The 143,550-nt window shown below is 45.9% G+C and overlaps 2 protein-coding genes and 1 pseudogene across 4 annotated transcripts; 1 reads left to right on the plus strand and 2 right to left on the minus strand.

Moving 5' to 3' along the window:
* Window positions 1–5,958: 5,958 nt before the first annotated feature.
* Window positions 5,959–78,122, plus strand: PLEKHA7 (pleckstrin homology domain containing A7). 2 transcript variants are annotated; one of them, XM_081099612.1, is made up of 24 exons: window positions 5,959–6,070; window positions 6,837–6,941; window positions 9,532–9,604; window positions 10,965–11,065; window positions 15,974–16,149; window positions 29,741–30,196; window positions 37,790–38,303; window positions 38,986–39,072; window positions 41,732–41,785; window positions 51,668–51,736; window positions 51,918–51,998; window positions 53,089–53,238; window positions 53,805–53,906; window positions 60,075–60,183; window positions 60,321–60,547; window positions 63,511–63,699; window positions 63,795–63,912; window positions 65,752–65,855; window positions 66,436–66,636; window positions 69,496–69,654; window positions 71,926–72,059; window positions 73,021–73,166; window positions 74,703–74,813; window positions 76,686–78,122. In XM_081099612.1, the coding sequence occupies exons 1-23, from the start codon at window positions 5,972–5,974 to the stop codon at window positions 74,801–74,803; spliced, it is 3,555 nt and encodes a 1,184-aa protein (XP_080955738.1). In that variant the 5' UTR covers window positions 5,959–5,971; the 3' UTR covers window positions 74,804–74,813; window positions 76,686–78,122. The 2 variants fall into 2 exon arrangements, with proteins under 2 accessions (XP_080955738.1, XP_080955737.1); XM_081099611.1 differs by lacking the exon at window positions 74,703–74,813 and having other exon boundaries at window positions 5,965–6,070.
* Window positions 78,123–94,167: 16,045 nt separating this feature from the next.
* LOC308525014 (small acidic protein) lies at window positions 94,168–108,296 on the minus strand. The gene is made up of 5 exons (XM_081099703.1): window positions 108,094–108,296; window positions 102,608–102,691; window positions 99,525–99,585; window positions 97,895–98,004; window positions 94,168–96,048 (listed from the first exon to the last, which is right to left on the minus strand). Exons 1-5 carry the CDS (start codon window positions 108,154–108,156, stop codon window positions 95,818–95,820), a joined length of 549 nt encoding a protein of 182 aa, XP_080955829.1. The 5' UTR covers window positions 108,157–108,296; the 3' UTR covers window positions 94,168–95,817.
* A 17,580-nt stretch (window positions 108,297–125,876) lies between these two features.
* Window positions 125,877–126,433, minus strand: LOC308524902 (ferritin light chain-like; annotated as a pseudogene). Its single transcript has one exon. The product of its transcript is annotated as a ferritin light chain-like (transcript).
* Between the last annotated feature and the right edge of the window lie 17,117 nt (window positions 126,434–143,550).

A 143,550-nucleotide genomic window follows, 5' to 3' on the forward strand; every position in this document is an offset into this window, starting at 1 on the left:
TGGCTTGGCTTTTGATGTTGATGTTGCGAGGAACGTTGGCAGGGGCTGCAGTCACTGCCACACGACCACCGTGTCTCCCGCTCTGTCTGTGCTGGGTGAAAATGCTGCAATGATGGCTTCCCTGTGTGTGGAAAGGAAGCTGCTGCTTGCAAACAGGCATTTTGCTTCCTCCTGTGACTTCCCTGTCCTTTCCTTTACCTTCGCCTGGTCTGGGATGTTCCCAGATCTCCATTAGAAAGGCTGCCTGGAGAGCCAGGAGGAGCAGATAGGCTAGAGAGGGCTTGCCAAAGGCTCTTGCAGAATTGCAGCATGTCTGAAACAGCAGAGCAGAGGCGGGAGGAATAGCAGAGGTCAAGGTCTGGTTCTCCCATAGACAGATGGGCACCCTGGACAGCGGAAGGGACTGGCCCAGGGTCATTTGCCAGAGCGGGACTCGGGCAAATTCAGGGAAGCGCTGGGATGGGGGGGGAGGCGGTGGGGAGCCTAGAGGCTCACTGAATTATTTTCATGCCAGATGAGGGGTGCTGTTTGGGCTGGTTTCCAGTTCCCCGGGTGGAGTGGGGTGGGGAAATGGAGCTTGTGTTCCAGAGAGGATTGTGGGGGAAGGGGAAAGAACACAGAAAGCCATAGTTGAGTAATGAGGCCATAGTTGCTGAATGAAAACCCGTGTCAGACACCTCCCCAGGGTGTTGGGAGTGCACAGTAAGGGTAGGCGGTCTGTCTCTGTGTGTGTCTTTCTCTGGGAAGAGGGGGTGTGGAGGAGTCTGCCTGTTTGGGACAAGAACTTTCTTTTATTCTTGCTTTTCCTTGTGCATTGCTTTTCCATACCCCGTAGGTGGTGGGTGTCAGTGTCTTAAAAAATTTGCTGGTTGTTTTCCAATGTGCCTCCTTTCATAGCAAGTAGTTTTAGCTGAGTTCTCTGTGTAGGATCCTTGAGGACAGAGCATGAATCTGGGGGCCTATTTTTCCAGGAATTAATGGGATCTAGATATCATCTCATGATGTCTTCTCAGTAAGACATTCCCGATTCCACACAGATTTCTAACCTCCTATCCTCACCTTGAAGACTCTTGGGCATTATTATTCCCTCGGGGAAAGGATGGGAGTCCCAGTCCCCCAGCCACAAGGTTACTACATTTTAAAGAAGCCCCAGATAAAGTGTTTATTGGGGTATTTGTAGGAAATGATTGTTGCTCAGAAGTTAATTGTTTGGCATCTTGAGCTTTCTAGAGAGAAGTGCCTTGGAAATAAAAAATAAGATTTAAATTCTGGGGGACCCATTGGTGACAGCCACAAGTTGCTTTTCACGTAGAGCCATTCTTCGTGGTTTTCTAAGCAGTGTTTCGGTTCATACAGCGGCCGCTGTATGTGAGAGCAGAGCGGTTTTCGCCCCCTTCTACACTCACAGACACTGAGGCCGAGGCGGGATGTGGCTTGTGGAGGGGTCCGTCAGCGGCAGAGCTTCGTTGAGACCCAGTTTTTCTGGGCTCCTGGTCTTTCCAGCACCCCAGGACCCTCTGGGTTTGGGGGGTAGTCTTGGGGCTGAGAAGAGCAAAGCCTGCCTCTGTCAGACTTGGGGACTTGGCTGTGGGCTGGTGTCTCTGGCCCAAGGTTTGTGGAGTCCAACTTCCGTTTTGGGCAAGTCATGAAATCTCCCTGAGCCTCCATTTCCTCCTCTATGAAATGGGGATGGGAAACTGGCTTTGCAGGTTAAGGGAGCTGATGTGGGCAACGTGCCTGCTTGCTTGACCTTGTGTACCTGTCCCTAAGGTTGGTGACCTACCTGTTGTGATGGCAGTAGGTAGGGAAGGGTCTTGCTGTGATTCCACTTCAGTTGCTCCTCTTCTCAATGTCGACAGAGAGGCAGCTGAGGGTCCCATCAACCAAACTCACCTAAGTTCAGACCCAACAGAAAGAAATAGCTTCTGAAGTAGAACCTCCCTTTCTCGCCGCCCTCTCTGTCAGGGTTGTGTGCGTTTATAGGTAGGAAGCAGCAGCAGCTCCTTTTACCAACAGAAACGGAAGGACGAGAGAGTAACTCCCGGCCCAGGCTCACCTGACACATCCTTGAGGCGGTGCAGAGTAGAATGAAGTCATTTTCCTACTGAGCTTCTCCAGACTGAGTTTTGTCTGCTCTTAACTTCGTTTGTTCCTTTCAGAGGGGAGGCAATTGAGTTACAACTCCAGCTCACTGTTTTGAGCTTCAGCCCAGAGCCTTCCAGCAAAATAACCAGCATTCGTGCAGCCCAAACCCAGGAAAACGTCTTTGTTTGAATCATCCCGCTGTACTCTGGGAATCCAGATAGCACAGAAACCTGGCCAGCAGGCTTTTAAGTTAATAGGTTTGATTTAATGACACGAGAGTCTGCCTCCCCATAGCATGTGCAGGGTTTCGTCTCCTCTCCCGAGGTCTGTGTGACTCCTGTGCCTAAGGGCAGGCTGTTGGAAACCGAGCCATCTTCCCAGCTGCGCAGCTCAGAGCACATGCACTTTTCTGGGGGAGGAGGAGGGTTCTTGGGTGAACCCCGGGAGTATACTTTGGTCTGAGGAGTTGAGGTCAAATCGTGTCTTCCCGCCAGGCTTTAAAGTGAGGTATCCTGCCCTGACTGAGCATTGGCCTGCAGACTGAAAGGTTGCAGGTTCGATTCCAGTCAAGGGCACATACCTTGGTTGCAGGCTTGATCCCTGGCCCCTGTCGGAGCTCATGTCGGAAGCAACCAATTGATGTGTCTTTCTCATATTAATGTTTCTCTCTGTGTATGTCTCCCCCTCCTTTTTAATCTCTCTCAAAAAAAAAAAAATCAATGGAAAAAATATCCCCAGGTAAGGATTAACAAAAAATTAAAAATAAAGTGGGGACACCCCCTAAGAGGTAACTGACTGAAGCAAATGTACCAGAAGGCGTACATCCACTTGAGTGATGATCCCTTCAGTGTTGTCTCTTCCAGAGGCTTCACACAGGCGCCACTGATGTTCCCGTTGCTTAAAATGATATGGTAAGCAGCCTCTAGAAGTTTCCAACAGAACCAGCTTTCAGCCAAGTGAGAAAATTGTTTTTGAGATTCTTTTTCATGTTCTCATTTTTGGATACCATGTGGTGTCCCAAGCATGGCCATCCATCAGTGTTTTGTTTATTTGTGTGTGTGTTGTAATTCTGGATAACTTCCAGTTCTTTCCAGAAGTCATAGCCACCCATGTAGGACCCATGAGATCATAACCCACGTTGAGGAGATTCAGAAGAACATCCTCTGAAGGCAGATCTTGGTACTTGGCTGGGGGGTAGCTGTGCGCACTTCATTGTATCAGCGAGCCAGGTCAGGGGCCAGTCTGTTCTTCAGCTGGGAGCTGTCTCGCCCATGGGGAGCCCTGGTGAAGACACACTCTTTATTTGTGGAGACAACCATGGTCCCCTCCCTGCAGGAGGATTTAGTGTGGACCTCAGTCATACTTCCTAACAAGCCAGCTTTCTCTGGGTGTGGCTTAGCAGAGGTCTCTGTAGGCATGAAGAATGGAGTTGCCTTCATGTGACACCCCCTTCCCGCCCCGTCCCTCACTGATGTTCAGTGTTGGGCCCGCAACCACTTCTCCTCCAGCTGAAATATGGCTCCCTAGGTGGTGGTTGTACCCTCTGTCCTCACTCCCCAACACCGCAGGGCAGTCATCCTTTTTCCTATACGATTGGCCTGGGAGCGCCTCGACCAGCCAGCATTTCAGAAGCCAGTGTGGGGAGGAGAAGGTGTTGGCATGCAAGAAGATGATTAAAGTTAGAGCTGCAGAGGTAAGGTGCAAAAATGGCAAAGTGGCCACCTGTCCTGGATTTTCTGGGCAGTCACAAATCCAGATCATCCTTTCTCTGTCCCACCGTGGAGGAGTGGTGTAGCTAATGGATGGAATCTGGTACAGTCACTTGAAATGATGTGGATGAGTTAAAGGAATGGGGAAAATGTTTATAATAAGTTTTCTTAATCAAGATGCAAAATCACAAACAGTGTGATCACATATAAAAACAAAAAGCCACCCCATCCCCAAAACAAAAACAAAAACAGGTATATAGAAACAAATGAAAGTAAATATAACAAGTATTAGAAAAATGATTTTCCTTTGGGTAGTGGGACTGTGGTGATTTTTTCTTTCAGCTTTTCTTAATATTTCTCAAATATTCTCTATAAGTCTTGAATAAGTCTTAAGTGGGAGCAAATTAAACTTGATAAATTCTCAACCAAACCTTTTTCATTGTTACACAGTAAGTGCTGAATTTCAGTTTAGAGATATAGGTGCCATAACAGAGGTGACCTGAGATTTCTTCTTGACTCACATCTTAGAAATCTGAAAAGTCAGGCAAGACCAGGTTCCAGGAAGGCGTTAGGGACATAGTTCTTTCTGGAGGCAGGGCCTAGACAAGGCAGCCTCTCAGGGCCCCTGCCTACCACCACTCGGCGAGGATCCCTGCTGCATGCAGCCTCTGCCAACAGCGAGGGGGGCTGAGTGTGGGGACATTCTCTGAGTGGGAGCAGTGACAAAAGTCTGGCTGGGATGGAGGCGGGGGTGGGATGGGTGGGGAATCTAGAGTGAGTGTCTGAGCCTATAAGGAGCCAGTGATGAGCCTTCTGCCTGAGGGACTTGCATCTCCAGCTGCCAAGCACCCGGCAGGACCCAGCCCCTTGGAAAGCTGGTGCCCGCGGCTGTGGTCCTTCTGGGAGGAACCTCCCTGATGGTACAGGGTCCCGGGGTCTGGCTTGGGGCGTGGGAAGGACCGCTTATTCTTCAAGCAGCAATGTTTTTTTCAAGGAAGCAGCCTATTTTATCTCTAAGGTGGAAACTAGGATTTTCCCTCGTAGCACCTCTGTGAAGGTGAGGCTGGAGAAAGGCCATCAGAGCGCTCCATCTTCAGCTGTGTCCTGCCTGGGATCTTCCATCTCCATCTCTGAGGGGTCCTGGCCCAGCCTCCAGATCCGATTTTCTCCACTCCTCAGGCAAGAGCCTCAGTTTCCTGCAGCCACCTCGACCCTGTTGCCTGGCAGAGCAGTGGACAAAACCCAGCCTCCTCTGGGACTTGCGCTTTGCGGAAAGCTCACTGGTCCCATAGTTAGCAGCATCTGGGAATCAGCCCCGAGCCATTCAAGGATAGCATTGAATTTGTGTGGAGGCATTTGCCTCCTCGCTGCTTTGAAAAACTGGCAAATGCTGGGGCTCTGTGGAGGCAGGTGAGAAGGGTTCTGCAAGGCGTCTCTTGAGTGTTGTCCCCAAAGTGCTGGTCCTCCAGGGCAAGTGGGAAGAATGATGTCGCTGGATGCTGATTGGGATGTACCTGGGGTCCTTATGAGGACCAGGCATGCTTCATTCTTCCTGCTCTCCAGGCATGGCTCAAGGGGTTAATATCTCCAATGGCTCTATTTCGGGGCAACCGGAGTGTTCCCAGAATAGGACTCTTTGTTGAGTAGTCTATTTTGGGAGGCAGGCCCTACTGGCGTTTATGTAAGTGAGTCTCTGTGTGTATCTGGGGGTGTGGATGTGTTCACAAGTGATTTCTTGTTACTAATTATAAGCAGCTTCTTTTGTGAGCCAGGGAGATGGAGAGTGTGTGTGTAAGGGGTATGGACTGCTCTTGTTGTGAACAGTGGTGTGTGACCGTGTGATGGGGCAGCTGCCATAGACACGCGAGTAAGAGAGTAAATGTGGGGACCTTAGGATAACAGGCAGGGATGACTGCCTTGGCCCCTTTGTGGGGTGTCATGCTGTGGAGATGTGCCCCGCTGTCATCCTCTTGATTCCATGAAGCACATGGGTAGGCTGGGCATCCTGGCCCTCAGGCTGCAGTCTGGAGTCAAGTGGTCCCCAAAAGGTCGGTCCTGGGTTGCTTAAGGCCCATCAACCAGTTCTAAGCAGGAATGAATCTCAGATTCCACTTCCTACCACAGTCTGGCACTTAATCACTGGACTCTCCTATCTTCCCCACAGGCCAAATCCCCATATGTCGAAGCAAGAGAGAAACCAAAGACCGTCCAGCATGGTCAGCGAAACGTCCACGACTGGGACCACGTCCACCGTGGAGGCCAAACCCGGCCCCAAGGTGAGCTCCTGGCTGCTCATGCCTTCTGTCCCTTCTTTTATAGTTGCCAAGCCCCTTTGTAATCGATCAGAAGCCCATTTGACCTTGACCCTAGTTTTGTGAAGGACACACATGAGAAGTATTCTCCCGCACTAATAGATGGGGAAATCGAGGCCAGTTGGGGGCGTGTCCCTTGTCCAGGAAAACAGGTGACTGCTGACAGAACCAGGACTGGCATCCTGTCCCTTGGATGCATCTTCACTTTCCAGGCGTATATTGTGTTAGAGACGGCCTGGAAAACTTTGTGACAGATGGCCCCGAGGAAGGGTGCCCTTGAATAAGGCCCAGAGGTTTCTTGTACTCGAGCTGTGGGAGCAGGGAAAGGAGCCAGCCTTGCAGGGGAGAAGTGCTGAGACCGCCCCCAGCTAGCAGGGATACATATCTGGTGATTGGCAAAGTCTGTGACCAAAAAGTAGCTTTGTTCCAGAAAGCTGTAGGACTTATTGGGGCCGACAGCTGCTGGTGGAAGTTGATTGAAATATCCCTTTAAATTTTTTCCTCTGTGACCCAGATGGGAAGCTTGCCAGGTCTGGGGCTCGCCTATTAATTAGAAGGTGGTGGCCATGTGCACACCTGGTCCATGTCTCTCTCCTCACTGTTCTGATCAAAGGGCGCTGGCACGGAGAGTGAGGCCGAGGGAGCCTGCAGCTCTCCCATCGCACATGTGCTTTTTTGGTGCCTCCCTAAATCCTCGCAGCTGCTAGAGTTCAAGTCTGCTTTTCCCTAGATCATCAAGTCCAGCAATAAAGTCCACAGTTTTGGGAAGAGGGACCAAGCCATTCGGAGGAACCCCAATGTTCCGGTGGTGGTGAGGGGCTGGCTGCACAAGCAGGTGAGGAGGCGGAGGAGGGAGGGTGGGGAGGATAGGATTGCTCTTGCTGACTTCTTTCCTTTCCCTGGCCCCGGGAGCTGGGGACAGGCTCATAATAAGTGTTCTATTCCTGAGTTGATCGGAAGCAGGTAGTTTTCGCCCACTGATGCAATGAGCAATTTGCTGTTTGTTTTTATGAGTAGGCTCGCCACTCAGTGGCCACAGCTTTCCTCCCCAAACCCACTTGCCCACTTTGGCCCGTGGTGCTCTTGGCTGTGCTGGGACCCCGGTGCTGGTGTGGGTGGGCCAACAGAATCCCACCTTCCCGCCAGCACTTGCCTTCCTGATGTTAGAGTCTTTGTTATCACTGGGCCGAAAAATCCCTGTTTTTCCTCTTTCCCAGTCTAGCCCCTTAGCACCTCAAGTTCCAAATCAGCCAACCTCAGCTCATTGTTTCCTCACCCCCCCTCCACCCCCCGCCCCCCCCCCCCCCCAATTTGCTTTTCTGGATCTCAGGTTAGAAACCTCAGCACCGCCACCAGCTCCGCCTTCTCCCACATCCATCCCGTCATGAAGCCCTCCCAGTCTGCTCCATCTCCCCAAGGCCATCCTTCATCTCTGTCCTCCCCATCACTTGCTCTGCCTCTGGTCCTCTGGCCATGCAGAGTCTGTGAGCGCCCAGGGCCAGAGACCATGCCCCTCTTGTCTCCTTCCTTCTCTCCTTGCTATCCATCCATTCATTCATCCTGCCATATTCTAAATGCTCTCACAGCAGATAAAAGGAGGTGGATAACATGTGCTTCCTGCCCTTGAGGAACTGAAGGTCTGCAGGAGGGAGAGGGGCGGGAGAGACACAAATAGACACATGTCTCACATGTCATACCCTCACTCAGCACATTCTGTCATATATCATCTTACCTGAAAAAACAGAAATCCAACTCCAAAAGCAATGATGTAAATTTTTACTAAAGGATTTATGGGAAGACAGGAGGGCATTACATTGCGCACCACACAGAAGAAATCCATAAAAGTCCCCATGAAGTCTGTCTCCCCAGTTCTGATCCCCATGGCAACTCCCACAGCTCTCCAGCCTTTTATGTCACCACTCCTCTGGCACCACCTCTCTCTTAAGGATACCCCTCCCCTCACAGCTCTGTTCTCCCTCTTCTTTCTTACTTCTGCTCATCTCTTTTCTCCCCTGAGTAATTTAACCCTCTGACTTTTTCCATTTGCATCTCTGTGCCCATTAGATAAAAGAATACTCCTTTGAAATGTGGAGGGAGAAGGAAGGAATTATAAATGATTCTCCCCAAGCCCTACCCCCTAGCCAGCCCCTTGGCTGTGTTGTGACTGTAACAGAGGTGTGTGTAGCGTGCTGTGGACACAGCAGAGAGAATGTAGCTGTGCTTGGGGGAATCCTGAAAGGCTTCCCAGAGGAAGTGATGTTTGAACCAGGTATGGAAGGGTGGAGAGGAGTTTTCCAAACAAAGCAGCCATCATATGCTTAGAAATTATCTGGTCAGTGCAAAAAATAAAACCAAGAAATGTATGAACTCAGCAAATTAAATTTGTTTTTAGCACTTTAGTAAGTAGAGAATGAACAGACTTCATGTTGTTAGGTTTAGAAACTGTCCAGTTTAAAAAATATGTATATTTTTATTGATTTCAGAGAGGAAGGGATGGGAGAGAGAGAGAGAAACATCACTGATGAGAGAGAAAATCATCCATCGGCTGCCTCCTGCATGCCCCACACTGGGGATTGAGCCTGCAACCCAGGCATGTGCCCTGACTGGGAATCGAACCATGAACTCTTGGTTCATAGGTTGAAACTCAACTAGTGGGCCACGCCAACTGGGCTTTTTTAAAAAAAATTTAAACTGTCAAAAACTTTTGCAGAAGGAACACAATTTTAACAGCTAAAAAGGCTCTGGAATTTTCCTAGGTTTGGGAATAAACTGATCCTAAAACACTACTATTTTCCTACTGTGATTATGTCTTCTTAAAAATTTTCACATTCACCTAAAAATACTTCATAAATATAACGATTTACATTTTAGAAGAGTAAAGACAAATTCTTATTAATGAAACAATTTGATAGCAAGAAAATCCAAGTCGCTTTACATTGAATGGAAGGAAAGTACAGTCTCTTACGGTAGAAACAAAATCAGTCTCTCTGGTGGAGAACTGAACTTAATCAAATGAGAACTTGCTTCATTGATTAATTAGCTAACTTAACCTCTTGGTTTCATAATGTGTAAATCAGTTTTCTAATCAGCTTAAGTGAAAGCATTTTACAGCATAGCATTTAATTAAACAAAACTTTTTCTTAAAAGCTGATTTCATTCTTAAATGAAGAACTGTATTTTTGAATCCATATGTTTCTTTCTAAAAGGATGCTTATAATATAGGAATCTGTTTCCAGGAAAGAAAAAAAAAACAACTTCCTAGGGCTCAACCATCATTGAATCTAAAATTTAGTTTCCTAGTGAAAGGATGTCTGTAAAATAAAAATTTATTAATTTCTTGAAAGAGTGAATATGGGCAAGTCAAGATTGAGGAGGGGGAAGAGTGTGCTCAGACACTGTCCTGATTCTTTTTCTTTGCTTTGCAGGACAGTTCTGGGATGAGGCTGTGGAAAAGGAGGTGGTTTGTGCTTGCTGATTATTGCTTGTTTTACTATAAAGGTGAGCTGAGGCTCGAGCCACCATGGGCTCTGTGCTGGAGGGGGTGGTGAGGTGATGTAAATGTGGTCGTCTCAGATTCAGTGACTGAGCTAATTAGTAACCTATTGATCTGCTGAGGTGTTCACTTTTACATATATGGATGGTTGATGACATCATTTTTTGCAAGTCCCAGCTCTGGAAGTTCCATTTATTGCGTTAAAATAAATAGGAGCTAGTGTGCTACTACTTAGGGTCTCAGGATCTGCAGGTGTGTCAGCTTCTGCCCCACTCAGGACACAAGCACACCTTTGACGTAATCTGGAGAGGTGGGAAGTATAGGTAGACATTGTATTTTGTAACCTGTTATCTGGATTTATCCACTGGGATATTGGATGGACAACTGGTGGATTGAGTTGGCCGTATGAACATTATGGAGCCCCAGTACATAGAGGTAGGCTGTGCAGCAGTGAGAAGGAAGGTATGCCTCAAAGTGTGGAGGAAGAGATAGCCTACTTTTAAGACATGATTGGGAGTGACAGGTGCTTTAAAAGGTATCCAAAGTGCTTGGGCAGTTTAGGGGGAGTACGGAGTTAATTGCACGTGGGAGCATTTGGGGAGGCTTCTGAGAAGAGAGAGGACTTGAGTTGGGCTTTGAAGGATAGGTACTGCTTTGCTTGTGTGGGGGGGTAGGGAGAAGGCGGGGAATGGACATTACTGGCAGAGGAAATAACTTCAGTAAAAGTTCTAGAAGCAGAAGGAAGTGGAGTGACAGACCTGTGAGGCCAGAGTGAGTCTTGAATGGAGGCTGTACCAGGAGATGAGGCTCAGGAGGTGGGTAAGGGCTGTGACACCAGGTAAAGGAAGTTGGCTTCATTCTGTGTCCAATGGGCAGTATGTGTCCAAAGTGCCTTTCAGTAGGAGAGAGACAGGAACACTGTCGTCAGGAAGTGAAGATGATTAGGAGGAGAAGGAGGATGGAGGTAGAAGGTAGGATGCCTCACACCTACCTGTGAGGTTTGCTCCATCCAGAACGCCCTTCCCCATCCTTGAAGACACTTTACATATTACCTTCTGAAGTCTCGACATCCTCAAACTGTGTGTCACCCCTGCCTCCGTTCCCGCAGCCCTTGGCATATGTTGTATTTCAGGAGTTAGCAGTTGAGTGTGTTACATGTGTGTTTCAGCCCTGGGGGAGAGGGCCCAGCCTGATTCACCTGTAGTTCTAGCATAAGAACAGAGGCCCCAGGGGAACAGCTGCATGGACTGTCGGTGAATGCCGTCATCCTGGGGAGAGAGAGGAGCCCTGAGCTAGGGCAGTGGGGTGGACCAGCCCAAGGGAGGTGCCACAGAAGGCTATTCTGATGTGTTTTTCCGTCCAAAGACAGCCGAGAAGAAGTGGTCCTCGGGAGCATTCCTCTGCCCAGCTACTTCACATCGCCGGTGGGCCCTGAGGACCGCATAAGCCGCAAGTATTCCTTTAAGGTACTGCCCCTGCTCCTCTGGGGCTCAAACGCCATCCTGGGAAGCTGTGTTCCCACATAAGGCTGTATTAAAAGCAGTTCTTTTTCTGGGGAATGGGAAGAAGTTAAGCTCGAGCGTTTCACTCATGTTAGCAGTTATAAATTCTTTCCACATGAGCAATATCAAATGACAAGTGCTTTCATTTGTATCGGAGCTGCTGAGTCCCCCAGCCTCGCTCAAATATTTTGACCCCTCTCTTCCTCTCTCTGTTAGTCCTGTGATGGCAGATTGGACACAGCCCTTCCCTTGCTTTCTTATCACTGTGAACAGCCAGTCTAACTAGCATCCAGCCATTTTAGTGCAAAGGATGGTCCCTCGTGATGGATTTATATCAGTTATATTATGAACATTTACAGTGAGGGTTAGGGGGCCTGCCTGTTGAAGAGATTTTCAGGTTTGGCCATTTTGTTTATATTGTCGAAAAGCAAGTAGAATCAAATTTGGTTTACTTTCTGGATCATAGGAGTTTCCTAGGGAAATCCGTTTAGCCGTAAAACCCCTTTTCTATTTCCTTCATCGCCATAACTGATGGCCATCCTTTGACAGCCTCTGGCATCTTCACAGCCAGATGTGGAGACTCCAGGAAGGTGTGGTCAGGCCCAAACTTGGGGAACCTTGAGGCCCTCTCTTCCAGTGGCCTCCACAATTCCTCCACTGCTGATATTTCTTGGATTCCTGGGGATGGTGAGGGTGGATGGGTTGAAGGTCAACATTATTGGCAGTTGGAGTGGAAGTCTCACTGAAGCAAGTGGCTGCTGGTGCCAGTCGCCACGGGGAACACTTCTCACGCTGCTCAGGATACGAGGCAGTGACATGCGTTCAAGCTGGGGTTTGGGCTCTGCTCACACTGCTTATATAGCTTGGCTATTTCCATGTTGGGGGTACAAGAAGAGTACTAGGCAGTAGTTACTAAAGAGGAGGTTGAACGAAAGTCAAGCCTTAACCGGTTTGGCTCAGTGGATAGAGCGTCGGCCTGCAGACTGACGGGTCCCAGGTTTGATTCTGGTCAAGGGCATGTACCTTGGTTGCGGCACATTCCCAATTGGGGGTGTGCGGGAGGCAGCTGATTGATGTTTCTCTCTCATCGATGTTTCTAACTCTCTATCCCTCCCCCTTCCTCTCTGTAAAAAAAAAAAAAAAAAGTTAAGTTTTCCAGCCACAGATAGTTAAAGGACCATGGAAAGCACACAAAAAGACACCTTCTGTTCTCTGGGAGGGTTAAAGGGAAGTGTTGGGATGCAGTGTCCAAAGGCGTCATTGGCAAGTGATCGTCTGCATCAGCATTTTGATCTGGGGTCCACTGTGGTGGTTGAAAAGTCAGGTCTCATTTTCCTCCACCTCCTTCCCGAGCTTATGCTTCAGCTTTGTTCATCGACAGGTGTGAGCTATCTGTCTCTCCCCTGACTGTCACTCTCCTCATGACTCCAGAATTGTGATGGTTTGATTCTTGGATGCTCTCCCACTTCATGTTGCATTATGTGGTATTGCCTTATGTCTGCAAGACCTTTGATGATTTGGAAGTGCTTTTATCCATGTTAGCTCATGGAGTGCTTGTGGGGAGCTGGTGAGGTCAGTATTATTAGCTTCATTTTATAGGTCAGGGACCTGAGGATTGGAGCGTGGAAGACACTTGCCCAAAATCACAGGCCTGGAAGATGATGGAGACAGACCTCGAACCTGAACTATATCCTCTTTCCATTGAATTCCAGGGAGGGAAGACAGTTTCTTTCTCTTCCTCTTATTTTGGTTACCTCCTGCACGCACATGGTCAGGGGTGCGAGGTGATTAGACTTAATGTTCATTGTTATCATTTTAGCATACTCTTCTCTTTAATCATTCAAAAGTCTCTCCTGCTTATTGTGGGCTCTGAAACCAGTTCAGAGGGTTTCAGGCTGGTCTTTTGCTTAGAAAACCTTCCTTTCTAGGGTCAAGTGTTGCTTTTGGGCAAGCAATCTGGGTAATGATGTTGTATGTGATTTTTGGGGGGATAGCATCTGGAATAGTCTCAAAGTAACTGATCATATCTATTTATATTCCATCTTAACACTTTCTGGGGAGTTGTGAAAATAGATTCTAGGAAAACATCTTTTATGTGTCATAGATTCTTTTCTTTAAAATTATTTTCTTAGACTCTACTAAGAAAAATCCTTTTGTTTGGGAGACAGAAGACATGCATGTGCTGGGGGAGGGGCTTCTAGGGGAGACCCCTAGGGTCTGAGAGCAGAGAAAAGCCACTGCCGGCAGATCTGGTGGTATTCAGCTGATTCTCCAGAAAGGACTGTGCTTTCCTGAGTATGAAAGGGTACCCTTTCCCTTTGGGTTACAGCATCTCTTTCCCCTTTTAGGGGTCAGAGGGGTGTCCCCTGGGCAAGGCAGGATCCATATTCTTGGGCATACTGAGGAATGGACAGTATTTGGTGTCAAGGGCCTTATGCCTGTTTCTAATGTCAGTTCTTCTCTATTTCCAGAGCTGGAATTCTCTGAGTGTTGCTAGGGCACCTTGCTTGAGATCATTCAACCTTAGCTGTAGTGGTGGACAGGAACAGCCTGAAAGGTTTTATGGTCTTCTCCTGGTCTTTTCCCCCGCTACTGTGCCTGAAACCTGTCAGTCCCTACTCATGACCAGGGATGCTGGATGCTAGATGGACCCTGAATACAGCCAGATCTGCAGGGTGAGCCAAGCCGGGCTCTCTGAGACATCGCCTGCTCTGCTGGCTCAGCTGGGGCGCCTCCCCAAAGATCTGTTGGATGCACGGCCACCCTCGGCCTGTTGGTCACCTCTGAGCAAGCTTGGCCCTTCGGGTCCAGGATCTGGAGCAGAAAACAACCCCACTCAGCCAAGGGTGCAAGGATCTTCAGTGGGAAAATGCTTTAACCCTCTCCTGTGAGCCATTCTCCCTCTCTCAAGACCAAGGGGAACTGACCTGAGTCTGCAGACCCCATAGTGTCAGTGGAGAAATCATATCTTCCCTTTTTTAACCTATAGCGTTTCCTTTGGTTAAGAAAGTAGGCCTATCAACAGCACCTGTGCCTTGGTCACCAGTAGAAATCAGAAAGATGCTCACGTCACATTATAATTGCTGTAAATATCTTGAGATATCATTTATGAGCATCCCTACCTTGAAATGACAGTAATTATTCCTACATTTGCTTTATGGTGTATTATTAAAGAAGCACCTGAATCACTACCCTCACAATAGTTAAAAATATTTGATAACGATATTTCAACATAATATATTTCCTTTATTTTAATTGTATACTTAAAAACATGCTGAGAAGAGGTCACAGGATTCATCAAACTGTCAAAGGTTTCATGTGCCTCCCCCCGCACCCCCCCCCCCCAATTAAGACCCCTCTGCTGAATTCTAGCTGAACGTCAGCCAAGAGATGAGGTGTTTCACCTATTTATATTCAACAGTCTTGTGTTCTGTCCGTGGTTTCACTTGGCAGGATGTAGATCCTGGGGATACAACAGTGAGAAGGACAAAGTCCTCGCCTTCCTGGGGCTGATACTCTAGACCAGCCGTGGGCAAACTATGGCCGGCGGGCTGGATCGGGCCCTTTTGAAATGAATAAAACTAAAAAAAAAAAGACCGTACCCTTTTATGTAATGATGTTTACTTTGAATTTATATTAGTTCACACAAACACTCCATCCATGCTTTTGTTCCGGCCCTCAGGTCCAGTTTAAGAACCCATTGTGGCCCTCGAGTCAAAAAGTTTGCCCACCGCTGGTCTAGACTCTGCATCAGCCTGGGGGTTATTAGGGAATAAGAAGAGAAAATGAAAGCTGCCCTTTTCCTCTCCCACTTCGATTTTATTTTGCGTCTTTTTCAAATCCATCTCTTCCTCTTCACTGTCGCGGTCACTGGTCTGTCTCAGCGGCCATCGCCCCTCCCCGAGGTAACCTACTCACTGCCTGCTGCATAGCAAGTGCTCCGTAGTGTTGGCTTCCGCCCCCAGTCCCCTCTGCAGTCTCCAGTCCATCCTCCGCATGCTCCTAAGTTGCACATCTGTTCAGGTGGTGCTCCCACCATCAGCCCTTCAGTGGCTGCCCACTGCCTACAGCATAAAGCCCAGTGTTGGTTTACAAAGCCCCAGCTTATCTCTTCAGCCCCTTTTTTAGCCGCTCCCATCTTACACGTTCCCTCCAGCCAGAGGCAATGGCCTGAAGGTCCAGGACATTTCTTGCCCCTCGTTTGGAAACTGTCCCAGGTGCTTCTCAGAGGCTATTCCTGGTGCCTCTTCACAGGCTCTTTGCAAGGATATCTGGGAAACCACCCGGAGGCTTCCTAGCACATAGTAGGTACACAGGGATTTTCAGTCCGATGTTAGCTCTGTCCAACTTTGTAGTGCCTCTTGGGAGAGACGGAAAAGCGGCTCTTTGATTGGCATACAGCACATTTCATGCCCAAGCTGCGAAGCGCAGTGAATAACTGCACCCAGCTGCCTGCTGTTGCGGCTGAGTTTTGACTCAGTTCCAGTAATTGTGCGCTTCAGATGAACCAAAACAGGGATTCCCGAGAGTCGGCTTCCAGGGAATGAGGGTTTATTTAAAGCCTTTCTCACGTAAGCCTTGGGTGTGTGCCCCTCCCTACTCGCATGAGTAAGATAAGTCAGACACAGGTGACACCTGCACGGCTTTCCAGTGGGGGGGGGGTAGGGGGGTAGGCACATTGGTCCCTGGGCCTGGCTGCACTGAGAGGGGGAATCCAGCTGTGGCGTTTTCCAGGTGTGGAGACAAGTGGGTGGGGCCTGGGCTTTCAGTCTGGAAGAGAGGAGAACGTGGTCCAGTGTCTCCTTGTTTTTGCTCCTGGAAGTGAAATGTGTGCTAACCACTCTGTCCCGGGTTTCCCTCTCCTTCCTACAGGCTGTGCACTTGGGGATGCGAGCGCTCATCTATAACACCTCCGCCGGGGGCTCACAGGCCGAGCAGTCGGGCATGAGGACCTACTACTTCAGTGCCGACACCTTGGAGGACATGAACGCCTGGGTCAGGGCCATGAACCAGGCTGCGCAGGTGCTGTCTCGGTCGTCACTGAAGAGGTCAGTCCCAGCGGAAGGTCCCTGTCAGAGTGCTTCCTCCTTAGGATGGGGACCCAAGTAAGAACTCCCGAGTGCCCCAAGAGTCACCATGAACCCACTGGTATTAAGTATTGCCCTCTCTTTGAATTCTGGGAGAAGAATGCAACACGTGTTGCCTGTCACAGCCGGGAGGTCCCCTGGGAGTGGGCTAGCCCACTCACATTAAACAGAGGCCTGGGAGAGTGACATGACGGCCCGGAGTACACAGCTTGGACCTTGGCATGTTTCCTTTTTTCTTCTCCTCTGTGTGGTAGAAGGGACAACCATAGGACACCAGTTGGGGAGGAGAGAGAGGGCAAAAAAGATCTTGCAAACTGTGCTACAGACTGCCCACCATGTTATCTTCCAGCTGCCCCTTCCCTCCAGTGGGCAAAGCGAGGGGACAGTCAGGGATCTTGGAAATTCCTGAACCTGTTGGCTGTGGTTGGCTCCCGGAGAGAGTTGGGTGGCCCCGGAAAACTCAGGGTGTGCCCTTAGCCAGTCCTCATGGGATACGGGCGCCCTTCTTCACCATCTGGACCCCTTGCTCTGCTTAGAGGCCTCTTGGACAATGGTCTTTGTTTGGTGAGGCCTCAAAACAAAAGGGACCTCCAGCAGCCTAAAGGTGGGATTGTTCAGTGACTGCAAATGGATTTCTCATGGTGTGTTTTAGCTTGTCCACCTTTTCCAATTCACATGTATTTGATTAGGGATGTTAGTGGTGTTTCCTAGCTTCATGCTCTCTTCAGCGATTCTCAACCTGTGGGTTGCGACCCCTTGGCGGTCGAACGACCCTCACAGGGGCCGCCTAAGACCATCCTGCATAGCAGATATTTACATTACGGTTCATAATAGTAGCAACATTACAGTTATGAAGTAGCAACGAAAATAATTTTATGGTTGGGTCACAACATGAGAAACTGTATTTACAGGGCCAGAAGGTTGAGAACCGCTGCTTTAGGTGAACAGACCTTTGGTATAGATGGTGACCTCTTTCAAGAGGCCAGGTTGGGGTCAGGCCCTGCCCTTGGAGCTTCCACAACACCTCAGTCAAGCGTTTGTCATGCTGTTTTTTTATTTTTCCCTTCGACTTCTCAGTATCCTAGGCCACAGGCAGAGATCATCTTGTTGTCTTCTGCATGATGATACAAATGTCTGTTGAATGAGTGAGAGGCTGAGAGAATGAATGAATATGTTGAATAGGACAGGACCAAAGACTGTCCTGAAAGTTTCCACGTGGGTCCTGAATCAGTAACTCTCAACTACGGTCAAGTTTGACTGTAGCTCTAGCATTGTCATCTAGCCTGAGCTATTCTCCTGTGTCCAGGATTAGCCTGTGGGCACTCTATTCATAGTGCCATTGGCAATTCCTTTGTCATCCCAGGAGAAGGGATGACACATTTTGGGCTTGACACATCTTCCAGTGCACTTGCTGGTCCCCAATACTCACTGTGTCTTACTTTTTTGTATATATATATATTTCTGTTTGTTAAATATATATATTTAACTATACAGTAAATGAAGATCTCTTATTTTAAAAAATGCAAAAAGGTAAAGACAAAGACATTCTTAATCACCTTCCCGAGGTCATCTCTGTTACCAGGTTAACGGGTATCCTATTAAACTATTTTTTATTCTTTTAGAGACATATGCACACTACAGATATATATAGGTTCCTTTTGTGCTTTTTTAAAATATATTTTTATTGGTTTCAGAGAGGATGGGAGAGAGAAAGAGAGAGAGAGAGAGAGAGAGAGAGAGAGAGAGAGAGAGAGAGAGAGGAAGAGAGTTGATGAGAGAAAGGAGAGAGGAATACCAATGATGAGTGAGAATCACTGTCTCCCGCACACTCCACACTGGGGATTGAGCCCGCAACCTGGGCGTATGCCATGACCAGAAATCGAACCCTGATCTCCTGGCTCACAGGTCAACGCTCAACCACTGAGCCATGCCAGCCAGGCTCTTTTGTGCTCTTTTAAAGTATGAATGATCACATCTTAATCATTTTATATCAGTGTATATTGATCGACTTTATGTTTTGACTGTTGTATGATATTTCATAGTACTATACTGTATTTAAGCACGTGTTAAACTTGGGATAGTTTTTCTCTCATCTTTTACTGTAATAAATAGTCTTTTAATGGAAAACTTTCTACAAGCCTCTGCTTGTGTAGGTCTTTCAGATTCTTGGGTCAAAATACAGTGTATTTTAATTTTTAATCAGTATCACCAAAATGCCATTTAAAGAAAGCTGTATGTTTCACTAATGAGTGCTCATTTCCCTGAATCTTTGCCAATATTTGATATTACCAATTTTTAAAATTTTTGCTGAGCTGCTGCATAGGTAAATAGTATTTGATTATGTAATGTGTGTTTCCATGATTTGAGGTATCTTTTCTATTTATTGGACACTTGCATTTCCTCTTCAGTGACTTGCCGGTGCCTGTGCTCTGCCCATTTTCCTACTGCATTTGCTTTTGTCGGAGTGCTTCCTTTCCTACCTGCTCGGAAACCTGCCTCGCTGAGAAGGCGGCTTACCTCCCTGCAGGGGTTGGGGGTAGGCTCTCCAGACTTGTGGTTAATGGAATCTGTTTTCCCCTCTTTTGGAAATCGGGATGCTGTCTGCTAGTCTCCAGTATTCCAGCATTTTGCCTGTTCTCTTTGATTCCCCAGAGGTCACCTGAGAGGTTTATTGAGCCCATCTTCGCCTTCCCTTAGGGCCCTGGGATGCTGATGGCTGGGCCTGGAGCTCAGCCCCTGGAGAATGGGCCTCTCCCATCTTCCTCCCCATCTTGGGCTCTCCGTCTTTCTTAACCAAGGTGGTTCTCCTTTTCATGGTGTAGATCCTTTTTCTTAATGAAAACAAGGAACTAATTCTAGAAGTTGAAGAATCCAGCTTAATTTAAGTTGTGTCATCTTCCCCAAGCAGAGATACCTATGTCTCATATTTTTTAAGCCCATCCCTCCTTTATTTTAATTCTTCAAAAAATAGAAAGTTTGTTTTGTTTTGCTTTAAATGAGCAAGGATTAGCTCTTTCTAGATTTTACCCTTTTTTGCCGTCATTCACATGGCCCATTCCACTGTGGATCTGTGCTTGATTTTGTCCCCACCTTCATTTCTCCTGCATGTCCTTTTATTTTTTTAAAAAAATATATATTTTATTGATTTTTTACAGAGAGGAAGGGATAGGGACAGAGAGTTAGAAACATCGATGAGAGAGAAACATCGATTAGTCGCCTCCTGCACACCCCCCACAGGGGATGTGCCCACAACCAAGGCACATGCCCTTGATCAGAATCGAACCTGGGACCCTTCAGTCCCCAGGCCAACGCTCTATCCACTGAGCCAAACCGGCCATGGCTTGCATGTCCTTCTAGAACTTGGACTCTGAGAGCCCTCTGTGTTGTTACGCTGGTTTCTTTAGACCAGCAGTGGAAACTGGGTGCATTCTTGTGTCCCAGCTTTGGTCAATTCATCGTGACTGACTAGGGCACTGGGTCAGAGATAACTAGAGAATGAAATTGGGCTTAACAAGAAAAGGCGCTGTGATTGGTAAATCATGTCTGCTTTGAGCCATTCAGGATTAATTTGCTAGCTGAGATTTGGATATATACAAGGTAGGACAAAAGTAGTCCTACAGTTGTGAGTATGTGAAACACAGAGTTTACTCTTGTATTATTATTTATTAATTGTATTATTGGTAATTCTAAACCTACTTTTTCCCCAACCTGTATTTTACTTTTCCTTACCTGAAAATTTATAATTAACGACTAGATTTTGGTTTGGGAGGGCTCCATTTGTTTTCTCTCAGGCTGCCTTTCCTTTTAGGGCAGGGGTGGGCAAACTTTTTGACTCGAGGGCCACAATGGGTTCTTAAACTGGACAGGAGGGCCGGAACAAAAGCATGGATGGAGTGTTTGTGTGAACTAATATAAATTCAAAGTAAACATCTTTACATAAAAGGGTAGGGTCTTTTTTTTTTTTTTTTTTAGTTTTATTCATTTCAAATGGGCCGAATCCGGCCCTCGGGCCGTAGTTTGCCCACGGCTGTTTTAGGGTCTCAGGCCCTGAATTTTGTATTGTCACTAGGTTTCCTCTGAACTTTTAGGATTTGTTCTTATTATGCTCTTAATAAACTCTTAAAATCCCATAATCATGTTTTCCTTTTAAAAAACGAACAGTTTGCCTGGCTGGCGTGGCTCAGTGGTTGAGCATCGACCTATGGGCTAGGAGGTCACGGTTCGATTCCCGGTCAGGGCACGTTCCTGGCTTGTGGGCTCAATCCCCAGTTGGGACATGCAGGAGGCAGCTGATCAGTGATTCTCTCTCATCACTGATGTTCTAGCTCTCTCCCTCTCCCTTCCTCTCTGAAATCCGTAAAAATAATATATTTTTTAAAGTAATCACACAGTTTGTTCTACCTTCTGAGTCAGAATAAAGGCAGCAAATCATTTCCTCTTAATTTTATGAGAGATGAAATTGTCAGCGAAGCAAATCCAGACTTTAGTAAATGTTCTGTTTTGTTTGTTTTTTCCCCAGAATAAGATGTTCAGACATTTGGTTAGTTAGAATTATTTGTCAGGCCGAACTAAACCTTCCCTTTCCTCCAGTTTGGTGATCTGCATGGGAAAACTTGCGTCACTGTTAAGGGGGCGGCCCAATAGTAGTGCTTTGTTCTCTCCTCTCCTTGACTCTCACCCAAATGCTTCCATGCTTAGTCATATGGGCAGATGCTTTCTGTATGAATGTGGTGTAGTAGGACTCCTGACTGCAAGGTTACAGAAGATGCAGACAGATTTACCTTGAGGGGGGAATGAATTGGTTCATGTCACTGGAAAGTTCAGAATAGATGTAGCTTTAGAAACAGCTGGGTTTAAGGCTCAGACAATATCATTATAAGTCAATCTCTGGGCTGTGCCCACTTCTGAATTCATTCTTGAACTCCATATGGTGGTCCCGGGCAGATCTAGGTGGCAGAATAGCTGCAGTAGCCCCAGACTTAATGTCATCCAGATTCAGTCTAGCAGGAAAGAGCAGAGTTCGTGTCCAGAAACTCTGAGATCCATTATGATTAAACAGGCTTAGATCACATTTACACACTAAACCATGCACCATGGCCAGGGAACACACATGCTGATTGGCACAGGCCTTGGATACATGCTCCACTGCTGAGAACCAGACCATGGGCCTAAGAGTGAGGCAGGGGTGGATGCCCAAGTAGCATTCGGGCTGTGGGCAAAGGAAGGTAAAATGATGTGCGCCATGAGATAAAGGAGGCGCAAACAGCCAATGTCCAGGGCAGCTGGTTCACCCCTTACTTCCTACTATATTGACTTCTTTTACCTTAAGTATCTCCTCGCAGAGTGTAGTCTCTGAGGTCAGATAAGCCTAGTTCAAATCCCAGCTCCACTACTTTCTAGCTGTGTCACTCGTACAATTTAGGTATGCTGTTTAAACCTCGGCTTTTCTTAGTTCTAGAATTGTTGCAAGTATTAAATGAATGGATAAAGTGCCTACTGAGCATGATGCCTAAGACGTAGTAGATACCCCTTTCACATATGCTGGCTTCCATAGGGTTTGGTTTAACAACATCATTGGCTCTCTCTTCTTTACACCCTTCCAGTTTCATCGTTAATCCTCTGGATCACATGGATGATGAACTTCCTGTGAGCAAATTACACTCCCTCCCTCACCAGGATGTGCCCCTCCCCTAGTAGTGTGAACTGTAGTTCAACAACCCAGGGTCCTGCAGCACTGTCCCTCAGCCTGCTCTTTATACCCTGCCCCCCAGCCTTTTCCTGCAACATTCCCAGGAGCCAAGCTGAGCACCGTCACTGCACCTCTTCCCTTTGTCCTCTTCTTTCCTACACAGGCTTCAGGGTCTCTTGATAGATATTTATTCAAGTATTCTTGAGACCTCCCCCCCCCCCCCCCCGCCTCAAGCTGTAAGGAGCATGCACCAAGCATTGCTGCCATTTACCTCCTGTTCATAGTTTCCCCCCTGTTCCCATGTTCTTCCACTTGTCAGACTTCGGACTCTAGTTTTAGATTCCCTGCACCTCCTTGAAATCTGTCTTCCCAACTTTCCCTGATGGACTGCTTTTTCTCTTTTATCATAGGATGCCTGCCCTCTCTAACAAGCTAAAGCACTAAGCAGGGAGGTCAGCTTCCCCTCACAACTCACATCTGACAAGTGACTCAGATAGGAGGGCCTATCAGAAGGCCCCCTCCTATCTCTTTTCTCAGTTTCCAAACTTTTGTGGCCTCCAGTGTAACTATAGTCCTGTCTTGGGACTGAAGGAACTTACAGTCTAGCTATCATTGTAGTAAAATCCAACTTCCTTAACGGGGCTTTTGAGCAATGCATGGGTCTGGTCCCTACAGACACTTTTGGCTCATATCTTGCCACTCCCCATTCTCTATGCCCCAACCACACCGAAGTTCTTGAGTTGGGTGCATTTGTTCATGCATTCATCCATTAAGTCTTTTATTTTATGAATATTTATTGACAGCATATTTTGGGTCACAGTGTTAAAGATGCTGGGAAATACAACAGTGTTCAAGAGAGAGGCAAAGTCCCATGCATTCTTGGAGGTCAGGGAGACAGACCATAAACAGGCAAACAAATCAACAAGATGGTTTTTTATCATGATCTGTGCACGAAGATGCAGTAAAATAGGATGATGGGGTTGGAGAGACTAGCAGGCAGGGAGTAGGGTGGTCAGGGGAGGCTTCTCTATATGGCGAAGATGTGGGTGTGAAGCCCGATTGATACAAGAAAGTCCCATATACAAAACTTAGAGGAAGAATGTTCTGGGCAGAAGGAATGGCACTTATAAGCAACCTTAGGCAAAAATGAGCTTGTTTTGTTCAAGAAACAGAAGCTTAGGAGTGTGGTTGAATCAGAGAGAAAGGGGTGGAGGAGACTGTAGTGGCATCTGGGAGGCAGATAGTGGTCCATCTCTGGAGGCAGTAGGATCCCTCTGGGTCTTGCTCAGCTGCTCCTGCAGCCCTCACCCTGATTAGGACAACTTCAGCACACCCTCCAGGCCTTAGTCTAGGTGTTATTTCCTCCTTCCCTCACCCTTCAGTGTGTTAGATGCCCCTGCTTGTAGCACTCTGTCATTCCTTATGCACAGAACTTTCATGCTAACGTTACATTGGCCTGGTTTCTGATTGTCACCCCTATAAAATTGTAAGCTCCTTGAAAATGAGAAGAATGCCTGGCACATAGTAAACATTCAGTTATTGAACGGGTGCATGGATGTTTGGCTGGCTGGGCAGGTGGGTGGGTGGATAGATGAACCAAATATCTATAGAAACTCTACCTGTGAGATGTTCAGCTAAGGACTGGGGATGTCCTAGAGCAATCTGAGCACTGCTGTGGGACTGGCGTGTGGGGAATCAGCCTGCTCAGAAATGGCTCTCTGCACTCTCTTCAGAGAACTGAATATTTGACCTTCCAAATTCTGATCATTTGGGGTAAAGTGTAGCAGGAACACCTCAGGTTGGACAAGCCCCTGGGTCCCTTGGCAGAAGTAATAAACACTTAGCCAGGCGCAGGGCTTTGGGGTTGGACCAGATAGGGTTTGAGTCTTGCTTGTGTCACTGGCTGCATGATGGTGAACCTCTCTGAGCTTCACTTTCATGACCTGTAATGAAAGAGTAAGACTATCTCTAGCCTTGTGGGATTGTACAATGATAAGAAGAGGTCATGTATGTAACGAGCTAGGCTGAGGGTTTTGCATTTCCTGGGTGCGCAGTCAGTGATGGCCGTTGCTGCCATCATCCCCATCCCAGTAGAGATAATTTATTGTAAGGAATCCAGTACTCACGTGACTGCCCTCAGCCTCTCTGGACTTGACAGTACTGACCTTGCAGGTATTAGAGATGGGCTGTATCAAGTTTGTGGCACACAGTAGGACCCAGCATTTGATAACAATAACAAAGCATTGGCCACAGATACTGAATGAGCCAGAACTGTGCCTGCCATGTAGGGCGATGGGAGGTGAGTGGGTGTGGCCTGTGCCAGGACTGCAGACTAGCTCAGGTTGAGCACCATTTGCTCAGGTAGAAGGAAGAGGGAAGGATTCTCCAGGCAGGCATGAGCAGAGTGAGGAGACCTGGCTGGCATAGAATACCTTTCCTTTCTTCTTCGTCTGGTTTGTCAGTCCTTGAATCTTCACAGGGGACTTTGCCAAGAACCATTCTGCCGAGGCAAGAGGCCTCTCAGCTGGGCAGGCTGGTGGTTCATTTATTCTTGGGCCTTGCTCTTCTCTAGGGGAGGGCAGCCTGGGGATTGCGGAGTGTGTGCTCTGAGCTGCCGGGCCCTCTATTGTTCATCTAGAGCAGAGCATGAAAGGTGGCCAGATACCTTTCCCCCTCCCAGGGGGACTGACCTATTTAACTCTGGGGAAAAGCAGAAACCGACTCCTGTCTTCCTTCTCTCCAGCCATTTTCTCCCTCAAATGCTAGGAGCGAATTCAAGCGAGCGAACCTGTCTTAGGGCTCCCTAGAGACTCCGAGTCGCTTTCTCTTCACCCTTTTGTGCAAGTCTGTGGACTGTGTCCAGGGTGGGTCCTGGCTTTGGAGCTCACTGTCCTCCTGAGGCTGAGCTCACTGTCCTCCTGAGGCTGAGGCTGACGGACTCGGCGTCTGTCAGCACGGGCTGAGCCGGGCTTCCAGGACAGGGCTTCTGCCACTGACCTGGCTCGGACCAGACTCTCCAAGAATATCAGTGGCCTGGCCCTGGTTCTCGCTGCTCGTCTGGTTGTTTAGGTGAATGAAGTGAATGGGCCGGGATCCTTCAGTGGGATTGCAACAGAGGGGCTGTATCCAACATTAGGACCAAGGTCCAACCAAGTCGCTATATGTTGTCATTCCTCTGCCCACCCGCGTCTTCGATTGAGTTTTAATGTGTGTGTTTAGCATTAAAATAGAGGGGAATGCTATTCCTTATTTCCTGGTGAGATAAGAGTTTGGGATCAGAATAAAATGATAACCAGTGCACAATTGCTTAGTATGAGGTTACCTTCCAAGTTCTTGAGAAGAAAAGGGATGAGAGAAAAGTATCCTGGTCTGAGATGTGTTCCCTTCCCACTTGCAGTGGAAATAAGAATCTGCTCAAAGCAGACAGAGAGCATTGCTGTGATCTGCTGAAAATGAGGGCACGTAACCCCTGCAAATAGAAGGCTTAGCCCCTAATGCAGTTAGGGATTGCATTTGGTTGCTAGTCATAGAACCACCCGATTTAGGATGGTACACTCAAATTGGGCGTTAGTTTTCTCACAGAACAGGAATCCAGGCCGGTACACCAGCTCCATGATGCCATCAGGGGCCCGGCTCTTGCTTTCTACCCAGGTTTCAGCAGGTGGCTGTCATTCACATTGTTGTCACCTGGCTCTCCAGCACAGAGGCCACATTCCAGGCAGGAGGAAGGGAAGGGTAGCTAAGCCAGCTATGGTGCTTCTTTTAAAGACGTGAAGATGTCTGCGTATGCCTTATTGGCTGGATCTGTGTTAGTTACATGATCACTCTCAGTTCCAAGGAAGGTTGGGAAATGTATTTTTTTTTTACTGGGTACATTGCTGCTTTGAAAAATAAATGGGGTAAGGCAGGAGGGGAGAATAGATGTTGGGAGGCAACCATTTGCATGTGAAGGCACACTGTGTGCCAGACATGCGCTGTGCTTATTCTGTGCATTGTCCCCTTTAATTCTCCAACAACCAAGGAAGGCAGGGGCTGATGTCCTCATTTTGCATAGAAGGAACCTGAAACCAGAGAGGTCAGGGACTTGCCCAGGGGCACCCAGCGTAAACTGGGGTGAAGCCAGCACTTGAGTCCAGGCCTGACTAGCTCGAAATCCTACGCCCTCTGGGTTTGTTGTGCTCGGGGAAGTGATATATATGGTCCAAATGGTCATCAAATGTTAGAAGTTTCCCATGTTTTGAACAGTATCTGACTCCAGGTGCTTACAGGGACCGCAGTGGCCTGCACAGGAAAGGCTGTGTCATCTTAGCTACACGTCTGTGCCCTACATGGCCAGCGTCTGAGTGACACAGTCATTGACAGCCAAGGGTGCTTCATTTTTCCCATCGCTGTGCTCCATTGAGCATGGCAAATCTATTTTGTGACAGGTCTCCTGATTTGAGAAGTCATGTGTTAAATTGTTGGGAATATAAGGAGACAGGGAGAAAGCCAAAAAAACATTTTTGCCTTCACGCCTATAACTTAGTAAATTCAATGTTGAAGTCGGGTAAGGTGGGGAGAGGGAGCTTTACCTCCCCTTTCTTACCTGTAGCTGTAGGTTACACATTTTGGGCACAAAGGCGTTTTCTCTATGGCCCAGCAGCCATGGGACTAGGAGTTGTTCATAACCGCAAGTCTTAGGGCCTAGAATGCTGCCAGACTACCATTCTTTTAGCTGCTCTCTAAAGCTTTGTTTTGTAGTAAATGTTGGTGTAAATCTGAAGAAAAGGATTTGTCATTCCCTATCAAATTTATCTTCAGAAAGGACTGACATATACAAGGGTGTGTACCTCATGTGTACCTGTACAGTAGGACTAAGATTGACAGTTATAAGTTAGAAAAGCCTGGCACACTCCACGATTTGAAGTCATTTTATGGGAACAGTTTATTAGATGGGGTGTTAGGATCGTCTGGCTTTGATGGCAGAAGCAGTTTTCTGTACTGATTTCTCATGCACCCAGGTGCCCATCCAGTGGGTATATGAGTGCTCAGTAAATGCAAGGTCCTTGACCAGGAAAGTCCATGTTACAGTTGGTTGCCCTCAGACACTGTACCACAGTCCTTGGGTCCCGTAGTTGAGGAAACCCTTTTCCCTTCAGTTCTTATGTCATACATGTAGGTGGTGTATTTGCTTCACAGTGTAGCTTGTATGATGAAGTACGGTTTATCTTTGGGTGTGATTAGCAAGGAGGTGCAGTTACTTACTGGCAGGCCTCACAATTGGAGTAACCAGGTGAGAAAGCTCTTTGGCCGGGGCATGACCCAGAGTGCGGCCAGAGTTTAATCTTAAGGCAGCAGCCTTAGCACATCCTCCTTGGACGGTTTCTCAAATTTGAGGAATAGCAAAGAAGATAAAGGCCAGCTTAAGCAACGTGAAGGCTACTGGTTGGGGTTGCACTGATGTGGTTATGGAGGATTAAAGGAAGAGGAAAGATGAAGTCAAAACCTAGAATGTGTACATGAGGAACAGAGATGTCACTTCATAAATTTACTGTGAGAATTGCTTTTTCTGAAAGTGCAGAACCTGAATAGTTCCTGTGTGTTCCTACTGCTGGAGGTTTTAGGAATGGAAAGGCCCTCAGAGATCATCTAAAGATCCATCTAATACAGAGGGAGTATGCTAATTGACCCTCATGCTGTTGCAAAGATGGTGGCACCCACAGCCAATATGCTAACTGACTGCCCTGTCCTCAAAGATGGCGGCGCCCACAGCCAATAAGGAGGAATATGCTAATTGAATGCCACGCCCTCAAAGATGGCGGTGCCCAGTCCCCTCAGCCCCACAGGGGCAGCAGGCGCTGCAAGGCCAGGCCCGCCCCCAGGCAGGCCCTGCTGCTCTGCACACCTGCCTCTGGGGTCCCCCAATCCCCTTAGCTCCCCAGCTGCCCAGGGCCGGCCTGGTGGCTGCGCCTTCCCCTGATCACCGAGTCGCCTCCTGCCCCTGAGGGCTCCCAGACTGTGAAAGGGGGCAGGCCGGGCTGAGGGCCCCCCTCCAGTGCATAAATTTTCATGCACTGGGCCTCTAGTATCATTATAAAATGATATAATAGGGGATTCCTTCCACTATAAGTAACAGAGACCAAACTCAAACTAGCTTAATGAGAAAGAGAAGTTATTAGTTCACAAACAAAAAGTCCAAATATTTATCTGGTTTAGGTATGGCTAAATCTAGGAGCTCAGGTCAAGCATTTAGGATCCTGTTTCTCTCCATCTGCTTTCCTTGGTGTTGGTTTTATTTTCAAATAGTTGCTTTCCATATAGTTGTAGCAGCTCAAGACCAGCTCCAACCAGTGTCCCAGGGCTAACTCTGATTGGCTCCAAGATTAGGTCATGTGTCAACCCCTGAACCAGTCACTGAGACTTTGGAGCCTCGGCTGGGCAGAGACTAGTAGAGTGGGCAGCTTCCAAACCACATGGACTGAGAGTGGAGGAGGGTGATCCCCAAATGAAAATTGAAATGCTATTACCTGAAGGTATAGGACAGTGATGGCGAACCTATGACACGTGTGTCAGAGGTGACACGCGAACTCTTTTTTTTGGTTGATTTTTCTTTGTTAAATGGCATTTAAATATATAAAATAAATATCAAAAATATAAGTCTTTGTTTTACTATGGTTGCAAATATCAAAAAATGTCTATATGTGACACGGCACCAGAGTTAAGTTAGGGTTTTCAAAATGCTGACACGCCGAGCTCAAAAGGTTCGCCATCACTGGTCTAGGAGGTGGGGGCAAAGAGTTCCCCTAGTGATGGATAAAAGGCGGTCCAGAGTTTGTTATTGTTGTTTCCCACGAAGCTTTGGGTTTGTATGGAAAAGTCATGAGCACATGAACAGTGGAATGAGGGGTTGCGTTCCTAGTTCTCCAGGCCCAAGTTAAGGCCAACAGTTACTACACACTAAGAAGCAGACCCTGTGTTAGGGGGTGTATTTTTACTTTTTATTACATTTCAATTCTGTTTTAGCTCCCAGACTGGATTGGTTTTGCCCTGAATCTGTGCTGAGTATTGGTAGCTGAGGTTATGTGGTCGTTGCAAGGCCACCGGGTCTGGCCGCCCAAATGTAAACGCAGCAGCATTCCCATTGTATGCTTTCATGTTGAAATGAGAGATCTCTGGCTTGGCTGTTGGAAGAGTGATGGATCTCAAGGCCAGGACTTTTCACCATGGGGCACAAGTAGACTGGCTGCCCCATCCAAGGGTCTTTGGTAATTTTCCTGGTCCTTCTGGGATGGAGTGTGTTCCCTTCCCTGCCTCCCCAGTCTAAATGCTGCAAAGCTTGTGGAGCCTCTGCTGTGTCCCTGGTACCAGATAGTGGGAATGCTCCTTATGCTGCCATTGCTCTTGGGACTGTGCTGGCAGCCAGTGGGCTCAGGAGCCTTTCTGTCCAAGCTGGACGGCCTCAGGCAGATGGCAATATGGAAAGGTGTGAGACTATCACTGTATCATTTACTCATTCAGAGCGCCTGTTCTGTCACAGTCTCTGCACACAAGTTCTGGGCATACGATGCTTGGCAAGATGGGCCTCTCACCATGTCTACTTGGGCCATTTGGTCCAGTGTGACCATGGAGTTGGTTAAGGTTCTGATCTAGACTGGGTACATGTGGCTGAGGTGGCTTCCAGGAGGTGGTAACATGTTAGTCAGATCTCAAAGGAGTAGAAGTTCAAGTGGGTGGAGTGAGGGACTGGGCATACAGGTGGTCCAGGCAGAGGGAACAGCCCGTGCAAAGGTCTGGAGGTAGTTTGAGTGCCAAGGGTGTGCTTTGGGGAGATTGGCTGCTGGCGGTGCTGTCTGGATCGGGCTGAATGTACTGCTGTTGTTGCAGGGACCTGGAGAAGCTGGAGCGGCAGGCAGTCCCCCAGGTCAACCACGCGGAGTCCTGCCGTGAGTGTGGCCGCGTGGGGCCCGGACATGCGAGGGATTGTCCTCATCGCCGCCATGAGGACTCCTATGGCTACGAGAGGCGGGAGCAAGAGGAAGAACGGTACCGTTCCCACCCATCCGAGGGCAGGAGGGACAGGAGCAAGACCAGGTCCCCGTACTCGCCAGCTGAGGAAGATGCCTTGTTCGTGGACTTACCCAGTGGCCTGAGAGGCCAGCAGGCACAGCCCCAGAGGGCAGAGAAGAATGGCATCGCATACGGCCCAGGAGAGCAGAATGGGACGGGCGGATACCCGCGGGCCTTTCCTCCCAGGACCAACCATGAAAAGCACAGCCAGAGGAAGAGCAGCCTGGCCCAGGTGGAGCACTGGGCAAAGTCCCAGAAGGGGGATGGCAGGAGGTCAGTAATAGATCTGAATCGCTGCTACCTATGAGCAAAATAACGCAATAACAGTGGCTGTCATTTACCCAGCATGCCCTGGGTAATGCTGGCCTTAAACTCTCTACCTCCATTATCCCAAAAAATCCCATAACAGCTCTGCAAGAAGGGGGAATAGTCCCAATTTATCGATGAGGAGAATGAGGCTGGGAGGAGGGAAGGAACCTGCCCAGGGCACACAGATAAGTGGCAAAGCCAAAGTTCAAATCCGGGCCTGCAGGCCTCCCGAGCCACACGAGATAGCATGAGGAGGCTTCTTTGTTCCCTGGGGAGCGCGCTTTGAAACAGTCAGCCCGTAGACAGTAACTCCTCTTCTCCTTTTACCTGCTCCTTCTCTGCATCCGGGAAGTAGTTGTAGAAACTAGAGTAAGTGCAGGCCCGTTTTTTAACTTGCAGCACATAGAGCGGCACTTAGTCACTGCTGACTCAGGCTTCACCATGCCCATTCCTTCAAGAAGCAGGTTTCAGTGGGTTAGAGCATGTGAATCCTTGCTATTTGCAAAGCACTGTCTGTATTTTATTATAATTTTAGATTAATTAGGGCACATTTATGAACGTGAAGAATTCAGGGTCACCCAGCTTCCATTGTCCCCAGAAGCCTCTGTGTTTTGCCTTCAAGACAGGAAATCCCCCTCACTGTCCTCAGGCTTGTGAAACAAACCACCGACTAGAGAGGTGAGAGCAAGGCCTGGGCGCATTCAGAAAGTGCCCCTGTGCCAGAAGGGCCCGGGGAAGTACCAGAGCTCAGGCCGAGTCTGCCACCGGCCTGGTAAACACGAGCTAACTGCCACACTTCATTCTCCCTGTTGGCGAGCCGGCTTTCCAACTGCAGGCTCTGCAGGCAGCAGCGCTCCTGGGGGAATAGCCCAGGCCTGCTTTCCAGCCTGTGGGTGTAGAGTGCATGTGCGGGTTGTGTAACCTCTTTAGTCTGGTCCAGCTGGACAGTCGTGAGGGTAGATGGTGGAGAAGTCACAGTGGAACCCCCTAAGCAATTGGTGGACGTTGTTGTGGGCCAGACCAGGAGGAGGAGGGCCTTTTGTGTCAGAGCTGAGATGCTTGCCCGTCCCCACTGGGACTGACCAGGTGTCAGTTCTGTTTGTTCGCATTTGGTGTCTTATGGAGAACGGAAGCCCTGCTCAAGGACACGGGAGGGGCTGCCATGCTCGGTGCTGGACAAGGTGGTTGTAAGTGACTTTCCTGCTGAATGAGCTTGGAAAGCTGGGTCCTCAGATTAATGTGCAGGTCCTCATATCCATGTAAGGAATTTGGGTTTTATTTGAAAAAGCAACAGGGGGAACCACTGGAAGAGTTTGGGTTTTTTTCATAAGCCTATTGTAATTTTTTAAATTTTCACAATTTAAATAAAATTCAGCTAGTTAACATAAACACAGAGGAAATGCACATAATTTACAGCCATGTACAGAATACAATAGCAACCCTCATATAAATGGTCAAAAGGTATCAATCAACCCCTGAGGTTGATTGTTAGTTATGACTTTGAAAGGTCAAGATTTAATTGTTCACATATACAGGGGTACACATTCAAAATGTTCGTTAACACAAAAACTGAGTGAAACTAGAATTTTCAGTTTCTAAAAGGAGTAGCATAAAAAGTAGTATATAGCTTAACGAGAAGTATAAGAGCACGACAGAGAAGAGATCTGAGTAGGCAGAAAGTACATTACATCTTTTAATATAATTAAAATTCCTTCCAATTTAACTCATTCAGAACTATGTTCTTAGGAATGTTGAAGTCATGATCAATATTAGAGGAAAAGCTTAACTATTGTATTTATCAGCCCCAAAAGGGCCCCTATATATAGTACTAACAGTCTGGGCAGAAGAGCATGTAAACAACACAAGACAGGCATGACCAATACTGGGAGAGTAAAGGATAGATTGATTTCTAGCATTTAAATCCTTCAAGTTCAAATTAATATTTTTAGTGATTTAACACAAATCTAAAAATACTGACATGTTTATGCTCCAGTAAGAGTAAACACTCATTATTTTTAACCCAAACTCTGTTGGTCCTAATATATTAATGCTTTTCTACAATGGGCATTAGGTTTTAGGAGACAAAAGGCTGGATTAAATGATCTAATAATATTCTATTCTTGGCTTCGAAGTTACAAGTCAGTTACTTGTGGGCCTCATCCTTAAAGGCTGGTTCCACAGTTACGTACATAGTAAAAATTACGACAAGGCTTTGGTGATAGTTTTTTTCCCTGGATTTAAAAGCACTATGGGACCCCACAATCACAGGGTTTGGTAAATCTCAGATTTGGACTTGGGAATTTAGGGGACTATTTTCTATGAGCCACAAGTACCAGAGCTCTTCCCGCTGCTCTATGAGAGTATGCTGTTTCAGTATCTACTGCTTTAACCTGAGTAAGCTCAGTTTAATTTTGAGAAGATTCTACAATAAAAGTACATACTCATCTGAAGAGTGCCGACTACCTCCAATTTAGAAATAAAATGTTATCTGATAGAAAATAGATGAAAACAAAACACCATTTAAAAAAAAGTTCAATGCTTTAAGTCTGCATCTTTCTTTTTAAACATTTGCCTCAATTAAAAACAAGATTTACAAAGAAATATTTCAGAGACAAATATTTTACAAATAATCTGTAGTGTGCCCCCCCCCCCCGCCCCCCGCCAATTATCTCTGTCAGACATAAAGTACACTATAGCAGACTGTGCTTTGGGGGGAAAAAGAATGAAAACAAACGACATTGCTCTTTTCCAGTTGTTGCACAAGGAAACGGCCTAAGACTAAGATCTTTTCCTTCCAGGACATAGATAAAACTCACTTTTAAAAGCTAAATATAATGCACTAAAGGTCAGCGTAAGTTTTACTTGCTAAATACAAACAGGAATATCACTGGAAGGTTTTAAGAGGTAAATGATATAATATTACTAATCCACAAAGCGCCTGTGGAGGAAGGAGGCTGTTGTAGCGGCCAGGATTGGTGACAATGGAAGCAGAAAGAAAGAGATTGGAGGTGCATTTTAGAGGCTTAAAAGCAAACTTTGTCAATGAATGGGAAGTGCAGGATGAGAGAAAGGGAAGAACAAGGAGGATCCCTAGAATTTTTACTTAAATAACTGGGTGGTTCTGATGTGGGGAGGGTTTAGAAACTAGTTTGGGGGGAAATCAGGGTTTCCATGTTGGACATAGAAGTTTGAGAAACCTATTAGCTATCCAAGGGCAGATGTCATGTAGGCAGTTAGATATGGATGGTGATGTTGAGGTTTGAGGGCTGGTTGGACGTGCTAATTGGGGGCAATCAGCATGTAAATGGTACCCCAACACTTACAAGTTAGCAGCAGGAGAGGGATCCTGGAGAGTAGACTGTGGTCAAAGAGAAACTCTCATGATAAGTTAGTCATTTCCTCTTCTGCGCGATTCTTAGGAACTGAAGTCTGTGTGGAGCTGGCTTGGGGAGACAAAAGCAGGAGAAACCAGACGTCGGGGCAGATAGGAAGGGCAAGGGTTGACCCTGATGAGCCTGTATTTCCTGATGGGGAGTTTGGATTTAAGCTTGAGGCCGTGAAGCCATTGGTGGACTTCGAGCAGCAGCCTGGCATGGCACTGTTACTGAGAATGCTTCACAAGGCATTGGCAGAGAAGCGGTATGGCAGAAGGAATTCTACAAGCTGAGTGACTGCTATGCAGTGATAGGTTATTAAATGTGAAATGTCTCCACATAACTGTTTCTGGCAGCCCACAAATCCGCATTATTCTGCTACGCACAGTGGTCTGTGTTTGGGGGTGGGATGCACATCGGGGAGCTGAAGGATGAGAAGTCAACACCAGCAGATAAGTGATAGCTGGGGAAGGCGTTGGACTGTCCCTAGGATGTGAGATGGGAGTTTGAGCCATTCTTATTTAAGGGGCAGGGTAACATCAGGCCTGCGGATGAAAACAGTCCGTTGACCTTGAAGGTCATTGAGCACGCGGTGAGAAGAACTTCAGACTAGTGGTAGAAGCACTTCTCAGTGGGCTGAAAAGCAAAAGTGAGGAATAGAAGGCAGAGTATGAACTACCTACCTTTTTGGGAGGAAAGCTGTCAGTGTCTGAGTAAGCAAAGTGCTTGGTCTCGGATCATTCACTTCTGTCTTGAAAGGACTGAGTGATCCTTGCATTCCCAGAGTTGTGCGCTTTTTCTTTTTTTTCTTAAAGATATATTTGAAATCTCTTACTGTCAAGAAATAAGTTGATCTGGCTGCTTAATGCAGGAACCTCCTCCATTTGAAAATATAGACAATGGATATCTCTGCTGTGTGATTAAGACTTTGCTAACCTCATTAGGTTGAGCACGTTGGACATTGAAAGGAGGGTTGGTTGGGCTGTATTAGGATCTTGTGTCCGTGGCTCTAGACCACAAGAAGTTGTTTATAACTGTTCTTTCAGGACTTGGAGATATATATTTCACATCAATACACTCCTTTATGATGATGGTTTGTGGGGAACAGGCTGACATACCCTTAGAATCTTAACACATCCTAAGTGGTTGGTCTGAAATGCTAGCCTTCTGTTATCCCCTGGTGTTTAAATTAATGCACACTTGTAAAGTAAAAAGGCGGGGGTGGGGGTGGAAGTGGAATCAGGGACTCAAACATCAGTGAGGAACAGAATAGAAAGTGAAAGTCCTATACAGTTAGTATGGAAGTGAGGGTGAGGACGGTCTGCTGAATAAGGAATTGGTGATAAAATTTGATTTTACATTCTGATGTGACCATTTTATAGTGGCTGTGTCAGAACATCCTGTTTGCTTTGGTGCCTTTTGGAACAGGGAGGCCCCATAGCCACAGAGCAGGGTGCGAGGGCAAGAGACCCTGAGCACTCTTTTGGGGTAAGTCTGGAGTTGGGGGCCAGCAGATGGGTCTGCTGTCGGAACGAAGCTGCTCCCAGGGTGATCTTTATGTTGTCTTACAGCCCTGCCCACCTCCTGGTCCATCCTCGGGAGCCAGGGCTCACCATGGGACTGGGATCTTTGGGGTTGCCTCCAGCGGGCCAGCGCTAGGAGTGGGAATGTGGGGAGTGGCAGGCAGTGCATAGGCTGAAGGAACAGGCTAGAGGGCCAGCTGAGGGCTTTGGGGCACTGCCCAGTGGGTCTCTGACCATGGGACACATAGGCAGCACCGGTGGGCTGAGAGCCACACCGAGGGGTGTGGGAGCACAGGTAGGACATGCTCTGTATAGTTTGCATTTGCTTCAGGCAAAGTGAACAGTGGTTAGTAAAGTCATACGCTCCCCAGGGGGAGCCCACCTGTTTGTGCCATTGCCATCACCGCAGTTACAGGATTCAGGCACTGCCCCTTCCTCAGGGTCAGGGTCCCCTCTGACGCTGGGAAATCAGCAGCAAACCCTGCCACCTAGTGGCAAGGAGACAAGCTACACAGGCACTAGACAAGTCTGGGTGGAAGAGATCTCAACATGACCTCTTATAATTGCAAAGGTAACGATGAAAAGGGAGAAGAAAGCTACCATTTTTGAATGACAGCTATTTGTATTTAAAATCTGTTTTTATTGATTTTTGAGAGAGAAAGGGAAAGAGAGGGAGAGAGAGACAGAAACATTGATGAGAGAGAAACATCAACATTGATCGGCTGTCTCCTTCACGCCCCCTACCAGGCATCAAGCCCTGACCAGCGACCTCTTAGTGCATGGGTCATTGCTCAACCACTGAGCCACACTGGCCTGGCATATGACAACTGTTTCTAATCCTCACAACAATCCATTGAATGGTTCTTAGTGTTCCCACTTTATAGTAAGGAAAATGAGGCTATAAATGACACCCGAGGACATATAGTAAGGAAGAGATGAAATGAGGCGAGTTTTAAAACAATTTAGAATGATTTTAGAACAATTATTATGTTAGCCACCCGAGGTCTTGTTAAAACACAGGTGGCTAGGCCCCACCCCCAGAGTTTCTGACTTGGCAGGTTTGGGTGGGACCTGGTAACCTGCCCGTCTAACTGCCCGGTGGTGCTGATGCTGCCGCACGTCTTGCTTGGGGTAAACACTTGCTTGTAAAATATAGAAATTTATTGGATAAAGTTGATCGATAAAGTCAGGGTCAGGACTCCAACCCAGGCCTGTCTGATTCCAACACCTGTTCTCTTTTGACAACATGCCGCCTCTCAGGTTTGACTTTTAAGGCTGAATAAATCGCTATACTTTGCCCTTTGCTGAATTTTTGTTTTGCAACATAAGATGGCTGGTTGGTTGTGTGCTGGTGTATTCGTTAAAGGGCTGGTTATGCATGAAGACTTTCTCAGGACAACCCCACAGAATGTAAGACACGGGTTCTGCCCTGTAAGGATGTGCAGCTCGGCTGGGAAAGAGATATCTTACAAGTATGACAAGGACCTCAGAAAAGTTACCAACTGTATAGTCACTAAGTCAGAGCAGAGCAAGAACCCCAACGACCGTGGCATTGCAGAGGCCTCTGGACGGACAGTGTCCTGGAGAAGGAGTGAGTTAGGGTGCACAGGGCACTGGGAGCCCGTGCAGGTGGGGGAGGGAAGAACAATATGAAAATGAGGAGAGCTGGGAAGGGAGCACCCGCTGGTGAAGTGCCATCTATGCATCAGGCATGGAGCCTGCATTCTCTCATGGACCTTTCGGAGCAGTGGGCAAGCTGCCTAGGGTCACATCGCCAGTGGATGCCAGAGCTAGGACTCTAGAGCTAGGACTCAACCCCTCGTCAGACTGCCCTGCCTTTTCCACATGAGAAGTTGCCCAGGGGTGTAGGAGGCTGGGCGGGATTAGGGGGAAGCTCTCACTCTCAGGCCCCAGTAATGACAGGGCCGCATCCGAGGGGGGCCTCCTGGCCTGTTGGGCCCAAGACGCCTGGCCCTGGCTCGCCCCAGCTCAGTCCTGGTCCCAGTAGGAGGAGCAGTGAGAAGACAGCAGGACTGCAAAGTGGGTTGAGGTCAGATGCTGCAGAGCTATGAGGACCAGGCGAAGGGATTTAGATTTCATAAGCAGTGGGGAGCCATGGAAGTTTATGGAGCACGGCAGTGATTGGATCTGAACACTTGACTGCATACTGTGTGGAAACTAGTGAGGAAGGTCTCAAAGTTGTCTTGGGTGAGGGGAGGTCATTAATCAGTATCCGGACTAGGGTAGTAGAAAAAGAAGGGAACTGATGTCAGCACGTCCATTAAGAACCTGCAGGATTTGGTGTGGCGATACCGGACACAGGTAGCGTCTTGGGGAGCTGGAGAATTACGAGGTGCTTCCTGGAATGTGCACACCCATCGAAAGAGCTGACGGGTTAAGTGGGAGAGAGGAGAAGGCAGGGTTCCTCCCTTGACGTGATGGGCGTGGGGTGGCCAAGTCGACCTGGTAGAGGGTTGACACTCCGAGGCTGACAGGGGAAAATGGCTTTGGAGTCCTTTGCCAAGAGACGGAAGTCCTGGGTGTCTGCTTTGATTGTCCTCTGGGGTCCTTACAGGCCTGGCCTTGCACGTTTACTTAGCTGTGTTTCCAGATGCCTCGCAGACCCTGGCGTCATCTTACCTGTCCTCCTCTCTCCTCAGCCTCCCCCCGGACCAGACCCTTCCTCGCCACGGTCCCAGCCAGTCCCTGTCCTTCCCAGAAAACTACCAGACTCTTCCCAGGAGCACCCGTCACCCATCGGGGGGCTCCTCGCCTCCACCCCGCAACCTGCCGAGTGACTACAAGTACGCGCAGGACCGAGCCAGCCACCTGAAGATGTCGAGCGAGGAGCGCCGGGCACACCGCGATGGCACCGTGTGGCAGCTCTACGAGTGGCAGCAGCGCCAGCAGTTCCGGCACGGCAGCCCCACGGCGCCCATCTCCCCGGAGTTCCCCGAGCAGGGCCGGAGCAGGAGCATGCTGGAGGTGCCCCGCTCTATCTCCGTGCCTCCATCTCCCTCGGACATCCCTCCCCCGGGACCCCCGCGGGCCTTCCCACCCCGGCGGCCACACACACCAGCAGAGAGGGTCACGGTGAGGCCACCGGACCAGAGGAGGAGTGTGGACATCTCGTTGGGCAGTTCTCCCAGGAAGACATGGGGCTACACCACCAAGGTGAGGCTCTGGAGTCCTGTCGGGCTGCTGGGGCCCAGCATTAGGGCACCAGGAGCCTCACGTGGTTTGAACACAAATTTGAGCAATTTGCAGTAATGATAGGTCACACTTACACAGTAATTTTAGGTGTCAGTGCAGGGCTAAAGGAGTTACTTTAATTTTTACAACAGCCCAAAGAGGTAGGTGCTGTTATGCCCATTTCACTGATAAGAACTCTTGAGGCATTAAGAAATGAGTAACTTGCATGAGGCCAGACAGCTAGAAGTCTGCTTCCTTGCAGCTTGGAAGGCAGAAAAAGCTGTCAGTGTTCAGTTTAATTATCTATAATAATAAAAGCGTAATATGCTAATTAGACCAGAAGCCGGGGCTGCGAGGGAAGCCCGGGTCCCGGGTGACAGAGGGAAGCCGGTGCTGGTAGCCGGGGGAAGGAAGGCCTACTCTTGCATGAATTTTGTGCATCGGGCCTCTAGTGTATAATAATCCAACTTACGTTTTCACTCGTCAGGGGGCTTTCACAGTTTGTCACTGTTGTAACCGGGTGAGAAAGGGGCTATCTTCATTTTACAGATGAAGAGTGAGGCTCAGAGAGATGTGCCTGAGGTAGGCTGCCCTGCCAGTGAGTGGCAGAGGTTCTGCCCCCTTGCCCGGCCCTCAGTGTGACTTCTTCTCTCCCCACCTGCAGAACTCGTCGCACGTGGACCGACGCTCCATGCCCTCCATGGGTTACATGACCCACACTGTCAGCGCTCCCAGTTTACACGGAAAATCGGTAAGTGGGGCTTCATCTCCCCCTCCAGGCGAATGATATAGTGCAGCCGGCAGAGGGCTAATCTCGTCTGATCCCCCCTCCCCTCCACCCCCCAAGTTAATCCAATGCAGCCTGCAGGGCAGTTTTCAACCCCCAATTTAGAGATGAGAAAAATGAGGCTCAGAGAAGTCGAATGACTTGCTCAGGGTCACGCCGCCAGCGTTGGGTCCTTCCCAGACCCGACGAAGAGCTTGGGGAAGTGGAAGAGAACGTGGGCTCTCCTCTTTCGGACAGCGTTTTCCAGCCACCTGCTCTTCTCTCGTTAGCTCCTCTCCTGGTCTTTGCTTTGATTAGTTAACCATCTTCAAAGTGTGAGTCTGGGTGAGGGCCACTGCTGGCTGCTGTTTTCTGGAAAAAGCACTTCCTGCAGCCCCTTTCCCGCCAGTGCCTTTATTTGTCCTAATGACAGAATTAATGCAGCAATTACCTAATGGTGTCACATCCGTGCTGGCCCAGCACGGGGCGAAGAGTAATTATAGCGACGTGCTCCTGCGGTGGCTAATTTCCTCGTGATGTGTCTACACACCTGCAGCTGGAGGAGCTCTCGCTGCTTCTCACCCGGTTACGGCGGCACCAGGCCAAGCTGGCCAGTGTGCGAGATTTCGCCGTGGGCCAGTTACTGCAGCACCAGCTGGCCTTTCCCACCTGCCAGGTCAGCACCCCAAGTCTCTGGGGCTGGGGGCCACCCCAGAGGCAAGGGAGTGACGTGCTGGCCCATGTTCCCCCGTGCCACGCCCTGGTCTGTCCTTGCTGTCTGGCTCTCTCCCTCGTTCCCTGCCTGTTTGCTTCTGGATGTGACTGCTGGACACTGTGCCACGGTGGTGGGGCCTGTGCCCGGGCACCGGGGAGGAGGCTGCATGTGGTGTGAGGGCCCTGAACTGTGGCTTCTCTGGCTGTGAGTAGGGACTGGCAGGCTGGTGTGTGGCCATGTCCGAGGGGCTGTGCTGGCTGTCGTCCTTGTTACCACCGTGGGTCCTCCTGGGGTGCCTAAAGGTGTGTGCCAGCCTGGAGGGAGAAGGCAGAGTGCCCAGCCAATAGACCAAGCAGCCTCACATCCCTTACCCTGGTGAGCCTCACAGTGACCTGGGAGAGGGTAGGTAGGGCAGGAATTATTAGCGCACAGCAGGCAGCGGGTCAAGAAGGGACGTGACTTGCCCGGGATCCCTCGGTTACATCCAAACCCCAGGTCCTGCCTGCATAGTGTCCAGGCAGTTGCCCTCCCAGCATCTGGAGCAGCTTAAAGAAGATGCTGGTACAGACAGGACTGGTCCCTCTGAGTTGCACAGATATCGGCAGAAGACAGATGCACAGGGCGATGGGATGGTCGCCTTCCTTGTCCTGTTTTAGTGGGACCTGAGGGACTCGGGAAATGTACTTGGGAGAATGAAAGTAAGGGAACACTTACAAAAACCCTAAGTTGTGAATTTGGGTGTTTTTTAAATAACATTTATATAATATTAATTTATTAATAATTTATTAATGATTTAATAACATTGTTCTGTCCCTCTTACTGCCATGGAAAGTGTATCGGGACCAATAATAAAAAAGAAGAAAGTGTGTAGGGACTGGGCTGATTAAGGAACTAGGGAAGGGTAAGGGGACAGGTTAGGGACAGAAATAAGATCTTGCTAATTAGTGTCCCTGGCAATGGTCCTTCAGGCCTTCTCATGCTTAAAAGCATGGCCCGCATGTGTCGCATTGTTTATTTGTGTGTTTGTTTTACATCAGAGCTGTAAACGGACCATCTTCCCAGCCATGCTCGCCTCAGCTTGCTGGAGGCCTCTTAGTCTGCTGAGAGTGTGCCTGGGCTGCTTTTGAAACCTCTCTGCCTCACAGTCAGCGCCCGTGACCTATTGCACGGGAAGCACAAGTTCTAGGAGAGCAGTCTCTTCCTTATTCCTTATTCTCACTTTTCCTAGTAATTATTCTGAAGAACTCAGCGCTGTCGGAGACGATACGAGCTGATAGGTCTGACATTGGCCCTTCCTCAGGTAGCTCCCGATGTGGTCACTCTGGCTCCACGCTGAGCAAGGAAGCCAGAACTTCCAGCTTCCAGGAAACGTCCAGTGGCTACTGGTGTTTATTATTCTGAAACCCAAGGTCATAAGGGGACATCCCTGGGCCATCTCCCGGCCTCTTCCAGGCATTTACCCATACCGATCATGGGTCATTTTGCTTCATGCATGTGAATAACTCAGTGCAAAGGTTTGATGACAAAATTTGGAGTACCGGCCGTCAATGGGCCCTGAGCTCAGGTGTAGATGTCGTCTTCCAGGGAGACCTCTGTAGTTGTCTCAGGAGATCACCTCCGCCTCAATGGCATTGTTGTCCTTGCCTTCTGGTGGGATGTGTGCTGTCTGCCTCCTTGCCATCAAACTCCCCCCTCAGCTGATGAGGGGACAAGCTGGCTTTCCCCACAGCAACCTGCAAGATCCATCATGCTGAGAGCGGGCTCCAAGCTGCACCAAGACATTTGTGCTTCCTCTGTGGCCTGGGAAGTGTTGGCCTGCTGTGGTCGCTGTCCCCGATGCTGTGCAATGTAAATCATTCATGAAGCCCAAACACACAAACATAGAAACCCTTGCTGCTCATAACTGGGTTCTCTGTGCTTCCTTTGAAGGCTGATGATACCTACCTCCAGCTGAAGAAAGACCTGGAATACCTGGACCTAAAGGTGAGCCACATCAGGGATTCGCGTCCCTTGGACACTCACCTTACTGAGAGTGTCCGCTCCATCATAGCCAGGCCCACGCCAAAGACTGTGCAGGTCTGATCAAATCTGGATCCCAAATGGAGACGGCTGCTGTCTAGTCAGAGGAGTTTTATTTCTTACAGCCTCAGATTCTGTTCTTAGTCTCATGTGAATTCTGCTGTGAGTCTCTGTCCTACCGAATGAGGCCACAAGATTCGGATCTCTTCCTGTCCTTGGGCAGAACCAAAGGTCCCTCCAAATAGTAATCGTTGCCTTTCAGAGCCTGCAGTGGGATGGGGCCGAGTTTGGTTCAGAGAAGCCCCTGGTGTGTGCTTTTGGTTCCAAGTAGGTCGGTGGATTGTTCGTTGCTGGGGAGATGGTTCCACGTGGAATTACGTGACTCTGAGGGGCGCTGTCTCCCACCCCCCATTTAGGAGATGATCACTGGTGATAAAGCTCCGGGCTCAAATCAGCCTCCGTGGCACAGAGAGCCCGAGGAAGCCAGGGAACCGAGAGGCACTGCCTGACAGCTGCCATTGTGGCGTTCACTGGGCTCTCTGGAAGCTCCCCCTGTGAAGAGCACTTCTTATGCCTGAGCCATGAAACAGACTGAAGGAGTGTGACTTTTAGTTAACTGCGGGCGTGAGAGACGGTGAGGGCTGTGGGAGTCTCCCAGGTGACTGCCATGGGGCATGCTCCTCCAGTCTCCGGGGTACCTGGCTTGAGAGATTTTTAACGGGGCTTGTCCTCCAGCCTTGTAGAAGTGGGGTATGAGCATCAGGCCCTATGGCAGCCTGTTTAGAAAACAACTAATTAACTGCTGTATCTGGTGAGCACTTGCTGTGTACTCGGCCCTGGAGAAGCATAGGGGAGGTGCAAGAGTAAAATCGGGGCTCTCAGGGTTGAGGAAAGAAAACATCCCCAAATAACAGACTTATTTACAAAGACGTGGCCCGGTGCTCAGAGCGGAGATAATGAGGATCTCTGTGGGCTGCCACTTCCAGAGGAGGTGGCGTGTGGGTGGAGCCTGGAAGAGCCAGAATATTTGCATTGGCTGAGAGAAAAGGGAAGGGGATGGAGGGAGCCAAGGAGAGCCAGGTGAGGGTGGTGTGGCCTTGGCCTCAGGAATTGGAGGTAGCTTGTTCACGCTCCAGATCAGGGGTCCTCAAACTTTTTAAACGGGGCCAGTTCACTGTCCCTCAGCCCATTGGAGGGCCTGACTATAGTTTAAAAAAAAAAAACAATGAAAAAATTCCTATGCTCACTGCATATTTTTTACTTCAAAATATCTTATTTTGAAGTAAAAAAAACAAAACGGGAACAAATACAATATTTGTATTTGCATGTGGCCCGCGGGCCGTAGTTTGAGGACCCCTGCTCCAGAGTCTGTCTCAGGCTCTGGAAGGAAGGTGCAGTGAATGGAAGTCTGACTTGGTTTTTGGACACGAGCAAAACAGGGTTCTCTCAAAACCAGGGCATTTTCTAGCTCCCGTGGCGTGAACGAGTACTGTAAGTGTGGCAGTAATGCCTCAGGGTACCGAGTGCTCAGACGTGGGCGTGGGCTAACTGTACTGCCCGTGCTCCCGTGCCCTGCTGGGACAGGGCAGGGTCCTTCCACCATGCCCACCATCCCCACCTGACCCGGGAGGTCCACAGCCCCTAGCCTCCGTCGGCCACGTGTGCCCCCACACCCCTGGTCCCTGGCCTGCCCGACCGCCAGCCACCATGTCGCTGTTTCTCCTCACCCCTGCTCTGGGGCCGTGCCGTCGGCACAGAAGGATTCGTGGAGCATCCACGTCCTCGGCCTGTGGCAGAGGCTCAGCCCGGCAGCAGCACAGGTGTGTGTGAGGCACCCTCGCCAAGCTTGGTGCACAGGGCGAGAGGAACTCCATGAAGTGCCTGGGTCAGAAGCCTGGGAGTAGCTGTCTCCTGACTCCTGTTTGTGTGGGAGAGCCGAAACGCACAGTTGTCCTGGAGTAAAGATCCAGCCCAGACTGTAGGATTGGCGTTAAAGGAAGTCTAGAGAGAGGGAAACCGAGGCACAGGTTAGCAGAGCAAGGCCAGGGGTCCCTGTGTGTCCTGACTCCCAAGAGAAGCTAAAACACAATTCAGAGTATCACGTGTGCTGGCTGCTGTGCTTTGCTCCGATAGAGTGTGTGACCCCTGAGCAGTCCTGGGAGGGAGGTGGCGGGTTGTGTTGTACAGACTGAAGCTCTGAGAGAGAAACCACATGAGCAGTGACTGGGGAGTCAGTATTTATGTGTTGCTCTGACTCTGGAGCTCATGCTCTTAATCACCTTTCCTCCCAGACTGCTAAAACTCTCCTCCTACCACTGTGCACCTGGAGGAGTTAAGTTTTATATGGAACCAAACTGGGGGTCGTTATGCCAGGAAACGTGTTTGATGTGATGGAGGCAAGGTGTGTCCTTGGGGTGTTTGGCTGGGAGCTGGGGGTGCCCCGAGCATTAGCAGTTGGAAGTTGTTGCTGTCTGTCATGAACAACAGCTGTGTTGATGCCAGGCCTTCCCTGGTCTTGTGGATGTTGCTCCAGTTGCTGGCTCCTCTCAGAGAACTAGTCCCCCAGATCAATGGACCAGAAGCCCGTGTGGGAAGAGATGCTGGGGTTTGTGCTGCGTGTGAGTCATCAGTCTGGCGTGGCTGCCAGAAAGGCAGGCACCACCTTGGCCTGCCTCCAAGGGATGGGGTGCCCATATCGGGGAGTCAGCGGGCCTGCTCTGCTGTGATCCCACTGGGGTCCAGGGTTCCCAGATGGCTGTCTCCCTTGGGGATCCAGACGAGGGAAGGGCTGGAATCAAAGGAGAGGTGCTGAGGACCTGCAAACCCTGGCTGCGGAGTGTATAGGTGGGATGCTTTCGCCTGCAAGAGTCTGAAACCCACATCAGCCTGCTAAGCCAGAAAGGGAATATACATTACAGAGTTACACTCCACGGGCTTAGACCATGCTGTCCCTGGTCTACCTTCCTTGGTGTGCTGGCTGCCTCCACATGGCCAGGGAAGGTGGCACCTGCAAATCCAGGTTCATTTCCTCCCGGCCTCGCCTCCCCTCAGAGTGAAGGAGAGGTCCCTCAGGGAGGGCATGCTGGGCAGAAGCAAGAACCACAGCGGCGAGCACGGCTCCAGTGCAGGATGTCAGAGGTTAGGTCAATTCAGGGGAGACATAGACACAGTCTGTAAAGCTCTGAACTATTACCAGGTGCCCTCTGTGGCCCTAAGGGAGAGTTAGGACAAGTGGAGAGTAGCTAGAAGTAGACGGGTTTCCGTTTAGTAGGAAAGAGACTTTTCTAAAAGGGCCACCACAGGTCACGGTGGACTCTCCACCATGGTGCAGCTGAGGCCAGAGGAGCACTGGGTGGGATGAGCGGCTGGGTCAGGAGCACCCTGAGGCCACTGGCTCCTGCCAGCGGTTCTCAACCTGTGGGTCACGACCCCTGAAAATACATCCTGCATATCAGATATTTACATTACGATTCATAACAGTAGCAAAATTACAGTTATGAATTTGCAACGAAAATAATTTTATGGTTGGGGGTCACCACAACATGAGGAACTGTATTAAAGGGTCGCGGCATTAGGAAGGTTGAGAACCACTGTCAGCTAGACACAATGAGCGGACGCTGAGTCGGGCGGGGGCCCCTGAGACGCAGGCCTCTGTGGACACAATTGAATGGGCCCAGGCATGGAGATCATGACAGGCACAGTCCCCACGGTCACCAGCTCCTTGTGAGATGTCCCTCCCGGGTCCTTTCGGGGGAGGAAGGAGGTTGGCCTAGAGTCCCCCTCGTCTCTGCCCGAGGGCCACAGACTTAAGGATCAGAGCCCATCATCCCCTCCATCAGCGATGCTCAGCTTCCGGAATCAGGGTGTGGTGATGTAGGGTTTTTTCTTCCTGAAACGAGCTTTCCTGCTGCGGTGCCAAGCGATCCCACAAAGGTGCACGCCCCTGTCTTAGAAGACACTTTGTTTAGTGTTCTTTTGGGAAACGTTTACTTCTCTGGCGTTTTAGCTGGTGGTGCCACGGTGGAAAGGGCTCCACGTAGATTAGGCGTCTCTCTCTGCCTGGCAGTGTTTGGGCACCTGGTGTTCTTATCTCACTTAATCCTCTCAGCATCCTTGAGCAACGCAATAGGAATTATTATCCCCACCTTATCAACCAGGAATCCACGTATCAGAGGGGTGACTTCTGCAGTCACACGGCTGGGATTCAACCCACTGACTCCCTGCACACCTGCCACCTTCCTTCCGTGTACCATGCAGTTCGCCTGTCCTAAAGGTACATTCGCTGAATTGTACTTCTGGCATCGAAGTTCTGTATTTCAAGACCCTACACCCCGGCTGGGTCTGCAGGGGGGCGTGGGGGTTCCCTGTTGTTGACAGCTTGAACTGTTTTTATGCAGCCATGAAGCACAGCTGGGACGGGAGGCAGAGGGGAGGGTGTCTGCCAGCTGCTCAGCTGATGCCTTTGTGGTTAGAGTAGGTAGCAGTCAGCTCCAGAAAGGTGCTTGTCCCTGGTGAGGGGCATGTCACCAGTGGCTCCAGGTGCCTGGCTCCCAGGCCCTTCCTGACGGTTTGAGCCTGTGATCAGGGCTTCCCTGTTCAGGTCTGTTCCGCAATCAGCGTCCAGAGCGAAGTTCCTCATGGTGTGGTCTGGGCAGTACCTGCTGCAGGACCCCCTGGGAGCTCGATAAATCATCGCAAGTCTGGGATTCTGCTGAATTAGAATCTCTGGAGATGGTGCCCAGAATTCTGTCTTTTTTAATAATCAAGCTTTGCGGCAATTCTTGTGCATATGACGTTTGAGGTCTGTTGTTCTGGAGAAGAGATTATAAACTCTGGCCATGAACCAGAACAACCCGGGGAGCTCTTTAATTGAGCATCGCTGCTTGGGTCCCATCCCTTAGCGCAGTGGTTCTCAACCTTCCTAATGCCGCGACTCTTTAATACAGTTCCTCATGTTGTGGTGACCCCCAATTTCATTGTTAAAAATGGAACATAATTAAAGCACAGTGATTCATCACAAAAACAATATGTAATTATATATGTGTTTTCCGATGGTCTTAGGCGACCCCTGTGAAAGGGTCGTTCGACCCCCAAAGGGGTCGCGACCCACAAATTAAAAACCACTGCCTTAGCGGCTCTGATTGAATTGATTACACTCAGGTAATGCTCTTAAAAAACAAACAAAATCTCCCTTAGTGTTTCTGCTGTGTAGCCACGGTTGAGGGATATTGTTTGAAAGCACTGGTTCTGGAAGTGTGATGCCAGGCCAGCGGCATCAGCAATGCCAGGGAATTTGCTGGAAATGCAAAATCCTGAGGCCCGAGGCCTACCCCAGACCAGCTCCAGCTCGGTGAGAACTGCTAGGGGTGGGGCCCAGCAGATCTGTATACAGGGATGGGAAAAGTATGCTTACAGTTGTTTGTATGGAGAAAGATGCAGGTTGTAGCTTTGGTCACACAAAAGAACGTTACTCACAACTGTAAACCTACTCTTGCCCACCCCTGCATTAACAAGCCCTCCGGGTAGTTTGGAAGCACCAGAACGTTTAAGAGCCACTGTTGTGGAGTCGTCGTTCCCAATCCTGGCTGCACATTAGAACCCCCAGGAGGGCTTTTGAGCGTCCCAGTGCCCGGGCCCCGCCCCAAACCACTACATTCGAGTCTCTCAGACTGGGACTCGGGCATCCGTGTCTGTTCAGGTTTCTGAGTCATTGCAAGTGCTCCCGCCAGGGTTGAGACCCGCTGTCTGAGCCGGTGAGGACAGTCTTCCCTCAAAGCAGCTGCCGGCACTGGGATCCTGGGTGAGACACGGCGCCTTCGCTGCAGGTGCAGCACAGTGTGGAGGCGAGGGTCTGCGGGACTAAGGACCTCACCGCTCTAAATGACAGTGTGTGATGAGGGAGGACGAAGGAGACAGCGGAGTTGCTTCTCGAAGAACCCAGGATCAAGTGGGCACGGAACTCGACTCTCACGTAAACGAGCCTGCACGGAGGTCCTTCAGGCAGAGCTTCCCATCCCCTGTTTTATAGACGAGGGAACTGAGCTCCAGAAAGGCCCGCCAGCTGGGCAGCCAGCACGAGGACTGAGTCCCAGTCACTGGACCGCACATAACACATCCTCCTTCAGGGCCCCCTTGCCCGGTCCCCAAATTCTGGCTCCTTCAAGTGTTGTTTGATGTCTCACCTGTGATGTTTTGTTGTGTTTGCCTTTCTGTTTGGAACAGATAAAAAATAACGAACCTTTGATCAACGTGCTTTACAGAGTGCTGAAGAAGTCAGCACAGGGCTGGCGGCCCAGGAGACGCGTAAGATGATCTGACCTGTGTCTCCGGGCGGGGCCATTCCATGCTTCTGGCTCAGTGCCGATTCCATCACGTGCTTAACCAGGAGCTCTCCTGGCCACCCCAGGCTTCCTGCCAGTCATTTCTGTTTATTTGCTTTCTCTTAAGCTCCTGTCAGCGTGTTGGGTGGTGCACCAGGCTGAGCCTCTCATCCGTACTGCCCTGTGATTCCATTTTTTGTGCTGCCATAGGGTGGCGGGGTGGGGGCGGGGGGCTCGCCCAGCTTTGCTTCCAGCTTGTGTCATGTCCCATTCTCCCTCATCTGCCTCCACAGCGAGGCCTGGCCTAGACAGAGACCAGCATGGCCTGGGTAGTCAAGCGTGAGCCTTGGGAGGGAGTGGTTGTTCCTGGTCATCGTGGAGGAGCTGGGTGTCCTCGGATTCCACCGTGGACCTGCATTAAATTAAGGTGGCTCTTCTTCGGGGCAGGGTGCTGATGTCTGGAGCTGGACTAGAACAAAATAGGACCTCCCACCCCTCGCTTTGACCAATGCAGAAGTAGCGCCTGGAACATGGCCAGCTTTTGTCGCTTTCAAGGGAGGATGCGGGTTGTGAGGCAGGTGCTACTCCTGGTCATCCTGAGCCCTGAGAAGGGGTGTCCTGGGAGGTGGTGGAGGGGAGTAAGAGGGCTGGGTCACCTTCAGTGCCTTTCTGATGTAGACACCATTTGAACTGACACTTGATGTTAATGGATTTAAACATTGCTAACACAAAGCACAGTCTTAAAAGGGGAAGTAGATGTCATACACTTCTTGTGGATATTTCATAGTCGTCTCGGCTCTCCGGGACAGCTAAATTCAGAAGCTTCAAGGGCCTCTGAGCTGTGTGAACGCGATCACAAAGCCCAGCTCTAAAACCTATGGCCTTTACTCAGGGCTTGGGCCCTGAGCACAGCCAGCTCACCTGGTTTTGTTACAATCACAGACTCACTAAGCAAACATTTCCTAAATATCCTCAGTATGATGGGCCCTGGCTGGGCTTTGAGGATGCAGAGAAAGTAGGTCACAGTCTGACAGTCACCCCTAATTGGGTTAGTTCCTAGTGAGGGGAGACAGAACGTTTCATCTGATGTACTAAGGCCCTTATTGTGGGAGACACAGGTGTGGGAGCATCTCCCTGGAAGGGCACCAAACCCAGCTACAGGGAGGGAGATGGGAAAACAGCAAGAATGTCACCTGCACTGAATTTCTAATCCTAAGAGACTCAGTCCGAGTTTGAATTCCTAACTCACAGCACCTTAAGAGCAGCACATTGAAAGGGCACAAGGGAAAGCTACTTCTTTGAAAAAAAGGAGTGCTAATACCCCAAGAGAGAAAAAGAAACATTACATGCCCATCTAAAATGGACATGAAATCACAGAAATTTGGGAGCACTTAATCAAGGGCCAATAGCTTCTAAGAAATTCTATATTACTGATTTTTTATAATGATTGACTCGTCCCCCCATAAACGGTTGAATATATATATATATATTCATCATTCTGTGATGGCAGTGAAGGGCATACTTTTCGTAAGCACTCCACAAAAAAAAATTGAAAAGGTTCGGCTTTCTCAAAATGCCCTTGTTGTGTAGAATCCCTTACTTAATTCCTGGTGGTGCTGGATAAACGAGGCATCGCTCAATTAGATTCTCTGCCTCGCTATTTCAGTATCGAAAAGATCTCATCTGTAAAAAGCTTCAGTGATAAACGGGGAAGAGTTTTGCCAGGAGGAAAAGTCCCCAAAGCATATCTCATTTTGAACATGATTTCTTCCTGGGAAATGAGCCGAGTGTCAGCCCCGTGGAGGGTAGGCAAGCTCTGCCCTCTGCTTTGATGAAGGACTGTGCACAGAGTCCACTGCGTTCACCTGCTGGGTTCCCCTGAGTTTAAAGGCCCAAGTCCTACCTGGGAAGTTCAGCTGTTTGTGGCTCACCAGGATTAATTCCACCGCCCCCCTCTCCCCTTCTGCCTGTTTGTTTGTGGATTGTTGCTGGAGTCAGTGTGTTCCGTGACTGTGTGTATACGTGTGTGTACACATCATCTGTCAGTTTGAAGAGCAGAATTTGGCTGGAGTCCCATTTTTTTCCAGGAACTGGACAGCACTGACTTACCAGTATTTCCCTTTGACCTACTTGCAATGCAAGGAGCCTTTGTCAAGTGCCCTTCAGTGCCAGGCCTTGTGTTCGGGGCTGACTTTACTGAGATAAATAAGACAGTGGTCCCTGCCCTCTACTGTGTGGCCAAAGGGAGCCTGGGAATGGGTGGGGGCGGGTCTGCAGCCAGACTCAGTCCTCAGGCCAAGGCATGGATGGAGAAGGCATTCTCCTTTGACCTTGACCTTTGCTGATAATGATTGTCAAGGAGAGGGAGTATAGGACAGTTGGACATATGGAGGGGCGGGGAGGGGCTTGAGTTCTGAAGGAAATGCTTGCCAATATATTTCTACTTCTGATTCACATTCACAAACTTAGTGGACCTCCCAGATGGAGTAGGGAGAAAGCAAGGGCCAGCTGCTGTCTGTCCATCCACACACACCACCACCTATCTTGGCCATGGTTAGCTACGCCCTGTTGTTTCCCTGGTCAGATCTGCAAAACGGAGTTCCCTATGGGGGGGGAGCGGGGGGGGGGGAGCATATTCAACTGGGCGGTTCCTGCCCATGGCTTGGCCATAGGGGGAGGGCATCTGTGTAAACCTCCTCGCTTCCCCCCACACAGCTTTTGGCAAGAAATGATATTTAGGGAAATGCAAACATAGGCTAAAGTGTTAGGTTTAGCTTCGTAGGGGTCAGGGAGGGATGGGAAACTTGTTGCCCACGTTGGGTCAGGGGGGGATGGGAAATGTGAAATTCCACCTGCCCATAAGTTTGGGTGATTTTTGTTTATTGCTTTGTGGCTTCCTGTCTTGAGAGGACGGGGTAATATACAAGTACGGCCCAACACCAGTTATTTCAGGATCACTTGAAAACCCCAACCAGGAATTACCCAGGTTCCTTCTTCCCTTGGCCAGGTCCTCTTCCCAGACAGTTAGAGTGGGGAAGGGTGACCTCACTCACGGGGAGGTGGGCTGCTCAGACACCTCCTGAAACTAAGGCTTGACATTGTCCCGGGGATTTGCTCATCCTCCTGGTCGACCCACCCCACTGCCCTGGACTTCGGGCACTTGTGTTTGACTCCAGATCCAGTAGGAAAACTCTCTTATCAGTGACAAATCTTCCAAGGTTCATACTGATTTTGAGCAAATAGAAACTGCTGTAGTTGACGATGCTATAATTTGAATATCTGCGTTCCCTTTAGTTTGAGAAATTTACAAGTGCTACTAGAATCTTGAAAAGGTTTCAGTTTTATCCTAAAATGAAATAGGCATGAAAATGAAGTAGATATTGCCTCAGTTTTGCCCCTCCTGTGCTGTGACCCTGCCTGTCGCTGCCAAGACTTCCACACCCATCCTTCGCGGGGCTCACTTTCCTTCCGGAGTTTGGATCCCAAACCCTGTGGTTAAATCTCCTTCACCTTGTTCACCTCGCAGATGACAGGCCGGGACCTTCTCAAGGATCGAAGCCTGAAGCCAATGAAGATTGCCGAGAGTGACATTGATGTGAGTGAACTGAGTGGTAGCTGCCCGCTCGCTCCGTCGGCTGCCTGCTGTCCCCAGCCCCGGGGTGGGCAGCTTTCGGAGGGTTTGGAGGGTTCTGTAGCCGGAGGCTTCCTGTTTACACTCCAAGGCCATGCCCTTTCCTCATCATCCCAGGCCCTCTCCAACCTGTTCTTGCTCACAGGTCAAACTGAGCATCTTCTGTGAACAAGACAGGATCCTCCAGGACTTGGAAGACAAGATACGTGCCCTCAAGGAGAACAAAGTATGTATCAGTTTTGCACAATCTTAGGCTGGGTGGGGTAGGAGGTTTGTCTTTTCACAGGCATAGACGGGATGGTATCAGACAACGGGTGTTAGTTTATTCAGAACAATGTCTTTGGGTTTAAAGGGTGTTTCTTAAGGGAGGGAGCGGTTCTTTCTGAACCTGGAGGAAACCTTATAGCAGCAGTTCTCAACCTGTGGGTCGCGACCCCTTTGGGGGGTCGAACGACCCTTTCACAGGGGTCGCCTAAGACCACTGGAAAACACATATATAATTACATATTGTTTTTGTGATGAATCACTATGCTTTAATTATGTTCAATTTGTAACAATGAAAATACATCCTGCATATCAGATATTTACATTACGATTCATAACAGTAGCAAAATTACAGTTATGAAGTAGCAATGAAAATAATTTTATGGTTGGGGGTCACCACAACATGAGGAACTATATTAAAGGGTCGCGGCATTTAGGAAGGTTGAGAACCAATGCCTTATAGGGAGACCTTGACTTAATACCACTGCCCTCCTCCTCCTACTCCCTTAATTCTGCTCTGGCCCACCTCTCCCTGGAGGCCTGGTGAGGTGAGCCTGGAAGAGGAGGGCCCCCTAGGATCTGGGCTATGGAGGAAACAGTCTGGATGGAAGGGCAGGAATGGGCCGGGCAGAGTTGGGGGGCACCAATGTTTGGTCTCTTAGACACTTAGTGTGAATTTTTTTCTTCGTTGCATTTTGTCAAGGTGTTATATTTGTGATATTGAAGGTTTATAACATGCCCTTTGTCCCAAGACCATAAAGAGTTTTCCTGGACTCTGATTTATCCTCATCATTGATCCCCATAAGGAGTTGATAGCCTTGTGCCCATTTTGTAGACAAGGGAACTGAGGCACATAGCTGTTAGGTGATTTGCCCAGGCCACCCCGTGGGCAGAGTCAGAGCTGGATTCAAAGACCCTGACCCTCAGGCCCCAGCTGGACACTGGCCCTCAGTCAACGGTTAGGTCTTGCAGTTCTGTTTAGTTTCTGGTGTGTGTGGGAGGCCTCCAGGGACTGTCCTTTATGACCTTGCTCTTTGACCCTCACCCGGTAGGACCAGCTGGAGTCCGTGCTGGAGGTGCTGCACAGACAGATGGAGCAGTACCGAGACCAGCCCCAGCACCTGGACAAGATCGCCTGCCAGCAGAGGTTGCTGCAGGAGGACCTGGTCCACATCCGGGCGGAGCTCTCCAGAGAGTCCACTGTGCGTAGAGGCTGTGGAGGGCGGCGCGCACTTCCCTCAGGCTGGGCTGGGCGGAGGGCTGCTCTTCTCATCTCCCCAGCTGTAACCGAATTGGCGGCCAGGGGCAAGAGTCTTGGGGTAGCAGGCTGCCTCCTGGCAGTAGCTTACCTTGTCCAGGGGTGACGTGTCCAAGGTGCCTTAGGGTCCTTTCCGTCAGCGACTCCTGCATGACTACAGTGACACCCAAGGGGCCAGATTTCTCAGAGCAGCCTGTAGGCTTTTCCCTGATCTGCGTTAATTCTACGATGTCAGAATTTCCACTTGACCTGTCCATCTGATGTGGTGCAGGCCCCTTTCTGCCAGGCCTGGGAACCAAAGTGTCCCCAAGGGTGGAGGAGGGGCAGGGCAGATGGCCAGGGTCAGAGCGTGAGTGAGAAGACAACCCATGTCTCTCTCACCAGCCCCACCAGACCCCAGGGCTCTCTTCCTCTGCCCCTGGCGGGGCCGGCCGTGGACAGGAGCACAGGTGTGCGTGGGCTTCTGGGGGCAAGGATAGCTAAGAACCAGAGCGTTTCCTTGGCCAACAGGAGATGGAAAATGCCTGGAACGAATACCTGAAGCTGGAGAGCGACGTGGCGCAGCTGAAGCAGACCCTGCAGGAGCAGCACCGAAGGGCCTTCTTTTTCCAGGTGGCTCAAGGGCTCTCTCCCCGTCCTGGGCTCTGATTCCTTGGGAGAGCCCCACCCTGGGCCTTCTCTCCTCTACCGGGGCTCAGCCTGCTCACCTCCCCAAGGTCTCCCTCTGGGATCCTTCCCCCAGCAAGGCTGTGATGCCCAGCTCCCCACAGTTCCCACCTCTCTGCTTTTAGACCCATTCTGGGGCGTGTTTATAAGGGTTTTACATTTGGAAAAACAGCCCCAAGAGGAGACAAATGCCAACCTTGAGACCCTCACAGAGACCCTAGAGCAGTGGTTCTCAACCTTGGCTGCACATTAGAATCACCTGGGAATCTTTTTAAAATCCTGATTTCTGGGCCTCATCTGTTGGTTCTTGGCCCATCTTGGCTCCTATCTATTCACTGAGACAGCAGCGGACAGCCCCGCCCCCTTCCTTCCATCCTCTGATTGCTGAAGATAGATGCTATCGAGCCTTCACCTGAGGAGGTAGTGTGAATCCAGGAGGTGCCAGGCTGGGAGATACCCATCGCCGTGGCCCCTGCCCTCCTCAGGAAAGGCAGCCTTAGGGCCCAGCGTCCTCTATCCTTAAAAACCAGGCCACCTGTTGGCAACTGCCTCTGCCCCCAAAGGTGAGAGAAGAAAGGCCCTGTGTGGTTTTCTTCCTCCCGGTCCAGTCCTCAGATGCCCAGCGCTCGTTCCCGCACTGTGGTGTCACCCTCAACGTTTTAAAAATGGAAAGTAACCTGCTTTGGAACCCAGCTTCAGGTCTCTATCTCCCCTTTCAGGCCCCGTGGATTTGATCTTGAGTTCAGCGAGCATTAATTCAGCTAGGCCAGTTTTGGTGCTTGGCTTGCTCATGGATAGACTAGTTCTAGCCAAGGCTTCTCACTCAAGTGATTTAATGAGTATGTTGACTCTCCTGACATCAGACTCACCCCAAAAAGAGATGGAAATTCAGGACTGGGAGGCTTTTCCCAGTTCCTGCTGTCCCCCCACTGACCATTGGGCACTGGGTCTAGCGACCCCAATCCAGGGCCACGTGGAGACTCTTGCCTGTGGCTCAGGGCTGGCCTGCTCGGTCCCCAGCTTGTCTGTCTCCTGCTGCTGCTGTATTTTTCCTATAATGTCCCTTCATCCAAGCTGACTAACATTCTCCCATTCTGTTTTGTATCCCCAGCACTTAGCACAGTGGCATGAAAATGCTAGGTGACTATCGACACAGTCCTTCACACGATTGTTTGTAATTACTAGTTGCTTAAACTGTCCTGTCCTGTTATATATATCTTCTTGGACTTCAATGAGCCACATTAATTTTAGCAGTAATTTTTTTAGCTTCTTATTCCTTATATTTCTATGATTATACAAATCACATGGGAATACGTCTCTCAGAAAAGTCCACACAATGAGAAGCAAAACCCAAAAATAAAAGCTTCTCTTCCCACTGCCCTAGACCACCACCTCCCTTGTGGGTAATGAGTGCCTCCAGTTTGCAAAGTCGCCTTCTGACCGTTCTCTTTGCATTTCCAAACACGTGCACATACAGAGTTATTTAATTTATTTGAGGGTGACTGTTTATTTAAAGAAGAATCATTCTAACACCTTATCCAGTAACTCACTTTTTTGTCATAACTTTATGTGGTGGCAATCTTTCTAGGAAAGATACCCCCAAGTTTATGCTGCCCAATACAGTAGCTACTTAAATTTAAACATAACTGAATTAAAATTAACTAACATTAAAAATTTTTTTTAAAAAATATATTTTATTGATTTTTTACAGAGAGGAGGGGAGAGAGATAGAGAGTTAGAAACATCAATGAGAGAGAAACATTGATCAGCTGCCTCCTGCACATCTCCTACTGGGGATATGCCCGCAACCCAGGTACATGCCCTTGACTGGAATCGAACCTGGGACCTTTCAGTCCACAGGCCGACGCTCTATCCACTGAGCCAAACCGGTTTCGGCCTAACATTAAAAATTTGTTCCTCAGTCACACTAGAATCATTTCCACTGCTCAGTAGCCACATGTGGCCAGTGGCTGCTATATTGGACAGCACAGATGATAGATTTCCATAACCTCAGAAAGTCGTACTGAACATTGTTGGTCTAATTCAGCGATTTTCCAAAGGTATGCCATAAGAATTTTTAAAACATGCAACACTGACTAATTTAGTCAGTGGCACTGACCTCTTTTCCCTTAGATTGTCAAATGAAAAAATGACAACGGCGAACACAACAATAGCTGTCTAGTGTGAGTGAATCTAAATTATACCAATTTTTTTTGTCAGATTGGCAAAATATATATATTTTGGTGTGCCGCAAAATTTTAGTAATTAGTTTATGTGTGCCACGAGATGAAAAACGTTGAAAATCGCTGGTCTAAGTAAATGAAATTAAATTAGTTCTTCACGGCTGCATAGAATTTTGTAGTCTGGACAGTTCATCCTTTGCTTAGCCATTCCTCCTCTGAGGGGCATTGAATGTTATTGGCAGTGTTTTGTTTTTAGAAAAGGTGCCACAGTGAGCATTTGTGTAACTGTCTTTTCAAGCTCCATTATGAGCGTTCATCTAAGGCAGGTCCCTGGGAGCAGACTCAGTGGGTTGAAAAGAGTGTACATCTTCGTGTGGCTGGACGCTGCCGGATCACTCTCTAAAAGGCTGTTCTCATTTGCCCTCCCACCCACATGAATGAAAGTACGGAACCTGTCTACCCACATCCTTGCCAGCACTTGATGTTATCACTCTTTTTAGTTTTTGCCAGTCTACTTGCTGAAAAAGGACATCTTGTTTTAATTTGCATTTATTTACTTACCTCGTAGGTTAAACATCTCTTCATGTGATTATGGGCCAGTTGTATGTCTACTGCAGCTTATTTCATGGTGACGTAACATAGGGCAGGCCCAGAAACCTTCTTTCCCCTCCACAACATAAATGGGTACAATGTACAGGTCTTGTCACAGACTCCCTAGTAAGTGACTGAAACATAGGCCGGTTTGGAGCCTGGTCCCTGCTGCTCGATATGCATCTACCTGGTGGCCCTGCTCACACTTTCCCTGATAACTCAATGACCGGAAGCTCACAAAGCCCTTCTTTGAGCAGACTCTGTGTTCACTTTGGTGTAATTCAAGGCCAGGCAAGCTGTTGAATAGAGTCCTGAATAAATCATTAACACTGGAGATACACACATTCTCAGTAGTGGGCCTGGAAGCTCGCCTCCCTTTAGCCAGGTTTGGCTATGAGAAAATCCATAGCCTTTTTATTGAAGACTAGAGGCCCAGTGCACAAAATTCGTGCACAGGGGGGGAAGGGCTCCCCTCAGCCCAGCCTGCACCCTCTCCAATCCGGGACCCCTCGAGGGACATCCTTCTCACAATCCTGTACTGCTGGCTCCTAACCACTCATCTGCCTGCTGGCCTGATCGCCCTTCACTGCCCCCCCCCCCCCCCCCGGCCTGATTCCCCCTCACTACCCCCCCTGCTGGCCTGGTCGCCCCACACAGCCTGCTATTTGGTTGCCCATCGGTTGTGACGGCCCCTGGCTTTTTATATATTAGGATGAGTGGCTTTATTTATAAAGATTCTGATGGCCACCTGGGTGGGGAAGCCAGAGGATCAAAGAGCATCTGGGTAACAGGTGAGAGGCAGTGAGCGGCGAGGCTCCCTGTAGGTGTCCAATGAGTCAAGCCTTTGCTGAGTGTAGTACACAGCAGCCATCCTGCCCAGCCTGGCGTGAGGATGCAGGAATGAAACCCCACTGCCTTGCTCCCCAAAAGCTTCCTTTGCCTTGTCATTAAGTTCTGAAATTCCATCACCCTTGGAGAAAGATAGAGGTTATCTGGCCTGCGCTCCTCTCTGCTCTTCTCTTACGGGTGGGGTGACAAGGGCAAAGTGGGGGCAGGGTTGCGAACTACTGGCAGGAGAAGTGTGCCAGGGAGACTGCCAGGGGAGGGGGGGGTGATTCTAATCCCATGCTCCCGCTTCCCCTGCTGCCAGTACTCTGTCTGGGGACCTCGGCTCGAGATAACCCTGTTAGCTTGTACCCACACGCTCGGCTCACCCATCTGCTTTAGGACACTTGTGCTTCAGTGAGGAGCCGAGCCTCAAGTTCATTATTGGCTTGTCCGCCCTGAGGATGCGCGTTGGTGTATTAAAGGTGGGGAGAGTGTGAGAGGCTGAGCTGCTAGGAGGGAGGCCTTGGACGTCTATTGTCACGGCTGTTGGACAGTATTTGACCAGGGACTTTATGTGATTGGTCCTTTATCATTCAACATACATGTACTAAGAATCTGCTGAGAAATTGCCTCTGGGGGGTGGATCGGGGAGCACATTGTCTAGTTGTAGAATCAGACATGGCCATAAGCATGGCGCATGTGGGAACTCTTCTGGCTGAGTGTGGCCGGGGATGTAAAACTTTCTGTCTTCCCCCATGGTAATTTAAAAGCTGAAAGAATAGTCTGTTTGATGTTTAAACAACTCTATTGAAAGATGCCCACCATCCCTTAACCACTACAGACCCCACTCGCGTCTTTCTAGGGCAGTGATGGTGAACCTTTTGAGCTCGGTGTGTCAGCATTTTGAAAAACCCTAACTTAACTCTGGTGCCGTGTCACATATAGAAATTTTTTGATATTTGCAACCATAGTAAAACAAAGACATATTTTTGATATTTATTTTATATATTTAAATGCCATTTAACAAAGAAAAATCAACCAAAAAAATGAGTTCGCGTGTCACCTATGACACGCGTGTCATAGGTTCGCCATCACTGTTCTAGGGCCTCTTCCCAGCCGGTTTTGGTTGTGACTTGTCAAGTGTGCCTATGGTCCTATAGCCTGGCTCTTTCCCAATCCTTTAAAAAACAACAGCTTTGCCATATGGTTTGGCTCAGTGGATGGAGTGTTGGCCTCGGACTGAAGGGTTCTGGGTTTGATTCCGGTCAAGAGCATGTGCCTCAGTTACAGGCTCAATCCCTGGCCCGTCGAGGCTTATGCGGCAGGCAGCCAATCGATGTTTCTCTCTTCTCTCTCTCTCTCTCTCTCTCTCTCTCTCTCTTTCTCTCTCTCTCTCTCTCTTATCCCCTCCCTTCCACTTTCTAAAAATCAATGGAAAACTATCCTTGGATGAGGATTAACAAAATAAAATTTAAAAATAACAGGCTTATTATATAATTCCCTCTTAAAGTATACAGTTCATTCGTTTTTAGAATATTCAGAGTTGCGTAACCATCCCCACAATATTATAACAACTTCATCATCCCCCAAAAGAAACCTCATACCTATTAACGATCACTCCCCATCTCCACCCTCAATCCCCACTCCTGCTCTAGCCAGTCACTAATCTATGTTCTTTCTTTCTGGATTTACCTATTCTGGACATTTATATAAAATGGAATCATACAATCTGTGGCATTCTGTGTCTAGCTTCTTTCATGCACCATAATGTTTTCCAGGTTCGTCCATGTAGCATGTGTCAGTACGTCATTCCCTTTTATTGCCAAAAATTTCTACAGCCCATTGTACTCTGAACTACTAGTAAACTTCACGTCCCAGGATTAACTGTCTTTTAAAAGATGCTCTTTATAGTCTACGGAAGGCGTAACCTCTAGTCCTTGCCTTCTCTTCCCTTATGCCAAAGTTGCCTGAGATGGTCTATTTTTTAAAATTGTGGTAAAATGTACATAGCATGAAATTTACCACCTCCACCATGTTCCAGTGTACAGGTTGGTAGTGTTAAGTGTATTCACACTGTTGTGCACCCATCTTTGCACAACTCTTTGTCTTGCAGACCTGGAATTCCGTACCCAGGAAATAACAATCCCATCCCCCCCTTCCCCAGCATCCGCACCCACCCTCTACTTTCTCTCTGAATCTGACAGCCTTCATGCCTCACATAAGTGGAATCCTACAGTGTCTGAGGCAGCCTGTTTCTAAATGAGGTGGAACTAGGCGAGGTGGACTTGTGAGAGTGCCCCTGAAATTTCTCTCCTGGGCCTTGAGCATCCTTCGTGTCTGCGCTTCCCCGTGAAGCCGTGGAGCCGGCTGGGCTCTAGCCCTGGTGCGGCTTCCCACGGAAATGCTCCCCGCCCAGGGTGAGGGGCCCTGTCTGAAATGACAGCACAGGTCCTATGAAAAAGCGTCTCGTGAGGAGCTAAGAAGGACGTGAACCGCCGCTCGTCTTCCGTAGGAGAAATCGCAGATACAGAAGGATCTCTGGAGGATTGAGGACGTCACCGCAGGCCTGAGTGCAAACAAGGAGAACTTCAGGATCCTGGTGGAGTCGGTCAAAAATCCTGGTGAGTGGGCCGTCTGTTGGGGGCCAGTGCCCAGGCAGGAGGGGTGGGCCCCCGGCATCAGGTCCTCCTGTGTGTCACTCCTCCGGGAAGTAGGTCTTGGTTCCATCCTATCCTTTGCTTCCCTCTATGCCCCTTAGAGAGAAAAACAGTGCCTTTGTTTCCTCACCCGCCTGTGCCTTCACTCTCGACTTCTGAGAGCAAGCCGCCCCCGCAGCCCAGCCCTCCCACCAGCCCTGTGCGGACCCCTCTGGAGGTTCGGCTCTTCCCTCAGCTGCAAACCTACCTGCCCTACCGACCTCACCCGCCCCAGCTGAGGAAGGTGACGTCTCCTCTTCAGTCACCGACCAAGACGAAGCCCAAAGTTGTAAGTACGATGACCAGGACCAGGAGCTGAGCACCGTCTTTTCCTCTCTGTTCTCAGGTCAGCTTCTCTCGGGAGAGAAGTTTTTAGGGAAACGGCGGGGTGGGGGAGATAGGACCAGCCAAAGTCCTGAGCCATGAGAGGTTAAGGAGTGGAAGGATCCTGCCATTGGACCTCAGACTCCCAGAATTAGAAGGTGCCCTTGGATATAAGCTAGCCCAACCCTCCCATTTCCCAGCTGGGAAACTGAGGCCCAGCAAGAGGAAGTGACTGCTGAGTAGGTAGACTCTGCACCGTGCAGATAGGGGTGAGGCTGCTCCTTGCAAATCTGCAGTTACACCTGTTTGTGGGCAATGAGCTCATCTCAGCAGAAGAGGCTCCCTTATCTTCACCTACAGGTGAGCATGCTGCTGGGTAGTAGGTACAGTTGAGCCTCAAAATAACCTCAGGAGTACAGACAGGAAGGCCAGTGTCCCCATGCCACAGATAAGAGAACTGCGGCCCAAAAGTGTTACATTTGCTTAAAGTCTCATTGTTGGCTAGTAGAGTCAGCACATCTCCTGATCATTCCCTGTGCCATCTGCCATCTTATCGGACATTCGCCCCAGGTCCCCAGGTCAGGTTTGTGGCCCTGTGACTGCCTAACCCTGCACCTTGGCTTGCCTGGCATAGAGAGAGTCCAAGCCCTTGGCAGAGTCTGGGACAACAGGAGACGTTAAGGAAATAGAAGATGTGGTCGGGTACCAGGATAGCTCAAGTCTCCAAGGCCAGGCCAGCTCTGGCTGGAGAACCCAAGGGGTCTAGTCCAAGTGACTGGAGAGCCATGGCAGAGGGCACCTTGGAAGGGGGACCTCCAGGATTTTGCTTGGAGGAGCTTTGCCTGGGCACCATGTGTGCCTAGTACCTGTGACGATTGCACAGCAGTGGCTTAAACACACAAGTTCCCAATCCCGTCCTCACCATCTACCTGCCATGGCCCAAGGCCCAGAGCTGGAAGACAGGTGCCAGGACTCAGGGTCACTGTGAATTTCTTTATCTTAAGATCTCCCTCCTCATCCCAGAGCTAGGAGGCCCAGGGCACCAGCCACAAACCGGGAGGTAGAAATAGCAAATTAAACAGGAATGGCTGGGGAAGACGGCTGCTGACATAAGGCAGGCACCTGCCAGCCAGGACCAGCAGCAGAGGGAAAGGCTGCTAGCCTGGGAGCCGGACCAGCTGGATTCCAGCCCTTGTTCTCTCTGGGTCCTCTCTGAGCTTCCTCAGTTTCCCCGTATGCACAGCAACCAGCTCTGACTAGACACAGAGGCCCACCTTCACAGCTTGGTCCTCCGTGGCTCGGGGGCAGGGCTTTTCCAGTCGGGTCAGCGTCACAGCCAATGGGGGTCTTCTCTCCCCTCCTCTGGTAATGCATGTGTGTTCACCAGTTTCGCCATGTTTTTATTATTGTTTGCTCTCTTTATATTTATAGTTGTGAAATAATGACAACCTGAAATTGACGTAAAGCATGAATACATCACTTAACACATATTAATAAAGAGACCACCCACGTTATACCAACACCCAGACTAAGAAATAGAGCTTTGCAGCAGCCAGAGCCCTCAGGCCTGCGGGCTCCTTCCCCGTGCAAGGCCCCTTCTGCCAGAGGTAGCCACTGGCTTGGCATTTGGGATCATTTCCTTGCCTTCTTTAAGTTTTGCTACCTATGTTTGCATCTTTAAATACTTTAGTTTCGCCTGTACTTATTCTTTTGTATCTTGCATCTTTTCTTCAATATTATACTTGTGTGATTCATCCCCATTATTGCATGTAGCTGTAGTTCTTTGCTTTTTATTTGGCTTAGTTTCTTGAATTTAATGTCACTTACCTCTTTATTAGATAATCCTCTCAAAGGGCACAAAATCAAAAGATGTGAAACAATACAGAATAAAGCCCCCCCCCCACCCCCCGCCCTCTGTCTCCAGACATCCTATTGTCTTCCATCAAGGGCAATCAATGTTTTGTGTTTATCATTCTGGGGAGCTTTTTAGAAATTGGTGATTCTGAGACCTCTGTCAGGGTTGGAAACCGGGATGCTCAGAGAGCCTGTGGGCAGAGCATTCACACAGTGATGAAATGTGTTGCATAAGAAGAATTCTGCTAAGCCTTTGCAAGGCAAGCTTGCAGCGCCCTTTCCCGAACTCTGCAAAATTCTGAAAAACAAAGCAAAATGAGACTAAGAAAGAGGGCGTTTAGGAGGAAGGGGTCTCAGTGGTCACCTGTCCCAGGACTAGGTGTCCATGGCAGTGGGGAGCCAGGCTGTCGATCCATAGAGAAGCCACGGCCCTCAGAGAGGGTCATGGACCAGGCGGGGCGGGGGCGGGGGTGTGTGTGTCAAGGAAAATAGTGACATTCATCATCGGCAGGGAGTGGGCTGCGGGGCAGACAGTGAGTCTCCCGTTCTGACCGCCTGTTCAGCCCCCAGGTCAGGAAGGAGGAAATACTTTGTGACCGTTCACATTTCTGATAGGGCAAGAGGAGGGAGACTGTCCTTGCTCAGCTCTCCACCTGCTGAGGGGTCCTGAGACCAGGCAGGAACGGTGCGCTCAGCCTGAGCACTGTGGAGAGGGCTCACGGGGGGAGGTGGGAGGAATGCTGTCATAGACTTACCAGTAAGTGCAGGGTCGCCAGCCTGCTCCCCCTATGGTGCATTCCAGGCGAGTAGAGACCCGAGTTCTGGATTTGGGGACGCAGTATAGGCAGCACTTTGAAAAATGGAAAATGCAACTCAAAGGGAAGAACGGATTTGGAGCCGAGGTGTCACCTTCTTCATGGCTCTGCCAGGGGGAATGTTGGCACCTCTGGGCTGAAGTGGCTGTGCTCTTCAGGCCTGGGGTGGGGGCCGGTTCCAGCCATTGGGCCACCACTGGGGTGGGGCCACCAGGCCTCCTCCCTCCAGCTCCTTCTCATGGGCACTTTCCCTGAGCAGGAAGACGAGGCACCTCCCAGGCCCCCACTCCCTGAGCTCTACAGCCCGGAGGACCAGCCCCCGGCTGTGCCGCCTCTGCCCAGGGAGGCCACCGTCATCCGGCACACTTCCGTGCGGGGCCTCAAGCGGCAGTCGGACGAGAGGAAGCGAGATCGGGAGCAGGGGCAGTGTGTGAACGGGGACTCGAGGGTGAGCGGAGAGGACCCTGGGGCTGCCCACTGGGTGGGGAGAGGGAGGATGGTGGTGTGCTGGGCAGGTATGACGGCCTCGGACTCTGCTCGCAGGTGGAGCTCCGGTCCTACGTTAGTGAGCCCGAGCTGACGACTTTCGGTGGGGACGTGGCCCAGCCTCCCCTGGGGCCCGCGGGCTCTGAGAGCAGGTACCAGACGCTGCCCAGCAGAGGTAAGTCACCACTCTCCACGGAGGCTTCTGGGGACCCCAGCTCTGCCGATCACTGCTCCCCAACCCTCACCTGGTGCCTAGCACCCTTCTGCCTGCAGCGTTGGACCTCGGGCCCCAGCTGCACGGGTTCTGGGCTTCGGGGAGGGCCTGTCATTCCTTTTTCGAGCCCACATTCTGGTTCTCTTTCTCTTTATTACATCTGTTCCTGGGCATAATGCTAATAGCAGTTGCTATAAAGCTCGGCACTGTGTCGAGTTAAGCCCTTTATAATCATTTCGTTAATATTCATAATCTATGAGGGCAGTACTATTATTATCTCCATTTTGGAGATAAGAGAACTAGGGCTCAGAGAAATTAACTTGCTAATTAGCTAAAGTGTTGGAGCCGGATTCCAGCCCAGTGTTCTGGCTGTAGCGTAGGCTGGGAGAGCGGTAACCACGGGCCTTTAGAGGGTTATGTCCTCTTTGTCACTCTAGCACTCAGAGAATCCTTTCTTTACACAGACACACTGTTCTCTTCAATCGGGTCTTCTTCTCACTGTCCTTCTCACTGTTCCCATGGGGATGGGAACAGACTTAGGCCCTTAGACTCACTCGTAGCTCATTTTCCTCAAAGCCAGACCCTCTTCCTCAGAAGTCTCCATACAGGGAGGCCTCCTGGAGCCCCTGAGCAGGCAGACCATGCTCCCGCCTCTGACCCTCCTGTCTGCTTCCGGAGGTGGAAGGTCAGGTGCTTTTCACCCCTTGGCCAGGTGGACGGACACATAGCTGGGCTCTGGCACGTGTGGGGTTCTGTGACTCCCACCTCATCACACTGTCTGGGCTGCTGTGGCCTGAGCTGGTCCCTGCTGAGTTGGGGCCATGGCTGCCCTTGATACTGTGCCCGGAGGCCTTGCAGCCTTCCTTCATTATGGCCTGGAGGTGTTTCTCAGTGACAGTATTGGTGACATTGTGGGCAGGGCAGTTCTTTGTTGCTTGGGATTCTCTGGACATGGTAGGACATTCATCATTGTCTTTCCCACGTGCTGTGTGCTGGTGGTGTTCTCGTCAGGGTGTGACGACCACCCCTGATAAGAATCATTGCTCATGGATAAAGCACAGGCTGTGGCAGCAGCCGGCCAGGGTGAGATGACTCCTCAGAGCCGTAGGACCCAGACACAGGAAGCACATGTCAGTGAGGCCCCTGCCATGTACCTTGGACAAATCTCTTAACCTCTGTGAGCCTTAGATCAGGTAGCTCTACCATGGTCAAGTGATGCTTTACTGTGTAGGACCAGTGGGACCATCTACATAGCAGTGCCCGACATAGTACGTGCTCAGTAAATGTTTGGTGCCTTCTTCTATCCCTTCATCCATTTCCTCATTCAGTCAGCCAACCAGGCATTGTTGGGTTTGCAGTCTAGTTAGGACACTGTCTGTGGTCAGTAACCAGTGCATATGCTGAGGGGTATTGGGAATAGTTGGTTCTGCCTCAGCATTTCAGGGGCCTGCACACAGGGTATCTGAACTGGGTCATGCAGGATGCTGGGAGTTCAGCAGCAGGAAGGGGTGAAGGGCATTCCGCCCCCTCCATCCTTTCCATCCTCTGCATGTGAGGGAAGACTAGGGTGGTCCACAGATCTCTAGGAACACTGTCCCCCATTGGGGACAGAGGGCACCCCTGGACTGGCCCCTCATCCTCTACCTGGGGCCTTGCTCTTCCAGGCCCTGGACAGGAAGAACAGTGGGTTGTTGGCTGAGCCCCCATGGTCCCGTCACGGCCGTGGGAGGTGCTTGGGGAGGGGCTGGTGGCCTGGCCACTCCACCACAAATACACGCGCCTTTCTCTTTCCTCCCGAAGGGCTCTCGGGGTCCACATCAAGGCTCCAGCAGTCGTCCACCATTGCGCCCTACGTCACCCTCCGGAGGGGTCTGAATGCCGGAAGCAGCAAGATGACCTTCCCTGTGAGTGGCCTTGAGAAGTTTCCGAGGAGCTCTCTGCTCCCTCACGCACAGAGGGACGGGCTCCGCGGTGGACGGTGACTGCGATCCTGTGAGGCCTGGGATGGTCTCTGAGGTCGTCTCGGCTCCTCCCGAGCTCAGGGCCCCTGTCATCATGTGCTCCGTGATGTCTCCCCCACAGTCCACCAAGAAGGGCATCACGCTGCCCTTTCTGTTTCCTGAGGACACCCCCCACCTTTCTCCCCGGCCTGTCAGGCTCAAAGGAGGGAGCCCAGGAAGTCTGCACCCTGGGTTCTGGCCCCACCACGTGCCGCCTGTATGCCTGACTGGACAGGCCTGGGCCTCAGTGTCTGCATCTGCAGAATGGGCTGCTGCCCAGGAAGCCCGAGGGGCCAGGGGCGTCGTGTCGATGAGTAGGCTTAGAGACAGTGGTTCTCCACGGCCGAGAGGAGCCCAACTAGATAGAGTGTGTTTGTGTGTGAGAGAGAGAGACAGACGGACACAGAACGGGCATGAAGCCGCCGTGTGGCTGCCCTGTGTGTTCCCAGCCCAGCTGCCCTGTCTCTCGCCTCTTCCTCCTCAGAGACCCAAGAGTGCCTTGGAGCGCCTGTACTCAGGGGACCACCAGCGGGGCAAGATGAGTGCGGAGGAGCAGCTGGAGCGCATGAAGCGGCACCAGAAGGCCCTGGTCCGGGAGCGCAAGAGGACCCTGAGCCAAGGAGAGAGGACGGGCCTGCCCTCGTCTCGCTACCTCAGCCACCCGCTCCCTGGAGATCTTGGCTCAGTATGTTAGGAGGGTCCAGGCAGGTGGGGCCGGGACAGGGAGCAGAGCTTTCCCGAGTCCCCCGAACACTAGCACGTCACACCCCTGGGCGAGTGGGCCGCTGGCCTAGAGGATTCCGAGAGCTCCTCCCGGGGCTGTTCTGATTGCATGCCGACACACGTGTGTGGCCGGGTCAGAGGGCGATGGGGAAGCAGAGCTGGAGTGAGGATGGCACTGCAGGCGTCACAGAGCCTGAGGGAATGTCCCGTCAGTTCTCCAAGTGGAGCTTGACAGCGGCCTTTGTAGACGTTTGGAGTCTCAGCTGAATCAAGGACTTGGGAATAGGTACTTGGTTTGAGGATTCAAGGAGTGGAGGAGGAAGATGGTGAGACGGTATGGTGAGGAGGAGCACAAGCCCACCAGCCTCCCAAACCCCCACGCGGTTGCCCTATGGGGCCGCTGAGCGCAGGGTCACGGCCCGCACCCCAGGGCTGCGGTCTCCTGCTGCTTGTGGTGCTCACAGGCCCATGGTGCCCTGAGAGCCGGGGAATGTGTGCTGCCCCTGGTGGTGCTTCCAGGTACTGCACCCCGCCCACAGCCGCCTTAGGTTCGATTTGGATACATACATCCATTGGACTTTCTCCTGTTTGAAATCAAGTGTTTCCCTGGACCGCTAGCCTGACTGTCCTTTCCCTAATTCATTGCACAAGCTCTTCTGCGTTTCGCGTTACCGCTTGCGCATTGCCTCTCTAACCCTGCCTGATTGTGTTTACAGAAGCTTCTAAATTGCAGTGAGCGTTCTCTAACTGGCCTGTGCTCTTTGCTACCAGGCTTATCATAGCAGCTCTTGTCTCCATAGCCTAGCGAGCACTCCCATGTGTGACTCACCTTTCCGCTGCCCCCTTCGTGCAGGGCCTACTGACTCACAATTAATTCCCTCGTCCCAGAAGCTGCCCTGCGAGACGGAGCCACCCTGCCGCCCGAGGGCCGTGGTCACTGGCAGAGGTCTGGGCATTATGAACTTACCAAAGTCCATGTCTCACGTCTAGTCAGTAGACACGGACCTCAGAGATTGTACATTTGAATAAATTCTATCGAGTCTAAGTTTGGTTTGCTTTTAATTCCTCCAGTCCCATGGCACAATTCTAATGGAAAACTTTTTTGTGTTTTTAGTACTTAATAACTCGAACAGATAGTGAGCTATAGTATGTTCTGTATGTAGAGGGTCCCTTTGCAGCTGTTAGCTCAGACACCAAAGGGGGAAGTCCCAGGACACTCATCTCCTGAAAAGCTGCAAAGCCAGTAACTTTTAAACTTTATAAGCAAATGTCACGTGGGGGAACACTGACCTTTTACAAACTAATGTCTCAAGTGTAGAAAGGTTATCTGAAAATCGTAACTTGAATACCTTGTAATTTTTCTCTTAAAAAAAGAAAGGACTTGTGTAAGTGTCTGTATCGACGCCAATAAACGTGTTGCTAATAATAATGGATTGGCGTGGTTCTTCCCCAGGACACACCGCAGAGCCTAGTGGCCTTTCTCTGTTTGTGGAAACAATCAGGCTGGGTTTAAACGAGGACTTCTCTCTCTATCTGGGCCACACGTGAGCCTGTAAAGAAATGTGCTTTTATTTCTTTTGTGAATCATTAAATTCATTTTTTCATCCCTGAAATGTCAACTGCCTAATCCTTTTCATACTGTGATTGGAAACCTAAGCGCGATTAGATTGGCTTGGCATCAGTATTGAGAGCTTGTGCATGAATGGGTGAAATGTGCTGATACTGGCTATGGGTTTGGGGCTGTGGGGGCACTTGAAGCATCATCAAAGACAATCGTGACCACTGGGGGCTCTGTGAGGTGGGTGGTGTGGGAGGGAGGAGATGACCTGGGATGGAGAAGCATCTGTTCAGTTTCTGCTCAAGAGAAGAGAGGCTTTGAGCCTGTTCCATCTGCTCAAAACCTGCTCAGCGTCAAAGGCCTGTGAGGATGCGGGCCACAGAGGGCTGCCTCCAAGTCGCACAGTTGTCCTTGCATCTTTAAATGGCCAGTTAGATTTTCCCTGTGTGAGGAGACACTTGTTAAAAGGTCGATACCGCGGAACAGCCTTGAACACGTTGCATTTGATCTAGCATTTCAGTTTTACATGTCTTTGTTTCTTTTCTAACTTAAAGGAAACTTTTGCCCCACATAGATGCCTTGATACACAGCAGTTTACCTGCTTCACTGACCCCAAGCTGCTCCCGCTCGGGCCTCCCCAGCCCCGCTGTGGGTGCTATAGGTCCAGCCCTAAAGGTATCCTGTTGAGACTCCCCCTTACACAGGCTCTTGGCTATTCCTCTTGCTCACCAGGGCCTCAGAGGGCTTGTTTCTTCCATTATTGCTGAGCTGGGACGTATGGCTCCTGCACCAGAATGCTCCCCCGACTCTGGGGCAGCAGGAGAGGCAAATCCCTTCTCCAGAATTCTCCCAGGTTGTGTAGGTGTCACCCTCTTGAACCTGGGAGCCTCCTGTATCCCTGGGGACCATGTGAGTCTAAAGTCATGGGTCTTGGACCTGTGCCTTGGGGATCATGTTTGAACCCTCAGGGGCCTAGAGCAGAAAGAAATCGGCAGTCTGGAGTCAGGCCATCTAAAAGGGACAGAGGCCCCGTTCTCCATTCCTCGGAGAGGTATAGCATACAGCAGGGATGCCCGTGTCATAAAACGGCTGCCTCGCTTTAGAGATGAGGTTGAGTTCCAGGGTCACACAGCTCCACCCGATTGGATCACAGGTGCATCTTCCCAAGGACCCCAGGGTCTTCAAGACCATTCAGAAGGGGACCGGCTGGCTGCTGTAGCCATCAGGGAGCGACTACACTTAACCCTCTTGTTCTGTTGCCAGTGGAAGCGCGAGCAGGACTTTGACCTGCAGTTGCTGGACCGCGCCGTGCAAGGGGAGAGGAAGGACGAGGAGGAGAATGGCTGGTTGAAAGTGCAGGCCGTGCCTGTCACTGAGTTGGACCTGGAGCCGCAAGACTATGACTTGGACATCAGCAGAGAGGTGAGGGCAGGGGCTTCCTTCATGCTGCCCCAGGAGGCACGGCCCTCAGGCTCCCAGCCTGACCTGCCCTCCTCGGGGTCCTGGGGGGTGTTGTCCTCAAGCGGGGATAAGGCTCAGCTTCAGTGTGGCCCAGGAGACAGGATGGATAGCAGCTTGAGGCAATGAAAGGAGCCCAGTGTTTCGATGCAGATTCAAATCCCTGTAATTTGGGGCAAGTCATGTACCTGCTCTGTGCCTCGGTTTCCTCAGTGGTGAAGTGGGTTGTGATGAGGATTAACTGATTCCATGGGCTGCCTAGAGGATCAGCAATAATCAGAAGGCCATGAGCACCAGGCCTGGCACAGGTAGTTATTGTTAGGAGATGTTCCTTGCAAGACCCAGCCTTGGCCTTGCCACTGGCCTCTCAGGCGGACTTGGGCAATCAGACTTGAGAAAAATGGGCGGGTTTGAAAAACACAGGTGACATTTCCAGCCAAGGCCGGAGTTATAGACCTGCATCGTTCTGGTTTGAATTCCTTTGGCGCCCTCTGGTGGCCCCAATGCATCATGACCGGCAGACCTGTAACCCCCGGGTGGGATTAATTACATACAGATTCAACATGTCTCTACCTAGAAGAGAAAGGGAATCAGAGGGTGACAGCTGCAGTCCTCAAGACATAGGGTGGTCTCCTGTGACCCCCACTGTGTCATTTGTAAGCTCCTTAGGGCAGATTCTAATGGCTGGTTGGTTCACTTTTGCCCCCGAACACCAGGCCAGCACATAACGGGTGCTCTGTAACTCTTTGCTGAATGAGGACTCTGTTGAATGAAACGCAGTGGCCCACAGATATCCCAAAAACATTTGTCCGAGGACTAGCCAGGCCTGAAGCTGCATGAGGAAATGTGCTCACCACACGAAGGGTAGACTTAGCAGTGGGGGAGGGGGGGGCAAATTGACGCCCCGGAGGATGAATTCTGGGGTCAGCTGGAGCGCCAGGGATTAATGAGTCCCCCGCCCTCAGACCTATTGCCTCTGAAGCAGCCAAAGGTCAGTGCTTTCTCAGGTTCACAAAAGAAGCTTCTGCATGCTGCCCGGGCAGTGAAAGTGTATTCTGTGGTGTCCTCGTTGCCTGCCAGCCAGGGGAAAAAGTCCTTCCTTATCTCTAACCTAAATCCCTCCGCTACAATGTAATCTACTTCCTTCCTCTGGATCTGCCCTCATTGGAAGCCACAGAGAAGAGCTTATTTCTTGCCACCTTTCACCAGAAGGAAAGGGCAGCCTGGGTTTAAATTCAAGTCCAGATTTGCCTGGGATTGGATTTAGCTTGTTTTTAGAAGCTTCAACCAACCCCACTTTTTTTTTTTTAAATCTAAGAAGACATGTTTTTCTTTATTGTTAAACAACATGTATTTTACAATAGGACAAGGATACACAGACTAAAACAGCAGGGCTCCCCCGTGCAGCCCGAGCCACACCGAAGCCTCTGAGAACCATTTAGTGCTCTGACAGCAGTTGTCACTCTCCTGTGCTGTTGTCGTTCAAGGAGGGAAAATCCCCCAGGGCGTGCAAAACTGGCCTTGAGCGGTCTCAGCCCCAGCGACACTGTCGAGACTATTGAAGCTGAGGCTGCTCCTGGGTTCGTGTGAAAGGCTGGTGGGCAGGGCTTGGGACGTTTTCCTCTAGAAGGAAACAGACAAGCACGCTGCCTCCTGTCTAGCTCAGAGGAGCTTTCGTAGGGACGGAAAGCACTGTCGCCACCCAGCCATCCCTCCACCTGCACACCTGCTCACCCACCCATCCACCTACCCACCCATCCACCTACCCACCCACCCATCTACCCACCCATCCACCAGCCATCCAAGGAGTATTTGCTGAGGGCTACGAAGTGCTAGGTCCTTGTTCAGACAGCAGCAGGTTTTAACGGGCAGCGTCGGAAGGCTTCTCGAGGCGTGGGTGGAATGATGAGGCAGGGTCAGTGGAGCAAAGGAAGAGCATCCCAGGCGAGGATGGTCATTTCTGTCCTGAGGGCTTCTAGCCCAGTTGTTTTCCCTCCCGCTCCCCTCCCCTGTAGGAGGTTGTTGGGTGGAGTGGAAAGAACATGGCTTCTGGAGTCACACCCGGCTTCCGATCCCGACTCCTCAGTAGGCTGCCATTGGGATCTTAGCAAGCCAACCTCTGAGGGCAACGCATGCTTCCTCGTGGTGAGGGACAGGGTGTGGGAGTGGGTCCTGAATGCAGATATCTGAACGCCACCCCTTCCCCCCCGCATGGCCTCCTGGTCCTCTCCTCAGCTGTCCAAACCAGAGAAGGTCTCCATCCCTGAGCGTTACGTGGATCTGGACCCTGAGGAGCCGCCCAGCCTGGAGGAGCTGCAGGCGCGGTATCGCAAAGCCGAGAAGATCCGCAGCATCCTCACCCGGTCCAGGTCAGCCCTCCCGCTGCCCGTGTCCTGCCAGGCCCCATCCCATGGGTGTCTCAGTGGAGTAGGTCTGGGCCAGGCTGGCTAAGGTGTGTGTTTTGCCAGCTTCCTCCCCATTGGAAAGGGCTGGCTGGCGCTCAGTGCATCACCAGCACCTCACCGAGGAAGCTGGCCTAGGCCACCTGAGAAGCCCTCAAAGAGAAGGCCTCTCCTGTGTCCCGTGACCCTGGCACGTGTGGGGAGCGGAGCCAAGCACGGCTGTGACGGGGACACAGTTGGGGCTAGAGCATTAGGGCCCGTGTACCCTCACACAGACCCATAGACCAGAGCCAGGCGCCCCAGCCTTGTTCTGAGGCACCAGACTTTCCCACTTCCTGGGACGCTAGGGCCCTAAGAAGTGGCTTCCCTGTTCCCTCAGCCTCCATAAACCTCACGTGTGCAGGCCTCCCTTTCAGAGCTCAGTTAGCCTTTGCACATCTGGATTTAGCAGGAGCCTGGACCTGGCGCTCTGATCTTGAGTTCTGTGATTCCCCAAAGGAAGAGCAAAGCTGTGATTTTGGGGGTATTTGCAGAGAAGCACACACACCTTTGTCTAGTCTAGAGAGAAAGTGCACTGTTTTTTGTTTGTTTTTAAATATATTTTTATTGATTTCTGAGAGGAAGGGAGAGGGAGAGAGAGATAGAAACATCAATGATGAGAGAGAATCATTGATTGGCTGCCTCCTGCATGCCCCCCACTGGGGATCGAGACCACAACCTGGGCATGTGCCCTGGCTAGGAATCAAACCAAGACCTCCTGGTTCATAGGTTGAAGCTCAACCACTGAGCCACGCTGGCTGGGCGAAAGTGCACTGTTTTTATCAATGCCCCCTACAAGGATGAGAGCCCCAGGCCAGGAGACCCCCTCCCCCAGATGCAGATGGTGGGGTGGCGAGGGCCCACCACCTGCTCTCTGGCCGTCCTGCAGCATGTGCAACCTGCAGCCGGCCTCAGGCCAGGACCGGAGGAACAGCGTGGCCGACCTGGACTCACAGATACAGGAGCAGGAGCGCATCATCAACATCTCCTATGCCCTGGCCTCCGAGGCCTCCCAGCGCAGCAAGCAGGTGGCAGGTGAGGCCATGGAAACTGGGTTCTGCTCACTGCTCCCTGGAACTCGGGGCGAGTTGGGGAGTCTCCGTGGAAAACCCAGTGTCGGGCATGGTGGTTGGGGGCCAGTGGTGTGTTCTCCTTTCCCACAAGCACTGCAGAGCGGGGAAGATGACGTGGGGCAGGCTGAGCATTGTGGGGATTGGAGCTCAGGAGCGTCAGGAAGGAGGCCCCAGCGAGGGGGTCCATTTTCCCTTCTTAAATGTGGGAGTGGCGCTGCTGTTCAGCTTACCCGGAGACTGTGGGTTAAGAACAGGCGTCTCGGGGCCCTGAGCTTGGGGAACAAGGCTGAGGTTTCTGGCCTCATGACGAAGGGGACAAGAAAGCTGTGGGTGCTTGGACTTCTGCTGGGGCCGAGGCAGAATGAGCCCTCTAGTCCTCCCCGGGACCCCTGCTTTGGTCCCCAAATCAAAGCCACCATTCATCTTAGTGACCTGTGCCAGATAGCAGGACTTGGGAAGTGGGACTTTGGGGGCCGATGAGGGGAAATGGCACCATGGGATGGGAGGGTGGGTGCACACCCGTGCCTGCAAATGTGTGCGTGTGTAAAGGCTTTCTCTCTCAGCCGGGAAAGGGATTCCTGGCTCCTGGTCCAGCCACCTCCCCGCTCCCTGTGCCCTCCCAGTTCACCCAGTACTTTCTCCCCACACGTGGAGGGCGGTACCCTTGGCAGCTGTGCTCTAGGCCTTCTGGAGAGAGGTGGTCACAGAGCCGAAGTGGTGGCACAGTCCCCACCAGTCCTCCAACCCTGGCCAAAGGGTCTGGAAGTGACCTAGGGAGGGGCCTGCAGGGCCCTGAGCTGACCAGCTCTGGGGGATCTGGTCCGGGGAGCAGAGCCCTCATGGTGCCTTGAGAAGCCATGGGAGTGACCGAGGGCAAGCAGAAGGACCAAGATCTCATGGAAGCCGTTCTTTGTCCCCACGGAATCCCTGCTGCCCTGACTCCAATCGGGGACATCCTGAGTGGCTGAGAGGTGGTTGGTGTGGCTTTCTGGGAAGGGAGACAGTAGGTTTCACCCAGACCCTCCTCCTAGTGATCTTGGGGGCTTCCTGTGACCCACCTCAGTCATTTTGAGCTCCTCCCGTGTCAAGGGTCCCGGGCCGGGATACTCCCCTCCAGCCTGTGCTTGCTCTGTGGATCAACCGCCCCTCCTCGCCCCCTGCCCCTTCCTCCCCCGCCTCCCCCCCCCCCCCCCCGCTTCCTTACCACCAGCAGGCCCCAGAGCTAACACCTGCTCACTCAGGGCCCCCTCACCTCCCCGCTGAGTGGCCGCCTTTGCCGCAGCCTTTCCTCCCTCTTGCTCCCTCTCCCCATCCCAGAGACATATCCAGATCCACAGGTCGATCCCAGCCAGACCCATGGATGTGGCCCCCTGAGGCCAGGCCATTAATGGTGGGCCGTGAGGCCTGCGCACCCCCGCCAGCCCTGCCGCGTGGGGCGTCTGTGCTGCAGGAGCAGACGAGGAGCCTAACGCACCGCTTAATTCCTGTGCCCGTCTAGCGCAGCAGCTGGCCCTCCTCCCGCCTAAAGGCCCCCTGTCCTCCAGGACGGTGCCACCTTACCCCCCCTTAAGCAACGGACTTCACTACACCTTTGTCTAACACCTTCCAAGTAAGAGCCTCGCCTGGCGTGCCCCTGGCCTAGTGCTGAGCATGCCCGCCCCTCACCCCTGCTGCTGAGATGATTGCTGTGCGCCTGCCCGTGCTTCCTTCCTTTGGCAAAGTGGCCGCTGGGGAGGCCGCCCTGGACGGGTAGGCAACGGGGGGGGGGGGGGGGACTGATGGTTTGGGGAAACTCCATCCTCAGTGGCTCCGATACAATGGAGACTGTAAGATCCAAGGCCCTGGCGCTTAGAAATCTCAAGAGCTAAACCGCAGGCCGGAGAATGCCCCGCGGGCCCAGTGCAGGCCGCTGGGCTGGCCGGAGGCAGGGGGAGGCTGGGAAGGGAGAGTTAGATGGGCCCGCGCTGGGCTTTGGCCAAAGAAGTCGAAGAACTGGAGGATGGAAAAGTCCAGTTTACAGATGAGGAAACTGAGGCTCAGGGAACGGATGAGGGCTCCCTCCATGCCACACGGAACTGGCGTCTGAGCCAAGCCTAGTACATCCCGTGTCACGGGTGCGCCCCTTCGGTGACGTGAGCACTTTGGGATGGAGAGAAGGCAGGTCCCGGGGAGGCTGCCCAGGGCCATGGGAAATGGGCCTCAGCCATTCAGCGCTTTGAGTCCTCCCCATGTGAGCGCTTAGTGATGAGACGCCCTGTGGGGCCCTGGGCTGTGGGCGGAAGGCCCGCGTCTGGTCTTGTGAGCTGCTTCCCAGCCCCGTGGCCTCACCTGGTCACGGAGGGCTCAGAGCAAAAGTCTCAGCAGTCCTTTCCCTGCCACCCGTCTTGTGGGGTTTTCCCCTCTTTCCTTTATGTGTCCTCATGGTTAACACTGTTGAGTACCTGCTATGCTCCAGGCATTGTAAGCCTCTTCTCTGACCCACACAACAGCCCTATGAAGGTATCCACCCCCATTTTACAGACGAGGAATCGAAGCTCAGGGGCCTGAGGGACGTGTCCAGGGAGTCGCAGCTGTAAGTGTCAGCGCCAGAACCCCTCAGTGCGGAGTCAGCGCCTTGGCTCTCCCGCAGCTCCCGGGGCTCCCCGGGCCACCCCCAGCGGCTCCAGCTGTTTGGAGAAGGGTGCCTTGGGGGACAGAGAGGGTGTGCATAGGGGCGGGGCATTGCTTTCCGCAGGTGTCTGTCGGCCTGGGCCCTCCCCCAGCTTCAGAGCAGAGCCCACGAGCTTCCCCTCCCCCTGGTCTGGGGGTAGAAGGAAGAGGCAGGCAGCTCTCAGGGGAGAATGAAGAACCACCCGGGGGATGCTCAGCGGGTCCTGGTAAAGGCCTCAGGGCCTGCTGGGCTCAGGCAGGCTGTGTGTGGCTTTCCTGGAGCGCTGGGTGTGGCACCACCGCCCAGGCCATGCAGAGGCAGGGGACCCACTCTCCCCGCAGCTTCCGGTGCCCGTGGCTGTGAACAGGTCTTTCACGCTCCTGTCCGAGCGCACCCACATTTCCTGTTACCCTCACTGAAGCCTCGGGAGGGGGGACTATGATCACCCTGGTTTTAGATGAACTATTAAGACTCATGGAGGCTGAGAGTGCTACCAAGTCGCTCAGGGAAGCTAAGGCAGGGCCAGAACTGGACCCCAGAGTGGTCTGCTCAGGCCTCTTACTCTCAGAGCAGGGACCCAGTTTAGGGACCAGGATGTGCCTGGCGAACTTCCTAGAAGTGGCAGGGGTTGGGGGAGAGTGGGGCCAAGCACCCCTGAGTCCTGGAAGCCGAGGATGCCCCCGCCACAGCTGCCGCATTGCCTCCGCCTGCTGCTCTGCTGCTCTGCCTGTCTGTCTGTCATTCCGTGTCACGTGTGTGCGCAGACATGCCTGCTCCCCAGACGTGGGCCAGGGCCTGCCAGGTTCTCACGGTCTCCTGTGCTGTTTGCAGCCCAGGCAGCGACTGACCCGTGACCAGCGTGCGGAGGAGAGGCCTGCAGCCAGCGTTCCTGTGGAACCAGCTTGCTCCGAGAGAAGACTGAGTTTTCTTCCCCCAAGAAAACCCCTCCCAGCTGAGCAGGGGTTCTGGCTGGGGGAGGGGGCAGCCCACCAGATGGGGGTGTCCCCCACAGGGCTGGGTCCCCCACCCCCGCCTCGTGTTAGTTGACTCCTTTTGACATGACAGACGCACTTTTGATACACACTGTAAAATGCTGACACTGTATTTTAGAATCAGAATATCTTTTCTACTGTTCACCTCAAGGGCTGAGTGGCCGGAAAGGCGAGGGTGCGGGATGTGGGGGCTGCGCATGCAGATTCAGGTACTGTTGGGCGGTAGGTGTGGAGGGGGAGGAAGGCAGGGCAAAGCAGAGGCAAGTCCGACACCGATGAACTCAGGTGAAGGCTGGATCTGAGCAGGTGCTTCCAGTGGACTCTGCGGTTAGGGTCCTGGGCCTGCTCCTGGGAAAAGAGGGGCCCTGGGGCTGCAGAGCTCAGCTGACCCCGACCTGGCCGATGACCGGCTCTGGAGTGGAGACTCCACCAGGATGGCACGTGGAGCCCAAGTCTGTGCCTTGGCCCTTGGGTTTGGTTTCGGGAAACAGTGAGTTCAAGAGTTTTGGCTCCCGGTCCCCCCATGAGGTTCTCTCAGCAAAGGGCCCTTCTCAGATTAAAAAAAAAAAAGTGGTTTGCTTTCATTTAAAAAATATACTTTGAAATACAGAAAAGGTGAGAGGAAGCACCTTTTGTTGTATCGTAAGCAATAAACTCCACACTGGGTGGCATCTACCCAGCACTACTTGACTCCAGGCTAGGCTGGGGTCGGAATCCAGGACCTTTGCTGGCTGCCCCTGGAGAACCTGAGTCAGCTTTCCCAGGACTCGGTCTGGTGGCCAGAGGGCTGGCAGTGTGCCCCACCGTCCTGCTGGCTGCCAACCAGCAGGGCACAATGGCAGGACCTTGACTTGACTTCCAGCCTCAGATGAGGAGGGGGCTGCCCAGCCAGGCGTAGAGTTGGTGGCCCTTATATTTAAGTCATGAGCTCATGACATTCTGCATACAGAAAGCGATGTTTAAAGGAAAACAAACAAACAAAAAACCCCATCCGGTGGAGCCACGCTTTAAATGAAAATTGGTCTTTGACTATGGTCAGAAAAAAACGTCTTGAATATATTTAGGAGTTGCCGTCTATTTTTAACTAACTCCATATGCTGCCAGTATCGATGTCATGCCAATTGCCAAAATAAGATTTTATTTTTGCCTTTATAAAGATTTTGTTGGAAAAATGAAATGAATATTTTGCAAGAAAAAGTTAATTTAAATAAAAGTGTAATGGTTTGCAAAAAAAAAAAAAAAATGTGATGTACAGATTAAAATATTATCCTGATACACTTCCTGCTTCTTGCTGGCTGTGTTCTCACGAGGGGCCTGGGTTAGTCTTTGGAAAATCCGCACTGTCAGCTCCTGCTCCTGCTTGTGTTCACCTAAGGGAAGTTTCTCCCACTGACAGCTCCTTGCTACTCGATGGACCTCGGAGGCCTGGGGGAAGAAGGCCGGTGCTCCTGGCCCAGCCGCTGCTCAAGGCGGCCCGCCCCCACCCCACCCCACCCCACCCCCGTGGACTCCGTGTGGGGCTGGCTTGGCAGGCAGACTGCAATCCAAGACAGCAGGAGGGACTCCGCCGGCTCCCTTCCAACCCACACACCGCCCGCCCGCGCGGCCCAATGAGGTGGGTTAGTGAAGGGCCTTTGCAGAGTGGATTTGTATTTAATTCCTTTTGACTTGCGATATATGCTTAAAACAGAAGGCAAGAGGCCGGTTGCGTTTAGGGACGTGTGTATTTCCAAGTTTGTTGTAATGGCAGTTTTTCTCTCTTGCCAAGAAGAGCACCTGTGGTTTAGAGTGACTTTCCAGCTATTTAAGGGGGGGCGACTACACTCCAAGGCATTCTGAACAGGGGACACTGCCCGTCTTTTAGCTACTGATCTCTTTCTGAGTTTTACAATAAAAACCCTCTCCTATTTAAGCATTTCTTGGAGATATTTCCATAACAGAGAAATGGGGTTTGCAGGAGGATTCCTCCAGGACAGCGAGCACAGGGAAAGTAAAAGGTACTGGGCGCCATGCCCCCCACATGGTGAGAGCAGGTCAGGGTTTCCTTACTGTTGGTCTCACACCCAGTCCTCTGTGAGGGGGAACGTGGCCACTCTCACTGTTCTCTCCAGCTCCCGCAGGAAGGAGGTGTAGACTTCTCTGAGAAGCATGGCCCACATTTCAACCTGCAGAGAGCATGATGGGCCCCCAACTCAGGCTGCATGCAGAGCTCACGTTGCATCCGGGGGCAGCAGGCAGCAGGCCCAGCCCCCCGTGCGAGGACTCTGGCTTCCTGAGGTAAGAGGGGGCCATCTGGGGAAGTGCTGGCTGACTAGGGGCCCTCCCATGGGGACAACCCTGGGAAAGTCCACGTGGCCAGTTTCGCTTTTTTTTAAAAATATATAAAGATTTATTGATTTCAGAGAGGAAGGGATTGAGAGAGAAACATCAACGATGAGGGATTGGCTGCCTCCTGCCCACCCCTGACTGGGGATCAAGCCCACAACCCAGGCATGTGCCCTGTCCAGGAATTGAATCATGACCTCCTGGTTTATAGGTTGATGCTCAACCACTGAGCCACGCCAGCCAGGTGAGCTTGGCCTCTTTAGCGGGGACACAGCGCCCCAGCAGTTCTAATGATGCGGTTACAGTTGACGAAGGGGGTACCTGCATCTGCTTGTTGACATCTCCTGAGTTTTAACTTCAACCCAGGCCCAGATTGAGAACCAAAAGAACATTTTAGGATCCAGTCGGAAATATGGGGGCTGGGAATAAAACCTTTTCCTGATCCCCAGTGGAGCCTCCTGACCACCTAGATTCTCCGCATGCCCAGGCTCTGTTTCAGTGACTAGAGCTCAGGCGGGTGCACATTTGTGAGTGCACGTGAGGTGGGTGCTGAAAACAAGCATCTGTTTGTTCCCGTCATTAACTCCGTGTTTGGTTGTGGGATGGAAACTGCCTCCAGCCCCTTCCCCCTTCGCTGTCTTCCGTTAAGCTGGGTTCTGCAGAATCTTCCTAGCCGTTGTAGGTTGCAGCCAAGGCCAGGGAACCCTGTCTGCCCCAGGTCAGCTCAGGGTGGAAGGCGAGGAGGATGGAGTGGATGCGGAGCCTGAGTCGGCCAGATGAGGGCCCATTTTGGGCTTTGAACGTTTCCCCCGATTCTGGCACAGTGCTCCATGGCACGGCCGTTTTTGGTGGGCACCAGGGGTGGGAAAGAAGCAGCCAATTATTCGTCCAACCTACAAATCACATTTCTGAGACGTGGCAGGCAAATGCTGGGAGCCCCCTGCTTCCGATTCAGTGTCAGATGCCGGGACTCGTGAGGGACTTTGCCCACGTGAGTTTTGTGCTGATATGAAAAGAACAAAGAGATGAAGCTGGGGGTGGGGGCGTGTGTATCAAAAACGGCAGCCCCTCCCGGCCCAGTAAACATGCCATTGCTTGGCCACCTCCACTCCAAAGGCGACCACTTTCATTGCTCTCCGAGCAAAGAAACCTTTCTTCAGCGTGAGTGGCGGGGTACAAAGGCAGAGTACAAAACGTGCGCACATCAGAGTCCCCGCAATTCCGTTTGAACAGGCATATTGATTGGGTCTGACCCTGTTACATTTCCCTCTATTATTTGAAAAGGTGCATCTAAGTGTAGTGAATTGAACCAGCAGAGCTGAACTTTCCATGAGAACTTCTCGAGGTATTTCTTTAGTTCAAAGCTTTTGAATTTTAAAGGGCATTTTTAATATGAGTCTGTTGAGTATTCTCTGCCGCAGCCCAACAAGGGATGTTCAGTGCAGATGAGGCTGGAGGGTGGGGGTGGACTCGCCCGCCTGGCGGAGGCCGTGGGTCGTGGTTTTGGGGTGAGGACCAGCCAGGAAGGGCTGTGCTTTGGGGTGGAGGCTGAGCCCCGCTGTGGAGCCGCACACACAAGGGTCCTCTCTGAGCTCTGGGGACAGCGCAGGGGACAGGGAAGAGGCTTTTGTGGAAAGCAGGGAAGGATTTGCTAGGGGCTCCGTGGAATGGATGAGGGTTTCGTCTTCAGGAACAAGGGGCTCCTCACTTCTCCGTGGCTCACTGTCTCTCACACTGTGCTTTCGAAGCTTAGAAGTGTGCTTCCCTGGCCTGGGGCTGCAACCTACAACATGAGAGCAGGAAGGAGAGGCCAGTCCCTTGGCTGAGGTCACGGAGTCAACAGGAAGCTGCCACTGTCCACGGCCCCTGGGCTGACGTCACTAATCAGCCCCAGATGCTTTCCCGCCGAGCCCTGAGCCGCATTCCAGTCCTTAACTGATTCGGCGTCTCGGACATTTCGCTGGTTGTGTGGTCCATCGCAGTGGTCCCTCTCGCCACCCTGGCCCAGGGCCCTGGAACATCCGCAAAGGCTCGTTTTCCGCACATGCAGAGGGGCTGTCCCGGCCCACCAAAGGCACACAGCCCGGGTGGACTAAGTTTCTGGCTCCTGTGGGTCCCAGTCTGTTTGCCTTCAGAGGCTTCTTGGATCTAGAAACCACCTCCTTCTCAGACCCAGCATCTGGGTTGAGAGATCGCGTGGTCACTGGGAGGAGCTGGGAAATTGGGTCCTGTGCCGAGAAAACCAGGGTGTAGGCATCTCGGCAAAACCCTCCCCGTGTTCTGGCCAAAGCTGCAGCCTGGAAGACGGGCCTGGGGAGGGCTTATTCTCGGGACAGAATAAGACAGCACGGCCCCTTCGGTGTCTCCTTTGCACGTGACCTCGGCTGGCACCACGGAAAGGAGGCAGCCAGGAGGCGGAGGTGATGAGCGCGGACCCTGGAGCCAGGCTGCTGGGACCTAATTCTGGTGCCATTTTGCCAGCCCTGTGACCCTGGGGAAGTTACTTCACCTCTCCATGCCTCACCTGCAAAATAGGGATTTATATTAGCAACTACCTCGGGGAGCTGTTATGAGGGTTCAATGAGTTATTACATAGAAAATGCTAAGCATGGCTCCTGGCCCCACAGGAAGCACTGGCAAAAGTACACACATTCGCTATCATTTACCTGCTTTTAAGTTCTAATCACTGGATGCCTGCCTTACTCTTCTTCTTTATGATTGCCGTCTCCCCCAGAAGAGTATAAACTTCATGAGAACAAGAACGTTGCTTTGTTCATTATATTATCTCTAGTGCCCGGAACAATGTTTGCCACAAAGAAGGCACTAAGAAATAACTTGTTGAATGAATGCAAGGAGTCAAGGCCTGTGGGCCGGGGAGCCTTCTCGCTTCTCCAGGTGACTTTGCTGACCTCTGCTCTGCTGTTCCACGTTTTATACTCTAGCCCAGCGATTTTCAACCAGTGTGCCGCAAGAATTTTTAAAAAATGCGATACCTGACTATTTAGTCAGGGGCTCTGACCTCTTTTCCCTTAGATTGTCAAATACAATTTTAAAAATGACAACAGCCAACCGGTGTGAATGAATCAAAATTATACCTATATGTTTGGTCAGAATTTTAGTCATTAGTTTATGTGTACCGTGAGAGGAAAAAGGTTGAAAATCGTTGCTCTCGGCCCCTGGGAGCATCCCTATGCCTATTTCTAAGTTTCTTGAGAAGTAGCTAAGAATAGGGATTGTGGAATTCAAACCCACCCTCATGAACACTGACCGTGGGCGAGTCACGGAGCCTCCCGAAGCATGAGTTTCCTGTTCTGAAAAGTGGAATAACAGTATCTCCTTCCACGTGTGATTTGAGGGCGAACTGAGGTCATCCTTAGGCACTGACCTGGCATGGAGCAGTCACCGACCACCACTGTGCTGGTTTGCCCTCAGGTATGAACCTTACTATGAGCCCAGGGCCCCAGGGGCTTCTTCCACAGTTAAACCCTGTCTTCTTTACCTGCCTCGGCAGGATGAACAGGTTTAGGGTCTGCTACCCTCCGCCATCTGCCTGCCATTTTAGACAGTTGCCTGCAGCAAGCGAAGCAGTGGCTGCGCTTTTGAAGTTGGGGTTCGCAGGGCCGTGCCACTGCCAGGCTGCTTCCCTGAACCCTCCCGGGGCCCGGAGGACAGGCGACTCCTCTGAGGCCTCCCCGCAGCCTGCAGCCGCCCGTGGGCTGTCCGACCCGCCTGTGCGCCCCCTTTGATGTCAGCTCCCAAACCGGAGCCCCGCGCCGGCTCTGAGGCCCTGGCTTTGAAGTCGGCCTATACACGGGGGTTCAGGAGGAGAGTCGTCTGCCGTGCCTCGGAGCACGGCTGGGCCTGTAAAGGCAAGCAGAGTGCCGCCAACACCTGATAAATAATTCTTTCTGGGCCCAAGAAAGATGCGTTCCATTTAAAGGAGAGGAAAATTCCCTTGACCTTTCCATTGAAGTTCGGATGGAGGGAGGTGGTAAGAGAGGGTTTTCAGGTCTTCTCCCTGAAGTCATAGAGACAGGGCGGTTGTCTCTGAGAGCCGAGCTCCAGCGACTGCTCCAAAAGGGCGCCCTGCTCCTGACTCCTGACCGGGGCCCAGCAGCCAGCCCTGGTGACCCTCACACTCACCTCCTGCAATGACTGCAGGAGGCTGGGCCCTGTCTCAGCCCCTCCAGGCCAAACCCTGCTGCAAACAGGGCTTCCAGGAGGCACAGCCGCACTGCCTTCCATTCTTTCCAGTGCTTGGCACCATCAAGAGGTGAGGCAGACAGGAGCTCCCACTGGAAGGGGTCCCGAAAGTGGACACTGGCTCACATATAGCCAGCGCTCCCCCAGGCCAGCCCCTTGGTCTGCCTTTGTGCGTGGCTGGATAATAGGATGTGGGTTTGTGTGTAGGTTTGTGAAATCTCTCCTTATGGTGAAATGTAACATACATATAGAAGGTACACAAAATAACAATGTTCTGCCCGGTAAATGATCAGAAAAAAACACACCTGTCTAACCCCCACCTCAGTCAAGAAGTTGCTGGGAGCTGTGGCCATACCTATGCCTCTTCGGAAGCACTCGGCTTTCCCACAAAGGATAACCACTCTTCTGACTTCTGTAGTAACCACCTGCTGGCCTTTCCTTTTTCTTTTTAACCCTTACCCAAGGATATTTTTGCATTGACTTTTAGAGAGTGGGAGAGGAGGGAAAGACAGAAAGAAACATCAATGTGAGACACACACTGGTTGGTTGTCTCCCGCACGTGCCCCGACCAGGGCTGTATGTGCCCTTGACCAGAATCGAACCCAGGACCCCTTGGTCCGCAGGCCTACGCTCTATCCACTGAGCCAAACTGGCTAGGGCTAGCCTTTTCTTTATGGTTTCACTATGGAAGCAGGCATCGCCAAATACTGTAGCTTAGTTTTGTTTGTTTTCTGAAATGTGTACGAACGAAAAAATAAAGAATGCATTCCTTTGTCTTTTTTTTCACTAAACATTATGATGTGATACCCATCCATGTAACTACGTTTCGCTTATTTTGTTGTATCCATTGAAGGCATATTCAACAATCATTTATCCATTCTACTATCTAAGGACATTTGGGTGTTTCCAGTTGGGAGCTATTACAAATAAATGATGCTGTCAACATTTATATACATGTCTCTTCGGGTATGTGAACTCTATTTCTTTTTTTTTATTTTATTTTATTGATTTTTTACAGAGAGGAAGGGAGAGAGATAGTTAGAAACATCGATGAGAGAGAAACATCGATCAGCTGCCTCCTGCACATCTCCCACTGGGGATATGCCCGCAACCCAGGTACATGCCCTTGACTGGAATCGAACCTGGGACCTTTCAGTCCGCAGGCCGACGCTCTATCCACTGAGCCAAACCAGTTTCGGCTATTTCTTTTGGAATATACCTAGACATAGAGGTGCTAGTTCATAAGATAAACGTATCTTCAATTTAGGAAGAAAATGCCACTGTTTTCCAAAGCAGTAGTACTACTCTGTACGCCTACCCTCAATATATGAATTACTCCATATCCTCCTGTGGTGCAGCCTCCCAGATGGTCCCCAATGACCCCATGAATAAGCCCTCCCCCCAAGTGTTTGCTTCTATTGAATAGAATATAACGGAATACAACAGGATGCCACTTTCAAGATGAGGTGACAAGACTGTAGCTTCTGTCTTGGGCATCCTCCCTTGCTTACTGTGAGGAGTCATGTTGCGAGTTAATCTATGAAGATGCCCCCAGGGAAGTAACTGACATCTCTGACCAACAGCCTCAGAGCACCTGAGAGCTGAGAGGGAGCTTGGAAGTGGGGTCTCCTCCACGTTGAACTTTGAGATGATTGCAGACCTGGCTGACACCTTGATTACAGTTTGTAGACAGCCTTGGCCAGAGGCACCCAGCTAAGCCCAGATTCCCAACTCACAGAAACTATGAGATAAATGTTTGTTTCCTTAAGATGCTAACTTTAGGGGTAATTTGTTACCCAGCAATAGATAATATATGCAAAAAACCTTTCTTAAGGCATTTTGATGTGTATGATACAGGTGTATTAGCATCTCCCTTATTAGTGACATTGAACATTTTTTCAAATGTTCATTGACCATCTGGATTTCCTTTTTTGTGACGTGCCGGTCAAATCTCATCTTCTTCTATTGGGTCATGTATCTTTGTCTTGCTGATTTGTAGGGATTCTGGGTATAAGCCTGTCTGAGCCTGGGTTGCCCTTAGAACACAGCCACAGGGGCAGGGCCTTGCAGTAGATAGTATATTTGGGAAATGACTCTGTGGAACAGAAGCGGAAACAAAAGGAGGGGAAAACAGTAGAAAGGTAACTTCTCGAGCTGGTGACCACTGTTGTTTGAAACTTGGGGCTCAGTCTCACTGAGACTTGAAGAGCCATGTAAAAGCACCTCAAAATTACTCACCCGAGGTATGAAAGAAGAGCATGTATCCTCTAGCTCAGGGTCTCCAATGACCAAAGGTTCCCTGTCAGCATGTTAAGTTCCTCAGGTCCCCAGATCCCACATGTATGAGTGACTCCCATAGGAACCCCACCCTGGGGCAGCTAAGAAGCCTTGGGGCATCCAATGAGAGGTGTAGCTAGAGATCCCGCAGCAGGAACAGCCAGAGGACAATGGGGTGGAGAGGATGTGCAGAGGAACAAGCGTAGGGAAAGCAGTTTTGTGCTTTAGAACAAAAGAATATGGAGTCTTTGGGGGTCTCCTGGTCTCTCTCTCTCTCTCTCTCTCTCACACACACACACACACACACACACACACACACACACTCTCACTCACACATTACACACATTCCTTCCTCCCCTCTTCCCTGGTCTGGCTAATCTTCAGGCAGAAAGTTAACCCTGGTTCCTCAGAACCCACCCTCACTGGAGTGGCCTGTTTTTATTTTTTTCTCACAAGGTTTTTTCTAACCTCTAAACCAGCAGTCGGACATCCCCAAAGGGTCCCGGATTGCGAGAGGGTGCAAGCCAGGCTGTGGGACCCCTACCCCCAATGCATGAATTTTATGCACTGGGCCTCTAGTGTTTAACATAACAGTCCTTTAGAAAACGGCCTCACATAATTTGGAAAGATGGGCAGGCAAAATGTCTCCATACAAAAGCCTTAGGAGGCAACATCTTGGTGCTGATGATGGCACAAGAGGCAGCATCTTCAGTAGGTGCAAGTTAGGGTCCTTCCAGCTCCGGGGACAGTGAAGTGTCAGGTATTGGAGGAAACAGGGAAGGCACTGCTTGATAACTGCGGTGGTCCACCTTGGGAGGAGCATGCCGGAAGCACTCCTGTGGTTTTTCCTGTTGCCAGGAGTAACTGGGACACCTTCTGAGAGTGGGAGAAAGGCTGCCGTGAAAGGAGAGGTAGTTTTCAGGGGGGTCAATTTAGGAAGAAGTACAGTAACTGCCCCCTTAACTACAGTTTCACTTTCTGTCATTTCAGTTTCCCACGGTCAACCAGTCTGAAAATATTAAATGAGAAATCCCAGAGGTAATTCGTAAGTTCTAAATAGCATCCTGTTCCGAGTAGCACAATGAAATCTCAAGCCATCCCGCTCTGTCCTGCTTGGGATGTGAACCGTCCCTTTGTCCACCATATCCACCCTGTATATGCTACTTGCCCGATAGTCACGCCATAGCTATCTTGGTTACCAGGTCAACTGACGTGTTCAGTGTTCAGGCAACCCTTATAGTAGCCAAATGCTGTCACAATGCCTACAGCGTTAACCTTACTTCATTGTATCATCCTACCTCATCACAAGAAGGGTAAGTACAGCATAATATTTTTATTACAGTATATTGTTACAATAGTTGTTTTATTAACCTTACTGTGCCTAATGTATAAACTATACAATAAATATGTATGTATAGGAAAAACACACATTATACATAGGGTTTTGTACTATATATTGTTTCAGGCATCCACTGGCAGCCTTGGGACATATCCCCCACAGATAAGGTGGGGGGAGTAGTGTGTATATAAATATATAGGGTTGGGAAATTGATTCTGTAGAACCCCTCATTTACCAGGAGTGTATATTCATTTGAAGACTACTGGTTAACAATGGCAAGTAACAGGTCAAGCAAGGAATGAAGTGAAAAAAAATACCTGTTTAAGGAAAATGGAATCATTGATGTGATGAAAGTAGTTTTCAATGCAGTTATATCAAAGTTGGGTGAAACCATATTGAAGTAACTGAGGAGGGAAGGGATGGCAGTGAGTAAATAGAGGCAGTAATAGAAACAAGTTATTAAAATTGGATGTAGAATGTGTGGAATTAAGATTATAGCTGAAGTACATGATATCCAGGAACAATCTTTTTTTAAAAAGATGTGAAATCTTTTGGAGTATAAATGCAGACAGAAAAGGGAGGGTTCAATAGATTAAGGGAGGGGTTGAAGGCTCAAAAGCAGATAATCAAAAGCCTTAGGTTCACAAGATGTAAAGGATTAGCAGTAGCTAGCATTTATTGAGCACTTATTAACTACTGGTATGCTAAAGCTTCTTACCTGTTTTATCTAATTCTCACAGTAACCACCTAGGGTGGTTGCTATTGCTACACTCATTTTACAGCCAGGGACTAGGGCTTCAGGCCTATTTAGATCCAAGGTCACTCAGTTTATCAGCTAAGGTGGTAGAACTGGGATGTGACCTGGAGTAGTGAGACTTTTCCATGGCTGTGGATTTAGGTGGACATTCAGAGACCATCTGCCTGATAAAAATCTCTATTTCTTATGTAAGCTGGAAGGCAAAGACATGTTAAGAGGGAAGGAGAAAAGAGAGGGTCATTGATGCCAGACAAGTTTGTGAACAGAGGTTTTAAAATGTTATTTAGGAGAATGGGAAAAGAGTTTGACTAGAGAAAACACCAATGCAGTGTTGAGATCAATTAACATTAACTTTTAGTAATACTGATTTGTGCATTTGGTGTTTTTCTCTAGAAATAATCTGTAGAGGATTAGCTATTTCAAGGGATTTTCCAGGAAGGCATCACATAGGGAAGGGTTATTTGGGATACTGACAACAGTGATATGAAATGATAGATCAATTGAAAATTTAAACAGGGCTTATGAGACAGGTGAAGATAGATGGATAATAACCTGACTTGACTGTGTAAAGAAATAGAGCTGTTATGGTCAGAGGTGAATTTCTAAATTTGAGATTTCGGAGATAAAGTTGTTTTGGATATTTAAAGTACCTAGGAGACAGTAATACAACTAAAGCTCTGTTTGTAAATGGTCATTGATGTCAATCAGATATCTGAAAATTACTTCCTCAAAATTTAGGAAGGAATGTGACCTTTCTGCTCTCAAATGATCTTTATCCACAATGATCACTTCAGACTTTCTTCTGTACTGTCAATGCCTCCAGGTTTAAAAAATTCTAGATTTGGTCCTAGCTGGTTTGCTTCAGTGGCTAGAGCGTCGGCTCGCGGACTGAAGGGTCCTGGGTTCGATTCCAGTCAAGAGCACATGCCCAGGTTGCAGGTTCGATCCCCAGAAGGGGATGTGCAGGAGGCAGCTGATCAATGATTCTCTCTCATCATTGATGTTTCTATCTCTGTCTCACTTCCTCTCTGAAATCAATAAAACGAAATAAATTTTAAAAATTATTTAAAAAGTATAGATTTGAGGAGAGGAATTTAATATATTAATACACACAAAATTGAAATCTGTTCCTGAATAACTTTTCAATCAGAAGACAGTTACCCCACTTCCCAGCTTGCTCCTCTTGCTCCTTTGTCAACTCTGGGTCCCAGTCTTGGGTGGGCACAGGTGGGTAAACAGCATGCTGAGCCTCTTCTATTTAAACTACCCAGAGCTATCAGTAAATTCAACATCAGGTCCAGCCTTTTCGTTCAGCATTGCATACACACTTTTTGCTCATAATCCATTATAACCTGGTGGGACCAATGTTGTATATGCAACATGACTGAAACATGAAGCAGCACATGACTAGAGGATTTCTGAAAGAAAAAATGTAACATTCTGAGGTGAGTCCAAGATGGCAGCATAGGACACTGAACTCGCCGTCTCCTAAGAACACAGTGAATATACAACTCTATATAAAGCAATTCTTCCCGAGAGTCAGCTGAGAACCAAGGGAAGAGCTTTCACACAACAATAAAGACCATGTATTTGTAAAGAAGGTTGGGCAAGAGCCATTCAGGAGCTGAGGGAACGCCTCAGCACCAGAGGAACCGACAGCACCACTGTCTGTCTCCCCTGCACTTGCATAGTGGGTGGGGAGCCCTATCCAGTGTTCCTACATGGCCCCTGTATTGTCCCCAGCCACCCCTTCTGGAACTAACTGGAGGGTACCACAGCACGAGTGGACAGGGCCTCTCCACCCAGAAACTGATCCAGCAGGTACAAGGTACGGTTGCACACAGGGCTACTCCACCCAGAGAAGGAGAACCTAGTAGGGCGCTGCTGCTACAAGGTTGCCTCGCTCAGACCTAACTCTGGTAATAAAGCAACAGGGGGCACCACACATACACCAGGTCAGAAGGACAAGGAAGTGCACACACATCAGGCTGTCCTGCCCTGATTCCATTCTGACCATGGGCAGCCAGAACAATAGGGAGCTACCACACACACGTGTACACCAGGGTGTCCTTACCGGACCCTGTTCCTGGTCCATGGCTCACCAGGTACTGCGTGCACCTGCCCCAACTTCAACCTGCTGGTACTGTCTACACAGTGGTCACTTCTATACAAGACTACTGTTTCAAGATTGGGAAAGCAATATATCTATCATCTAACTCATGGGGACAAAACAGAAAGTCAAATAGGGGAAGAATATGCCCCAAATGAAGGGACAAGAAACACTGGATAAAAACTCTAATGAAATGGAGATAAGTAATTTGCCTGATAAAGAATCAAAGAAATGGTCATAGGATGCTCCACAAACTTGTGACTAGAGGAATTCAGAACTTCAGCAAAGAATTAGAAAATACAGGAGTGGGCAAAAGTAGACTTACAGTTTTAAGTGTGCAAAACAGTTTATTCTTGTACTAGAGGCCCGATGCACGCAATTTGTGCAAGGGGCTCGGCCCCCGCTTGCCTAGGTTGCCATCTCTGCCTCAGCCCTCGCAGCCCCGGATTTGTCCAGAAGGATGCCTGGTCTAATTAGCATATTACACTTTTATTATATAGGATTATTTAGTAATTGTATTATTTTCCATACGAATAATTATAAGCCTACTTTTGCCCAGCCCTGCACAACAAAGATCAGACATGATGAATACAGTAACAGAAATGAAAACTATATTAGAAGGAATTAACAACAGGTCAGTTAATACACTACAGATTAGCAACCTGAAAGAATAATGGAAATCACTCATTCAGAAAAGCAAAAAAAAAAAAAAAAAAAAAAGGTGATAGTACAAGGGATGGATTGGATCTCTGGGACAAAATCAAGCCCTCTAATATTCACATAGTAAGGGTCCAAGAAGGAGAAAGGGGCAGAAAGTATATTTGAAGAAATAATGGCTAAAAACTTTCCTAATCTGGGTAAGGAAACATGATATCCAGGTCCCAGAATGGCAAAAGTTAAGGATAAAGAGACAATCTCATAGGCAGCAAGAGGGAAGCAAAAACTCACAAGGAAAACCCTCCAAGGCTGTATCACTTGATTTCTCAGCAGCAACTCTACAGGCCAAAGGGAGTGGCAGGAAATATTTTAAATGTTCAAAGAAAGGTTATCATTCAGAATTGAAGGAGAGCTGAAGAGTTTCCCAGAAAAGCAAAAACTAAAGGAATTCATCACCACTAAAATGCCTTTATAAGAAATGTTAAAGGGGCTTCTTTCTACAGAAATGAAAAGGCCATAACCAGAAATAAGTTAATTGAGGAAATAAAAAAAAATCTCACTGTAAAGGCAACTATATGATAAACAATGAGTAAACCATTTTAAAAGCTAATATGAAGATCAAAAGAAAAAAGCAAAATTAACTATAATCTGTCAGGGGATACACAAAACAAAAAATAAACTATGATGTCAAAACTGTGAAATGTGGAAGGGGGAGTAAAAATGTAGTGCTTTTAAAGTGCATTTGAATTGAAATGTCTATCTGCTTAAAATAGAATTCTACATAATATATATGAGCCTAACAGTAACCACAAACCAAATACCTAAAAAAAAGCCCAAACAAAACATTGAAGAAAACCAGAAAACCAAGAATAAATCAAGAGAAGAAAAAAGGAACAAAGAAAAAGTACAAAAACAATCAATAAGCACGTACCTATCAATCATTACTTTAGAGGACTTCCAGTCCAGATGGTGGATTAAAAAAAACACTGTGCTCACTTTCTCCCACAACCACATCACAATTACAACTACTAATAAACCATCATTGACAACCACCTGAAGAGTAGTTGAACATTATTCCTATAACTAAGGATAGAAAGAAGCCAATCAAGACTAGTGGGAAGGGCAGAACAGGCAAGTCCCACATCCATGGTGTGGTAATTAAGAATCAGGAGGGATATCTTGGCTGTGGAGGTCCTCACTGAGCAATGAGGGGTCCCAGCCCCACACCAGACTCCCTGACTTGGGAGCATCAGTACTGAAAAGAGGAGTCCCCATAACATCTGGCTGCAAAATTCAGAGAGAATGGTGTCAGATAAAGACAAAGCGCTGCTAGAGACCAAGCCGGTTCTTTTAAAGGGACCACACACACGCTCCCTTGCTCACAGACCACTCACTCTAGGCTCCAGTTAAGAGGCAGATGCTCAGAAAGTGCCAGGGATACAGGAGGAACTAAATTGACTAACTTCAGAGCAAGGGCTGGAGGGGCACAGTTAGGGGAAACTCCAGAGATGGAAGCACTGGCAGGCACCAAATCCGACCTCTTCATTAACCTGGCTAATACCATTTGCCTCGCCCTGGCGATTCCAAGACCCGATGCCACCCAACTTGCCTGCCTGGCCTAAGACTCTGCCACTGGCTCCTCCACCACACAAGTGGCCTGCCTCAGCTCATGCTACAGATTCCCCCAAACCACTCAAAGGTCCAGAAATGGCCAACAAGCAGCAGCCAGCCTTAGTGTGCCTTGTAGCTCTCGCTAAGCATCCCCAAGCCCAACACAAGCTGTGACTGGTCTCAACTTGCATTGTAATCCTATCAGCTGGCACCAAGCCTGGCATAAATGGCAGCCAGTCTTGGTCTGGAATATAGCTTCAGCTAAGTGACCACAAGCCTGGCACAGTGGCAGCTGGACTCAGTTCACATTGTGGTCCCCACCAAAGCCTGGAACAAGTGGCAGCCAGCCTCGGTTCGCAGCATAGCCTCTCCCAAGTTCTTCCAAGCCCAGCACAAATGGCAATCAACAGATCACTTTTTAGCTCCTACCAAGAGGCCCCAAGCCAGGCACAAGTGGTAGCTGACCTTGGCCTAAACCAGAGAGCCCCCCTCCAATCCTCAAAGAGGTTCCATATCAAACACACCCAGTGGCCAATTTCAGACCACACCAGAGCACCACCAACCAGCTCCACAAATGACACATCGAAGGTCAGACTCAGCTGGTACTAGAGCCCAGTAAAGTGACTCCTGTTCCATGGGGTCAGCCCCAATATAAAAGCTCATTTCCTATAGTTATAGCCAGTTCTCAGCCAGCCTGGGTCATCCCCACCCACTGACGTGCCAACGGCAATCGAGGCTCAACTACAACAGGTGAGCGCACAAAAGCCACACAGGGGACATCCCTAGAACACCCAGCTCGGTGATCAGGGAGATTGTGCCATTGGGTCCCCCAGGACAATTTCTACATAAGGCCACTATGTCAAGACCGGGATACATAGATCTACCTAATACATAAAACAAACACAGGGAGTCAGCAAAATGAGGAGAAAAAGGAACATTCCTCAAGTGAAAAAACAAAATAAAACAAAAAAAACACCAAAAATCCACAAAAAGAACTAAAAAAATGGAGATAAGCAATCTATCACACAGAATTTAAAACATTTTATAAGGATGCTCAATGCACTTAGGATGAAACCATGAAATGGGAAAAAAAAGATTAGATGAAGTAGAGGACCAAATTAGCAATCTAGTAGACAAGGTAGTGGAAAACACCCAAATGGAACAGCAAAAAGAAAATGAAATTTTAAAACTTGATAGTTTAAGGGGCCTCTGGTACAACCTGAAGTATAACAACATTTGCATCATAGGGGTACCAGAAGGAGAAGAGAGAAAACAAGGGATTGAAAAAATAATGGCTAAAAAATTCTCTAACCTGGTGGTACTCACATCAACAAATTGAGGGATAAAAATCACAACCATCTCAATAGGTAGAGAAAAAGCATTTGACAAAATTCAACATCTCAGCAATGTGAGGCTAGAAGGAACTAACCTCAAAATAATAAAAGCTATATATGAGGGGGGGAAAGGAGACTCACGTAATACTTTAAACAATAAAATTTTTTTTAATAAAGCTATATATAAGCCCACAGCTAACATCATACTCAGTGGTGAAAAGCTGAAAGCTTTTTCTTTAAGATCAGGAAGAAGACAAGGATGTTCACTTTTACCACTTCTATTCAACATAGTAGAAGTCCTAGCCACAGCAATCAGAAAGAAAAAAGGAAAGAAAAAAATTAAAACCAACCAAATCAGAAGGGTATAAATAAAACAATCACTATTTGTAGATGGCATGATATTACATATAGAAAACCTTACAGAATCCAAAAAATTAATAAATGAAGTAGCAGGATACAAACTTAATAGAAACCCATCACCTTTCTATGCTCTAATAATGATCAAAAAGAAATTAACAATCCCATTTATAACTGCATCAAAAGGAATAAAATACCTAGGAATAAGGTTTTAGCGAAAGACATGAAAGACCTGTACTCTGAAAACTATAAGGCCCTAAAGAATTTGAAGAGGACACAAATAAATGGAGAGACATACCAAGCTCACAGACTAGAATGATTAATATCATGAAAATGTCCATAATACCCAAAGCAATTGATAGATTTAATGCAATCCTATTAAAGTATCAATGGCATTCTTTTCAGAACAAGAGCAAATAACCCTAAAATTAATATGGAAACACCAAACAACCACAAACAACCAAAGAAACCTCGAGAAAGAACAATTGGATGTATGAGATGCCCCTTGATTTTAAATATACTACAAAGTGTTAATAATCAAAGCAATATGGCACTGGCACAAAACAGAAACATAGATCAATGGAAAAGAGTGGAGAGCCCCCAAATAAACCTTCACTTATATGGTCAATTAATCACCAACAATGGAGGGAAGAATATACAATGGAGAAATGAAGTGTCTTCAACAAGTGGTGCTAGGAAAAGTGGACAAATACATGCAAAAAAATAAAATTGAACCAGTCTTTTACACCATATAAAATAAACTCAAAATGAATTAAAGACTTAAATATAAGATCTGAAACCATAAAACCCTTAAGTATCTAGTTCAGTAAACAAGTTTGATTCAAGCCTTTGAACATGTTACTAAGAAACGATATTTTGAACCAAATTACTCGAAGTTCACTGACTAGCCAATAATGCAGTTTGTGTAAATTTGGTGTACAAACTAATCCCCTAACAGTAGATTGGTTTAATCTTACTCTAACAGAACTAGCAATTAATTCAGAAAGCAATATTGCTTTTTAGGAATTAGATAATCAAGATAACAGCATTGGGATAAAATGAAGAGAATTTGTTTCAGTTTCTTATTCAATATGCCTGCTCCTCAATTTTAGGTAATGAGGATAAAGGTATCACAACCAAATATGGGAAACTGCTTTCTCTTTATTTAGGCCTTAGGAAGAAAATTAACTTTGGTCACATATTACCTAAAAAACAAACAAACAAAAAAAACCCAACAACGCCCCCTCCCCTCCCCAAAAAAACCCCCACAAAAAAAACCTTTTACATATTCCTAGATAGGACCAAATGATCAGAGATATAATTTCTTTTGCAAAACTTTGCCAAATATTATTTAAAAATCTAACATTCAATGTAATTCAACTTATATAAAGACTGCTTGAGATCACAGCATTCCAAATGTATGAGTTATATTTCCATCCTAGCAGGTGTGAAAAGTATTTGCTCTCATGTTGCTTTGGTCCAAAAGAATAGAGCTGAATCAGTAAGAGTAAACTTAAGTACCTAACCGTTTGCCAACATTAATTTAGATTGTTATTGGCAGCAGAAATATCCATGATGAATAGTTCTACTATATCAAAGTATAATAAAATAATTCTTTTCATGAACATATCAGAGTACAGATAAACTTTATGAGAAAAATATGAACACAAAAAGACAGCTACCATAAACAAAAAATAGTGTCTCCCTCAACTATTTGAAGGATAAAAAGGTGAGAATAGAGGTTTGATAATGCTAATATGAAAGGAAATTGAGTATTGTATTTATTTCTTATTTTATACAACTCTTACGCTTTACAAAATTGATTTTAGTCATGCCCATAAAAGTGTAACCCATGGCATCTGAAAGCAAACACTCTTTGTAATTACTTAAAAGGGCCTTTTTAAAAATTATAATACAAAGGTCTGTGCTCTATAAGCAGTCCTCCACTGTGCATTATAACAATAAGGCTTACTTTTAATACAAAGACTAAGTGTTTGGGAGTTATGAACCACTAGATTTAACAAACATCATTTTATAGTTGCTTTTTGCATCTTTTTTGTTTTTGGGATCCTCCTCTTCATCAGGGTGCTCAGGAGCCTGGAGTTCTTCAGCAGATTCTTCTTTTTCTGACTCTGAATCACTTTCAGAGTCATCTGGACTTTCAGGATCAGGTGAATCATCATCATCATCATCATCTCCAGCCACATCACCTTCTCCATCATGATCTTCTACCTAAAATACCAATCAACAGCTTCTTAAATAAATACAATCATCAAGTACAAAAACTAAAAAAAAACAACAACATTTCCTAGCCATTAAATTAACAGGTTTAAGACTGTATTATGCTCACAGGCTGTCAAAGGAAGAACTGAGGACTTCATGTGTTTTATATACTGGGACTTGAATAGGATTTTGTTTTAAGAAAAGGCTTTTGAAGACCACTCACTCACCTACGTGTCCCACCCTCTACCCTGTTTGAAAGCATGAGACAATTTTTTTAAAGTAAATAAGGTAAGTTAACTTCTGATTCATAGAAATGTGGAAAACATTGTTTTGGATATTACAGTATCAATGTTTTGCATATTACACTACTTTGGAATAATAAACCAGTAGTTATAAAAAAAGATGACTCAGGAAACTAAGAGAATTCTCCCTAACCAGTACTGACATGATATATTTCATCTAACTTGAATGTTCTTCATGCCTATTTAAGATGTGCCTTAGTGGAGACACACACACAGCGCGTAAAAAAATGACAAGAATGTGGGATATGGGTGAGTAAAAAATGTAGTGATGTGTTCAAATTTAAACAACCATCAACTTAAAATAAGACTGCTAGATTTTGTACCAGACAGAAACACTATAAAAATAAAAATTATAGGCAAAGGTCTTTCATGAACATAGATGCAAAAATCTTCAACAAAATATTAATAAACTGAATTCAGCAATAATTCCAAAGATCATACACCACTATTAAGTGGGATTTATTCCAGGTATGCAATGTTGGTTCAGTATCCACAAATCAATTAATGTGATAAACCAGATAAATAAAATGAAAGATAAAAATTATATGATCTCATCAAAAGAAGCAGAAAAAACATCTGATGAAAATGCAACATCCATTTATGATGAAAACTCTTGGCAACATGAGGAAAGATAACTCAAACTCACATAATAAAGACCATATGACACACCACAGTTAACATACTCAATGTTGAAAAGTGAAGCTTTTCCTTTGAGAACAGGAGGAAGACAAGGATGTCCACACTCATCAACTTTATTTGACATACTATTGGAAATCCTGGGCCACAGTAATCATACAAGAAAAAGATATAAATTTCCATCCATATTGGAAAGGAAGAAGTAAAATTGTCAGATGATAATAGATGAATGGATAAAGAACATGTGGTTCACATACACAATGGAATATTACTCGGTCATAAAAAAGAATGAAATCTTGCCATTTGCCACATCATGGAAGGACCTAGAAGGTTTTATGCTAAGTGAAATAAGCCAGACAGAGAAAGAGAAATACCATATGATTTCACTTATATGTGGAATCTAAAAAACAAAATAAATGAAAAAAAAAAAAGAAACAAACTCGTAGATACGAGAACAAACTGATGGTTGCCAGATGGGAGGGGTGTTGGGAGGATGGGTATAAAATGTGAAAGGGATTAAGAAGTACAAATTGCCAGTTATAAAAACAGTCACAGGGATGACAATAGAGCACAGTGAATATAGTCAATAATACTGTAATTACTATGCATGGTGCCAGATGGGTACTATACTTATTGTGATCACTTCATAAGGTATATAATTGTTTAATCACTATGTTGTACACCTAAAACTAATATGGCATTTTATGTCAACTATACTGAAAAAATGTGCCCCAGCAGTTACTCTAAGCAGAATTTACATAAGCTGATATCAGAAAAGTTATTAATAAATCTCTCAAAAATCTCTTCTTATCTACAAAGACCTAGTACGGCATGTAAAAATATTTTAAGTAACTAAAAATTTTATCAAATTGCAAATTAATTATCTTCCCAGTTAATGAAAATACATTAATTACTACCTCACTGAAGCCAAGTCCACAATGTCTTCGATATCTTCCTGACAATTTACTGTCCATACTTTGCTGATATTGAGACTCCAGTTCTTCATTAATTTTCTTGTCTTCTTCCCCTGCATGTCCAGGGTACTTTGGTTATGTTTCAGTCAAATTAATAAAAATATTTGATTACACAAAAAAACCCTTAATACAGATGCTATTATAATCAGGGCTGATTTTTCGAACTGTGACAAATTTTACAATTAATTTTGTGGATGGGTTTCTATACCATACGACTTAATAGACATAAAATAACTGAAATATGTATTTATGATTACTTCTTTAATAGCCAACCCTTCCAACTACAAAACTGTTTATAAAAGATAAACAGCTTATATTTTCCCACATAATTCACACTAGACACAAGAGCCTCAGAAAAAGTGCCTGGAGTTCAGATATTCTAAAAATTAATTAAAAGAACTCTGGCTATTATATGTTTTAGCTTATTTATAGTCTAAAAACTATTCTCCTGAAAGTGAATAGTTACAGAAAAACCTCCAAACAAAACCTTCTGTATTCAAACAAAAATAATGAAAAGACACACAATTCTTTCACAGGATGGTTAAATAAAATGACCTTGTAATGGCTCTCCTTTATGACTATCTTTGAATATCAGTTTACTGAAGCAACATAAACTTTTTTTATCATGCAACATATGACACATATTTTTACATATATACTGTTGTATGTAGTTATTAAACAGAAAACTAAACTACATGTGAACTTACCACATAAGAACTCGATGTTATCAATACAATCAAAGCTTTTTGTGCATGGCATTTTAATTTATAAATAAAAGAAGAATTTCACATTTTAATCACAAATGTTGGTGCTTTTCATTATTGTCACTCATAAAGCCCCCTGTTTTAAAAAGCAGTTGAATATATTTCCATTCTGCAAAGCTCAGGGACTCTTTTAACCTTTTGTAGCAATGCAAATTAATTAGAAATTGTTTAATACCAGAAGTATAAAATACCAATTAATTTATAAAATGTGCTACATATTCTAGGTCAGTAAAAAGCTAATTTAAATACTTTAATTGTTTTGTTAAATATAAATATAAGGCCATTATGCCCTATTATTAATGTCCATGGATCAGGATCAATTTGAAATAGGAGAAGACTTCACTTTTCAGCAGACTGAATTCAAATCCAAATCCATTTTCAGTTCTTCTTTAAAAGTTTTCTCCCCACAATTTTTTTAAGTTAATTTTTTCAGGCTTTGCAATGAATTTTAGTTCTTCAAAGATTTCAGAAAACAGCAAATAAACTATAAACCAGTAAAACATGCCAATTATAAGATATGCTAAATAATTTATAAAGTAAAAAATATATAAAGTCAATACATACTACAGTTCATAAGATGAGGCATAAAACCTTACTACCATTAAAATGAGTCAGTAAAAATGAAGACATAAAGGGTCAGTTTCTTGGTTAGAATATCATACTGATGTGTACTCTATAATCTCAAATCTTTTAAAAATCAAAGTATATACTAATTATTACATAATATATGTAACATGTTTACATATACTATGTACATTTCCAAGTCTAATATTTTAAATATCATTTTAATTATGTTTTAAATTTCTTACCTGTTCGGAAGTGAGATGTTGATTTGTGATCTCCTATAACAAGACGACCAGTATGTTCTTTCTATAATGAGGCAGAAAATGTATTAGAATTTGAGACCATTAATCTATATATATAAAAGCCTAAGCGAAAGTTCAACTGGTAGCTATGACGTGCACTGACCACCAGAGGACAGACACTCTGACCGGTAGGTTAGCTTGCTGCTGGGGTCCGGCTGATCGGGATTGGGCGAGACAGGCTGGACATGCCCTGGATGAATCCATGCAGGGGCCGGTTTCGGCCCGATCCCCACAGGCCAGGCTGAAGGAGCTCACCAGTGCATGATCGGGGTGGGGAGCGACTGCAGGAGGGCTCCAGGGTGTCTGGTCCATCTCACCCAGTCCCGATCAGGACCGGCCAGCTGGGGAGGGACCCTACCGGTACACGAATCCGTGCACCAGGCCTCTAGTTTAACATAATTATTGAGTGTCTACTATATGCCTGACACTATTCCAGGCTTCTGGGATACAGTGCAGAAAAAAAGATTAAGTTTAGATCCCTGTCTTTATGGAATTTACATTCTAGCAATGGTAGGGATGGGGAGGGGAAACAAAAGTAAATTATGTATGTTAGAAGGTAATAAATACCATTAAAACACATATAAATTAAACAGGGTAGAGGAAGAGGGTGGAGAGTATGTAAAGAACAAGCTAGAATTTTAAGTGGGAAGGACAGATAAATAAAAAAATGAAGACAATCTAAGTATTTTCTTTTCTAAGAAGGCCAATTAAATGAATTGCTTTAACTTTCCCACCTTCTTTTTCTGATGTCTCAGGCATATCTCATGGAGACTGCAAATGAGACTAGCTAGCTAAAAATGAAACAGACTTATAATGCAGTTTAAAAGATCTTTACAATATAAAAAATGAAAATCATTATTACTACTGACACATCACACTCAAATTGCTAGCTCATTAGTATTTGGTGGCAATGAGCACCCAATCTCAAACTATCAAAAAGAACACAATTTAAAATAATCTAGTTTTATAAAACAAATTTTTCCATTGATTTTTTTTTCCCCATTGATTTTTTAGAGTGAGCGAGAGGAAGGTGGAGTGAGAGAAACAATGATGTGAGAGAGAGGCATCGATTGATTGCCTCCCACATGTGCCCTGACTGGAGCGAGGGATCGAACCTGCAACCCAGGTACATGCCCCTGACCGGAAATTGAACCTGTGATCCTTTGGTGTGAGGGCTGCCACTCTAACCACAGAACCACACCAGCTAGGGCCCAATTCACTCTTTATGGTTCATATTCAGTTTCATAAGGTAAAGAAAGAAATTGTTCACTGACTTTGCAAAGCAATCTTAATCATCTGTGAAGATATAGTTAACAAATCTTTCTATTGTAAAAGGATGACAGACACATTCTCCATATCCAAAGATACTACTGAAAGCTTCAGGCATTAATGTTTTACATGCTATAAACACATAAGCAAATCAATGATTCAATATGTTGTTTCTTTAGATTCTAGAAAATACCTCATTAACAAGATCTGGATATATAATGGCAATGGTCTATTCATATCTTCTCAACTAATTCTCTCTGTGACCAATAAAATACTCATAGTTGGCTAGGATTAGGAATATACTTTGTGTCCACAAGCCAGAACAAATCTAATCAGCTTATATAAAAGATCAAAGCTACAATTTTGCCTTGCTAGCAAAGAACTGAATGTATGCTTAATAGTCCATTTACTGGTGGCCAAATTTCTTTTTTAAATGTTCAATCCATTCTCTCCCCTTTTATTGATATAATTCACTATTGGTAGCTATATTGCATACATTTTGTTAGTGTTCTTCCTAAGTACTTGAAGAGTTTTCATTCCACTAGGTTTAGCATGCCCTCTAAACTATTAATTATTTTATATATTCTTAGCAAATCTTTTATTTGCATGAACCTAGGCAAACTTCAAAATACTTTCTATGACAAATTACAAATTATGGAAAATCTGGATTAATGAGATATACAAATGCCTCCTTTGTATAGGTCTTCATGGTTTGCATGATCTCTTCCTACCCTCAACCCCACTGCAGTAGTCTGGATAACTCCTCATCCTTTTAGATTCAGATCAATTCTATTTCTGGAAAGGTTTCTTATACAGCTAAGCCAGGGGTAGCTATCCTTGTCTGTTGATTCCACAGCACTATGTGTATAGCTCTTTCATAGCAATTATAATTCTGTACTGTTATTATCTAATTTCTTCTATTACATGATGGCTCCAAACATGTGTTATTGCTCTGTGTGATGCCCCCCACCTCCCACCAGACCTAGTACAGTACCTGGCATATAGTGGTCAATAACTGTTGGTAAAACTAAAATGCACAAATACATTCTCATATTAATAACAAAAACAAAAAGCAGAATTTCATTTTAAGGATCTTAAAAGGGAGAAAAGTTTCCCTATTTCTTTCACATTCTATTTTACATTCTATTTGGAGGAAGGCTATGGGGACAATGTTACAAAAATAAATGTACTTGCTTACAAAAAATAAATATCTACTTACCACTGTATTTGAATGTTAAAATAAATTGCCAGGAAGAGAGTTTTTCCAATAGGTGATGTTTTTATGGCACCTATATTTTATATCTTCTATTATGTTAATCAAAAGAATTTCACAAAAATAAATTGAACATTGAAAAAAATCAGGGATAAAGGTTATTCCCTTGGTTACTTCTTCAAGGGCTGGAAGGAGTGATATGACCTACCAATTGGTCTGTCCAGCAATACCTTATATCAAATCATTAGTCTAACAAATGGCAAATCAAAAACTTTAACATCTTCTTTCTTCTGTAGGAGTCCCCTCAAACCAAAAATTTTTTCTATACAGTTCCTAAAGCTACTGCTCAGAGGCAATGAGAATCCTAAGAAATTGTAAGAATTTTAAGTGCTCACTTTGGTCAGCTATATTCCCTAAAGCCTAAAATAATCATGCAGAACAGGGAAATGGGATCCAAGTATATTCATTCCTTCTCAATTAACATACACAGAAAAGGGCATTATTTTCACAGAAAAGAAAAAAATGCATACTGTCTGATGCTTACCTTTCCTGCACCCATAAGTCTCAAGAACTTTTGTTTTCTTTCTTCGTTACCTAAGTCTGCTGCCTCCCAATTGCTAGATCCAAGCTGGAAAAGAAATTAGCATATTAATTTGTTTTGCTAATATTAAGTATTAAAAATCTTTAAGTTTACCGGTAAATTCTAAGTTTTTTCCCCTGTCAGTTTTAACTATGGGCTCATTCTTATTTAGGAATTAAGCACATATATCATAAATATACAGCCAGTCCCCAACTTATGATGGTTCAACAAGACTTTTCAACTTTATGATGGTGTAAAAGTGATGTCCATTTAGTAGAAACTGGTCAGACTAAGCTATGATGTTCAGTAGGTTAAGAGTGCATTTTTGACTTAATGGTATTTTCAACTTATGATGGGTTTATTGGGATGTGAACACATTGAAGAAGCATCTCTTCCTTTTGTTACCTCAAGGCAGAAGCTTTTAGTTTTTTTTTACAGCCAGAGAGCTGTTTTCAAATTTGTTTCTATCAGAATAATCTGAAGGGCTTGTTAGAACATGCCAGGAATTGCAGATTCAGTAGGTCTGAGGTAGGGCTCACAGATTTCATTTCCAACAAATTCCTAAAGTGATGCTGTTCATGTGGGCAACCGGATGTTAAGACCAACTACCCCAGAGCTTTATAGGACTCTAGAGCATGTAGTACTTTGAACCCAGAGGGCTTCCAAGTTGTTAATTTAAGTTAGCTAACTGGCTTTGGGATATTAGGACAGTTTAACATCAGAGTTTAATAGACCCAATTTTAGTTTTCAGTTTCTTTTCTTTTTTTAATTTTATTGATTTCAGAGAGGAAGAGAGAGGGAGAGATAGAAACATCAATGATGAGAGAGAATCACTGACTGGCTGCTTCTTGCACACCCCCCACTGGAGACCGAGCCTGCAACCTGGGCATGTGCCCTTCACCAGAATTGAACCCGGGACCCTTCAGCCCGCAGGCCAACGTTCTATCCACTGAGTCAAACCATCCACTGAGTCAAACCAGCTAGAGCATCAGTTTCTTTCTTTCTTTCTTTTTTAAAATATATTTTTATTGATTTCTTACAGAGAGGAAGAGAGAGAGATAGAGAGTCACAAACATCGATGAGAGAGAAACATCGATCAGCTGCCTCCTGCACACTCTACTGGGAATGTGCCCGCAACCAAGGTACATGCCCTTGACCGAAATCGAACCTGGGACCTTTCAGTCCACAGGCCGACGCTCTGTCCACTGAGCCAAACCAGTCAGGGCCATCAGTTTCTTTTTGAGGAGTTCTAGTTTTTGTAAGGATATGTTATGACTTTCATTTATTCTTAGAGGTCTTCCAAAGAATAAAGACAAAATTTACTTATTTTTTAAAAGAACAGAAAAAGCCATTTTACTTTATAATTATCAAATACTGGGCGAAATCAATATCAAATATTGAACCTTTTGATAAATCTAATATGGAATCCTAATGCTATTTTTCTCTACATCTTGAAACAAATGTAAGAATTACTTTAAATCATCAATTATTCCCAACTATGCTAAAAATGACTAAAAGAGTAAGAAAATAGAAAAATGGTAGAAGAGTTTTCTCATCATATTGTCTAAAGCAGTGGTTCTCAACCTTCTGGCCCTTTAAATACAGTTCCTCATGTTGTGACCCAGCCATAAAATTATTTTCATTGCTACGTCATAACTGCAATGTTGCTACTGTTGTGAATCGTAATGTAAATATCTGATATGCCGGATGGTCTTAGGCGACCCCTTTGAAAGGGTCGCTCGACCGCCAAAGAGGTCGCGACCTACAGGTTGAGAACCGGTGGTCTAAAGTATTGCATTACTTTTAAAAAAACATCACCCCTTTGTTGGTCACTTCTAGCTTTCTTTGGACACAGTTAATTCAGATTTTTTTTTTTCATTTCTACCCATAATTGCAAGTGGGTAAAAATTGGAAACTGACAGAAGGCATTTCACAATTATCAGACAAGTAGTTGAATGCAAACTGACAAGTGATGGCAAATTGTATATGCAAAAATCTTATGACTATGAGTCTTTGAATCATGAAATACTAAATAACTTTTCCAACCCAGAAATCAATTATAGACCAAAAAAAAAAAAAAAGAGAGAGAAAATAAATATAATACTCTCATCCAGAGAGTCACTCAACAGGAAGGACTTCATTCTGCAATATTTTGCTATAATAGCCTGGACCATCCTGTTTTCCTAAAAAGATATATGACTTTTATTTCATCTTTTATGTTATCTGTACACCAAACTTATTTGATATGGTTTTTAAGTGGACAAATGATGAAGGCAGGTGTGTATACAAAGGTGACTAGAATGAATGTAGAAATGAAAACATTCATTGATCATTCTAATCGAGTTTATAATTTAAAAATGAAAATGTTTCACATTTATGGAGCAGACAACCCCTTTCTCAACACATTATAAGCAATCAAATGTTTAAAACAATTCAAGTAGTATGATATTTTGATGATGCAAATGTAAGAACTAGAATAACTTCCTAATAAGCTAAAATCTATTAGAAATATGTTTGTAATCTTAAATTATATGTTCCAGCTTCACACATAACAACTGATAGGCAGTTAGCTGTATTCAGAGGATGCTCATCATTTTGGGTATGTATGTCATGAAAATGTGGAATACAAATTTGATTTGGTATGGTTAAATTCATATTAGAATTTCTAATGAAGGCGATTTTCACTATTCTCCTTACTTATGAAAATATCTTGTAAAAAAAGACTAATAGAATATAAAAGAAACAATGGTGGCCATTTCTTCTGGGCATATGAGTTTAAAACTATTTGTACTACATGGACAACTATGGCTCTTCTAAATTCCTTTTGGTCGGGGGCTTATATGCTCTCATAATTTTGGCTAAGTTCCAAATTTCTGCTTCTTTCCATCTGACAGCTCATCTCTTCACAGACCAGTTAGTTCTTAACTATTTCTGGTTCAGTATAGTTTAAAAAAAAATTAAAGTACTAGTGAAGCTTAAGTTCTGAATCCCACTAAATTACTTGCTCTTTGTTAACCTAGATGTGGCATTTAACTTCTTTTCATTCCTTATCTATATAGCAAGGCTCCTTTCACTTAAAAATTGCAGTGTTTTACAACTTACAGACTGCTTTCATTTACATTCTCTCAAGAATCCATTTAATAAATAAGGACAATGACGTAAAGAGGCTAAGGGACTTGCTTCCATCCTCTAGCCTTAAGTCCTCTGCTCTTTCCACATTATACTGTACACAACCAAATGAGATAGAGTATGTGGAAATAGTTTACGAACTAGTTATAAAAATATATAAAAAGAGCAAATGTCTTCAATGTCTTTATATAAATAACCTTATCATTTACAATTTATAATCCTAATTTTTTTTAAGCTGTCGATATTTTATAGAACTGCAATCAATTTACCTCCAATAATACCATAGTAACGTTTGGAATTGCCAGCATTTTACTAAAGTTGGATTCTGTGGTTTAATATCTACTGTTAATACCTTTTTAAATATTTGATAATCCCCATTTAATATGTGAGGTCAGTGGGCAAAATAAAACTTCAATTATATTTTACATGCAGTGGATGTTCATTAGAAACTACTGACCAAATACATATTATAATTAGTTGATTTTCTATAATTTATATGTTTAAAAACATTTAAAAATGTTTTACATATATTAAAATATTTTAAAAACAAGTACTTAAGAGATAACTCCCAATTACCAGCAAAAATAAAATTCATATGAAAGAAACTTTAAAAAAATCACTATCAAGAGATAGGTTATTGTATTGCTTTGTATTGCACTATAATATAAAATTAACAACATAATCAATTTTAGGGAATGTGTGATGGTGCTAAGTCCTGATGTGATTTGTAACTATAACCATCATCTTCAAAGAGAATGCTTGTAGAAGCGGAAAAGGCCTTAAAGGTCATCTAGTTTAAAATGATCCCATCAGAAGCTATCGAAGTCTTAATTACTTAATCTCTTTAACTTTGTGTTAAATTACTTAATATCACCAAGAATTTCCTGTCAAGCTAAAAGACTATGTCTGAGTCTAGCAAAACAGGTACCTAACATTCTAACAATCAAGTCACAATTAAGTACCAGGAGGGAAACAATGTAAGAGCTTCTGAAATGGCACCCAGGTTACTTAAAAGCCTAAATAAATTCGCGGCATGAACTGGATTACCATATCAACAAGAAAAGATCTAAAAGCCTCTAGCAGGCAGGAACAGAGGGCATGAGTAAAGCTCACTATAACTATTCATCCCCAAGTCTTCACAGATTACTGATCTTTCTGCAAAGCTAAAAGAGCCTTACTATTCGGGACCTAACCCTTCCACCCAGAGAGCGGCGGGTCTTAACCATTTATTTCATTTGCTACAAAAGATACACACCGGTAGTATTCAGTGAGCCTTTTATGATTCACAAAATAAGATATTATGAAAGGCACTGAACTGAAGCTTAAGAAAATAAAAAAAGATACATTCAGTAGTTGATAGTGCTTTAAATAACGGAAAGAAAACTAGATGTTGTTCCTTCCCCTTCCTTAAAGATGACCTGCCATGCTCCCCCTCCCCATCAACATTCTCGGTGGGCATGTATTGACCCACCGTACGAGGACCTAGTTTAAGTTGACTGGTTACTGCAGTCTCCATGACAATGCGCCAGGAGCTGGGGCAGAGATACAAAACGGCCGACGAGAAGCACCTACTTATTCATCTTTGACTTTCCAACACCTGGCGCCGCAGTAAATATTTAATGTGTTACTTTAAGAAATGAATGGTTTGCTATTTAAAATGACGTGCTGGGGGGAGGGGGGTGGTGGTGGAGGAGGAGGAAAGCAGAGGGAGAGGGAGGAGGGGAGCGGGAGGTACTTGACATCAAAACGGGCTTCTAGGTCGCAACGTCTCAGACCTCACCACCTTGCGCCAGTCACAGATGACTCCCCCGATACATTTTTTTCCACTCAACACGGTTCTGAGTGTACTCTTAACAGTGCAGTTAAGATTAATTGTCAAGAGCACACTGCAAAAATAACCCCGGCCGGAGAAGCCGCCCAAATTGCACGAACACCTTGACCCTGTCACAGGAGCAGTTTAAGCCTCAAACAGGGCGTGTCCGGCCGTCTCTATCCCGAGTGGGAAGGCCCGACCAAGAAGCTTCATCAGCCGCCGAAGAGGCAGATATGACCTCTTGACTAGGCTCTCTCACGTCTCGACCGTACAGGATTTCCTTCCTCGATCCCGTCCTACGCAGGTCTCTGATTCTCAGCGTGCGGCCCTCTTCAAACCTTGCGACCCTAACTAAAGAAGGGAGACATTTCCCATTCCTCTGGGTCCCCCGCCCTCCCTTCCTTTTCGGGCCACCTCCGGCGCTTCTTCCATCTACACCCACCCTTCCCGGCCTACCCCAACCTTTAGTAGGCCTCAACCCTCATCCATTCCGCCATTTGTTATTTACATCGTCGTCTGGGGACGCTGAACGCTTCACCCCGTGCGGATGGGACTCCCTGGCAGCACTCATCGTTGCGGGGACCCCGACAGCAAATGCCAAATCGAGTCGCTGTTCTCCTCAGCTCCGGCACCAGCAGCCAGCAACCTGTCTCCGGACCAAGCAGCGCCACTCCAGAACGCAGAGCCCGTCGGCCCTTCTCTGCCACAGTCGTCATGACGCAGCCGCTTGCCACCCCCAGAGCACCCTGGGAGTTGTAGTTTTCTGGCTGACTCCATAGCGGCCTGAACAAGACACAGAGGGGTGACGGAACCTACTATTCCCAGGAAGCCCAGCGGCGCACCTCGTGCTGTGTGGCGGGAGTGTCCTCTGAGGCCCCGCCCCCTCCGGCTGGTGGAGGAAGCTTTCCCGCGGATGGGTATGGCGGTGAGCGTTGTGGCAGAGCTTCCTTGGCACAAAACGAAAGTTAGAGTGGGTTTTCGCTTTTCACTGTAAGATGCCGCACGGTTGACCTACGTCTCTGTCATACTTTTGAGGCTCACTGAATCCTCACGAGTGAGCTTACTCCCAATACAAAAACCTTTGAAAAAAATATGGCTTCTACTGTTTCCACCCTGGTGTTCTGTATTACTGGTAGAGGTTTCTAGGTGAGCAGCGGTGCAGCTTTCTAGAAGTTTCTGAGGAATATTTTGCTGCTTTCTCTTTTTCACTGACATGAATCCAGTTTATCGGCAGTTATTGAAACTAGGGCCCCCCTGAGGGAATTTTTTTTTTAATGTATTTTATTGATTTTTTACAGAGAGGAAGGGAGAGAGATAGAGAGTTAGAAACATCGATGAGAGAGAAACATCGATTAGCCGCCTCCTGCACATCTCCTACTGGGGATGTGCCCGCAACCCAGGTACATGCCCTTGACCGGAATCGAACCTGGGACCTTTCAGTCCGCAGGCCGACGCTCTATCCACTGAGCCAAACCGGTTTCGGCAGGGAATTTTGTAAGCTTTCCACATGGCTTTGTGTGAAGTGGTAGTGCCCCTGTGTGACCTCGATTGTGACCCCTGGTGTGTAGGCAATTGTATTTTTGCCTCAATCCAGAATTTCTGCCAGAAAACCATGTATCTTTTTTTTTTCCCCTTAAAAAATATTTACTGTTTTTATTGAGGTGAAATTCACGAAGTTAATCATTAAAGTGTACAATTAAGTGGTGTTTATTACATTCAGTGTTCTGCAACCATCACCTCGATCTAGTGCTAAGACGTTTTCATCACCCCAAAAGCAAATTCCGTACCCATTAAGCAGTCCCTCCCTTGCAACCACTAATCTCCACAGAAACCGCTGCATTTAAGGGCTTTATTTAGATATTGGACATTTGTTCGTGCAGTGTCAAAGTATCTGAATTGTTAACCAGGCCTGAACCTGTCTGCCTTCAATCCCAGCGTTCTGTGAGGATCCCTGTCCTTACTTTTGAAGCTTTCTGACCTTGATTAAAAACTTGATTTTTTTTTTTTAAAGAAAAATTCAGTAAGTGGGGTGACAGTACAGAAACAGTTGCATTTTGCTGTGAAGCTGCTTCACTGTTAGCCCCTGAACTCAGCAATTGCTCTGGTTTGCCCCTGTAGAAATAATATCACTTCTCTCCACTGCGGGCTCTCACCATTTATAGAACTGTCACCAGTGGAATATAGTTCTTTATGCAGTCATATATCCAAATTCTGCTCTTTTATTTTGGAAGCAAAGGGATAACAGTACTAATTCGAATATGGACAAAAAGAACACATCAAATAGGATCATTTTTACAACCAAGCAAGGTCACCTTAATCAATTAGTTCTGTGAAGAATAAACCATAAACCAAGGTGGAAAAGAGTAAACCCATGAGGAAAAAAAGTGCTTTTTGAAAGTGGTTGTTTGCTCTTCACTATAAATTAAAATATTTTGCCTACTAACTATGAGTCTACAAAAGTTCTATAAATGGAAATTACAATGAAATTACAGTTAAGTAACAGAATTTTCTAGGGTGGACTGTGGTTCTCCAAAGCATTTAGAACACTTAGCTTTATTACCAATAAACCACTGGGATGCCTGAATAGGTAATTTAGATTGCTAAAAGAATTCTGAAATAAAAAGGACAATCAATAAGGCTAGCAGTTACTAAATAGTTTTAATTTACTTGGCGAAAGTCTAGAAAAGCTTAATGAACTGGCAACCTGTCTTATTTCTTCACCAGAATTGTTGGCACCTAGGTGTAAGGCTAAATCTTCAAGTTATAAAACAAGATCACAAGCCTAAAAGTAACACAGGAGATAATGAAAACTGGATCATTTAATCAGATTTTACTCTGCTTCATATACAGAAGACTTTAGGTAAGAATGACATTATACAGTGTAATAGAATTGCTTATATGGCATAGAAACTCAGTAATTCTCTTCCTTGTTTTGTAAAAACAAGAAGATATTCTATACCAAGTGAACTCTGAAATCACATCCTCGGGATAGGGACTGTTCCACCTTTATTTTTTGTTTCTGTATCTTTTAGCACAATGCTTGACACAGAGTAGTTAATACGTTTTTTTGAATTAATATGGGAAGTATAAAAATAATGCAGCGTAACAGAGTGGTATCTCATATAAAGTCCAGAAACTCAGCAATGTGCTTTCTTGGGTAATAAAGACAAGGAGAGGAGACCATGATGCTAATAGAACTTTAAGATATTTTCCTGAGAGTAGAAACCATTTCCTGAAAATTTGGGATGCTTTGTTCCAAGACAGAATTACAATATTCTCTTTCAGGACAATAATCTAAAAGAATCAAGGATTCTTTTAATGTGCTTGTGTCTAGTAATTAATGAATTCATTCATTTCTGTGTCCAGTAATTTATAAAATACTTGCATGTTTATAATGCTGTTTTATGTAACATATAAGACTACTGTGAATCATAATTTTTACACTAACAAATATTGTTGAATACTTAAGTAATTGTGTGATTTTAGAGAGTCATAAAAATTATTTGGGCCTTAGTTTCTTCATCAAGCTATGCTTCTATGATTTGAATTTAGGTGTTCCATTGTAAAATTTAGGTGATGATCATTTTTAAAATATGTTTTTATTGATTTCAGAGGAAGGAAGGGAGAGGGAGAGAGAGATAGAAACATCAGTGGTGAGAGAGAATCATGCATTGGCTGCCTCCTGCACACCCCCACCTTGGGGATAGAGCCCACAACCCTGGCATGTGCCCTTGACCGGAACCGAACCTGGGACTCTTTAGTCTGCAGGCCGATGCTCTATCCACTGAGCCACACTGGCAAGGGCATGATGATCATTTCTTAGCTGAGAGGGAATTTAGTTCAGTAGGTAGAATTTTCTGTTTTAAGATTTTCTCCCTTAAAAATTTCTCAACTTTAGTACAGTTACTGATGGAAAAACTCAGAATTGATCATGCTTTGCTTGACAAATTGTTTCTTTATATACATTGTGTTTGTGATTTTATATTACATACATATAAATCGCTTATAATTTCTTTATACAGTTTGTCCTATTTCATATATCAGTATTTCATAATGTTTTATAATTTACTAATGTTCCATCATTTAAACTGGTCAGAAGTTTCTAATGCTTGTATTACCCCAAATATTTGTGATATACCTGTGATATATTAAATTCAGAACACTTTACTAAATGTTTTCATGGGCTACATAAGAAAAAGATACTATGTTTTCTGCATTCTGGGAATTTAATTTTAATTGTGACATAATTGTGGCAGTTTTAATTCACTTTACTAATTAGTAAAATATATCATAAAAATTTGTCAATGAATTGGAAATGAACAGAAATGATTACTGGGTTTACTTTTAAGGGAATGCTGAATGTCTAGGGACCTGCAGATTTATCTGATTCTAAATGAGTGTGCACTTTGATCATCTTTGATTAGGCTGTTTGACAACTTTGTAGGGATAAAAATTAAATTGTAGAAAACTGAAAACAATGCAAATGTTTCTGTTCATAACAGTGCAGATGATTCCTGTCCTTGGCAATGCAAATGTATTTTGTGCAGTAAGAATAGAAATCTCTGTAAATCAAATTCTATTATGAATTGGTTTTCACTTTCTACTAGTTTCTTCTTTAATAAGTTAAATAAAATCTCTGACACAACATTTTGATTCTTTTTTATATTTATATGAGAGCCATTATTTTACCATTTGGAAGTTGTCCTTTAGAATTTTATCTACTTATATAATGCTCATATAAATAATTAAATATAAATATAGATATGTGTGTGTATGTGTGTGTATATGTGAAGTACCCATATGATGTGCTGAAGAGCAATAAAACAGCATTTATTTTTAAAACTAAGAGTAATATTTTCCTTATCACAAACAATGCATGTCTACTTAAGATGAATTAAACTATATTCATAAGCAAGAAGAAAATTAAAAAGCAAAAACACATGATCTCACCACCTAGAAATAATAATCACTGTTAAGACCTTGGAATACAGTGTTTCAGACTTATTTTTTGTACTCGTGTAATTTTTTCTAAAATAGAATAATACTGTATTCTATCTTCTATATATATAAAAGCCTAAGCAACCAAATCACTGAACAACCCGTTGACCGGTCGCTATGACACACTCTGACCACCAGGGAGCAGATGCTCAATGCAGGAGCTGCCCCCTGGTGTTCAGTGTGCTCCCACAGCGGGAGCGCCACTCAGCTGACCAATGGGCACCACATGCCAGGCTCATGGCTGGCAAGCACAGCTGCAGTGGTGCAAGCCTCTCCCACCTCCACAGCAGCACTACTGAGCTGCAGCAGCAGCAGGTGCAGCAAGGCAGGATGAGCGGGAGGTGGGCTTAGGTTCTTCCCTGGCCGCCTGCTGCTTTGCGCACTACTACATCCCTTAGGGCCATGGTTGGCAAACTGCGGCTCGTGAGCCACATGCGGCTCTTTGGCCCCTTGAGTGTGGCTCTTTCTAAGCCTTAGGCGTACCCTAATTAAGTTAATAACAATGTACCTACCTATATAGTTTAAGTTTAAACAATTTGGCTCTCAAAAGAAATTTCAATTGTTGTACTGTTGATATTTGGCTCTGTTGACTAATGAGTTTGCCGACCACTGCCTTAGGGGATGTCGGACTGCTGGCAGTCCAACATCCCCTGAAGGGTCCCGGATTGTGAGAGAGCACAGACCAGGCTGAAGGACCCCACCGGTGCACGAATCCATGCATTGGGCCTCTAGTATTGATATAAGCCTCTTTTTAACATGCATATATAAATGAGCACCTTTTTGACATTTAGCTTTTGAAGATTATATTTCAAGTATTTCTTTTTTTTTGTTAATTGATTTATTTTTTAAATTAATTAATTAATTTATTTTTTAAAATTGTTTTATTGCTTAAAGTATTACAAAGAGTGTTACATATGTCTCCTTTTTTTCCCCGCCCTTGACAATCCCCTGGCCTCCCCTACCCTCCAGTGTCTAATGTCCATTGGTTATGCTTATATGCATGCATACAAGTCCTTCGGTTGATCTCTTACCCCTATTTCAAGTATTTCTAAGAAGAGGGAGCGTACAAAGATTCTTGTTAGCTGTTTTAGCTCTAATTTTGCAAGTGACATGTCCTTTTTAAAATTAAAGTATATTACATAGGCATATGAAATCACCAAATATAGAATAAATTAAAGCAAAAAAGTTTTAATACTCTAAATTATAAGAGGTATGTGATCTAACAAGTATGTCTATATACACATCATGATGATTAAAATCTTTTTTTTTCTTACTGTTTTTTGTTTTGTTTCAAAAAAGAAGCTGGCATGTAGGTTACTGGGGGTTGAGGGTGGGGAAGAACCCAAGACTACAAAGAAAATGAAGCCTGGCCTGGAATAGGAAAGCAGTCCTATCCTAGCTGTTAACATTTAAAAAGCCCTTTCAAAAACCAAAGAAATAAAGGGTACAAATGTCTGGAGCTTGAAATGGCTTTTATACTTTTGAACCTGCTATGAAAGCTTTTCTTAGAACTCTCCTTCCTCCCCTTCCTCCAAAACAAAATAGTGTTAAAAGAAAAAAAAAAGAAAGAAAGAAAAGAAAAATAAGCAAGAAAAGAGCAAGCATAAAGGATGCTACAATTGCTACAATAGCTTATTTTAAATATCTAGGCCAGAAGAATAGCTTCTTCTTAAATTTAGATGAGAGAGAGAGAGAGAGAGAGAGAGAGAGAGAGAGAGAGAGAGAGAGAATTGCCATATTTGGAAGTCTGAACGAACAGAAGAGAATAAGTGGTTATAACCTTTAACCTTGTGAATTGCTAGTAGCTCAAATGTGGGTGCATTTCCAAGAGGAATGAAAACCTCTCTCCTAAACTTGTTTTCAAGCAAGTTTCAAAACGTAAAAGAGAAAGAGGCAATGTGCATTGAGACTATTCTGTTTTTTTTGTTGTTGTTGTTTTATAGTATATTTATTGATTTTAGAGAAGAAGGGAGAGGGAGAGAAACATCACTGATGAGAGCGAATCCTTGATTGGCTGCCTCCTGCATGCCCCCTCCTGGGGATCGAGCCCGCAACCCAGGCATGTGCCCTTGGCTGGAATTGAACCTGGGACCCTTCAGTCCACAGGCTGATGCTCTATCCATTGAGCCAAACCAGCTAGGGCAAGACTGTTCTGTTTTTAATATAGTATTTGGTGGAACACCAATACTATATCTGTCTTCATAAAGAGTAAGTTTTGAAATATGTTCAAAAGACATGGATTGCTGCCTGGCTGGTATGGTTGAGTATGACCCAGGAACCAAGAGGTCACTTGTTCGATTCCCAGTCATGGCACATGCCCAGGTTGCGGGCTCAATCCCCACCCCAGTAGGAGGTGTGCAGGAGGCAGCTGATTGATGATGTTTCTCTCTCATTGATGTTTCTATCTCTCTCTCCCTCTCCCTTCCTCTCTCTAAAAATCAATACATTTTTTTTAAAAAAGAAATGGATTGCTAATTCTTATAAGTTCCTCATGAAAAGGCTCTGTGACTTTCCTCCCTTCTTTTATGATTTATTCATTATTTTATTATAACTGAGAAATGAATGACTGACATTCAGTGACTTGTAGTTTTTGTCCTTTTAGCATTATAAAACATCAAGATTGTAGAGGGAATTTCAAATCTCTAATGAGTTCTAACTCTACTTAAATTAACAACTTTAAAACTTCTGCACTATAATATGAAAGTTCTGAATTTTAGTTTTATCACTGCTATTAATTTAATCTTGGCCAAGTCATCTTACCTCTCTGAGCTACCAGTAAACTAATTTATTCTGTTTCTTCCATCTCTAAAGCTTTGTAATTCCTCTGAATATTCCAATATATTCCTGTTGCAAATGATGTCTTAATCCTATTAATAAAAGGCTAATATGCAAATAGACCGAATGGCAGACCAACTGAACACCTGAACAACAAGTCGCTATGACGTGCGCTGACCACCAGGGGGCGTGCACGGAGCATGGTGGGCGTCGGCAGCAGGCATCAGAGTGAGAAACATGGTGGGTGTCGGCTGTGGGAGGATGGTGGAGCAGATGAGCGGGGGTGCCAGACTAAGGCAGGGCTCTGGTCGCTGTCATCTGGGCAAGCTTCTTGTGGTTACTGAGAATTCTTTGCTCCTGCGCACTGTGGTTCTGCCCTGGTGCCAGCCCCAATCGCTCCACGCTGTCAGTGGGTTCTAGCGGGGCCAGCACTGTCAGCGGCAGGAGTGGCAGCTTTGGGAGCAGGGCTGCTGGCAGACAGGGGACTGGGGATGGGCACTGCGACAGGAGGGGCTGGGCAGGGGTATGGAGGATGGGCTGAGACCCGCCTCTGTGCCCACCACAGCCTCGCGGCCCACAGTTCCTTTCAAGGTGCACGAATTTGTGCACAGGGCCCCTAGTCTATAATAATAAAAGTGTAATATGCTAATTAGACCAGACAGCTAGTGACCTTCTGGATGACCTTCTGGACGAAGCTGGGGCTGCAGGGGCTGAGGCAAGCCACCGTGGCTGCAAGGGCCGAGCCCCTTGCATGAATTTCATGCATCGGGCCTCTAGTTAGTAATATAAAAAAATAAGTATGATCATGGAATTTTATTTTTTGAATAAATAATTTTAATTGAAATATATACCTACAATAAAGTGTACAAATAATAATTGTGTAAATTCAATTATCGCAAAATGAACATATCTATGTAACCACTGCCCATGTCAAGAAATAAAGCATTTTCAGTGTCCTTTGAGTTTTCCTTCCCTCCCAGTTACTACCTTTTCTTCCTCCCCAAAGATAGCATCTTGACTTCTGAGAACATAAATTAATTTTCACTGTTTTTGAGCTTTGTTTAAATAGAACCATATATGTATTCTTTTATATCTAGCTTCTTTTACACATGTCATATTTATGAGAATCATCACTGTCATGTAGTAGCGGTTGGTTCATTTTACTTCTGTATAATATTCAGTTGTGTGAAGTTACCTGTTGATGGATGTATGGGTATATGCATAGTAGTAGAAAATAATGCCAAAAGGTTTTCCAAAGTGTATATGCCTATTTGTACTAGCTCAGATCAAAGAATTTTAAACATTCCTTCATGATTATTGAAATGAAATGATTTCCAATATGAAGTATTTGAACTTTCCTAGGAGAAAAATTATATATGGATACTGATTAAGTTTACTAATACTTATTTTTGAAAATCTCTTAATGCTACTCTTTAATAATTAGGACTCTGAAATTTCTCACTACCTATCATTTGATACACAGAAAAACAATGGATTTTTGGGAGCTGATTTTTGTTTCCCCAGAGAACTGAGAGTGGATGGGAAAAAGTAAAACTTTAAAATCATTGAACTGTTTTCATTTTTTTTTTACTCCCTTGACTAAGCAGTATTCTAATAATAAACTTCTTTAGCTGTTGTAATGTTCTTGAATATATTGTACTTTCTGCTTTGGACAGAAACGAGATCAGTAATTATTTATTCCTATGATTTTTCTGTCCCTCCTTTATTTTTTCCTAATTCTCACTTAAAGTATAAATTTTCATTTAAGGACCTTGCTTCTATGTGTTATTTATCACAATATATTAATCAAAAGCTGTTTCTCTCGGGGAGAAACAAACACCAAAAACTAACTTACTATAGAAATCTGAATGTCCTCAAAGGCTTTTTATCTACTAATGTCCTGATATAATTTTTTTTTTAAAGGTTTTTATTTATTTCAGAGAGAGGAAGAGAGAGGGGTAGAGAGAGAAGCATCTGTGATAATAATCATTGATTGGCTGACTCCCACATGCCTCCCATTGGGGATCAAGCCTGTAATCTGGGCATGTGCCCTGACCAGGAATTGAACCGAGACCTCCTGGTTCATGGGTTGACACTCAACCACTGAGCAACACTGGCCGGGCTTCTGTTCTGTTTTTAATTCAATTCTAGAAAATAGACTTTCTCTAATTAATGCGTTACAAAAATGCATGGGTCCTAGATGGTGATGGTTTGAGATGATGTGGAGAGAGGAATTAAGTCCAAGTAGAAGATCAAAAGAATCAAATGAGGTCATAGATTTGAAAGTACTTGGTAAAATTTAAGGTATTATTGTCGTCACCATCATCATGATGAGGTGAATTTAGTTTTTTGTAAGAGAAGGAAGAATAAACATTCTAGGTACAGTAGAACTCTTTATAACAGTTGGACCTGTGCTGTTCTATAGAAATATGAGTCACAAATGTGAGTTATGTATGTAATTTTCTAGTAGTCACACTAAAAAAGTAAAAAGAAATAGGTGAAATTCATGTTAATGAATTTTATGTGATTCACTATATTCAGAATAGTATCATTTCAACATGTAATCAATATAAAATGATTGAGATATTTAACATTTATTTATACTAAATCTTCAAAAGTCCACTGTGTATTTTATATTATAACATATCTCAGTTTAGGATAGTCACATTACCAGTGCCCATTAAGTTACAGGTTGCTATTGACTACCACATCGGACACCACAGTTTTGGGGCTTTCCATGATAGAATGGGAGAATGTTCCATGATTTACAGAGTGGATATGATTTAGTGATTGCTTCTAGGAGTATTCCGCTGTAATGTGTATTAATAGTGGGTGTTAGCCTATATTTGAGGTATAGGATTTTGAGTTTCAAAAATGAGAAAAAGAGACTTGAACTTTACTACTGAAATTCATATTTTGAAACTTTTCCAACAGGACTATTTTGCCAGACTGTAAATGATGACTTTTAAATCAGAAACATATAGAAGTTCAGTATATTCTGAGGTAATTTGCATAGTAATGAGCAGCAGCAAGAGTCACATCTGATGGCCTAAAAAGATCTAATGAGAAGTAAAGACAGAACATTCAGAACAGCTGGTAGGTAAATAACAAAGGTATAATAACTGAAATTTTTATAAGGGCAAAACAATGAACACGACTGATTATATTTATAGACTAAATGTTTATGCACCCCCCTCCCCCAAATTCATTTGTTGAGAGTTAATACCCAATGTTATGGTATTTGGATGTGGTATTTTTGGGAGATGATAAGGTCATGAAGGCAGAGCCCTCATGAATAGGATTAGTGCTCTTTTAAAAGAGACCACAAGAACTTCTTTGCACTTTCTACCCTACTGTGGGAGGGCACAACAAAAAGACAACTGTGTGTGAACTAGGAAGTGGGTTCTTACCAGACATTGAATCTGCCAGCACCTTGGTCTTGGACTTCCCAGCCTCCAAAACCATGAGGAATACATGTCTGTTGTTTAAGCCGCACAATCTATGGTATTCTTGTTAGTAACTTTAGGAAAATTGGATATCAAACAAAAGTTCCATAGAAGCAGATTTTCCCCCATAGAACAATGTTATAAATAATTTCTCCTTCACTAGTATAGTCTACCTAATCCTATTTGAACTGTAATATAGTGGAAATGTTTATTATTGGCACTAATAAATACTGTTGTAATACTAAAAGTAAAAGAAGAGAATTTGTATTTTATTTGGAGTACTTTTGAAAAATTATGTAGAACTAGAGGCCCGGTGCCTGATATTCTGTGGGGGGAGGGGGGTCTCTCAGCCCATCCTGCACCCTCTCACAGTCCAGGACCCCTTGGGGGATGTATGCCTCCTGGCTTAAGCTTAATTGCCCTGGGGATCGGGCCTAAGCCATCAGTCAGACATCCCTCTCGAAATCCGGGGCTCTCGCAGTCCGGGACCCCTCACTCCTTACCGCCCATCTGCAGTGGAGGCGGGAGAGGCTCCCGCCACTGCCACTGTGCTTGCCAGCCATGAGCCCGGCTTCTGGCTGAGCAGCGCTCCCTGTGTCGGAGCACACTGACCAGGGGGCAGCTCCTGGTGGTCAGTGCACATCATAGCGACCGGTTGTTCCGCTGTTCAGTTGATTTGCATATTAGGGTTTTATTATATAGGACTAGAGGCCTGGTGCACAAAATTTGTGCATGAGGGGGGGTCCCCTCAGCTCAGCCTGCACCCTCTCCAATCCAGGAACCCTCGGGGGATGTCCGACTAAACTGGCAGTCGGACATCCCTCTCAGAATCTGGGACCACTGGCTCCTAACTGCTCACCTGCCTGCCTGCCTGATCGCCCCTAACTGCCCCCCCCCCCCGCCGGCCTGGTCACCCCTTACTGTCGCCCCTGCCAGCCTGGTCGCTCCCAAATGCCCCCCCCGCCAGCCTGGTTGCCCCTCACTGCCCCCCATGCCAGCCTGGTCACCCCTAACTGCCCCCCCTGCCAGCCTGGTCGCCCCATGCAGCCTGCTGCTCGGTTGTTTGGTCGCCCCTCACTAACTCCCCTGCTGGCCTGGTCCCCCCTTGCCGGCCTCGTCGCCCATGCAGCCTGCTGCTCAGTTGTTTGGTTGCCCCTCACTAACTCCCCTGCTGGCCTGGTCGCCCCACTCAGCCTGTTCGGTCGTCTGTTCAGTTGTGATAGTTGCTTAGGCTTTTATATATATAGATTCTTTAAAAGATGAGGAAGGAGGTAGATGGAGACATAGCTGTTTTTAAGGACTAAAATGGTTAGTGACAGGTTAATTTTTCTAGCTTTTTATTATGGAAATGTAAACGTATACACAAGTAGACAAGTAGTGAGTGTGGATAAAATGTGCTTATTAGGGAAGAAGTTGTTGGCAAAGAAAAAGTAAATCCAAGTTTCCTCCATTAGGTGACAGTAGTGGCTTAAAATGATTTAGAAGCTATTTCATTTGAGTTCTGGAGGAGTGGAAGGACCTGGAGGTAGTATGCAGTTGTTGCAATGTAGACTGCTTTGATTCATGGACTGAGTAAATAGACACATGGCTAAATGTTTTGCAGACCAGTGATTAGATTCTGGAAGGAGGCAGTATATAATTACTGGGTTTGATTGTTTCTTTTATCTATGATTATCATTAACTGTAGATATTTTGCTTAGTTCTTGTTTAGTTTCAAACTTACATGAATTTTGTATTTTGTATGATTTTTAGAGAATTACAGTGGGGTCTTGACTTACGAGTTTAATTCGTTCCGTGACGGAGCTCATAACTCAAATTACTCGTATGTCAAATCAACAGTGAATGAGTGAGACACGTGATGCTGGGCTGATGTTGTGGCGTTCACTGTGACGTTTGCTGCGCCAACTAGTGGTGGGGTATCTGAAGCTGGCTCGTAACTCGAATTTTATCTTGCAACTCAAAGCAAAAAATCGGCTGAGAGACGGCTCGTATCTCGAAAAACTCGTTAGTCGGGACACTCGTAAGTCAAGGCCCCACTGTACTGGCTATTGAGAGAACTTATATTTTTATGAATAAAGTATGATTTCCCTAAGAAAGTTTATTCTAAATTATTATCCATATTACATAAATTTGTTTGTTTATATTGTAAAGTAAATGATTTATGTAATGTAAAATAGAGAACCATTTGTCTATATTTTCAAATTTAAAAAACCAATTATGTAAAAGATTTTGATAATCAAATGCTTTATATATTACTGCTTAAATTTTTTTTCTTTCTTTCCTGTATTAGCTGAGGTTGTAAATGATTGCAAAAGTTTTTACTGTTATTTTTGGTCACTTTGCAGAAAACTTCTTAGGAATTTTTTTTTGGTGAGGTTTATCAGAATAAAGCAATGTGGTATGTAAAAAAAAGCCTAAATTAGAAGTCAGAAAGCCTGGGGTCATTGTGGCTTTGTCAATTATTACTGGGTATCGTTGGACAAATTGCTGGTTTTTCTGTATCTCAGTTTTTCCATTTTTAAAATGAGAGTTTTGGACTAGATGATTTCTAAAATCCTTTAAGGTGGTAATATGATATAGTGGAAAGAACATTGGTTTTAGAATCATATACATCTGGTTTTCATTCATCTAACAAGCATTTATTGAGAGCTATATTATACCAGTTACTGGAAATATTAATTAGGAACATAAATAAGTTAATTAATCTCTATGTAGCTTATGTTCTATTTTGGTAGACAACCAAAATACATAAAACAATTACAAAATGTAGTAAGTGCCATAGGAAATAAACAAGGGACACTCGACAATGTGGTTTGGGACTGTCTCTCTAAGGTAGTGAGTAAGTCGGGATGAGGAACCAGCCAGGTAATTAAGCGGAAGGGTTTTAGGTTGGGGAACAGCATCTCAAAAGGCCTTAAAGCTGGAAAAAGCTTAGTGTATTCTGGGTGCTAAAAGAAGACCAGTGTGAATTAGAGTGTAGTGAAAAGAGGAGGGGAGAGTGGCATGAGATAAGGTTGGAAAGGTCAGGCAAAGTTTTGTAGATCATGATACAGATTTTGGATTTTATCCTAAGTGCAATGATAAAGCACTCAAGATTTTTTAGCAGAAGAGTGATTGAACTGATGTTTTAAAGAAACCCACTGTTATTATAATACTAGAGGCCCAATGCACGAAATTTGTGCAAGAGGCTTGGCCCCCGCTGCGGCAGCTTCGTCCGGAAGGTAGTCTGGTCTAATTAGCATACTACACTTTTATTATTATAGATGGAGAATGGGTTAGAGGGGGTTTAGGAGTGGAAGTGAAGCTGTTGCATAGTCCAGGTGAGAATTAATGAGGACCTGAGTTAAGTGGTAGTGGTGGAAATGGAGAGATGTGGAGCAATTTCTATCTACTCAGATGGGGGAAGATGGACAGATTTTGGTGGGTATCATGATTTGATTTTTTTATTTCTTTGGGAATAAGAGAAGACAGTTAGATATTCAAATCTGAAATCCAGATAAGTCAGGGCTAGAGATACATATTTGGGGACCATTAACATAAGAATAGTGTTTAAATCCATGGGCATTAAAGAAGTTGCAAAGGACTCTGACCTGAGTCTGAGGAACCTAGAATTTACAAGTCAGGTAGAAGAATTAGATTTACACCGTGGAAGCTAAGAGGTAGTGGCTAGTGAGGATGCAATGAATCAGTAGAGTATGATATTTTGAGGCCAATAGGTCAGTGCTTCAAGAAGGAGAAATTGAACTTACATATGTAAGGTATATGGATTTCTTGGAAAAAATCTGAATTTCCTGCTGAAAGTCTTGACATAGTCAAGCATAAGATCGATGAGTTCCAAGATAGGTCTCTGTGCCTTAAGCATACATGTGTAACTTACATTGGTATGATGCTTTTAAAGGAAAGATACTATATTTGGTAAATTACTTACCTGCCCCCTCCAAGCTATGAAGTTGCTTTATGGTAGCTTTAACATTCTACTGTGTAACTGGTATCACTGGTTTCTGTGGTATATACCTTGGTCCCAGAGCAATAGTATGTGCAAACTGAAAAGCAACCTAAAAGACTTCGTACTGTGAATATTACAAACTGAGACTTAATTTTATTTCTCTTTATTTCCTTTTTGTGTTGATATTAGATTCAGTATCCATTTTAGCAGCCCATCCAATGATGGGGTGTATAGGCATCCTGAAACCTGAAAAAATGATTGAGAGGAACTCAGGGGAATTTTTTACTTTGCTGAAAGTAATTCTGTGTGGCTTATTTCAATTTATATACCTTTTCTTCAGAATTACTGTAAAGGTTTTCTATTTCACTCATTACAGCACAGTGTTTTTCACATTTGAATAGACTGCATCAACATGAATTCTTTATAAGGACCTTAAAAACAAACTTTGCCAAGTCTCAGAATACAGAAGTGAATTCACATCCCAATTCTCAGCTGCCTCATGAATAAAGGAGAGCCTGTGCCTGACACTTTGAAGCTGTAGCTGTTAAACCATACAGAATATTTACCTCAATAAATCATTATAAGAAACTAAGGTACAATTATACCCACAGAGAAAAAGAATTCAAAACACTGATTTATGTGTTTCGGTGCCTATTCCCTTTCCCACTATGTTTTGAATTTTATGCGTGTTTGTCATCTTTGGCTGCTCCTATGTATCTTTAAACTAATGGGTTCTGATTTTTTTTTAACATTCCTCATTAAGTTTGTTATTTTTCTTAGGCACACAGACATGATTTGCATAGTGTACAAAGTTTTACATTTAAAATTAACTATATCTCATTTCTGAGGGCCGAAACAAAAAATGGAAAAAGTGACTTAGTTTAAGTAAAACACTGATTTTGTTTAACTTGTAAGCATTTAAGCTGAAATTCCATATTAAGTATTTCAATTGGCATTTATTTTGGAGTACTAGTAAAGAATAAAGAACTGGGATATTAACAGGAAGTAGAATATGGCCTTTAAGAATCACCTTTTATTATTTTGCTTATTTAAAGTGATAATAGTATTATGGAAAAGTACATTTGTTCACCGATGTGTATTTTGTCTTTCTGAAAGTAAAAAAATCCAAAAGCAAACATAAACCAGTAACATGGAGAAAGGAACAACAGTAAACTTGACCAAGAGTAGATGTACAGATAGGAGAATTTTTGCCTGGAATAATTTCTTATGGTCATCCAAGTGTACTAGGAAAAAAATGGTTTTCTAATAATATGCTATAAAGTGAAAGAATATAAAAAGTATTTTAAAACAGCTAAAATATCATCAAGGATAAAAATCTTTTACTTCACTGGTTTAATTTAATTCTTTTTTTCTTCTTCTAGTTCTTTACTTATTTATTTATTTTTTTATTGCTTAAAGTATTACAAAGAGTATTACATATGTGTCCTTTTAATTTAATTCTTATAATTTTAGAAAAACAAAGTACATATTAAACCTAAGCCTTATCTATAGAAATCAGGGACTGAATTTAAGTTGATTGAAATGATGTGATCAGTTTGGATCTTAGAGTTGTACTTTTAAACAATGTAATGTTATCTACATTGTATTAAATATTATAAGTAATCTAGAGATGGTTTAAGGTATATGGGAGGATGTGTGTAGGTTAAATGAAAATGTTACACCATCTTATTTAAGGGACTTGCACAACTATGGAGTTTAGTATCCATAGGGGTCCTGGAACCAATACCCATAGATAGCAAGAAATGACTATATTAAACTCCTTTGATTTAACACTCTAAAGGGGTGAATTTGTATGGTATGTGAATTATATCTCAATACAACTATTATATAAATGCTTTCAAGGCACTCTATGAGAGTTCTGGAAAGATATAGATAGAAGGAGTGAGGAAAGGGGAATCAGAGATTTTGAGGATAGGGAAGATGTAATGAAGAAACCATGGGTTGTCAGGTGGCAGTTAAATGGGACAAGTTGGGAGTGTATAAAAAGGATATTTTCTTTCTTACTTTTGAATAAGAAATTTCTGGGAATGAGGGAGACAAGTAGTTAAGACTGGCAGTAAGAAAACAGGTGCTTAAAGGAAGAGTGAAAAGTCTATAGGTAAATTTCACTTTAGCATAGTCCTCCGTGTGGGTGAATGAAAGGAAGTGGGAGTGAGAGTTAAAAATTAGGGAATAAATAGAAGAAAACAATTGGATGTTGGAGGTGGTTAAGGGAAAAGGAAAATAAGTAAGAGAGTTAACTAGATGAGAAGGACAGGGATTGAAGGGGTAAGAGGGGAAGTGAGAGAAAGTGATGTTAATGGCCTATTCTTTTGCTTTCAGTTGTTCAGGCATTCATGGATCCTTTTCTGGTTCTTTATCTTCCTTCATCAACCCCATCCCATCAGACACCCAGTCCTTTCCTATTGGTTACACTGATATTTGATCCACTCATTTACTCTAAGAAGTTAGGAATGGTAGGCTATTCTCCTTTCAAGGTTTTTTTATTTTTGAAAAGGACTATAAGAAAAAGGCACTGTTTAACACCAAGATATTAATGATGGAACTTAGATATCTGATTAGAAAGTTTGACTTTTTTCTTTAAGAGGTAGAAGGGTATGTTCTTTTCATATTATATAGGGAGCTGCCTATTTCTTTATGAGTATGAGCAGAAGGAATGGAAGATTAGATGATCTCTAGCTTCATGTCAAATAGATTTTTTTCTATTAAGTAATTTTTTTTCAAATGTCAGTTTGATTTTTCAGTGTTTCCTTCTTTTAAAAAAATATTTTTATTGATTTACAAAGGCAAAGATAGAGACATCAATGCCTTTAGCTTGCCCCACACTGGAGATTGAGCCCACAACCTGGGCTTGTGCCCTGACTGGGAATTGAACCCTGACCTCCTGGTTCATAAGTCAATGCTCAACCACTGAGCAACACTAGCAGGGCTTAAGTAATGTTTTTAAAGCTGCCAAGAGAGTGAATATTATTTTTTCCAAAAGCTTTATTGTTTCACTTGGTCCAATGCATGGGAGAGGGCTTCAGGGTGGTTAAAAGAATGGCTAGTAGTTTTAGGAAGAGGCTCAGGTAAAAGCCAGACACCAGGGGAATGCAGAGGGGCCTCTCAAAGGCCTCTGGTCTCCAAAGGCTCCTTGTTATGCTTCAGGGTGAGCCTTTCAAAGAGATACTAGCCCAACCCAGCCTGGGGGCCGGCCTTCCTACGGGGGTTAGTCAGGTAGTTGCCTGTCTTCTTCATGAGTTTCACCTGCTCATCCAGGAAATGTTTCTCCAGGAAGTCAGAGATGAGGGTCTGCATGGGCAGAACCCAGGGCCTGCAGCTCCAAAAGGGCCTGGTTCAGGTACCACTCCAAGGCCAGGGCGGCTTCCATGGCGTCCTGAGTTTTGCCCCACCCACTCATCTTGGGAAGGCTTCAGCACATCCTGGAAGAGAAGGCAGCCACCGAGCTCGTTTTGCAACTTTAAGAGATGCTCAGTGCCCTCAAGCTTCTTTTCCGCCAAATCAGGGAAGAAGTGGCCCTCGCCCTCCAGAGCCACATCATCAGAGTTGAAATAGAAGCCCAGAGAGAGGTAGGTGTAGGAGGCCCGCAGATGCAGGTTGGCCAGGTGGTTGACCACAGCCTCCACCTCAGTGGAATAATTCTGACGAATTTGGGAGGTCATGGTTGTTCGGCAATAAGGAGTTAAGGCAGAACAAAAAACCTGTGTGTTGGCTGGTCCTGGAGGTGGTTCAGAAGGTGGTGACTGGATAAGATGCAGGAGAGTGGCTGAGACTGGAAAAAGAGGCATCTCTGGGTCTGTTCCATCCAAACACTGTTGAAGCAAGAGGCAGATCCAGGACCACCGAGGACACTGCCTGTTTGAATATTCTTGAAAAATTTAAAAAAAAATTTTTACCTTCCCCAAAATTCCCTATCATTTTTCACCTTAGAAGAGTTGAACCCTGAACTATGTTTCATAAAGTCCACCTTTAAATTTGGGAAAATCCAGTCTAGATTTGTTAACTGATGAACTGCGAATTTGGATATTTTGTAGAATACTTAAGTTTTAAATATCATGTTCTATCCCTTCTTCTTACCCGTGTAATTAGGGCACTTCACTAGGCTTTATTCACTCAACAAGGTATTTATCAAATACCTTCTGTTTTGCCAAGTCCTGTGCTGAGTCCCAGTTTTCTCACACTAACTTGAGCATAATCATATCTACATTGCAAAGTTGTTGCGGTGGTGTATGTAAAATATCTGCCAAAGTGCCTGACATAAAGATGTTTTTAAAATGGTTATTTTTTAAAGGTTGCTATCATTTGCTTAGCTTGTTGTCATTCTTCTACCATTTGTCTTTTTGCATTATTTTGGGTCTTATAATTAACAATAGAAATGTAAGTGGAAGAGTGGGCGGCCACCGAGGCGGCCACCATATCATATATATTACAGTACTTTGGAAATTGTAGGTTTCTATGTACTTACAGAAAGGAAACTCATTGTAATTTTTGAAACAAAGTAAATTATTTTCAAGTAATGAATTGGAGAAGATCATTTAGCTGAATTGAGCACCTTTGGTTTCAGGCTTCTTAGCAAACTAGAATAAATAGAAAGTATTGTTATCTAATAAAAGGGAATTATACCTGTTTATCAAATGGTACAAACTTTAGCATTCACGTCTAAGAGGAATTTATTGCAGTGATCTTTATGTAACTGATGCTGAGTATAACTGACATTGTCTTCAATAGCAGATTAGATTTATGGTTTGACATTGGAACTGTTCAAAGATAAGAGGTTAAGGTGGAAGTTGTATAATTGGTAAGAGAAATTAGGACACCACACTGAGCTTTATTTATTCATTCATTCAATAAGTATTGAGTACCCGCTAGTGAGAAAAATAGAAAAAAAATGTGTGTATGAAAGCTATTTGCAAGGTGTATTACAGAGTGATACTATTGAGAGAAATACAAATTCGTCTGTGTTGTAACTCATGTGTTACTGCATGGGTAAAAAATAAACATTAGCTATCAGGTTTAGCACGTTGTAAAAAAGATGAAATAAACAAATAAGCACAAATAAAAATTTAAAAGTAAGTTTGTTTTTGTGAGGAGAGAAGTTAAAGCCAAAGATATATCAAGTTTGTTTTATAGCACTCAAGATTTCCATTAGCATTCCCCACTACTTTCCAGCTTATATTTCTAGTTTATATTATTATGAAACACTTTGAGAAACTCAAAAGTGAAAAAGATCTTTGTAATTTAAATAAGTCTTTGTAATTAAAAATTCCTCTGGGCTGGAAGTTGGCACAGAGGTCTCTTTCTATTTTGAATAGTCTTTTTCATAAAAAAATATTCACCAGCCATTTTTTAATCAAACAAAAATTTAAGAGAATGTTTCTGGCAGTCATGAGACATTATACATTCATAAAAATAATAAAATGTTTTTATTACCAGGTGTTCTGAGAATCTTACATTAACCAGTTTACAAGTGTAATTTGATCATTTAGTATTAGCATATGAAATATTTTGTGATACCCTCATGGTCATTAATCCATATTTGTGAGCTATATATTTTCCATGTATTGTATCACACTGATCAGTGTGATTTGATCATATAGTAAAACACATTCTATGCACACACTATGTAACTTGTTAAAGTACAGACATAAAAGGCACATTTTTAATGCTGCAGGAAAGCAAACTCAAATTTGTGACCTTATTTGTGACCTTATAATAATTGTTTTATTGAATATTTATTTATTTGCTAAATGTTCAAGTGAAACCTATTCCTTAAAGAGATGTGTGGGGAAGAATTTTTTATATATATATATACTAGAGGCCTGGTGCACAAAAATTTGTGCACTGGGGGGGTGTGGAGAAGGTCCCTCAGCCTGGCCTGTTCCCTCTCACAGTCTGGGACCCCTCGGGGGATGACCATCTGCTGGCTGAGGCCTGCTACCCAGGGGATTGGGCCTAAGTTGGCAATCAGACATCCCTCTGGCAGCCCTCGGGGGATGTCCACTTACCAGCGGGGAGCAGACCTAAGCTGCAGTCAGACATCCTTAGCACTGCTGAGGAGGCAGGAGAGGCTCCCACCACCACCGCTGTACTGGCAGGCATCAGCCTGGCTTGTGTCTGAGCAGAGCTCCTACATGTGGGAGCTCACTGACCACCAGAGGGCAGCTCCTTCATTGAGCGTCTGCCCCCTGGTGGTCAGTGTGTGTCATAGTGACCAGTCATTCCCAGTCTTTCTGCTGTTAGGGTCAGTTTGCATATTACCCTTTTACTATATAGGATAGAGGCCTGGTGCAGGGGTGGGGGCTGGCTGGTTTGCCCAGAATGGTGTCCCCGATCAGGGTGGGGGTCCCGCTTGGGTGCCTGGCCAGCCTGGGTGAGGGGCTGATGGCTGTTTTCAGGCTGCCCGCATCCCCTTTAGGGTGGGGGTCCCCACTGAGGTGCCTGGCCAGCCTGGATGAGGGGCTGATGGCTGTTTTCAGGCTGCCCGCACCCCCTTCAGGGTGGGGGTTCCCACTGGGGTGCCTGGCCAGCCTGGATGAGGGGCTGATGGCTGTTTTCAGGCTTCCTGCACCCCCTTCAGGGTAGGGGTCCCCACTGGGGTGCCTGACCAGTCTGGATGAGGGACTGAGGGCTGTTTTCAGGCGGGCCAAACCTGCAACTGAAGCTCCCAGTCTCTCCTATTTTTCTTTTTCTTTTTTTATTCTGGGATTTATTTACCTTCTGTAATTGAAACTTTGTTGCGGCTCCAGCTCCGAGGCTGGCTGGCTGAAAGCAGGTATCTGGGGTTTGTTTAGCTTCTATAATTGCAACATTGTTGCTTAGACTGGAGCTCAGAGCCCGGCTACGGCAGGCGGGAACCTTGGCTTCCTCCATCACTGGAGCAACCAAGCCTCATGTTCACTTCAGCTGCCTGGCTGCCGGCCGTCATCTTGATTGGCAGTCAATTTGCATATCGCCCTGATTAGCCAATGGGAAGTGTAGCAGAGGTATGGTTAATTACCATGTTTGTCTATTATTAGATAGGATATGTGTGTGTGTATGTATATATATATATATATATATATATATATATATATATGTATATATGTATATATATATGTATATATATTGCATAGCTAGTTTCTTTCATATGGACTATTTCAGTTGAGATGTAAAATACAATATTCAGGATTTTTCTTTGTTCATAAACTATTACAGTACAACACAGGCATTCTGAAGGTACCTGGGACATCAAACACCTTCAGAAGATTAGGACTCAGGAAAACAAGAATGCTGGCCACTGGGTTTGAAATGGGGAATTTTCCAAATTCTACATGTCTAGAAGGAATGAAGGGTACTAATGGAAAAAAGGGACTGGACTTCAGAGCTAACCAGTGTCCTTGGACTAGAAAACGGTCGATTAGAAGAGGATTCTGATGTTTGTAGCAGTGCCTTCTGAGGGTCGATTCAGGAGATCAGAAAAAGGTGTAACAATTTACAGTTCCCATGTTCTCCCCAAGTAGCATATTCATTACTTGCTGGTACATGGACACATGCTTTTTTTTTTTTTTAATGTTTTTATTGCTCTTTAGAGAGAGGAAGGGAGAGGAATAGAGAGATAGAAACATTGATGAGAAAGAAACATCATCGATAGGCCGCCTCCTCCTACTGGGGATTGAGCCGGAAATCCCAGCATGTGCCCTGACTAGGAATTGAACCAGTGGCCTCTTGGTTCATGGATCGATGCTCAACCACTGAGCCACACCTACTAGGCAGATACATGTTTTTATTTCATAGATGGGTTAAAGCAATTTAGAAAAGTTACTTTTTCTGGTAAATACCAGAATAACATTGAAAAAATACTTAGAAGATTTTCTTTAGAATATAAAATCTTAGATGACAAGGATTTGAGATTTAGTTTTGATATGTACAGTGGTTAGCAAAATTGCATAAATATTAGTATACATAATTAACACACTAAAAATACTATTAGATAATTCATCAATTTGAACTTTTACTAATTTGTTAAGCATTTGTAAATTTTCTCAAATTACTAGTAAAATATTTCCTTCAAGTTCCAAAACCACTTTAAAATAATTAAATAAAATGTCTTAAATAGTTATATTTAGGCTACCTTTAGGAATCAGATAATATGTGTTATTTTATAAAACTTTCAATTAGTATCTTTCCTTTTCCAGACATGAGCTTTTGATCTTATTTAAGGTAGAACTGTCATTAAATGTTCACATTTTACTTTGTTTTGCTGAACTCGATTTCTGAGATTTTCATAGGCCATAAGACCCTTGTTAAAAATCAGGATACGGCCGAAACCGGTTTGGCTCAGTGGATAGAGCGTTGGCCTGCGGACTGAAGGGTCCCAGGTTCGATTCCGGTCAGGGGCATGTACCTTGGTTGCGGGCACATCCCCAGTGGGGAGTGTGCAGGAGGCAGCTGGTCGATGTTTCTCTCTCATTGATGTTTCTAACTCTCTATCTCTCTCCTTTCCTCTCTGTAAAAACTCAATAAAATATATTTAAAAAAAAAAATCAGGATACGGAAAAAAAAAAAATTACTTAACTAGAGAGAAACCAAGATGGCGGCATAGGTAAACACCGGAAATTGCTGTCTTGCACAAACACTTCAAAAATACAACTAAAAGACAAAACGGACATCATCCCGAACCACAGGAAGGCTGGCTGAGTGGAAATTCTACAACTAGAAGGAAAGAGAAAAGCACACTGAGGCTAAGAGGAGGTGCGGAAGTAAAGTGAAGAGGTAGGGAGGTGCATGTGGAAAGGGCTGGCAACTGAGGACACGGCTGTCCTTTTCAATCAGGAGGGAGACAAAAGCTCCCGACATCTCTGAACTCCAGCTCAGGGCGAGTCTCTGGGCACCCAGACCCATACTGGGAGAAACTGGACTGTCTGGCATCGGTCGGAACTCGAGGGCGGCTTTCTCTCAGAGGTGCTTGCAGCGATTACCGGGACACTGAGACGTGGGGCCTCTTAGGGTAGGACTGAGGAGCAGCCATAACTGCTTGCTCCGCCCTGTTGATCCCCTGAGAGACTGCCCCACCCAAGCTGTGCGCAGAGGCTTTTGCATATGAAATGCTTGGCCCTTTGCAATCTGAAAATTACCTAACAAACTGCAGCTGGGTCAGAGAGACCCAGAACATCCAAAAGAAGGCCCAAGGCCCCACAGCAGCTTGCATTGCTTCACAGCTGGGCCTCATCTGGGCACCTCCAAACCCCAAACAAAGAAGAGGAATCTGCAGATCTCTCCATAGCTCCTTCTGGGTAGCCTCAGGCAGAGGCTAAATTAGCACCTCCTTAGAGATCCAAGAGCCAGTGTACCCAGTGGTCAGAGTGGGACCATCCAGATTACAACTCCTCAGATCCATAAGGGACACATCAGGGGGCAGACTCAGTGAGCACCAAAGCCCCACTGAAGCAAGTGTTGCCCCAGAAGGGTGTCTCCAGCACAGAAGTTCTCCCAACATAGACACAGCTGATTCTCACAGCCAATTGGCCTGGAGGTCAATTCCTCCCAGTGATACCTACAACAATCAAGGCTTAACTACAACAAGGCTGTGCACACAACCCACAAAGGGGTGCACCAAGAGTGTCCACCTCAGGTAATTGGGGAGGCTGAGCCACTAGGACCTATAGGGCACGTAGCACAGAAAGCCACTCTATCAACACAGGGAAGCATAAAAAATGCAGGGACAAAGAAACAAGTCACAAATGACAGAAATGGAGGAAAGCAAACTACAGGATATAGAGTTCAAAACCACGGTTATAAGGTTTTTCAAGAATTTTCTAGAAACGGCCAATAAATTTAGTAAGACCCTCAATAAGTCTAGTGAAACTGCCGATAAATTTAGTGAGACCCTCAAGAAATCTAGTGAGACCCTTGAGGTTATGAAATAGGACCAACTAGAAATTAAGCATACACTGACTGAAATAAAGAATATTATACAAACTGCCAACAGCAGACTAGAGGATTGCAAAAATCAAGTCAAAGACTTGAAATACAAAAAAAAAAAAAAAAAAAAAAAAAAGATTTGAAATACGAAGAAGCAAAAAACACCCAACTGGAAAAGAAAAAAGAAAAAAGAATCCAAAAATATGAAGATAGTGTAAGGAGCCTCTGGGACAACTTCAAGCGAACCAACATCCGAATTACGGGGGTGCCAGAAGAAGAGAAAGAGCAAGATACTGAAAACCTATTTGAAGAAATAATGACAGAAAACTTCCCCTACTTGGTTAAAGAAATAGACCTACAAGTCCAGGAAGCGCATAGAATCCCAAACAAAAGGAATCCAAAGAGGACCACACCAAGACACATAATATTTTAAATGCCAAGAACAAAAGACAAAGAGAGAATCTTAAAAGCAGCAAGAGAAAAACAGTCAGTTACCTACAAGGGAGTACCCATACAACTGTCAGCTGATTTCTCAACAGATACTATGCAGGCCAGAAGGGAGTGGCAAGAAATATTCAAAGTGATGAATAGCAAGAACCTACAACTAAGATTACTTTACCCAGCAAAGCTATTCAGAATTGAAGGTCAGATAAAGAGCTTCAATGATAAGAACAAGCTAAAGGAGTTCATCACCACCAAACCAGTATTATATGAAATGCTGAAAGATATCCTTTAAGAAGAGGAAGAAGAAGAAAAAGATAAAGATACAAATTATGAACAACAAATATACACCTATCAACAAGTGAATCTAAAAATCAAGTGATGAACAGAATAAACGGGTGAATATAATAGAATCAGGGGCATAGAAAGGGAGTAGACTGACTACTCTTGGGGGGGGAAGGAGTGTGTGTGTGGGGGGAAGAGACTGAACAAAAATCGTACACCTATGGATGAGGACAGTGGGGGAGGGGGGTAAGGGCAGAGGGTGGAGGGGAGCTATGGGGGAAAAAAGAGGAACAACTGTAATAATCTGAACAATAAAGATTTAATTAAAAAAAAAAATGAGGATAGGCCTGGCCTGCATGGCTTAGTGATTGAACGTCAACGTATGAACCAGGAGGTCATGGTTCGATTCCCAGTAGGGGTATATGCCCGGGTTGCAGGCTCGATCCCCATTGTGGGGTGAGCAGAGGACAACAGTCAGTGATTCTCTCTCATCATTGATGTTTCTATCACTCTTTCTCTTTTCCCTCTCCCTTCCTCTCTCAAATCAGGATAAAAGTTAATAATAAGAAAAAGTATATATCATATTTGAAAAGTTTATTCTCTGTTTAGAACTCATAATATAGGAGGTGATAATGCAGTATGTCATAGTTTAAAGAGTACTGGAATTATAATAAGGGATCTGGATTTTTGTCCTTGCTATACATTAGAGAGGTAGGTTATTAGGTCTCTGTTTTAGTTGGAAGACTTTGACTGACAGTATAAGCATTGTGAACTTTATTTTTTAATCATTTGGTTGCTATTGAATACTTTTGTACAAAGGAAAGATAAGGTAAAAATAGGGTTTTATTAACATTAATTCAGTATACAGAATGACTTGGAAGAGAAAAAATTACTATAAAAGAAAAAGTAATCCAAGTTTCAGATGACAAGTACTTGGCCTAAAGCAGTAGGAATAGAAAGGCATTGATTTATGACGTACTAGAAAGAAACTATAAAATAATATTTTATTGATTATTTTGGTCCTGTGGAAGAGGGAGGAATTCAAATGGTAAGGAGAAAGTAGAGAATTTTTTTCAGCTCTAAACATTCAAAGGATTATATGTATATGTAGCATTTGCTTGACCCCTACTATTTTCTATTTACCTTAAAGAATTTCTTTTCAGTCTTTTAGGAAGCTTAATGATCTCCTAGGGTATATTTCATTCATTTAAAAATATTATTTACTTTTTTTAGAGAAGGAGGGAGAGGGAAACATAGATTTATTGTTCCACTTATTTATGGATTCATTGGTTGCTCCTTGTATGTACCCTGATCAGGGATCGAGCCTGCAGCCTTGGAGTATCAGGATGACACTCTAACCCACTGAGCTACCTGGTCAGTGCCTCCTAGGGTATGTTTTATAGGATAGAGTCCTGGGCTCCCCCCTCCTCCAAGATTTAGAGGTGTATCTTTTTTATAAGTATGCTGAATGATTTGGTGCAAGTAAGTGGTCTGCAGACTGCACTTTGAAAAACATTGCTTTACTATATTGACTCATGGTAAATTGATGCTTTACTTCTATAGGCCGATAAAAGATACTTGAGTCTTTAGGTTCTGAGTAGAATTATCAGAACCATTCTTGACAGTGTGTTTTCCCTATGTACCAGTTCTTTAAGGACATTCAACTTTATTTCCTCTCCTTTCAGCTCTCTGAAATGTTGGTATTAAGAATCAGAAGTATTTACTATCCTGTCCTAAATTAGTCTAATAATTCTGCAACCAGAGAAATAGAAATAGCAGTCTGCTCATTCCATTTTCAAAGTTGTGCTTTTTTGTGAACTGCATTGATATTATGGTGGTGTCTGAATTTTTTGGGATTGTTGTGGTATACACACTCCTTTGAATATCTCAGTCAGAAAGAAGAGGAGGAGTGCTGATTCTTCACCTTCCTAACATGTATGATTTTGTCTTCTTCATTTTCCAAATGCAGTGTATATGTGTAGAAAATCTATACAGATGCATATACAACTTTTAATAGCAGCACTCTGAGAAGTAGAATTGGGAGATGAAGAAAAGAAGTGGGGGTTTTTACTTTTTATTTTATACTCCACTAGTAGCCCTGCACATGAATCCGTGCGCCAGTAGGTCTCTGCCGCTCTCCTGCAGCTCTCCACCTGCTGCCGTCCTCATCACATCATAGCGACCAGTCGACTGGTCGTTCGTTTGACTGGTAGTAACGGTCGTTTAGGCTTTTATATATATACTAGAGGCCCGGTGCACAAAAATTTGTGCACTCAGGGGGGAGGGGGGGTCCCTCAGCCCGGCCTGTGCCCTCTCGCAGCCTGGGACCCCTCGGGAGATAACAACCTGCTGGCTTAGGCCTGCTCCCGGGTGGCAGAGGGCAGGCCCAATCCCTAGGTGCAGCCCCTGGTCGGGCTCAGAGCAGGGCCGATTGGGGAGTTGGGGCACCACCCCTGTCATGCACAGAGCAGGGCGGATAGGGAGGTTGCGATGCCACCCTCAGTCACACTCAGGGTAGGGCCAGTTGGGGGGTTGGGGCACTGCCCCCTGTCACACTCAAGGCAGGGTCGATGGGGAGGTTGCGGCGCCACTCCCAATCACACACAGAGCAGGACCAATCAGGGGGTTGGGGCGCTGCCCCCTGTCACTCACAGAGCAGGGCCCATCAGGGGGGTTAGGGCTCCGTACCCTGTCACGCACAGAGCAGGGTCGATCAGGGGGTTGGGGAGCTCCCCCCTGTCACGCACAGAGCAGGGCCCATCAGGGGGTTGAGGAGCTCCCCCCAGTCACTCACAGAGTAGGGCCGATAGGGCAGTTGGGGCACCGCCCCCTGTCACACACAGAGCAGGGCGGATCAGGGGGTTGGGGCACCGCCACTGTTACACTCAGGGCAGGGCTGATGGGGAGGTTATGGCTCTACCCCGTCACACACAGAGCAGGGCCCGTGGCGGGGGGTTGGGGCACCGCACCCTGTCACACACAGAGCAGGGCCGATCAGGGGGTTGGGGCGCCGCACCCAATCACACACAGAGCCGCAGGGCGATCAGGGGGTTGGGGTGCTCCCCGCTATCAGGCACAGAGCAGGGCTGATCAGGGGGTTGGGGTGCCTTCCCCTGTCTCGAACAGAGCAGGGCGGATAGGGAGGTTGTGGCCCCGCCCCTGTCACACACAGAGCCGCAGGGCGATCAGGGGGTTTGGGCGCTGCCCCCTGTCATGCTGATCCTGGTGCCGGGAGGCCTCGTGGCTCCGCTGATCCCAGTGCTGGGAGGCATATTACCCTTTGACTATATAGGATAGAGGCCTGGTGCATGGGTGGGGGCCGGCTGGTTTGCCCTGAAGGGTGTCCTGGATCAGGGTGGGGGTCCTGCTTGGGTGCCTGGCCAGCCTGGATGAGGGGATGATGGCTGTTTGCAGCTGGTCATACACCCTTCAGGGTGGGGGTCCCCACTGGGGTGCCTGGCCAGTCTGGGTGAGGGGCTGAGGGCTGTTTTCAGGCTGGCGAGTGACTGAAGCTCCCAACCGCTCCTTTTTTTTTTTTTCTTTTTTATTCTGGGCCAGCTTTAGCTCTGAGGCTTGGCTCCAGCTCTTAGGCCTGGTCTGCTGAAAGCAGGTATCTGGTTTGTTTGGGTTCTATAATCGAAACACTGTTTCAACTCCAGCTCTGAGATCCCGGCTGGCTGAAAGCAGGTTTCTGGGGTTTTGTTTAGATTCTATATTTGTAACAATGTTTCAAACTGCAAGCTCAGAGGCCAGCAGTGGCAGGCGGGGAACGTTAGAGTCCTCCGTCACTGCAGCATGCAAGCCTCATATTTGCTTCAAGCTGCCTGGCTGCCGGCCGCCATCTTGGCTGGCAGTTAATTTGCATATCGCCCTGATTAGCCAATGGGAAGAGTAGCAGAGGTACGGCTAATTACCATGTTTCTCTTTTATTAGATAGGATATATATATATATATATATATATATATATATATATATATGATACTAAGTTTCAGAATTATTATGTATAAGAATCATCTGGCCCTAACCAGTTTTGCTCAGTGGATAGAGCGTTGGTCTGCAGACTGAAGGTTCCCAGGTTCAATTCCAGTCAAGGGCATGTATCTTGGTTACGGGCACATCCCCAGTAGGGGGTGTGAAGGAGGCAACTGATCAGTGTTTCTCTCTTATTGATGTTTCTAACTCTCTATCCCTCTCCCTTCCTCTCTGTAAAAAAATCAATAAAATATATTTTTAAAAAAGAATCATCTGAGCAGAATCACTTGTTTAAAATAGAGGTTCCACTCCAGGGACAATTGATTTTGATAGAACTTAAATAGAGCCTGAGTATCTGCATTCTAAATAAGCACCCTGAGTAATTCCAATGCAGGTGATTTGAGCACTGCATTTTGAGAAATATTGAGTCATCAGCTGCTTGGTGGCAGCATAATGTTCTGGTTAAACATGGATTTGGGATCCAGAGATTCATGAGTGTGAATCTTGGCTCTTATACTAAGTAGCTATTATTTAAACCCTCTAGATCTCTCTCTCTCTCTCTCTCTTTTTTTTTTTTTTGGCCGTAAATAGGGTATAGTAACATCTATCTCCTAAGACTATTGTGGAGATTAAAATAAATGAGAAAGTATATGTAAAACATTTTTTAAGGTGCCTGTCATATAAATCTTCAATAAAAGTATAATTGATTTTTGATAGTCAACATTTAACCTGGTGCCTAGAAAATAATTGATGTTCAGTGAATGTTTGATAAATGAATGGAGTATAGTTATAAGATTATCATATTTATGAATAGAAGGTCATTTTAAATAATCTGGTCCAACATCTTCATTTTACATATTAGGAAGTTAAAGCTCATAGAGGTTAGATGACTCATCCAAGATTACATATATAACCATCTAATTAGTGGCAGAACTGATACCAGAACTAAAGGGTGAAATAAAGATCTGGTCATTATGATTTGTCTAACCACCATTTGTGATTAGTAGGTTACATTTAGATTTTAAGTAGGTAGATTGACATACATTTTTACTAGTATTTGTAATCAGTGGTAATGTCTAAAGTATTCCCTTCTTAAGCATTAAAACAACAAATAGTAAACCAGAAAGTAAAACTAAAAGACTGTGTAGTTATTGTTGCATTCTAAATATCTATTACTTCTTTCTAAATATCACCTCAGAGACCCCGTGCTTCCCAAATAGCATTCAGATATCATGTGTTCTTAGAACAGTAGACTCACAAGCTAATTGGAGGGGCTAAAACTGTCTCTTGGAGAATAATGGTGGAAATAATAATAATATCCTGTGTCTCTCTAAAGCTCTTATCCAATATATAAATTAAAATGAAATTAAAATGCCTAGTGATTTACTTTGGGGTTGGAAATATTGTTTCAGATTTTTATGTACTCCACTCAGATGTGTTTCTCTACATTTTATTCTACTATATTACTTTTACATTTTAGTTTTGCTACCTAGGAGACTTATTAGATTACCAGGTCCTATGATTGATTTATTTATTTAAAAAATATCTTTATTGATTTCAGAGAGGAAGGGAGAGGGAGAGAGAGAGAGAAACATCAATGATGAAAGATAATCATTGATTGGCTGCCTCCTCCACGCCCCCTACTGAGCCTTGAGCCTGCAACTCAAGCACATGCCCTTGACTGGAATTGAACCTGGGACCCTTCAGTCTGCAGGCTGAGGCTCTATCCACTGAGCCAAACTAGCTAGGCAGGTCTTAAGATTTAAAGCAGCTTTAAATATATATATAAAATATACAAAATGTCTTCATGAAGGAACACATATTTTTAAAAATATATTTTTATTGATTTCAGAGAAGAAGGGAGAGAGAGAAAGAAACATCAATGACGAGAGAGAATCATTGATGGGCTGCCTCCTGCACACCCCACATTGGGGACTGAACCCACAACTCAGGTTTGTATCCTGACCAGGAATTGAACCATGACCTCTTGGTTCATAGGTCGATGCCCAACCACTGAGCCATGTTAGCTGGGCTAAAATTTTTTTAAATTCATTTATTTATTTTTAAAATCCTTACCAGACGACATGCTTAGAGGAAGGAAGGGAGAGATGGAGAGAGAGAGAGAGAGAGAGAGAGAGAGAGAGAGAGAGAGAGAGAGAGATTGATTGCCTTCCATATTTGCCCCTATAGGGGATTGGACCTACACCCAGGCATGTGCCCTGACTTGAATCAAACCAGCAACCACTCAGTGCACAGGACAATTTTCAACCAACTGAGCCACTTTGGCTGGGATAAAGTAAATTTTGCTTATTTTTGTGTTGGATAGAATTTTATATTCATTTCTAGATATGGTAAGTGTACAATGCAGAATTCACCTTTGTTTAACCTATCTCTATACAATAGTGCATGGGATCTGTGGAAATAATATTGATGAAAGTTTTCTTTTTATCTCTGATAAAATCCTCAGAGAATATACTTTAAAGATTATTTTCTTGGTGAATTACACTGAGTGGCCAGATTATTATGACCACTTGACATTTGTAGGCAAATTAGCCGTACACTGCATCGTATGGGATATGGAAGCCGAAGGCCTGTTCGAACACCTTTGCTGTCTGCAGTTACCAAGACAAAAGGTCTCCAGTTCGCATAGGAACACAAGGATTGGACAGTCGAGCATTGGAAAAAAGTCATGTGGTCTGATGAATCATGTTTCCAGTTGCATTATGCAGATGGCAGAGTGAGCATTTGGCGGAAACAGCATGAAAGCATGTACCCCACATGCATGAGTACAACCCTTCAAGCTGGTGGGGGCAGTGTTATGGTTTGGGGCATGTTTTCCTGGCATGATTTGTGGAACAACGTCTGAATAGCACAACATACCTAAGTATCTTTGCTGATCATGTTCGTCCTATCATGTTGATGGCGTATCCCAATGGAGATGGCTTCTTCCAACAAGACAATGCGCCATGCCACGGTGCTCATATTGTGCAGGAGTGGTTTCAAGAACATGAGGGAGACTTTGCCTTGATTAGGTGGCCCCCACAATCACCAGATCTCAACCCAATTGAGCATTTGTGGGACAAAGTTAAAAGAGCCATCAGGCAGCTGGTTCCACAACCATCAAATCTCACAGAACTTGACAGTGCTATTCATCAGGCATGGTGTCAAGGTGTCAGATATCTCGCATGACCTTTCAACATCTCGTGGAGTCAATGCCAAGAAGAATTGCTGCAGTATTGAAGGCAAAAGGTGGCCCAACGAAGTACTGATGGGTTGGTCATAATAATCTGGCCACTCAGTGTATATAGAGAGAAATGGCTGCTTTTGGGGAAGCTCTATGACTTTAAAGTGGTAGATGAACTATATTTTGTAGGTTCATCCATGCCATTCTCAGTTACTCCTTGTCAATTATATAAGGCAACATAAATAATAAGACTTTTTACATAGTAAATATATAATACAATTATGTAAAGAATTAAACTTTGTTGTAAATAATATATATGTACTTTTATGAGGTTGTAAAGTATCCTAGTTTTAGCATGCATTTTATTTTTCCTACAGTACAGAAATCATGGCCTTACTAAATCCTCATTTTTGAAGTTTGACAAAACTGAATAGACAGAGATTTTGGGGGACTGATTAATGGTTCTCAAAGGTAGAACTCATCTGCTGTGTTAGAAAGAGGTTGAAAACAAGTTACTCATATTGAAAACAAGTTAGGTACTTGGTTTGGGAAAAAATAAAGAGTAATGCTCAGCTAGGACAATTAATTACTTTTTCTAGCATAGAAGGTTACATGAACTTATATTTTTAGGACCAAAATGTATCCTGAAATAAATACTGAGACTTATACCATGACCATGAACTTAATAATACTTGAGTTGGAGGAGAATGTCAGTATCTTCATTGAATTGTTACTGTCTTTCTCATAATATATGGAACCAATACTTCTGCTCTACTATTAGAACATAGACATTTTTTTTTATTTTTTAGTGATGAGGGAATTTATAGATATACTCATATTTGTTTATCTGTTTTGATATTATGAACCATTATGTTTACCTTTGGGGGTACAGTTTTAGAATAAAGACAATTTTTATTATGTTTAAGTAAATGTGATAAAGGAAGGCCTCGTTGACTCTGGCCTTAAGGGACTATCTATAATAATAAAAGCATAATATGCTAATTAGACCAGATGTCCTTCTGGATGACCTTCTGGATGAAGCTGGTGCTGCAAGGGAAGCCCAGGTCCCTGGTGCCTGCCGGCGGCCAGAGGGAAGCCCGGGTCCTGGGTGCCTGCTGGTGGCCAAAGGGAAACTTGGGTCCCAGGTGCCAGATAGTTGGGATTGAATAGATTACATTAAAAGTTAAAGCTTCTGTTACACCAAAAAAATCCTTAAATTAAAATATAAATGTCAACTTGTGATAAAGTATTTGTAGCAGAAATGATAAAGGATTAGAATTCTTATTTAGGCAATAATACTAATTGGAGAACTGGCCCTAGGACATCATTAGAAGAATTACACACACAACTGTAATTAGTGAATAAAAATGAAAAATTGCAAAGATAAATAATAATAAAAGACTATTTATTGAGTCTCAAGTTTTTAGTAACAATAATTCTGTCCAGGTTATAGTAAGATGGAGATATTTCTGAATTACCAGGGAATTGGTACAACCTTTATGGAAAGTAGTTATTTAAAATTATCCTTTATACAATTTGACCTAGTTTAATCTCACATCTAGGAATAGGGCTTAAAATATTAGCCAGAGATAACAAAGATTTATGTACAAAGATACTCATTGTAGCACTAATTATTATGGGGAAAATGGAAAACACACTAAATGCCCAATATAGTAAGGGAATAGTTATTAGATTGAATCATATGCAAATGCTGATATTTGACTATTATGGACATACAAAAACATTGATTTCATATGATTCAACTTAATGCATAACATCATGGCTTATTGTATGATGGAGTTTTATGTAGCTATAAAATAGTGTTTATAAAGAATTTATAATTAAATAAAAATGCTCACTATGGACTGTAAAAGTAGGATACAAAATGTTAGAATAGGATAAAACTAATTTTGTAAAAGAAAAAAGTACATATATGCATGACTATATATATGTAATGATATGAAGAAAATATTTACCAAAACATTATGGGGAGAGTCCTGTGAGGTTTAAGACTCCAAGCTGGATATTCAGTTTCAAAGTTGGTAATCTCCATAATGGATGTGTGTGTGTGTGTGTGTGTGTGTGTGTATTAAGTTTGAATGCGGGAGCTAGAGAAGTGCTCTACAGAGAGGGAGGAGTGGAAGCAGAGCCAGGAAAGGGGAGCCACATAGGAGGTTGGGGTGGGCTGCTCTGAGGAGGAGTTTGGGAGAACAAAACTGACTAAGGCAGATTCTAAATTTGTTAGCTGTGGAGAAAGCCCATCAAAAAGTGTTAAGTGAAGTCTACTTGATCACTAAAGTTCAGAGAGAGAGAGAGAGAGAGAGAGAGAGAGAGAGGAAGGGAGGATGAAAATGAATTTGAAGAGGGAAGTAAATGGGGAAATGTTTTCTAGGCTCCAGAGCCAACTAGGTGTATCTGGGTTACAAATGTATAGAAAAACCAGAGAGATTTAATACAAAAGGTTAATAGTGGTTATCTTGGGTGATGGGGTTTTTCCCCTTCTTTATGCTTTTTTATTTAAAAATTTTATTTTTATATAATCAGATCAAGAATAAAATTACATTTTTCTCTGTTTCATTTTAGTTACCTCTCTCTTGACTATGACTTCTCATTAATATAAGAAAGGTATCTGTAATATCCTTTAATTTGCTTCCCTTTATAAAAGGTCTAAAAACAAACATGACTGAGCACCCCCAGTTTCTCCATTGCTTTCTACGTTTGCCTCTTTTCCTTTCTCTTTGCTATCTTCCCCTGAACTTTGACTAGATAATAAATTATATAGTTTGCAGAAACAATTCTCAGACAATACTGTTCTGTTGATCAATCCTTTGTTTTTGCCATATACCCATCTACCACAAATATTCCTGGGAATCTAGAAGGACAAGTACATGTACTAGTATAAGGCTGAGCACATTTTCAGAAAAGACCTGAAAAGGGCCTAAGCTCTCATCTCTGGCTGATGTTTACGCTTTGTGCAAGTAGAAAGTGAGGACTAA

Source organism: Myotis nattereri, assembly GCF_964212035.1.
Source record: "Myotis nattereri genome assembly, chromosome: 9".
In the NCBI taxonomy this organism is placed as follows: Eukaryota; Metazoa; Chordata; class Mammalia; order Chiroptera; family Vespertilionidae; genus Myotis; species Myotis nattereri.

Bases quoted from the DNA above. Each gene is read 5' to 3' on its own strand.
- PLEKHA7 (XM_081099612.1), top strand. From the start codon at position 5,972: ATGTCGAAGCAAGAGAGAAACCAAAGACCGTCCAGCATGGTCAGCGAA. The intron at 30,197-37,789 runs GTCAGTAATAGA...CTCTCTCCTCAG, and splicing joins CAGAAGGGGGATGGCAGGAG to CCTCCCCCCGGACCAGACCC. The intron at 60,548-63,510 runs GTAAGTACGATG...TTCCCTGAGCAG, and splicing joins CCAAGACGAAGCCCAAAGTT to GAAGACGAGGCACCTCCCAG.
- LOC308525014 (XM_081099703.1), bottom strand. From the start codon at position 108,156: ATGAGTGCTGCCAGGGAGTCCCATCCGCACGGGGTGAAGCGTTCAGCG. The intron at 102,692-108,093 runs GTAAATAACAAA...TTTCTTTTCCAG, and splicing joins CAGCGTCCCCAGACGACGAT to CTTGGATCTAGCAATTGGGA. The intron at 98,005-99,524 runs GTAAGAAATTTA...CTGGACATGCAG, and splicing joins AACATCTCACTTCCGAACAG to GGGAAGAAGACAAGAAAATT.